General features: G+C 43.1%; 1 protein-coding gene and 2 long non-coding RNA genes across 17 annotated transcripts; 2 read left to right on the forward strand and 1 right to left on the reverse strand.

Annotated features, from left to right (window-relative positions):
* Positions 1–58,782: 58,782 nt before the first annotated feature.
* On the reverse strand, positions 58,783–105,936 carry LOC148222708 (uncharacterized). Of its 3 annotated transcripts, none has more exons than XR_015805792.1 (3): positions 105,853–105,936; positions 63,747–63,907; positions 58,783–63,154 (listed from the first exon to the last, which is right to left on the reverse strand). It is a non-coding gene; the product is annotated as an uncharacterized LOC148222708 (long non-coding RNA). The 3 variants fall into 3 exon arrangements; XR_015805791.1 differs by having other exon boundaries at positions 63,747–71,444; positions 105,853–105,919; XR_015805790.1 differs by lacking the exon at positions 105,853–105,936 and having other exon boundaries at positions 63,747–83,291.
* LOC148222709 (uncharacterized) lies at positions 73,572–92,340 on the forward strand. Of its 3 annotated transcripts, none has more exons than XR_015805795.1 (3): positions 73,637–73,931; positions 82,182–86,357; positions 88,879–92,340. It is a non-coding gene; the product is annotated as an uncharacterized LOC148222709 (long non-coding RNA). The 3 variants fall into 3 exon arrangements; XR_015805794.1 differs by having other exon boundaries at positions 73,702–73,931; positions 82,182–82,503; positions 84,892–92,340; XR_015805793.1 differs by having other exon boundaries at positions 73,572–73,931; positions 82,182–92,340.
* SLITRK3 (SLIT and NTRK like family member 3) lies at positions 105,443–121,203 on the forward strand. Of its 11 annotated transcripts, none has more exons than XM_088171077.1 (4): positions 107,028–111,723; positions 115,166–118,556; positions 118,846–118,903; positions 119,512–121,203. In XM_088171077.1, exon 1 carries the CDS (start codon positions 108,685–108,687, stop codon positions 111,514–111,516), a length of 2,832 nt encoding a protein of 943 aa, XP_088027203.1. In that variant the 5' UTR covers positions 107,028–108,684; the 3' UTR covers positions 111,517–111,723; positions 115,166–118,556; positions 118,846–118,903; positions 119,512–121,203. The 11 variants fall into 11 exon arrangements, with proteins under 11 accessions (XP_088027199.1, XP_088027198.1, XP_088027203.1 ...); XM_088171079.1 differs by having other exon boundaries at positions 115,166–115,188; XM_088171073.1 differs by adding an exon at positions 105,443–105,519 and having other exon boundaries at positions 108,667–111,723; positions 115,166–121,203.
* Positions 121,204–141,183: the final 19,980 nt, after the last annotated feature.

Genomic DNA, 141,183 nt, shown 5'->3' on the forward strand with positions numbered 1-141,183 from the left:
CTAAATGTAAGTAACACAATCATGAAGCAGTGAAGGCAGCAGCCTGGAATTTTCCACTTTTTTTTTTTTTTTTTTTTAATTGCAACAGTTTTTTTACCCTTTTTTGTTGTCTCAGAGAATCAGCTTGGGAATTCTGACTGTGAGGAATTTTCTCCTCTCCCTGACTAATGGCACTAGTGGTTAATAAAGATCTGAAAAGCTTTTATTAATGAAATATCTTTTATTGCACAGCTTTTATTCATTTTTCATGCACACATAAAAGACAGCAAAGAAGAGAAAAAGCCACCAAAACCTACAAGCACACAGAAATAACCAGCAAAGCCTTAAGAAAAAATTGTTGAGGTAATAGAGATAACATTTTTAGACTGCAAGGATGGAAGCTGAAGAAACATAGATCCTTTGGGAAAGCAAAGATCCCTTTAAACCTTTTCCCACACTTCCTGTGGCACAATGAACTTTGGGTTGTAACATTATTTAGCTGTAACATAACTTACCCTGGCAGAAACACCAGCTTTGCTGCCTCAGGGGCCATATAATTCCTGGGATACTACATCCAATAAATGTTTTGGGCCAGGTGTAGTTGTACCAAGCACAGAAGAGGAGCCATATGGATGCTCTGCAATCATCCTCTACATGGCTGAGGTACAAGAAAAGAGCTCCTCGTTCATATCTTGATATGTCCCCTATTGATAAAGGTGGCCTGACAACACTTGGATTTAATAGAAATCCTGGAGGATTCTGGTAGAGAACATATCAAAAAAATCATGGAGTGGTTTGGGTTGGAAGGGACTTTAAAAACCCTCTCATTCCAGCCTCCTGACACAGGCAGGGAATGTGGTTGAGCTTCCCTTTTTCAAACAAAAGCTCTCTGCAGGGAATCCCCCTCATGGCTCAGTCCCAGTGCATTTAGGAGAAATTTTGGATTGCATCCTACCTGCAGCCCACCTCTCCTAAGCAGCCTGGGAGATTTACAGCTGCACTGGGCACCTAAAGTGCCCTCAGCTCATTTGGGGAAGCAAACGAGGAGGGCAAGCAATGCATCACTCCCTTGGGGATTGTGTGTCCCTGCTCAGGCAAATGAATGTGAAGGCAAATTAGCTGGGCAGCAGCAGTTATGCAAAGCAAAGTGAACAGAGACAAAGTTTATGAGGCCAAAAACTCCGAGTGGCAACGGCTGTGTGTAGACATTTCCCAAAAACTTCCACAATCAGGTGTTTTATTGCCAGCTGAAGTGCAGGAGATACCATAATTGCTGCTTTTGGAAGAGATATGGGAAACATTTTGCCACCACTTTGTCAGAAATGTGGGCTGTAAAACTCTGCAGCTCCATGGTTTCCGTGGGTGCCACCTTTGCAGGGATGTTCTTGGGCTCTGGGATGCAGGACAGGGACAAGCTGCCTTGGGGAATTAATTCTCCACTCCCAAACACCTGGGATGGGGCAGGGACAGCACCTGTGGGTGCAGGTGCTGGGGACAGGAACAAAGGGGTGCTGTCTGTGGGTCACAGTGCCCATGGGCATTGGAGGAGCTGAAATTTGGGATCTGCATGGAGACTGAGCATCTCCTGCAGGTCCCCTGGAGAGCAGCCCCAGCCTGGATAACCTCCATCCAAGCCTCTTTTGATATATTCACATATAAAATCAGCGAGTTTTTTATGTTTCATTGCATTCAACTCAGTGTTTTGGTCATTTCTTGCATCTTCATTGGGTAAAAAACAACCCCTGCCCTCGAGATGCTGTAAAATCTTGCAGTTGTCCACTTGCCAACCTTGTTTTCCTTCTCCTGCTCCTCAGTTTGCCTGCAGGTGTGCATCTATGGATCTGATCCAGTATTCCACACGTTTTAAAAAATATATAATAAATCACAAAGGATTCCATAAATACACCCCTTTCATCCCTCCTCCTTTTGAAAAAGTGATGGGAATGAAGAGTGGGGAAAATAAGGCTCTGCAAGCAACCCAGAGCAAGAGGGAATAAATGAGGGCATAATCTCCTCCTGAATTTGAAAGTTCAACAAGAGGAGCTGGTGCAAGAAATAGAAAAGAAATAGAAGAAGTAGAAGTAGGTCTCATTTAAAAGCACATTCCAGTCAAAAATACCTCCCAAGTTTCATGTCAGCCTTGTAGTTTTCCTCTAAAAAAAGAAATCAAGCAAGCAATAGTTATTTAATAACAAAGAGTGACCTATTTTGGAAGGAAAATTAATATGGAAGCGTTCTTCTGAGAATAGGAGCAGTTTTTGTGAAGTTTCATCCACTATTTTATGGACCAGTTATGTGAGGAGTGTTTAATAATTCTTATTTTGAATCTCTTTATGTATCTCAGAATCCAAAATAAATCTCTGGTATTTGGGTTGAAACCCACTTGATTATGTACCAAGCATTAAATTCCTATGAAAAACATTTCCATATAACATATATTATTTTTGGAATGAATTTCTGCACATACTTCCCTTTAAGAACTTCAGAACTGAAGAAATGTTTGGTTTTTAATAAAAATGGTGCAGCTCTAATGGATTTAATCAGGCAGACTGAGGAGAACTCCTGATTTAGCACGCCCAGATTTTGAGTGGTGACATCAGAGAGTCTGTCCAGTGAAAAACAGCAAAAATAAATTAATAATGATTGACTTCTGTAAAAGGATGGCCTCATGGAATCTCCTAAGAGATTAATGGCTGATTGGCTTTGTCACATAATTAGCTGCTCTACCAAATTATTTGTAAGCTTTGCAGGAGAGACGCCAGCACCAAATGTTATTCTCATCCATTGCTGGAGGTCGGCTGTTTTCCAAAATAGAAGTGCAATTAATCATTATTAACATAAAGAAGCTGCTGATATTGTTCATTAATAATTTGATTTTAATGTTAATAAAACAATCGCTGCAGTGTTGATCTATTGAGTGCAATGTGGGGGATATATTGTGCCTTGCATAAGCAATGGATATAATTTACCAATCTGTGTGTGCAGAAAAGTGTTTGGGGATAAAACTAACAGGGTTAGAGAATGGAAAATGTTTTCCTGAGGTGAAATTTCCAGCATTTCCTTTACCTGCTTTCAGAAAACAAAGAACAGACAAAAGATTCCGGTTTTTTTGGTACTAAAGGATGGTTAGCAACAAGAAAAAGTGCAGCTGTGTTGTGTCTTTGCTGTCCAGCAACGCAGTGTTTCTCATCATAACTTTAAAAATGTACCTAGGACTGTTTATAAGGAAGATCCTGAATAAAAGGACTGTTTGGATTTGTTTTTCTATATCTCTGCCTTTTTCTAGCACTTGTATCCTCCTTCCTGGTTCCTGAGTACACAAATGCATCTCTTCCCTGGACAATCCCTGTTTTATCTCCGAGCAGGTTTCCTGAACACCGGTAATTTAAAAATTGTTTCTGTGCACATTTGTCTTAATAAAAGGTTGCTGAAACACCTCCAGCCCCACTCCTGAAAAATGAATGCTGAGGCAAAGTGAGCTTGTGTGACTCCAGCACTGGCCAGAACATTTGCCACCCATTTAACACGGTTAGCAGTGCCCTGGCTCATGGCACTGCCCTGACTCATCATTACCACCGTGGGATTTAATGAGAGCAAATGGTGCTGGATCTTTGCTTTAAACACGGGCCCTTCATCAAATGCACACATTCAAGAGGAGGAACAGATGAGGCTGGAGGTGTAGGAGAAGGAAGGGCCCTAAGGTGGAAGCAGTGGACACTGAATTTTAATTTAGGCAGCTCTAAGTTTTGCTGAGTAGTTTCTTTAAATCTCATATTTAAATTATTCCTTTCCCTTCTTCTCCCCAGTCATGCTTGTTTCAGATAATCATGAGATTATTTGGGTTGGAAAGGACCTTAAAAAATATCCCATTCCACCCTCTGCCATGGCAGGGACACCTTCCACTGTCCCAGGTTTCTCCAAGCCCCAATTCCAGCCTGGCCTTGGGCACTGCCAGGGATCCAGGGGAAGCCACAGCTGCTCTGGGCACCCTGTGGCAGCCCTGCCCACCCTCACAGGGAAGAATTCCTTCCTAATATCCCATCTCAACCTCCTCTCTCAGTCTGAAGCCATTGCCCCTTTTCCTGTCACTCCATGCTCTCATAAATTGTCCCTCTAAATGACTGTATAATAAAGAGACTATAGAAAAACTGCAAATCCTAAAAGTCCAGAGCAAGTAAAATTAAAATTAATTAAAAAAAAAAAAAAGTGGTTGGGCTTTGTTTTAGCAGTTTATCCTTTGCTAATAAGGGTGAGAAATAGAATTTACCAGATAAGCTGTTGTAGGCTCACCTTGGATTGCTGTGCTGCACATGATGTGGAAAGATCTGATCATGTTTTAGTAATCAGGTTTGTCAGGATCATGTGAGGGGATCTGCAATCTCCAGCCCAATGCTGGTGAGTTCCAGAGATGCCAAAGGGCTCTGGCTTAGCATCTATTACACTCAGAGACAATGTTTGGGTTCAAAATAATTTCTGTGCTTCGTGCATAATCTCCTGACATGGAGAGGATTGAAGTTCAAAAGCCTCCATTCTCTTGTTTAGCCAAAAGATTCCTTAAAGCACAGTGGATAAAAACATCACGACAAACCCATCAATATTCTCCCAAGTTTTACAACACTCTTCTAAAACAGAAAATTTAAAAAAAAGAAAATTAATTAGCTGATGGGCCGGATGAGGAATACCACATAAATATGTCTGTTTAAATCCCAGTGCTTGGACAGAAGTGGTTTCTGCTGCAAAATACGATTGTACATCACCCTGTGACACTTTGAGGATGTGGATGGAAAGCAGCCTCTGTGCCTGTGCCAGACTTTATTTCATGTGGGCCCATTTCTGAGGGTGCTGACTGTGGATTAAGCAGTGTTGACAGATAAATACCGATGTTTTATTTTTGTGGAGATTAGAGAGGAGCATGCTCCAAAGTCTGGTGGGGTAGATTACTTAATACACTATTACTTCTCATGGATTTTGATTATTATTTGGATTTTCCAGAGTCATCATCTTGAGTCTGCTGTTCTTACCCCTCTCTCAGCTCTGGCAAAAGCTGATAGCCAGGTGATTTGTCTGAATAAAATAAGTTTTTTGCTTCCTGGGGTATCATTTTGCTCCAGCCTCATGCTTATGAAAACCTGGGAGTTTGGGTCGTGGTTTTGGGCCATGGAAGCTGTTCTGGGCTTTTGCAAGAATGTGCACTCAAGAGGGACTATGTACAAGAGCACATTGTGTCTTTTTTATTGATTAGTTTGGTTTGGAAGGGACCTTTACACTGCAAGGAACACTTTCAACTCCAGCAGGTCCTCAGTAGCAACAGCATTGTTTGGGTTTTCCCTTTCTGACCCCACCTGAAAAATGAAAAAAAATCATGCCAAAATATTGTGATAAAAGTATTTCCCATGTTTTCTTTGATGGAAATGTCCACATTCTGAAGAAACCCTCCAGCTGAGATCCAGCTTTCAACCAAATGGATAAACATTGGTAATATTTTTATCCTGTTAAGGAAGCATTGACTTAAATTTCTATAAGGAAAAAGATAAAGCTCTGACTCTTGGGTCTTTGTTGTCATCACAAAAACAATTTTCCTTCCAAATCTGGGGGAACCAAGGCTGTGCAGCCACCTCTGTGTGTAACAGGCCCAGGATCTCACAGGTGGCTGTGGAGGTGTTTTGCTATTTTACTCCCCCTGAGCTCAGTTAAATTGATGGTTTGTGACGATATTGTCCCTTCCATCCAAGACTTAGCATTCAAGGACTGTGCTGAAGGACTTTTCTCCAAACCAGAGACTTATAGAGAGCCAAAAAAAATGGTAAATACAATAGCAGATGGTTTATTTCAGCTTGACAGCATCGTTTCTGGCCAGCACCCAAAGCTACAAACTTCTGAGCTGGAAGTTTCAGCTTTTGTTTGAAGTTGGGAGCAGAGGCTCAGGAATGCTCCAAAGCTGATCCCCACGTATGTGGCTCTCCATGAGGTCAGAACAGTGCTCCAGGCAGGTCAGGGGCCAGAAAAAAGGTGAAGAACGACCCAACAAAGCAAAATCTAGTTACCCAAAGTGATGGGAGTGACTCTGAAAATTAAATAATGGTGCACAAAATACAAGGAGTGGGCTGATCATGCAGAAATGGCCTGAAAACCTTCATTTACCCAGATCTTCTGAGAGAGGGTGGTGAGAGACTCCAACTCTAATCACAATTTTGCAGAGATGATTTTCCCTTGCTCCCAAAGGATTAAAATACCTTAGACAGGCAACAAGTGTGAGTGGTTGGGGTTAGAAGTTTTTACAAGCACAGCCGCGAGCGCGTTAGATCGTTATGATTTATTGATGACCTGTCTGCTGGAGACCTGAAATTCTGACATTTCAGCTTGCCATAAATATAAAAACTAAACCCAGAATGCTCAAAAAAAAAAAAAAAAAAAAAAAGAACACAGGTCAAGGAAAAACAACCCCCTTTTCTAGGTAGATCTTGTAAAGGAATTAAAAAGGTTCTGAATCAGGCTCGTGCCAGCAAATTCAAATTTACTGGTAGTTGTTACTGCAGCAGTGACAAACACAGCCTGGCTTTACTGGGCTTGCACATTTGTCATGCATAGGCTGAAAAATGTCCCTGAAATTCCTCAGCTGCCACAGGAGCACCATCTATCCCTGCCCTTCAGGAAGACGAGGCCATTAGAAACTAATGGGGCTTTCAGGAGCTGGAGATTCCCCCCATCCCCAATGTGTTCCTTCATCCCCCCCACCCCAAAGGGGTTTTTCTCTGCTCTGCAAATTCGTAATGTCCTTGTAAATGACATTTTGCTGCACAGCTGAAGCAAGCCACCTCAAGGAAAAGAGAAGATAGAAAAGGGGATTTAATTTTCTTTTCCTCATGCAAGTCCATCAGAGCAGTCATTCCCAGCTGGCTGGTCCAGCAGAAAGCCTGGGAAAGGAGGATCCATCAGGTTCCCCACACAGGAGGAACTTTGAAGGTACCTTTGAATTGTCCTCCTGTGAGCTCCACGTTGAAGCCATGGGCTGGACAAATTCTTCACTGGATTTCAAGTATGTGGGATTAAGAGTCCTGTGGATGATGTGGTCAAAAGACAAAGAAATTTTGTGCTACCCACAGAATATTTTGGTATTTAACTTAGGAGCTTTAATGGGCTTTAATCATAGAGTGCTGGTCATCTCTAAGTGGACCTTTGGCCTTTTTTTGACTGCTAGATAGAACAAATACTGAATTTGGAATATGGGCAGACTCCAAGGATTCCTTGATACCTTGGTGTCCAAAGGAAGATTCAGTTCCCAGATCCTTTTGTGGGATACAGAAACTCACATCCTCTGGAGAGAAGGGAATTTCCCTTTCTGCCAGGTTTAATCTTTGTCCATGGACAGGGCATGGTACCAGAGGGGGATTATCTTTCACATAAATTCTCCTCCAGAACTGTTTCATCAGGATGGATGGTAAAACCATAAAGAAGAAATCCAGGGAATATATACAGAAAGGCAGTGGTTAATCTCAAATGTATGAGCAAAGTGGTTTTCCAGTGGAAAATTAGAAATTTGTCTTTAATTCTGAGACCCTCTGTTGCTGAGTTACCTCATACAAACCTCATCAAAACTGAGCTCTGCACTGAAGCTTCACTGAAGATGGAGGGATGGGACCAAAAAATGCCTGAACTGTAATTCTGAAGAAATATCTCTGCTTTATACTTAATCTCAGTGTTTATGTCTGATCAGAGAAATTCAATTTTCTAAATTGTGAAAAATCCAAATTTCAAAATCCTTTATTTCAAAAAATCTTAACTGCTGCTCTGTAGATTTAATATACTTTTGCACCTAATTTCAGCTATCTTTTTATTTTTTGGAAGTGCCTTAGGGTATAAATAAATAACAAGGCACTTGGGATTTTAAAATTTTCATATCTGCTATTCCAGGTTTTGCTTTGCTCCCATTTCCTCTCTTTGCAGCATTTGAGGACTTGTGTAAAACACAGCCAACATGATCCTATTCTTTTTCATTTTTCTTTTTTTTTTTTTTATTTTTAAGTGATCAGTGAGTCAGGGAGGTTCTAACAAACATCTGCTTAAAATTATCGTGCATACAACTCACCAGGAACTGAGCAGCATTTCTTCCTGCCAGGTTTGGGGCAGCACATGCTCCAGGCTGAAGTGAAATCCATTGTTTTCCCAGGGAAGCAAAATGGTATTAAAGTTCCTAACTGGGCCCAATATCAGCTTTGAGCAAGATAATCTCCAAACCTTTCTCTGAAGTCCATTCTGGAGCTTGATTTGTACTTCACTCCTCTCTGGTGAGCAGTGAGGTTCTGAACTCTGAGCTAATACCAATTAAAAGGCAAGGTCATCAGGGGAGCAAACAATTAAAAACAAATCGAGCTTCTCCAAGCAGCAAATTTTTCTTGGGTGAACCAGAAGGAACCAGACTTGACTTTCCACTGCTCAATAAGAGATCCCTTAAAATTCAGAAACCCAGACCAGTAAAATTAACATTTACAGGTCCACAGCACAAATGTAACATTATTGTTTTCAAATTCCAATGTAAACAAAGAACAAATTAGCTCTGAGTGTTTGAAATAGGGATGTGTCTGGAATTGTTGCCATTGCCAGGGTTTATTGACCCGTGCTCTGGAGCTGGAGTGGGAAATGAGTGTTCAGGCTGTTAGGATAAGTTTCTACACTGCAGGATTTGGGAGTTCATTGTGTTTCAATTAATTCCAGCTTTGTAAAAGCCTCTTTTCTTGTTTGCTTCATCCTTTCCTTCTTATTTTTATTTTTATAGTGAGACAACAATTTTTTAATCAAGATTCAGATAGAGTGTCATTACTGCTTCAGGTCTAATAATGAGCATTCTTGGGTTCTCAGGAAAAGTGGGTGTTTGCTTGGCTTTTTGTTCTTTCCCATTCACACTTGCCAGGTTAATATTGTGTTTGCAGATTTGCATTTGGACCATATTAGTGCACAATCTTGAAGTTAAAGAGCCAGAATATTTTGAATTCCAGTAATCCTCAGCAGCCACAAACACAATAGGCTTTCTCCTTCTATTTTAACTAATTATCCCTGTGCAGCACTCCAGGTGAATTTCAACATAAGCACTCTAATAATGTAATTAAAAATGTATAAAGGAATTAAAAATTAATTTAAAGGATATCCTGCAAAAACTTTCAAACCTGGACTAAATTAAATGACGAGACTTGAGTCCCTCTGTTTTACAGGACCTGCAGTTGGCAGATTAACGATGCTGGGGTACCACCAGGACCTCGTGCAAAACAACATGAAATGCAAATTGAGCAGGAACAAGGGAATCTTTGAATCTCCTGGGTCTGGTTCCCTTAAAGGCCACCTGCACTTTACAGATAGAAATGGTGTGCCAAAAAAATCTTGCAACCAACAGCAATATTCCATAATTAACCACACTCAGAGGTGGCAAGAGAGAAGCTGAGTTCCTGCTCCATGGAAGGTGTCCCTGCCCGTGGCAGGGGGTGGAAGGAGTTTTATGGTCCCTTCCAACCCAAACCATTCCATGATTCCATTGTTCTCTGATTCCTGAAGCTGTGTGTGAGTCCTGGGGCAGGACAGGATTCAGCTGAATGTTTTGCCCCAGTTTTGGGGGGATTTGGGGTACGTTCAGCCAGGACCTGCTGGCTCTGTCTCATGCAGCCAGGAGGATGCAGAACTCCATGAGGGCAGGACCCAGCAAATCCAGCCCTGTCCATCCCTCCCCTCATTTCCAGCTCTCCTCCACACATGTTCCAGCCCAGACATGCCCCAAGCTAGAGCAAAAGCATCAACCATAAAATCAGCAAATCATTAAGTCCAACCTTTGCCTTAATCCCCCCCTGCCCACTAAACCATATCACCAAAATACTCAACGAGCCATTCACTTAAAGATGGATTTGGTGATTCTGGTGGGTCCTTTTCCACTCAGCATCTTCTGTGATCTGTGGCTTCCTCTTCTTGTAACACTTCCAGGGATGGTGACACCATTTCTGCCCTGAGGAGACTCCTCCAAAGCTTAACCAGTCCTCCAGTGAAGAAACGAAGCTTTAGTTCATCCTGCCATCTACACTTCCAGGAAATTTTCAGGAGCTGAGGCTCTGAACCCTGGCTCAGCCTGTGACCTGGCTTTGGGAAGAGCAGGCAGAGCATCCCAGGCTCTGCACAGCCATGGATGGAAGCACAGAGGTCACTCAGACCTGGAGGCACCTTTGGTGCCAGGGGAGCCCATCAGGAACCTGACACTGATTGCTGAGGACACCTGGCTGCACAGCAAAGCCTCTGCACAGTAAAATAATTAAATCAGGACAGGTCAACTAAGTGAAAGTGTCTGTTTCTATAATCACAGCATTATCAAATGCATTCCTCAAGTAAACACAGCAATCAGCCCCCCTAAGGCTCCTTTAATCTGCAATAAGTCAGACGAGTCTATTTTGGACAAAACCCTAACGAGTGTCTCTGAGTTGTGCCAGACTTCTGTCTCAGGGCTGTGCCCTTGCCTCCAGCTCTGTGAGAGCCTGGGTTCTGAACCGGGGACAGGGAGTGACCCAATGCAGCATCTCCACAGGAAAACCAGGAGTGCAGGCACTGCAGTGTACCGGGACACTGGCCATGATCACGAGCAAACATCTGTAATGAAACATCAAAGCCTAAATGCACTGGAAGTGATGTGTGCATGGAGAGCAACATGGCTAATACTGGATGATATTTATCACAGTGGACATCTTCATTTTCTCTTGTTTCTCCCTTCCTTCAGGTATCTCCATGGATCTAGCTGTAAATGGGGTTTTTTTGGTTGTTTTTTGTTTTGGTTGTTTTTTCTGCAGCAAGTTATTTATTCCTTTTTTTTGAGAATTTTAATGCATGAAATATCTCTATGAAAATCATATTCCTGAAAGTCTGGCAGAGGAAATAACCATAATAAGCATCATGTAAACAAGAGGGACTTAAAATATTTGGAGTCCAGAAATTCCTTCTGAAGCCACTCAAGCTGTTTAAAAATGATAGAAATTGTAACACTGTATGGAGACATAAACACATATAAGTTGAAAGTCTTTCTTTAAGCTGTTTGTTTCAACTTGTTTATTTTCGTTTATAATCGTGGTTATGAGGATTTTGGTTTTTGAGCTCAGGGTGATATCCAAGGAGGGTTTTCCTAGCTAAAGGCACCACAAGGAAAATGCTTTCCCCAGTCTCCCACGAGACAGAGGCCAGTCCCTGTCACCTCTGAAAAGTGGGAACAGAAACCCTGCTAAATTCAGGGCAAGTTCTCTCAGAACAAAAGAGTGTTTTGCAACCAACTCCTTCTTTTTGTCTCCTGGGAGTTTTATTCGATGCAGGGCTCCCTACACAAACTGAATGCCAGCGTTTTCCAAAGGGAAAAAAAAAAAAAAAAGGCATTTAAAAACACACCAAAACAGGCTTTGGACAAGAATTTTAACAGGCAAGTGCTTAAAGCCAACAGAAACTAATGGAGCTGTAGAGGGCAATTAATTACCCTGGGCTGTGTCTGGATCCCAATTTATTCAGGAGCTGGACAGAGGCAGATCCTGATTTCTCTCCTTTTGTTTCTCCTTTCACCTCTGTGTGCCTGGTGCAGGCTCAGAGTTTTGCTCCAGAGTCTTCCTCTGTTTTTGGGGTTGGGACCTGGCTGGATTGGGAACACTGAGATACATTTACATAATCTCTTTTGGAGCAAGAGGATTAAGGAATATACAGATACCAATTTAAAATTCTGCAAATCAATGCTCTGTAATGGATCTGTTTGTGTGGAGTGATCCCAGTGTGGACTCACAATTTTTCTCTCTCTGACACAATTCCTGGCCTGGATGTTGATAATTGGCCCTTCCCACACAGCTTTTCCTGGTTGTTCCTTTGGAGTCTCCATGTCTTCTTCTATACTTCCAATTTGGATCCCTGCATAAACAAAACAAAACAAAAAATTTAATCAACTGCAGGTTCTTCACATGAAGAATTCACCCCAGCAACACAAGAGGAGCCATTTCTCATGTTAAATCCTCCCTGAGGAGAAAAACCCCACAAAAACTCCAAGAACTCTCCTTAATCTGATCAAATGATCCTGTCTCAGACTCGATTTTGCATTTTAGCTGGGAAAGAGAGCTCCAGATGGGAAAGCATCGCTAAATTGCCTTTCTTAGGATAATGATAGGGATAACGAGGGCTGGCCTCACCTGCAGGAGAAAGCCCCACTGCAGGGATGTCAGACAAGCAGCAGGGAGATCTTGGAGCAATTTTAGCTTATCTACACACAGACAGTGACCTTTGGAGGCTTTGCCCACCGGGGAGAGGTTCTGGAGCTAAGCAAGCAGGGAGAGCATGTGAACCTGTGAACCTGGGGAATGATTTCCTCTGGAAGCAGCTCATCCATTACTGGCAAAGCAGACCCACCGTGCTGCAGAACATCATTCTGAGCGTGTTCACAGTTGCTAGGGAAGTTAAAAGTCAGCCTGCCACACGTTAAAACAAAGGAAAAAAAGAAAGGATGTGATTGTGCAGGCAGAACTGAACCTGCTTTGAACCAAGCACGGGGTGGTTGGACAAGGTTTTATACAAACACCTGAGCAGGTGTGGGATATAACCTGGAAGATCAAAAAGGGGTTGTGCACTGAGGGTTTTCCTGCAGGTTCTGTGAGGGATCCCCTGCCCTTGCCATCTCTCATGTGATTTGGTGCAGAAATAGCAATTTTGGCATGTTTGGTAAGGATTTCTACCATAAAGCCGAGGCCAAATGTTTATCAGTGGATGAGCTGAGAAGAAGGAGAAGCTCCTAGGAGGGAAATCCCACAAAGGCTCTGTCTCACCAAACTTCCCCCACTGACAGTGCAGACATCTGCATTTGAGCTGATCACTGAAATTAATGACTACTAAGTGCTGCAACTTACAACTCCTTGACCTATTTTAAGTGTCTGGTTTAGGCTGACTGAACTGATCCTGCAAAAATATGTTTCTTCTTGTCATCTCCCAAGGTGCTGATAACAGAACATGCTGTGATACAGCACAATGTGGAGCTTTACAGCTTTGTTACAACACTCACCAGCCACAGACAGTTCAAGGTCAGGATTTTCCCAGAATATCTGTAAATTTCTCCAATTTGCTTGGTTTTAATGTACTTGTTCCTCGCTGATGTGCATTTACAGCCTGCATCTGGGTGCTACAGATCATTTTGCTCCCATAAAAGTCTAATCTGCCCAAATACCGTTGTGTATGTTAAATGCAAAAAGAAAAATGTTTTGAGGAAGATGTGTAGAATATTTCTGCAGTTAAAAAATAATTAGACCCTCAAAAGGATGTAAGGGGTGTAAGAACCAGCAGTAAAATAATTTGTGTAAAAGAAGATATTTGGATGTTCTAGAGGGGATGAGGGAAGAATAGGTTCTTGCATTATGAGAAAACAAAATAATTCCAAGCATGAAACAGCAGAGAGACACATGGAGTTATCACAAATATCTCCACAGATACACAGACTGTAAAGATGTGAAAAGCTGAGGCAGAGAGAGACCAGTGATCAGAAGTGGAGATGTGAGTGGGATCTCTGCTCTTAGCTGTGATCAAATCTGGGCAGAGGAGCAGCAGGAAAAGAGCTGAGGCTGCAGGAGCCAGCTCAGCCCAATGAGGAGGGAGGATAAACATGAAAAATAGTCAGAGGTGGAAGAAATCAGAGTAAAATAGAATTTCCATGATAAAAAAAAAATAAAAATTGTGAATATCTGTAATTTTTCTTTATTTTTTTTAATGCACATGCTGAATTTGATGGTATAATTTCTGGATGAGTTTAGATATCCGAGGAGTTGGTGGCAGACATGATCCCTGCATGGAGAACTTCTTCCTTTCTCAGGGAGAACTTCTTCCTTTCTCTCATGAAGCAGCATTTCATGGTTTCCCCTCCCTGCTCACAGAGAACTCAGATGAGTCACGATTATGCAAAGAAACAGCTCTTGCTGCTTGCAACTTTTATTTGTACACCAGGCATCGTTTGAACTTTATTGCTGCCATTTCCTTTCTATCTCTCATACCAGGCCTGCCCTCAAACCCCCCAGAATCCTTTAAAACACACAGTTCATTAGTTCTGTTTGGAAAAGCATTGTAAACACTGAAAACACATCTCAGACAGGGATGTCTGGAATTGATAATGAAATGATAATTGATAATGAAATTATAGCTCGTTCTGGGGCAGAGGGAACCATAAAACAGATATTAATGTGGAACTCGAGCCCTTGGATCCTGCACTATGAAGAAAAGTCTCAGATAAAGTGCCATTAATGGCACTAATGTGTGGTTTCCATTTCAATTTCTCTGCAGAAGATCCTCAGAGCCATTCTGTTTATCCCACATCAGGATGTTTTGCAATATTGTTTATCCCACATTAGGATGTTTTTCCCTCTTTTCAGCTTTGGAAGCCCTGCAGTTTGGATTGGGTTACAGCCCTAGGAGAGTGGTGCCACCCTGGTGGAACATCAGGAATTAATTTCTACCCTTTGCTGCATATTTTTCGAAAGGTTTCTACACTCTGCTACGTGTTTGATGCTCTTATCTATTTGTATATGCTCCTGGCTTGGGGTACAAGGGAGGTGCAGAACTAATTTAGGCCATGCTGAGTGAACAAACCAGGAGGGAATTCACTCATTGTCTGAACATGTCATCTCCAAACTGCTGCTGCTTCACCTGTACAAAATTCAGGCTTTGTGCTTTGTCATTTGGAGAATGAGTCTGAGACAAAATTAGCTTTAATTGCACTTGCTGCTAGTGAGGATTTTGCTTTCTAATGTTCCTGGAGAAGTAGGAAAATATTGGTAATGTGGCCAAGGTGAAGTTTATTTTTAGAGATGGATAAACTACAGATATGAACTATATATATATATGACATTGCACATTGAGTCTGTTTACCTCCCCAGGTATCTGCACTAATGGGTTTTTAGGCCATGAAGTATTTATAATGAAATTTAACAAAGAGATGGAGATCACAGAGAGATTAAATTCCTGCCATTTTTTGTAAAAGCTAGAAGATGGAGAAGAGAGAGGATTTTAGCCCTGGCACTGATAATAAAGATAAATTCACCCTTTATTGTGCATCTGGGAATTCAGGTGGGTACCCCTGGGGTACTGCAGGCCTAGGGCTGTGCTCCAGGATAATTCTCAATCAGAAATGGAGGGGATGGAGAATTGACCCAGAGTGGCCTTGTTTGACTGAGGAATTTCTTTAAATTCAAGTACTGAAGCAACTTTAAAATTCTACACACTTTATTGTGTTTGGCTGTTTTCTGCCTTCAAATAACCTTAAGTAAACTGGCTAAATTAATATAATCTCAGGACTAAAATGGTGTCAAAAATCTGGCTGGAGCACTTTGGAGGCTGCTGGTTGCTTTTCCATTTGCTTTTACGGGGGAGTGTGTCTGTATTTCAGTGAGAAGTGTTTAATGCCCCTTTTCACATCAGCACATTCCCATCTGCTCACCACAGGGCTGCCACAGAAAGAAGTGGCTGATCTCTATCCATGGTATTTAGTGCTATATTCCCAAATTAATTTTTTTTTTTCCCAGTTAATCAATGTGTCTTACAACAGTGTCAGACCAGCCCAACTGGACATGTCTGGTTTTGTCCATGAGCCTGGGCTCCTATTAACCTCCCAGGAATACCCAAATTTTCCCGTGGAGTCTTGCCAAATGGGAGAAACAATTATCCTTGTTTGATCCTTTGGTTATTATCTTGCTCTCTGCATGGAGTAATTAACTCTAAGGTATCGTCCAAATAAATAAATTTCACGAGGCTTTCTGGAAAATCTCTCATTAGAAAAATGAATTTGGTTGTCTCAGCTCATATGGCATCGATCAATGCTCTGCTTAGCAAAATAAATACAACTTGGGGAAAGTTGGGATCAATCTCTGCCCAGAAAAGATAAATGAGGCAGCAGCAGGGAGAGCCACTGCGAGCACATTTAAGTAATAAGACCCAGCAGGACCTGCCATTGTTAGGGCAGACACCCTGAAGTGTCTTAATGTGATTATAATGTGGCTTCCTGAAAGAAACCAATTATAACTATCTTAGATAAAACATTATTATCAATATTCTGCGGGGCGAACCGCAAGCCAAACAATTAAAATTTTATTTTTCAACTTCTATGCACAGTTTTGAAAAGCCTTTCCAAACACACTTTGCCAAAAACACCTTTTTTTTGAGTGGTAATAGTGAAAAGTAGAGACACTCCCTGGGCTTAGCACAGGCACAGAGGTCAACACAACCCAGATTTAATTTCCAAAAGCATTGTTAAAAATCTGTATGTAAATTCATTTTTGCTCGGTTAGCTGGCTAACAAATTGAATGTTCCATCCTGATAGCTTAAGAAGAGATTGAATGTATTTTAAAGGATATTTAGAGCTTGTTTTGAAGATGCAAACCCCTTATTTGAATATATTAATTTTGTTTCTGAAGGTGCACTTGTGTCCTATTCTGTAGTGGCAGTGAGGGGGAAAATGGAGAAAGGTTGTGCATCACTTTCATTTAATGAACATTTATCTCATGTAGAAATCTGATTTATTATATCTGAGGGTACAGCAGGTCCTTCCCTTGGTACAGACATTGTTTAAGCTCCTGTTAGTGACTTTGGAGGGGACAAAATGCAACCTCAGCAGGTCTGGGAGGAGTGGCTGCCATCCAGCAGGGCCTGGGAATGCTGGAGAAAACAACTGGAACCTCACAAAGTCCATCAAAGTCCAGTTCTGATCTCCCCAGCATGAGAAAGGCCAGGACACACCGGAGCAATCCCAGCCAGGGGCCGTGAAGATGATTCCATAATGATGATTCCATGATGATGATTCCATGAAGATGATTCCATGAAGATGATTCCATGATGATGATTCCATGATGATGATTCCATGGAGATGATTCCATGGAGATGATTCCATGATGATGATTCCGTGAAGATGATTCCATAATGATGATTCCATGATGATGATTCCATGGAGATGATTCCATGATGATGATTCCGTGATGATGATTCCATGGAGATGATTCCATGATGATGATTCCATGAAGATGATTCCATGAAGATGATTCCGTGATGATGATTCCATGATGATGATTCCATGGAGATGATTCCATGAAGATGATTCCATGAAGATGATTCCATGGAGATGATTCCATGATGATGATTCCATGAAGATGATTCCATGATGATGATTCCATGAAGATGATTCCATGATGATGATTCCATGATGATGATTCCATGAAGATGATTCCATGAAGATGATTCAAGGACTGGAGCAAGAGGCTGAGTGAGCTGGGGAGGTTCAGAGTTTCTTCTCAGGGTGCCCAGAAATGGCCAAGACCCCCCCAGGCACAAGGAAAGTGAAACATGAAGCTGTGCTTCAGCCCAAGAGAAGGGGGTGGAGGCCAGGGTCACTGGAGTTTCCATCCGTGGAGATTTCCAAGTCCCAGCCCTTGCTCCAGCAGGGATTGGGCTGGATGATCTCCAGAGGAGCCTCCAGCCTCAGCCCCTCTGTGACTCTGCTGCATCAAAGAAAACAAACCCCCAGAGTGACCCCATTTCCACGGGAGTGACTGGAAAAATATTTTGTTTGAAATGTTCCCCCTTTATTTTTTCCCTCATGTCTGATGGCTTTGCACTCAATATTTGCAGTGAAACAACAGCCTGTGACTTATTGAGCCTTCTGTTTCCCCTTGTAGCTTGTGTAGCTTTGCCTTTTTCTCCCTTCAAGGTTAATTTGGCCTATTTAAGATCTTGTCTATTTTGCAATACTTTTTTTATCTCTGTTGCTGAACAGATCATATATTCTTAAAAGAATAACAAAGTCAGGAATTCAATATCCACAAGCTTTATTCTGGTAATGTTGTTTAAACTTTATATTAAAACCTGTCACAAAAGCTTTAAAAATGCATCTGTGAATCATTTTTAGTTGAATATTTACTCGATGTGTTTATATTTTTAAGGATATTTTCATTAAAGAAACCCAGGATGACTAAACTTGCTGGATTATTTTTTATTAATAAATTTTTTTCGAGCTTACATTCCACAAAATTGCTGGGAGCCTTAACTCCTCCATCACCACCAACAGGGACCAGCTGAGCATTCATTTTCCCAGCCTGTGCAGATAAATTCAATCCACACCTGGTATTTCAGGTATAAATATCTGCTCAAGGATGTTCTTGAAGTTGGCAGGCTCACAGCAGCAAAATGAAGCTGACACGAGTTCCAAATGACCGATGATTTAAAATTTGGAGGAAATAATAAGACAACTTATTTGCAGAGCCCATGCAGGCTGCTGCTGAGGTTTTTCACAGCAGGTTACTTATCAGCCTAATAGAAATGCTGACATGCACAACCTTAACTCCTGGATCGCCCAGGCACGGCTCTAATCCAATTGATTTGTGGTTGTTTCCTTGGATGAAGACATAAAGTGGATGTGTTTTCCAAAATATCCTCACTTCTTCTTTAGGACAAAGAGGCTGTCCCAGAGGTACCTGTGATTACATGATTCAAAGGGATTTTTATGATTTTTTTGGTGCCTGCTAAATGACAGTGTGTTGTATTTTACCCTGGCTGAACTGCAGCCCTGGGAATAATGACATGATTTTCAGCTGGTAATACCCTGCCCTGACCTCTCAGCAAAAATGGTATTCCCAAATTTAAGCACTTTTTAAGTTTACACTGCAATAGCAGTATTTTTTTTTTAATGAGCTATGTCAGATAATTATGTTGTCTTGTTATTTTCAATTATCAAATGAACACACAACGTTTGCAGCTATATCATATTGCATTTCCTCCTCAAGTTCTTATTTTCCAAACTAAAAAAATATTGAGGGATATTAAATTTCTTCCTTATTATTCTACTTCATTATGCTGATAAAAACAATCTGTGATATTGCAGAGTAAAAACAGAAGAGAGGAGGAAATCTAGCAATAATTTTATTTAAATATACAGGGTCTTGCTCTTACTAAGATTTGTTCATCAGTGCCTGGCTGGGTGGTGCTTGGAGCCAGCTGGGATATTGGAAGGTTCCCTGCCCATGGAAAAGGGTTGGAACAAGGTGATCTTTAAGATTCCTTCCCAACCCAAACCATTCCATGATTCCAGGGATTTCCAGGGATGTCAGTACCATTTTGGTGATGCTCTGGCAGTCTTGGCTTCAGTCAAGCTCTGTTTCACCTGAGCTCTGGGTAGGCAGCTCTTTGTTTGTTTTCTTTTTTTTCCTGGAGGAGAAATGGTAGCTCTACATTATTCCAATTATCCAGAGAGATTTTGGCTGCAGGATGTGGCCCCACAGACACTTTTTGGTAGATATTGTTCAAATAAAAGTTTTTTAAATCTATCTTTTAATTAGGAGCTCCTCCACCTCTCCTAACCTGAGCTGTACGAAGCATCAACTGATCCTGCACCACAACCACGACAGGATTCCTCCTCCCTGCCCTGGGATGGGGAATTTTCAGTAAGACCACGGGAATTTCTTGTGTCAGACTCAGCCCCTCACAAGCTGCTGCTGCTGGTACTGACATTTGGGCCAAGTCTAACAGGATCTGTAATTCCAACATCTGAGAAACACTGGATGCAGGAATTGGTATGGAAACAGGGGCTTGGCAGGAAGGCTCTTGTCAGGAATTCAGACTCGTGATGAGGATTTACTACCCAGGTAGCAAAAAAAAATGCATCTGCATCGGGTTCATGCTGTCATGTTGGGTTTCCTGAATTAAATGAGTGATTTGAAGCCAAGAGATATTTTATAGGCAGCGTTGCTTTCTATAGCAAAGAGAGATTTTATAGTCGGTGTTACTTTCTGTAGCAAACATTTATGGGAGTCTGAAACTTGAGACACAAATATTTGAACATTTTCCCACATCCGTATGGTGAATCACTTATATAAATACATTCTGCAGCCTTAGCAAGTAAGGATCCATTTCAGTAAATCTCCCTTTTAGAAAATCTCTGTCGTTCTCTAATCAACTTTCTCTTCTTAATTTTCATCTATATGTACATTGGGAAGTTCAGTCAATAACGAGTTCAGGAATGTAACTCGAAAATTAGTTTCCAAAATAATTTTAAAATATTCTTCATCAAAACCATACCAGACTCATAATCAATTTGTCTTATGGACTTTTTTTCATTAAACTGATTTTTATTTGTAAATTACATTTTTGTTTGCTTCCCCTTTGAAAAGGCTTGAAATGAGATGCTTAAGGGCAATCAATAATTCAAAGCCGCAAAAAAAAAAAATGTTCCACTCATCACTTTTCTAGGAATAAGGTTATTAATTTCTTTTTTTATTTTATTATATTGTATTTTTTTTTTTTTTTTGAGTGAAGGTTGTTAAAACTGATGGGTCTGGACTGACTGCAGCTCAGAGATGTTTCTGTTTGACAAGATCTGTGCTGAGGAGAGGAATCACGTTTCCAGTGTTTGGGGATCAAAGGGAGGGAAGGCAATCACGTAAGCCCCAAATTGGATTGCTCTGGCATATTTTATTTATGTAAACATTGCTCAAGGAATCGAATCACTGGCCTTGAAATACCTGACTCAAAGGGCTACCTTGTGGAAATAAGAGCAGATTACAGGGTTGGCAAAGGATAAAACTCTACACCTGCTCATTTGGTGTCGGTGAGGGAAGGAAATGAGTAATATTCCAGGCTGAAAAGCAGTTCTCCAAAGATAGAAGTCATCAGTGGGAAGAAATGCACCTCTCAATTATCACGATGAAGTGTGATTTGCTCTGGGAGAGCACAGAGGTTTGCTGTGATCCCCTTGTCAAAATAATCACCATTTCCCCTGGCCTCTGCTCTCCCAGAGCTCCTTGGTGACAGCGAGAGGGGATCCAGGCTCTAATTTAGAGCTGGTGGAGAAGGCAGCAGCCGACAGTGGATGTGACTGAACAGGCTGGCAGCTGGAGCTGGGGGAGGCTGCATCAGCCTGGAACAACTTCACAGCCACGGCATGTCTGCTGTGCCCACTGCCCCCACAGCCAGCCCGGAATCCCTGCTGTTGGAGTCACTAATCAGGAGTCTCTGATTTCTTCAGAGAGAAATCAGAGTGCAGGGACTGAATGAAAGTCTTTGAATGGAATGAGGAAGTGAATAGATGGAGTGAGTAAGTAAGTAAATGGAATAAGTTTTAAGTGCTTTTAGTGAGTAAAAGGTCTTAGATGCCTGAGAAGTAATACATGTTCTAGTGAAGGTTGAAAAACATGCTGGTGTTTCCTTAGAGGCTCCAAGAACCTCGCTTCAGACGTAATAGAGTTAATAATATTGCTGACATTTTTCAGTTAGAACAAGACAGGCCATGTACATAGTTTATACATAGCCTGGTGTGCTCAGAAACCAGAATTCTAATGGGTTAAGGAGCAGTGATCTGAGTTTGTGTCTCAGCTGGTTGGGAAGTTTCTATAAAAGAACATGCATGAGGGAGAGCTGGGGCTCTGTGCCATGGCTTTATCCATCTGCATTTTGCCACTGCAGCTTTGCCATTGCTTTTATGCCATTGCTTTGCTTTGGTTTTGCTTTTGAGACCGATGTGCTTCTGCAATAAATAACTTTATAGCAACTATTAGCTGCTTTGCTTTTTACACAAAAGGAGAATAAGCCCAGCAGTGTTGGTGCCCAGGAGGCACCCAGAGGTTTGACTAAACCTCACACCTGCCACATGACCACAGCAGTCTCACCCCAAACAGATGGGAATCATCACAAACTGCTTGAAAATTACAAACTGGGGTTGTCTCCTTTAATGGTAAACTCAAAAACCTGCAAGAAATGATGCGTTTTCCTGCTCTTGAGAGGCATTTTCCCCCACAGCACTGTTTATTATAGACCCTGGGAGCACAGCTTCCCCCAAAGCAGAGATTTTGTGTTGAGTGGTGGGACAGTGTCAGAGCAGCCCTGATCTCACAATCAGCTCAGTTCCTGCAGCATTCAGGTTTAGGGCTCTCTGTTTCTGTTTGCTGCAGTGATGCTGGATATCATGGATAACAGCACCAGGTTACAGCTACCATCAATGCCCTGCTGCAGGGGAGCACAGGGAGGCACAGCCTCATTCTGCTGCTGCAACTCGGCAACAGCACTTTGGTGTTTCCACTGATGGCAGATTGATCTTTTCAGCAGGGACAAAATATCTCTGTCCTAGGTACAGCCAACACCTTCACTTAGTCCATGAATTTCCTTCTTGGATCTCTGATGGTTTTTGGATTAAAGACGGGAAGATTTTTTGGTGATGGTCAATTTGTTGCTTACGTTGTTATCAGAAAGTTGTGTGCAGCCTGGCAGTATTTAAAAAAAACGCCTGGGGCAGGGGGGGATGCAGATCTCAGTGCCCCAGGTGTGTGTGCCACAAAATCAGGCTTCCCAAAAATTCCCTGTATCCCCCAATGCATCACAAATTATCTACTGGTGCCTGTAGGAGTTGAAGATTTTCTGATCTGTTAGAAGACTGGATGTCCTCATCCTGTTTTTCTTCAGGATGGTCTCTCTGAAAATGTGGGTCTTGCTTAGACAAGATAATTTAATTTATCTATTTCTCTTTTCGTTGCTCTTGGCCTGTGGTACACCAAAGGGCTGCTGAGGACAGGACAAACAGGTCTCTGTGTGATGGGATTCCTCTTTTTATCTTTTTTCTGTCTCCCACCCAAACAGGAAAAGCACTGAATATGTCCTAAGATGTTTCTAAGGGCAGGCTGGGGAAATACTTGAGCGTTTATTCCATGCCACTGGGGCAGGGGGAGGAGGCAGGCACTCCCTGAGCAGGGTGACAGTGCCAGGACGGTGTCACAGATCAGGCTCTGGCTCTGACCCCTCCTGACAGGGCTGTAATCTGCTGGGGAGCTTCCCCCTGGAATCTAAGCACCAATTTGTTTGAAAATCTGTCACTGTCACCCAGGGATTGCAAAGCAGCAGCAGCCACCGTTAGCGCTGAGCCTGCAGGATTTTTGTTCTTGCTGCTGGTGGAGGCAGAGGTCTCACACACAGAGCACACATCAGCTGGCAAACAACAGCCTCCAGTTCACAAAGCCTTCCTCCAAATCCCCGTGATAGCTCCCAATTTTTCTGTTCGGCTATATTAAACAATTTAATGTATTCATAGAGAATGAATGAGCAGCAGGTTGGGCAGTCATTGGCCTGCACAATAGAAAAATCTGAATTAATTCCTCAATTTACGAAAAACTGCAGAAGAAATGAGATAACAACAGGTCCTTTAGTCTGCTCTGCCTGGTTTGCAAATATCTGGGGTGAGGAACTGTACTTCAGGTATAAATGGAGTGCTTTAACTCCTAGAGGAACTTCCCAATGTGACAGCACAGCATCTCCTGTGGGACAGCAGTGCCAAAGGAAAATCCAGCACTATCCCAATTGATGGTTTGGAGCTTTTCCTGTCACAATCAAAAGCAAGGAGCACAACCACTGTTTTTGTTAACAAGAAGTTCTTTCTTTCTCAAGAGATATCCAGGCTATTTTTGCTGTCTTGATTTTTTGATAGTTCAGATAAAGTTTTGATAAACAGCAAGGAGGAGTTTTCCAGAGGACAGCAAAACCAGCCTGGCTCTTCCATGTGTTTCTGTTGACTTCCAAAATCTGACCTGCCTTTCCCACCTTCCTGATGGTCATTGATGTCTAAGAAGAACTTCAAAAAGCCTTCTTAAAATTAAGTCTGGGAGCTCTGCATGAGAATAAAGGGACACTGATAGGTACCACTGTAAGTGAAATAAGCTCATTTTAATGGCTCAAGGCCTCACTCTTGTTTTAGGACATTCTTTTATCAATTTCTCATTCACCTTCACACCCAGATTTAATTTAACCTAAATATTCTAGATTGACCTCATAAAGTGCTTCTGAATATGTGTGACTTTCCTGCACTTTAAATATCTTTATTGCCAACAGTAATGCAGCCTTGAGTATTTAAACTCTGCAGGAGTAAATTTGGACAGTCAGCAACATCAATATATTGACTAATAGTTACATTTTAATAACATTGGATGCATTAATATTGTCTTCAGTGATAACAGTGTGGCCAAGAATAACATTTTTATTCCTTGCATGCAGCTTGGGAGTGTATATATAACACCACTTTCTTTTCAGATCTCTTTTCAAAGCCATGCTTGCAAAATCCTAATTACAGACCTGGGGAAGGCAGAAGAGGGTTTTCTAATTTCAAGGCAACACCTGCAAAATTAATTGCAGGCCCTAAAATATTCTTTCTTTCAACAAGATGGATATTTACCATTGATTATAAGAGATTTATATAAAACTGAGGAGTGATAATCATGTTGAAACAATTTGTAGTTGCCCATCCATCCATCCATCCATCCATCCATCCATCATCCATCCATCATCCATCCATCCATCCATCCATCCATCCATCCATCCATCCATCCATCCATCCATCCTTTGTTAACTCATTTTCTTCTCTATTCTGTATCAGTTACCAGTGGCTAAAAGGAAAAAAAAATCCCAGGCATTGCCAAGCAATTCAGGAAGGGTGGACAACACATCTGAAACACATTTACCATCTGGTGACTTTTCTCCATGTTAAAAAGATAGCAGAGGAGGCAATTTGGAATGCATTTAATGCTTGAAATTAGGAAAAAATATAGGATATTTTGTTGTTGTTGTTTCAATGAGGCTTAAAGTAAAAACTTTGAATTGGGAACAAAGCACTGATGTGAACCTTGGGTTCAGAACTCCTCCTTGCACTCTGCTGCTCAGACTTTGTGGTTTGAGGCAAGCAGGGCTGGCAGTTTTGGGACAATATCTCCTGTGTTAGGTGGCCTCGAGTCCTTCAGCCTGAGGGTTGGAGATCCAGCTGGATGCTCCCTGTCACTCATCCCCACTCCTTGTGCCCATCTGCATTCACCCACCTCCTTTCACCAGACTGAAAAGAGACTTTCTCACCCCTACAGAGCTATATTGCCTTTCTCATTTTGCAAGGTTTTCCCTAAAACCCAGGATTTACAGGATTCTGTAAATTAGCAGGAAGGAGGCAAGAGTTTCTGTCTATTTTCTCTGAAGCTGAATTTTTAAAGGATTTTTTTTCCCCCACCATATGTTAAAAAGATTCCAGAAAAGTCTAGCTTAGCCCAAGAAATCTCTAATTAATGTGCAGTGGGTTAACTTCCAGTAATTCCAGGTTTAACAGTGCCTATGAGCAATGCTGAGAAATTACAGAGGTTTTTTTTTATTTTATTTTCCAGTAGAAATGTGAAATAATAGCTGCTCTATAAAACCCCCTCATCTCCACCACTTCCCACCTCATTTGTTTAAAGCCTGGTGGTTTTATGGCTTGTCTGCACCTCTCCTGGAATGGGACTAATAAGGGGAAACGATGTGACTTGTCCACTGCTTCCAGCATAAAAAAATCCCCTCGTGTTCCTGCTACAACATCCACAACAGGCACACGCCTTTAAAAAATACAACAGCAAATTAATCAAGAGCAAACACAAGTCTCTTCTGCCTAAGGGGTCTGTGGGAGAAGGGAAAGAATCAAAAGGAAGGCTACAGCTGATTTATATTTCTTTATGATGATCAAAGGCAAATGGACTCCAATTCAGCAAGGAATATAAATTCTGTGTGAAAACTCACTTTTTCTGCTGCATATAAAATTGAAAAGCCTTCTCCACTGAGCTCTATCTAGTTTAAAATCCATTAGCTAATACTGCGTGCCCTAAGGTTTGGAAAGGAGCAAAAATCCAGTGGTGGACTAGACATTGCAGAGAGTTTTTTATGCATCCCCCAAGTTTAATGTGTCTTTTTTGCTTCCTAGCTGGTGATTATTAGATTTGGAGAAATCTGACTTGTTTAAACAATTGTTGTTTACAACGTTGGTCACAATGTAAATAATGTTGTTCACAAAGTTTCTTACACACAAGCTGCTGAGGAAGCATTTTCCTCTATTAAACATAAATCAGCATCCAAAAAAACCCAAACCCACCAACCCAACAACCCCACCCTGAATTGTGTGGTGGCTTTGGTGACTTTTTGGATGGTGGGAGAGAAGAGGACAGCCCTGAGCCCCCATGGGATCCCAGCTGCAGGGATCTGGGGATGGATCCATAGGCAGGATGATGGGATCTTCTTCATGCACTGCTCACTGGGATGGAGCCTTGGATCCTTGATTAAACAGCCTGGAACAGCCAGCACAGCTCCAGAGAAGCCAAAGAGTTCTTTTTTAGACCTCAGTGATTTTATGATTTTTAGATTTTGGGGACAGTGGAAGGATGCTACTAAACCTGATGATTAGAGAAAAATAAAACTGGTGAAATGGAAAGGTGCATCCTCCTCCAGTGCTGGATGTTGGTTTGGTTTAAAACTTTTATGACCAGGAAAACAAAGCCAAAATATTCCATAAAAGTTTCTACAACAGTTTCAAAAAGTGAAATAGTCTGTCCAGTCTTTCACTGTATTACATTTCTCTTTTTCTCTTCTCTTCTCTTCTCTTCTCTTCTCTTCTCTTCTCTTCTCTTCTCTTCTCTTCTCTTCTCTTCTCTTCTCTTCTCCTTTTCTTTTCTCTTTTTTATCTTTTCACTTTTCCTCCATATTCTATTTTCTATTTGAAATTTATATTTTCTATCCTTTCAATTCTTTTCTGCTCTATTTAAGCTGAAACATACAAACACCAACATTTTCTATGAACACATTTTTACTAGGACCTCAAAGTCCTCTCTTCTTTCCAGCTTTATGCCTTGTGCTACCCTGCAGCATTTTTCAAGACTGTTCTACCCCAAAATATTTCTGCAGCTTTTGAATGACATCATTGTTAAATGGTACATAAACTATTTGAAGGGGGATAGGAATCATAGGAATATTTTGATTTAGCTTTTAAGCTCTTTAGCAGCAGAATTGCTCTTCTCTAATTTTGTTTCACCACTAATAAAGGGATTATTTTGGTTTAGAAAGAAGAAGGTTGTGAGGTTGTATGAGGCAACCTGGCTGAATGGAATTCAAATCTTGATTGTTTTTCACTATACACGGACAATTGTATGCCTGAGAATTAAAAGTTTAGGCAATTCACTGGACAATAAATTATGCTGAATGAGGTCAAGAGACTTCCAACATTAGAGCTTCACATTCTAGGATGTGAATGTTTCTGTTATAAAACTCTCCCCAACACTGTTGTCAGTCCATCTTTTTTAAGAGGGTGACATTATCAGAAGTCACTGCATTGCCCTTATTCTGCTCCCACCAAAATCAATTGGTTTGTCACTTGGATTGGAAACAGACCAAGGAAAATTCTGGGTGCTCCTGAAAAATCTCATCTGCAACATGAGTGGGGGTTTCCAAGAATTTACCAGTGGATCACAGACTTGATTTGGTTTGAAACCTTCAGGCAAAGCATCACCGAGTGAAATCCTTCAAGTGGAAGGTTCCCTGCCCATGGCAGAGGTTTGGAATGAGATGATCTTTGAGTTGCCTTCAAACCCAAACCATTCTGTGATTCTGTGAAATTTATGAGCACAAATGCATTGCATGTTTAAAATTCCTGTGCAGGAAAAGCATGGAAGCCATCCAGGCTGGACAACCACAGCCTTCAGCTCCAGGGTTCAGTTGCCAATTGCACTGTGCATATTTAATCAACTGCACTATTGTTTCGAGTGCCTCATTTAAATTCCTCAATTAATTAAAAAAAATATATCATAAATAACTCTTATAGAATTGTTCTGTCTCTGCCAAGAATAATTAAAACAATTTAGCAGAATGAACCTCCTAATTGTCCGTGTTCAGCATTCCTAATTCACCATAAAGCTGGATGCTCCTGCAGGGAGCAAGTCACTGACACAACTCCTGGATTTGATATTTTGCTGGATCAAACTTGGAGCCCTTTGCTCACATCTCCTCTGACCTTTCTGGGATTGCCTCACACAGTTTTTCAACAAATTAAAGTCTTTGGTTTTGCCCAATCTGTGTTTTTAACAGATCCATTTCTCCATGAACTATTAGCTGGCTCATCCTTTCCCTCTTTCATTTTTCATGTTTTAGGAACAATGAAAATGGCAACAGTGGCTGGATATGGAAAAATAACCTCCTTTAGGTAATGTGTTACCTTATAGATACAAATATCCCAAAAAATGAGATATTCAGAATGCTGGTCTCACTTACAAAATGCAGGATATTGTCTAATTTTGGTCAGGATCCCTGGAATGCAGATCCAAAGGGTGTTGAAAGTGGCATCTGCCAGTGCCTTGGAGGAGCAATATCTGCAGGAATGGTGACCAATATCCAAGGGGAGAATTTCCTGTAAGACCAGAGCTACTTTAACTTCCTTTTAACCTGTGCCTTCTCAAATGGCTCCTGACAAGTCTGCAACTGTGCCTGTAAATAAAACATGAGCTACCTGAGGTCGAGAGGAAAATTATTGATTGCAGGGACCTTGTGTCTGATCCTCATCCTGCTCCTTTCCAACCCCTTCCAAAAATGGCTCAAGCCACAAATCTCAGGAGCAGGAGCTGTGGTCAGCAAAGGGAAACCACTCAAAGAGAAAAGTATGGGAGAATTCACCATCCTCTGAGGATTTTGGACACATTCCCACTTTGTTTGTCCTACCCAGGGTAAAACTGCCTTCATTGGCAGTGATTCTGCTGTTCTAAAACAATCTAAATAGAATGATATTAAAAAAAGAATCATACAAACCACATCTTAAAGATCACAGGACCTTGTCCCTTTATAAACTGTTGTTGCTTATAGACAACAATTTATTGAATACCTAAGATTTAATTTGATTTTTTTTTCATTTCTGACTTATTTTTTCTCTTTTTCACGGGATATCTCTAAATTAGCAGACTTTATCACTCCAATCTTTCAATAATTTCCACGCTGCAGAGGAATCCCTTAGCAAAATGATAAGACCTCAAAATGTTATTTTGTATCTAGATGATAAAATCAGTTTTTCTTTGGTTTCTGTTTTTAGTGCCCTTTTTTTTTAATGATGAACTGGACATTTCTGCCTACAAACCCTTCAGCTTCCTCGAGGTAATTTGGCACCACATTCTGGGGAAAAAAAAAAAAAAAAAAGTGGGTTCAAGAGCATCATTTAGGAAAATGTCATGCAATCAAGAGTCATCAAGTCCATCTCTCTTCCCTAAGACCTGATCAGCTAAATATTCTTCCTTGTTTATGGAACTCCTAGTCCCCAAAAATTCTGTAGTGCCTGAGCAGAATCATCTTCCCCATGATTTAATCTCAATATTTCTTGTCCTCACACAACAAAAAAGAGGTTTTTTCCTTCTTTTCAGGAGCATAAAAAAATAGTAATTCAGCATGCTTGGTTTTTTAAACTTTTTTTTTTTATTTATTTTTTTGCCTGCTTTAGGAAAGGGTAATGCAGATGATGAATGGGAACACTCAGTGGTAGAAGAGAAATGATTTGCACTTAGTGCTTGAAATGGGTGAGTCGTAGCACTGTATAAACACTAAAAAAAAAATTTAGATGAAATATAAAACACTGAGCCAGTGTTGCTGCTTTAACCTCTGTCAGACACCCCCCATATTTTTTGCTACTCGTGAAGCATTTGCAAACAGGTTTTCTGTGCACTAAGACCACCATTAATTAATTTAGGAACAACTGACCTTATGACTTAAATCCTGGGTGTCGTCTCATAATGGGAATGTTACAATTTGGAAGAACTTTAAGCTATTTATTTATTTGATTCTAAAGTCCATCCTCAAGGTTAAGCAAAACTTTAACATTGACCTGATAGTTCTACACCAGGCTTTGGATAGGGAATGGAGATATTTAAATGGTTTTAAAGAGAGAGAGAGGAGGTTTAATGGGATTTTGGGAAGGGATTCTTGGCTGTGAGGGTGGGAAGGGGCTGGGATGGAATTCCCAGAGCAGCTGTGGCTGCCCCTGGATCTCTGACAGTGCCCAAGGCCAGGCTGGACACTGGGATTTGGGACAGTGGAAGGTGTCACCATGGCAGGGGTGGCACTGGGTGGGATTTAAGGTCCCTTCCCACCCAAACCATTCCATGATTCCATGCAGATACACTGCACACTCAGCAATGTGGAGATTCCACCAGCCTTTCCCAAGAGAATCCACCCCCCAAGCAGCACCTACAAGAACAAAGAAGCACCAGGCAGGTTTGGTGAAGGTGTGTTCCAGTGGGAAACATCTCCAGAGACACAATGCAGGTGTCTGAGTCTCCTCCTGCAGCAAACACTTCCAGCCCTTGCCACAACCCCCCAGGCATCAATCCTTTAATTTATTCCCTGCTAAAGTACAACCAGCTCGGCCCCTGCCAGCACAAATCCATTTGAGATGCCCTCAAATACGTCCTGGAGTCGATTTTTTTTTTTTTTTTTTTTAATTTATGTAGCTTTTGATAATATCACTTATCACGTGTTTGTGAGAAAAGCCCCCTGGTCCCACTGGGGAGCGTGGATCCCAGTGCTGCACGGATGACATTCCTGCAGAAAACCTTGGAGAAGATAAAAGCAGCAGCAGCAGCAGCTTCCCATTTATTTCTGGCTGCTTCTTGTTCCCAATAAGATGCTGTGATTCTGGAGCCAGGACTCAGAGTCTTGCTGATTTTTATCCTCATTTCCCCTTTTTTTTTTTTTTCCTCGAGGGCTTTAACAGAGTGGATCCACCTGGGGAAATGTTGTAGGGAGAGAATTTAGGGGCTCAGCCTTCAAACCAGGCTGCTTTTATTTTGGGAGGGGGAGATGCAGATGTGCACACACATACAACTTCACAAAGGGATGTAATTATTAATCTTAACAGAAAAATAGGAATATTTCTAACAAAGCTCTTTCTGTGCCTCAGCTTTACTATCAGTGAGGAGAATTTTTTGTTAGCTGTGTTATGTTTAATTCCCCTAATGATTAAAACGTATTTTTTCCTTCTTCTATTTTTTTTTAAATTTTATTTGAAAATGGGCCTCTAATGCTTGCAAATTCTTAAACATTTATGGATAAACCCATGAATCTGCAAACACTTGCAGATTTCCCCTGACAGCTTGAATTCCTATATTAAACCTCATCTGGTAACTGCAAGTGTCAAAATTATTCCTGGTGTGCTGAATCAGCCTAACTTTGTCATTGCATCCGAGAGAAGTGGAAAAAAAAGTAAAAAATTAAAGTGAATTTCATTCCTTCCTAGCTTGATACATGAAAACACATGTACAAATGAACAGCACATAGAAAATTATAATTTTAAATTACATTAATTTATGTCCTCTGGAGAGTTTTGTGTGTCACCACGTACACAGCCTTCCTCAATAATCACTATTATTTATTGATTGATATTTTTTTTAATACCTTGAAAAAAGTAATACCTGTGGTGGTAGGTCCAGGAATCACATTGAATGTTTTCCTAAAATTTCTAATGAGAAGTAGTGAAATGTCAGAAAAAGAGTGAAAGATGAGGAATTTCCTTTTCATGTGAATATTGGTGATTCCTCTCTCCCAAGTTGTTAAAACTCCTTAAAATTTGACATGAGTGAAAGATATTAATGTACATTTAATTAATGCAGATGAAATGCTTTTGGGGAATCACGAAGCTCAAATCAATCAAATATCAGATATTCCATTATTTGTGCTCCTGACATGTTGTGTATAGGTTAATATTTTATTCCCTGAACCATTTCATCTCCTCTCCTTATCTCTTTTTCCCAGTTTCTTCAGATGAATGTGAGTGAAATAAAACACATTTTGAAGCATTGTGAAGTTTCCACAATAATCTTCCTCTGACCATCCCTTGGGAGCCTTTTTTTTGTTGGTGTGTTCAGCAGTAGGGATAGGAAAGGCAAAAAAAAAAATAAAAAAAAACATTTTTCAATGTTATTTTTGAGCTTCTTTTCCCTTCCCCACTCCCTGGGGCCAGCTTGTGCTTTGCCCTCTCTGTTCTCTCTCACTTGGCCTGAATCTCCTGTTATTTATCTTGGGCTGCCCTCTGATTCCACCACATTTGCTTTAGAGCCAAAAAAATGGGGAAATCTCTGCCCCAGAACTCGAGGCTTGAGGAGATTTAGAATCTTATTTCTGTCAGCCCACATTCTCCGGGGTAGAATGGGTATCAGCCCCTTGGACCAAGGGTGCTCCTGTGATTTTAGGGGAAAAAAAATTCTTCTGTAGGCCTTTGTTATGGTTTATTGACTGGTTGTTTGTGTGGAAAATGGTTTGGAGAGGATTCTGAGCATTCCATTTTTCTCTCTGTGCTTTACAGAATAATCTCTGCTGGTTCTCTCTTGACCCCAGGCCTCAGAGAGAACCTGAAGCAACTCAGGTCCCTCTGGTTGTTTCTTTTTTCACAGCACTCCCAACAAGTGTGAGACACCAAACAGCACTAAAACCTTGGTTTTCCTCAGGTGAACCACTCAGGACGAGCTCCTGCTGGAAAGTCAAGCCCCAAATTAAAAAAAAAAAAGTTGTAAACTAAAAATTTTCCTTTTTTTTTTAACTATTAAAAAAAACCCCCTCTTGTTTCCCTACAGCACATAAATATTATTTCCTTTAATTAGATTAATATTTAAATTAATATTGTTAATTAAATTAATATTAAATCAATAATATTATAATAATATAATGATAAATAATAACCAATAATAATTATTAAATTATAATAATATTATTAAAGTTAATATTATTAAAATCATATTAATATTATTTCCCTATAACGTAAAAATATTATATTATATTATATTATATTATATTATATTATATTATATTATATTATATTATATTATATTATATTATATTATATTATATTATATTATATTATATTATATTATATTATATTATATTATATTATATTATATTATATTATGCTATATAGTAATATTATTATATTATATACTAATAATATTATATTATATAATATAAAAATATTATAAAGTAAATCTAACTGTAAATATAAGCAAAGGCATTGGTATTAGGGTAAGTAAATGTTAAAATAGCTGTAATCCCCTGAGTTTAAATAGTAAAAAAATAAAAATCCCTGCTGCTCCTCAGGGGGAAAAAAACAAAAATCCCTACAACCCTGGGAGGGAAGAAGCTTTACAGAGAGGTCTGCTTCCACCAAAGCAATCAGAGCTTTTGAGGGAACTTTTTGGGGAATTACTGCCTCAATTTCCACTCCTCAGGAGCCCTGGGGAGGCTCACGGAGGGCTCTCGTTAAGGGAGCACAGCAGCACGACACTGAATTACTGAACCGGGGCTCTGCTTTGGGTGTTGGAAGGTTGACACCAAGTTCTGCCTGGAAGAGCAACTTCCCCAAATCCCAGGTTTCAGCCGAACTGGCAATGAGGTGGCTCTGGAGATCTGAAGGCAAAATTTCTCAAGAAGAGTTTTTGCAATCCTGAAAATTCCCAGGACACAGCAGCTGAGATTGGAGGGAGGCTTGACTTCCAGCCAGAGGGGGGAAAAAAAACCCCAAAAAACAACAAAACCACGACATTTTTCAAGCATTATAAAAGCTAAAGGACAGTGAGGAGACTGCATTAAGGTGTTTTTAGAAGACCAGTTCACGCTGCTTTATATCTCCCCTCATTTTACTGCAGGCACACAGAGAATGTATTTTACCCATCTGGTTGAATCTCCTTCCCTTAAATTGGGCTCTTTTTCGCTTGTCTTGCCTCGAAGTTTAGAAGAGGAGACTACATTTGCTTGAAAATGCCATTTAAATATGTAATAGTTTTATCAGCAGAAAGCCTTCATTATTGGAAAAACACGACTACGAGCCACTAAAGAGACTGGGAGCAAACGCAGGAGGCAGGAGGTGAGGATTGCTGCTGCTGTGCTATCAGTGATGCTGAAAGGCTGGGGAGCCTGGAGGAAATTGAAATCATGTTCTATCTTTGGCAGCAGACGTGCTGGGTAGGGCTGGAGCAAAGGTGTGCAGCTTAAAAGCTCTACAAAGCAATGCAGAAATGAAACCACCTTTCCTCCTCGGTGCTTTATGGATGCTTCTTTCCACTTAATTTTATAGCCTGGCAAAGGAAGATAATTCCTTGGATCTTCCCTGTCATCTCATACAAACATTTTGGTTTTGTTTAAAGTCATCCTCATCTAACACCACTTACTCCGGGTTTTGCCTCAGGGCTTTGGAGGTGTTTAGTTTTTTTATTGTTCTCCTGTTGTAATCAGAAGCACAAACACATCTCAGATCATGGCAGGCTGTGTCTGACACGGATTCACACATCCATCAATTAGTTTGGAGCATTACAGGGAGAAAAGTGAGATTGAGGGCCAAGGGATGAGCAGGAGCAGGGACTTTCTGTCCTCTCCCTCTGCAAGAACTCAAATAATTCCTTTAAAATCTGCAACTGATTTTCTCTTTATGAAAAAAAAGATCAAACCAATTATGCCTACAGACTATTCCCACTTCCTTCCTGCTAGTTCTGTATTCCATTATTACCAATATTTAGATGTGGTGTAGCATTAAACTTACAAATGGGATTTTTTTTTTCATAAAGTATAAATAATTAGCATTGCTTTATTTCAGCTACGACATCTGTTAGTTTAATTTTGCTGGTATTTTTTTTGCTGCTTTTTAAGCTGCAGATTCAGAGAAGAGAGCAATTAAATGATATAATAGGCAAAATTTCATAACCTGGGGTAATTTCATGAAGAGTAAGAAAAAGAAAAATGAAGGTTGAACATCAGGACAGGAGGTAAAGAAATATCATAAAAAAAATCCCTCAGGGCATTTCATCACTTGGGTGTCTTAAAACCAGTCTGGAAAATTGACTTTAATGTCTATTCTAGGGAAGAACCCTGAGAGTTTGCACAGGGTGGGCTGGAACAACCTCATCCCTCTGTTTTTCCTGTTGTTTGCTGTGTTGCTCCCTGAGACATGACCATGCAAGTTCTTGCTGTTTGAAACATGGAAAATATCTGTCCTTTTCACAATCCTCATTTCCACTCCCACCAAGCTGCTGTTTTTATGGCTCTTATTGTTTTATTGTTTTTATTGAAGACCCCAAGGCATGAGCAAGCTCAAGGGGTGGCCTAAAGCCAGCAGAGAGTGGAGAAATCCCTCCCTGTCTCCATCCTGGGGAGAACAAATTTCCCAACACCCTCCTGCTGGAGCCTCATGACTTCCAGAATAATCAGGATTTGTCTGGAAAATATTTCTAACAAAAAGCTTTGCAATCACATCTCTGTCTTGGTCAGAGCAAATGATACAACAACAGCTGTTTCCTCCCAATTAATTGCATTTAATGGTGCCCAGACTGGGATGCAGAGGCAGCTCCTTCAGATGAAGATGTCAAAACTAATGGAGTGAACTCTCTCAAGGTGTGATTAATTCCTCAGCAAATATTTTTCTTTATTAGGCTGCTAATTAGATTACTTTCTGAATTCTCAGTTAATAAAAATATTAATATTTGATATTTATCTACTGCCAGGCACTAATAGCCAGCATGTTAAAGCCAGCTCTGGTGGAGCTGTGTTTTATCTGGGTTTATGAGCTCAGAGCTTTGCTGCAGTTGGGGTGGGCTTGGTGCTGATTCCAGCACTGCACTCTGTAGTAGTCATAACACCTCCTGTTAGTGCACCAAGGGGCAGGAAAATCAGAGCCCTGATTGTCCAAAAAACAAACAAACAGACAAAGAAACAAACAAAAAAAAACAAAAACAACAACAACAAGAAAGAAACCCCAAAACGAACAAACAAAAAACAACAAAAACACAGAAAACCCCCCAAAAATAAAATAAAATAAAAATTCTGCTTTTCAGAAAAAATAAAGCAGCTGTGAAAGAAGGAATCAAAATATACAGAGATCCTGTACAGATGTCCTGTGTGCCACACCAGCACTCTGGGGGAATTCTAACCCAGCAGTTTGCCCAGAGTTGTATTTACAATGAGGCTCCTGATAGCGTTTGGTGCTGGAGAATTGTTCTGTAGATAAAATCCAGAGGATCTGTGAGCAATCCTAAACATCAGGATCTCCTGGAGGCACCCAAAGGGTGAAGTGGGCTGGCAGAGGTGAGGGCTGGTTCAGGCCTGATTTCAGCAGCAATGCTAATAAAAAGTATTAATTATTAAGGAAAATGAAATAGAAGTAGGAAAATTCTGTTCCTTGTAAAGTGAGATGGCGAAATTCTTAACATTTCAAAGGTTAAAAACTTCTGCCTTTTATGTCTGAAAGCTGCAATGCAATATTTTTTTGTCACCTGTGTCATAAGTTATGTCACTACAATATTGTCACCACATCCTTATTCCAATGGTGTCACTAAATTTCAATGGAATTTGGAATTTCTCCTTGGAAGACAATTTTAAGGGCTGGTTTGGATTTGAATCCAACTAAAACATTGATAATGCCAACAAAATCAGGTTATAATATTGAAATATAAAAATTCAAGATCTGTCTCTTACAGGAACATACTTCACCTTTTATTCTCTCATGACATTTGTGCCAGGTGACACAATGCAGTGCCCACTGCCACGGGCCTGCCAGCCTGTTATCTCTTACAAAACATGATAACCTTTATTCTGAGATGAAATTCATTAAAATGCACAGTTTAGCATTTTTAGACATCATTTTCTATATCAAATTGTTGTCTGCCTGTGACAATGAAAGAGTTTAGCACTGTGACACTGATTGAGTTTAAAAACCCATATTTCAATGTGCTACACCACATGTGTATATATGAAATTATTATGTGTATAATATGAAATTATTTTTTCCTTGATATTGAAAACAGTTGCTCCTGCTCATCTCCTGGCTTGTGCCATACCCTGGTGTGTTGTGTCATTCTGTACACTGAAGTTTTACCATTTTTCATGTCACATTTACAGCTGATGACCCCACACGATCGTTTGCAGTGGTTCTGATGTTAAAGTTCAGTGACCTGGTGGCATTTGAGCCCTTGGCCATTGCCCTCCATCCACAATAACCTCATTATCCCTCTCTTCAGTCCCCCCGAGGGGAAGGTAGAGCAAAGCCCCCGTTTGCTGATAGAGCAGCCTGCTTTCCGTGGACTTTTGCAACCATTTGGTTTTGCACAAAGCTCTATCCCCTCTGCACGAATCCAGAATTAATGGCAGCCAATTGCTCCTGGTTTTGTTCATGCCAAGGTTATTTTGGACAGCACTTTGGTTCAGAAAGCCTCAGCAGAGTCCTGTAAACACTCTTGGGTCACTGATGAGAAGATTGCTGTAGAATTCTAATATATTCTCTTCAAGCTGTGCCTTGATGTCTCCACTATAGCCCAAACACTGTCTGCTTTTTGTGCCTCTATTTATAAACGGGCTGTGCTGTCCCAAAGTTTAAACACATTCGGCATTTCCAGGTCCAATTTATTCCCCTGAATGAAACTTTTCAGTAGGAGCTGCCCTTCACACAAATAATCCCAGCACATGCAAAGCCAGATGAGGTTTGATGGGAGAGGTTTTTCTCCAATCTAAAAATGTGATATTTTCTTTGCTTGGATGTAGTAAAAATTGGAATGACAGACACCATGCCCTTTGCAGGGTGGGGCTGGAAAAATTGCATTAGGAATAAAATAAATTCAGGGTAATTTCCTAAATAAAATGTTTTGTGCTGACTGGATAAAAGAATCCCAAAGGGAGCTTACAAAGACAATCTTTCTGTTTTTTAACAGTAAGGATGGCTAAAAGCTGGAGTAGCTTATGGAAAATACATATTTTTTTTTTTAGCAAAGAAAAGGCTTTCAAATATGATTAAATGAACATCTACCAAGATTGCTTTCAGGACAGCTGACCCTGGCTTGTGTTAGCAAGGACTGAATAGATGTGTCACATCTTTTCTTCCTTTTATTTACTCTTTGACAGTTAATTTTCATTTTTTATAATACCAACTTTGACACTTAAATCAATTCCTGTAGGTTGTATTTTGAACCTTTTCAATAAGATGAAAAGTCAAATACACCTGATTCTCCCTGGCTGTACCATTAATTTCTTGAAGTTGACTTGTAGGCTATTAGCTCAAGGGTACTTTTACAATAAAAAAAAGTGAAATTTTCTACATTTTTAAGACTCTTAAAATGCATGACAACAAATATAGCCAGATTATTAGATTTTCAGCAGGAAGAATTAAGAAGTTGCTTGCTAAAAAATTAGGAAAAAAAATGTACCTAATAGTTTAAGGAGTAGTTTGGTTAAAATATATTTGTGAAGTACAGAGATATTTGCTATGACAGCTGCAAATGTCAATAAAATTTACAGATTTGCCTTTTGCTGAGTGACCCATCCCACAGAATTATGGAATCACTGAGGCTGGGAAAGACCTTCAACATGAAGTGCCACTCATTTTTGAACAATTCCACGATCTATGTATGGATATTTAATGGCCAAATTCTTGCACTGCTGTCGCCCATCACTGCCTGTTGAAATGCTTTTGACACCTCTGTGGATTCTTAGGCAACTTTCACCAATATTGTTGTATAAACAACTTTGAAATTTTTTTTTTTTAAATGTTACCAGTTTGCCAAATGCCCTTTCCCAGTAACTCACAGCTGATGGCTCCAAGGATTGCATTTCTGGTTTAGAGTCTCTTTTCCTTGGGCTGAGATATCCCAGCGTGTGCCTCTTGCATTCCCAATTCTATGGAAATAAAGATGCACAAATTCAGAGGAGCTGTGAATAATTCAAACTCCCTACTTCCCCACCTGCATGTTTCACTTCCTGAGCCTTAGATAACAATGGAAGCAACACCAAGAATATTTTTTCATTGCTAAAGTGAAGTGAAAGGTTTGTCCTTTCCCCATTTTTAGCAGAAGGATCCCTGTCAGTATCAGGATGCTGCAGCACAGAACTGCAGTAGCTGGGTGTGAGTGGGGATGGCACAAACCCTGAGATGTTCCCAAGATCCAGGATGTGCTGGGAATTGCATCTTCAGCACTTGTCCAGTGCTCTTTTCCTCACCTCCAAATAAAAAATTATTTTCCCTCTATGTTATCATGTTCTGCTTCCTCTGAGTTCTCTGCTCCTCAGTGCATCCCAATAAAAATAAAATAAAAGGATGTGCCCAGTGGTCCACCACTCCTCCCAGCTGGAGGGAAAATTGTTCCTCTTGTGTTTCACAGTCCACACACACAGATTTTTTCAGGGACAGCAAAATTAAACATGTATTTCCTAATTTCTATCTCTGGATATGGTACCTGCTAACAAAAAACATTTTTTAACCTTCCACACATAGCAATTTCTTTTCTGATTCGTTGATCAGACTTGTTCTTAAAAAAAAAAAAATTGCCTATTTTGCCTATTGCTTTTCCAAAAAGACCAAGATAAATCCACTTGTGTTGCTAATATAAAACTTTGCCAGTTGCATTTATTCAGTCAGAAAAAGGATGATGCAATTTGTAGAGAAAAAAAAGGTTCAAGCTAATAATTTAAAGTTTAACTAAATGAAAAGTATTAACTTCTTAAAAATTGAATATTAGATAATCTCAAAGTTTTTAGAAGCCTGGAACAAGTGGAGGATTTCATTTCACAAGCAAATCTCCAGTTTTACTTTTGGCTCAAAAGGGTTTCAAATGCTTTTGTTAAAGCCAATCCAAAATGATTTCCCTCGATTTTTCAGAACTGGTAGCTAAATAAAAAATCAGCTCATACTATTCCAGGGTTATTTGAGGATTTCTTTGTGTTACTCTTGCGCTTCCAGTTTCATTCTCCTGGCTTGAGTAGCAGTTAATTATTTTCTCAAAAATCGAAGGTAGACCTTAGCAACATGAAAGCAATAAAGAAATTCAATGGATTGCATTCACTCAACAGGGTAAAAATTTCTGAAGCCTGCAAAGTTCCTGCCCTGCAGAGTGAAAGGCCACTAATAGCCCCTTGTCCTTGAGAGCAGCCCTGAAAAGAAAGAGGGAAAAGAACTACTTTGCTGTGAAGTGGGGTTTCATTTTCCAGCTCCTGTAGATCTTGCAGCAGACACATGCAGGAAATAAAAATGCCCCTGAACAAGTTAACAAGGTGTTTGCAGAAGAAAGCACACACCCTTCATTATCATCCTGATGGGAGGGACTTTTAGTCCTTCTTCAGGCCTAGGAGTGAGACTTAAGTCCAATAAAAATTAAGATTTGCTGGTGTGGTTGGGGTATAAAAGGCAAAGAAAGAGCTGGTGTTGGTTTTACCACCCCCCTGTCAAGGTTTACACCCTTTGCTGTAAATATTGAAATATTCAGCTAAATTCTGGTCATGGGGGAGGGTTGGGGTTTTTTCCCCCTTAAATTTAGTGAGCTAAAGATTGCTTTTATTTGGAGAAGTTTGTGATTCATTCCTAATGAAAGCCTTGCTATGCTTGGCACCCAGCCTGGCCAAGGACTGGGCAATGACTTTGACTGAGCAGAAGTGACATCCTGCATTTCACTAACTTCTTACACCCTCCTTGATCCAGTGCCTTTTGTCAGCTGGGGTCTCATCTTGAAGCCTGTAGTGAGGGAGAATTCTCTCTGACTTCAAAGCTAAGCCAAGCCTTTATGAATAAATCACCTGAGGTTTTGGTGTCACTGATCACAGATCCAAACTTCCCAGCCAATGTGGATTCAGGCCTCTGCTGCTTGGCATCCCTAATTCCTGCTCCTGCTTGCTGTGTCTTCCCTAATTCTCTTTATCATCTCACTGCTTGCCTTCTCCACATTCACTAAACTCACAACAACTGGTTTAATCTCCGTATTTAAATATTTAAACCATTTGTCCTACCCAGGATTTTTCTCTTATTATAAAAAATTACAGTCACATTGGAAGTTAAAGAGAAAATAAATTAATTTAAGAGGTATTCTGCTTCTGTTGAAGCAGCATCTTGCTGACAGAAAGGGGTTTTATTGTCTGAGGTAGGAGGGAGATTCTTGTGGGTGTAATTGAGGGAGCCCAGGCAGTTTTCCCACTCAGAGCAGCTGAGGATGTTATCCTCAGTTTTTTAAGCCACGTGAAACACTATTAGTGCCTGGTGGAAATAACAAAAGGGATAATCAGATGTTGGGCTGTAGACAGAGATAGAAAAGCCCAATGAGCTCTCATGAAAGCTTTGCTGAGATTTCTTCAGATGTTTTAATAGCAAAAGCAAATCACTTCATTAGAAGTGTTATTGCAGCAACTATCACACACCCTTCTTGAGCTGTTACAGTGCAATTATTTGAAGGCAAAAGCAAAGAGCTGCAAATTAACAAACTTCAATTATTGTTTTTAAACTTCAAGACTTCCTTCTTTCTTCTCTGAGAAACAAAGCAAATTTTTTAGAAGCTGACAGATCATCTTCCCCACACTCCAAAATCAAAGCTGCTATCATTTGAAATATTTAGAAAACGTAAGTGATATACAGACTTAGAAATGTTTCTCCCATCAACAGTAACTTTCTAATTTCCAGTTTATGTTTCCTCTCAATTAATTCTGGCTTTTCCCATGAGATTCATCTTTATTCCTTTGAAACTGAGGATGGATGTGTGTGTGCCTGGCCTTGAAAACATCAAAGTTCAGCCCCTGACCATGCCACAGATTATTTTATGTGAATTGAACAAGTCTTCCCTTACTCAGCTCTGTATCTCTGAAAGAGGCTGCTGATAATTTTTCTTCCCCATCTTTAATCTCTTTTATCCAGTGCATGAGATTGGCTGTCAGGATATGTCCCATTAAGAAACAGAGCACAAGAGAGCCTGAATTGCCATTCACACTTTCCAAAGCAGAAATATGAAGAGATTCAGCATTAGATTAATAAATGTAATGTGTCCCAAAATGAGGGAAATCATCTCCACCGTAAGCATCTTTATTTTCCTTGGGAAACTTTACAGACACATTCAGAGTAGCTGATGAGCAATAGAAGCAGTGCTAAAAGACCAATAAAATACATGAAAGTCAACACAGACAGATGCCAGCAGGTCACCTTAGATGGTTTTGTGTAAATTAAAAAGAAATATGAAACAATTTACAGCTGGCCCTTCTGCAAGAGAGTTCTTTAGAAAATTGATTAGTAATCTCACAGGCTACCCTTTTCTTTGCCTTAGTATTTTACAGCTTGCACCATCCATCTGCCACCCAAGCATATAAGATCAGCAGCTCCACAAATCAGTAGCTAGATAAGATCACAGCCCATTTGCTCATTTTTAAAAGCAAATGCGGAAAAATTGGGAAATTTGAGGTTCTGGAGTGGTGCTGGATTCCAGGACAGACTGCACAAGGACCGAGGTGCTTTTTAAAGCACCCTTGCACAGCGATGTCCCAAGGTCTGAGAACTCAATATATTAAAAAATTATTCAGTTCCAGTTGCAAGCAAAGTATAAAATAAACTCTAATAGAGGCAATTTCCACTGTGAAATGTGAGTGAGTGCATGTAAACAGTGATGGAAGTGCAGGCTTCGGTTTGTCTGAAATGAGATTCCTGAGGGCTCAATCCTGACCTTTCCTGTTTAAACAGATCCTATCCTGACCATATTTATAAATATATTCATGGCATATATATTCATACTGTTTATGTACTCAGAGAATGATCTTCCTGTCTCAGAGACAGATCATCTGTTATCATCCTTCCTCCCAGCCAGAAAAACCCAACCAAGCTGTCAGAGCACAGAAGTTAACACTATAAAACATTAATACCATTTCTATAAGTAATTGCTAATTAAAAACAAAACATATTCACTGCCTGGTGTATTTAAACACTCTTAATTATTGAGTGTGCAGAGTGCTGGACTTCTCACCTTCAGCCCCGTCCTGATCCTCCCCAAAATCTGCAGGAGATGGGGCTGAGCTGTGGCTGCATCTGACACGTTCTCAGCTGAGTCCTAATCTGAGCTTGTGCAGAACAGGCTCCTGCAGCCTTCAATTACCCCTGCAGAACTCTGAAATTGGATCAGTGAGGGCTCTCCTGACGAGGAGAACATGAGGTGATTTTTATTGTACACAGCCAGCTCTGGAGTGCCAGGTTAGTCTGGAATCAGCTTTAATACTTATTTTTAATTATAACTTTGCAGCAAGGAGTGCAGATCGATACAGCAGCCTCTTTTGTCTGCTATCCACAGGAGACAACGACCATCATTCCTCTAGGGAGCATTTCACTACAAAAAAAAAAAAAAAAAAAAAAAGGGGGTGAAAACAGGTGGAAACCTGTGATTTCTTCTCTCAAAGAGGATGCACTGCATTTTCTCACTGCCCAGCAAATTTGACTCTTTTTTTTTAGGTAGCACAAGTCCTATCACCATCTTTTATTTCCTGTCATGAGCAGAGTGCTCAAAGGAGTGACTCCAGAGCAGCCCCTCCTACCTGTGCTTGGGGGGTGGCTGTAGCTGGGCTTGTACCTGCCCTGGCCATTTGTCACATTCGTTCCAGGAAAAATCCCTCGGTGCCACTCTCAGGCCACTGGAGAAACTCATCTGCATTCCACTGCACTCCTCGGAGCTGCCTTTTCTCACCCAAATGCACATTTCCCACCTTATTGTCGGGGTTTTGTGGATTCAGCCACTTACAGGCTCTGGGAAGAGGAGGGCAGCAGAATCACCAAGTGCAGGGGTGCTGGGAGATGCTGCTGCACCCTCTCCCAAGGGTCTGGGAATTCAGTCGAAATTACCCAGATGTCACTGTCATTGTCTGTCTATAGCTGTATCTTTATGTATATATATATAAATATATATGTATGATGTATGTGTCTATAAAATTGTGTATTGCCTGTATTGTGTAGAATTTGTGTATTGCCTGTTAAATAAACAGTTTTCCTTTTTCCACTTCTCTCCAAAATTTTTTTTCTTCCTGAGCAGACTGGAGGAGGGACTGTTTGAATCTCTTTCCTAGAGATTCAAAGGTTTCCTCCCAAATTTGCCCTAAACCAGAACACCCAGCAATTATCCATTCTTCCCTAGGGAAGGTGGGGGAAAAATCCTTTTATTTCTAAGAGAATTCTCAAATGCTTTACTCTTTGCAACCTGTAAAGCAAAGATCTGGGAGGTGCTGGGGGAGGTCACCCAGACCCACAGGAGTGACACTGCACACCTAAAACAGGAAACACCCTTGGAGAATCACAGCTGGCTATTAGTTCCTAATTATTAACCCTCTGATTTGCATTTTAAGGAACTGAATAACTGGAATTCATGAAGGAAAGACCCTTCTTTAGAGGTGTTGTGCAGTGTGAAGAAAACACCAAAATCCTCTGTCCTGCTTTGCCCTCTCACCGTGGTGTTTGGGTTTTCAAACTAATTATCATTCTTATTGATAATTAATAACAATTATTAATGTCCTGAAAGAACTGTGAGCCAAACACTGAATTTTCCCCTAGAGCTCTGCTTAACCCTGTGAGTTGAGAGGGTTTTTTTCAGGTGACATTACCTGAGAGTCAGATTTCCTCACCTTTCTCCTCATGGATTTCAGTTCCCCTTTTCTTGTCTCCTCTTTGGGTGGCCTTGGCAGAACTTTTGGGCTTCATGTCATTTTAAGCATAAGGCAGAGTCTACCTGAGAAATATTTAATAAGAAATAGGCCTAAACATGAATTTGATTTATGAATTTGTTGTATTATTATCTGCAGTTTCAAATTTGAAAAGATCTTTCAGAATGTATTTTAACATTTTCAAATATCAACATTGCATCGTAATGGAACTTCTACATGAATTTCTTCAAGGATTCTCAGGCATCTTCCTTATTCTTTCCTATATGCAAATTGTTCTAAATACATAACACAATTTTTTATTAAAAGATTGGGAGATTTTATTCTCCCAACTCAATTCCTGAGGTTCAGCTTATCAGCATTTTCACCTGCATTTCTGGAGCAGAGAATTTCATGCTCTGAACATTGTGTGGCCCACAGGGATGAGTGGAAGAGCCTAAACAGGCAGGGATTTCTTTGTTTCTGCCAGCAGCTCTATTTGTTTTCAGCCTGGAAATGACAGCTGTACATCAGGAATTCTTTGTTTCAGAGATTTAACTCCTAACTCTCTTTTGCCTCCCTTCAATGGAAAATCCATGTTATGAAAAATCCATCTCTGATCAGATTATTTCAGGAATAAGATGCCCAATCCTCTGTCAGTAAACCAGGAAAACTCTCAGCAGCACAGACATCTCCAGAAAAACTACTTCAGATTTATTTGGCCATCAATCTCCATCAAAAAAACAAAATAATAAAAGATAAAAAAGTACTAACATATAATTGTAATTTCAGAAAGAGCAATCCACATTTAAACTTTCAAATGAGTCTCTAATTGGAATAAAAATCTTGATTAAGATTGCTAAAGAGAGACATATTTCCCAAAGAAAATAGAATTACTGCTGCAATACTCAAGGTTTTGGGATTTTTGTTTTTATGGTAAGTACTACTCATCACATTTGGAAGTTTTTTTCCTTAGGCCAAGGTGCTATTGCAAGATGCAGCTCAACAGCATAAGGAAAAAAAATATATATCTCTTTTTATTTTTTCTGGGATAAGTAGAGGGTTGTTTTTTTCCTTTTTTTTTTTTTTCTTTTCCAGATTAAAAAAAACTACAAAAAATAATCCAAATGTAATTTTCATATTTTAGGTGACACTACATCAGACATTACCTTTTCCAAAGGTTAATAAATCAAAGGCTACTTAAAATAAAAGCATGCAAACAAAACCAAAACCTCCTGTGGATGAGCTTACTTCACAGAAAATGTAATAAACACGTGAAATCTGATATACCACAAGCAAAATCCAGATTCATAATTTATTCATGGCTTCATCAATAGTTCCAAGAGACTCCCAGCACAGACAGATTTGTTATGCCACATTAATATTTTATTGGGTTTTATGGAAAGGGAAAAAAAAAATGAACGGGGAGGATAAAATGATACAAATAACATTTAAAAGGCAAAGGAAGAAGGGGGGGGGTGGAATTACTGAGATTGAGGAGAAATGAGAGGGAAATGATCAAATTGTGCTGGGTGGGTGCCACCACACCAGGGGCTCACACAGAACTCACAGAGTTCATTCACCTTCTTCAGTGTCCAAGAACCTCATCTGACAAATTTATATTCAGAGAAGGGCATTGTTTAGGAAAAAATGAATGTTTAGAGAGGGGAAAAAAAATGGTGAGGCTGAACTTGGTAAACTTTTCCTCAAGGAAGCATCAAGTGAATTCCCAGAGCTGCAACCCAGAGTCCTGGAGCCCAGGGCTTTCCTCTCCCTGCAGCATTTCAATCCACATTTCCCCTGAAATGTGGGATTTCCCCTGAAATGTGGGATTTCCCCTGAAATGTGGGATTTTCCCTCAAATGCACTCCCATCGAGGACCCTGTGTCAGCAAGGCCACATTTGTCCTGCTCTCAGCACCTTCCAGCAGTTCTAGCTCAGCTGGTGACACTGCAGCAGAATATTCTCAAAACTGAAAGATGTCTTTACTCCTTGAAGATTTACAGCTCCTCCCAGCCTGGAATTAGCTTTTGTCACTTTTTTTTTTTTCCTACCTTTTTTCTTTGTTTTTTGGCAGAGAGTACGGTTGGGAAATGATGGATTATCATTTCTCATTTGGACTCAAAGTCCGTGCAACGGCCAAAGGAAATAAGCAGTTTCTCCTGAGTGGCAGAAAGTGCATTGTTAAGGTGAAAGGAAAACCAGGAGGCAAAATTAAAGTGATTTGTCCCAGATCCCACAGCTGGAGAGCTGAGCTGAGGCTGGAGGTGCTTTGTGGCTTTGTGAGATGCTTCACTCCCAACACCGACTGTGGGTGGACAGGAAAATCCTGAGACGAGGAAAATCCTGAGAAATGGAAGCTTGGTGGAGTGAAATTCAAATTAAACCCTGATTTCTGCAGGCTGGGCTTGCTCCTGGGTTTGGTCCCATAAGGAATGGCATCCTGTTTGTGACACCCCTTGCTCTGGGAGCTGCTGGGGTCACACCCCCAGCCCTGGGGTCACTTTGGGCTCTCACAACAAGAGGGACTTGGAGAGGATGGAGCGTGTCAGGGAGCTGGGAATGGGCTGGAGAATTCCTGAGAGAGCTGGAAAGGGGCTCAGCCTGGAAAAAAGGGGGATCAGGGGAGAATTTGTGGCTCTGCACAACTCCCTGACAGGAGGGGACAGCCAGAGGGGATTTGGGATCTGGGAACAGGGACAGGAGGAGAGGGAACAGCCTCAGGCTGGGCCAGGGGAGGTCAGGTTGGATATTTGGGAAAAGTTTTCATAGAAAAGGCTGTCCAGCCCTGGAACAGCTGCTCAGGGCAGTGGTGGGGTCCCCATCAGGGGATTTAAGGTCCCTTCCAACCCAAACCATCCACGATTCTCTGAGTGTCACACACAGCACCCGGCCTCGCTCTGCAGAAAAACACCAAGAGAAACAGGGCTCGATTTCCTTGGATTCTCTGGGACACCAGAACCATCCCACATTTTCCTGTACCACTTGATCAATTCTAACAGCAGCTCTCCAGCTTTTTCTTCTTTGGGGAGTTTCTGAACAAGTTCTCAGCTTCCAAGCCAAAGCTTTGCAGTTCAATTTCTCGCGGAGCACCAGGAGAAAAAAAAAAAGAGCAGTCATTTGCTGGAATCATGAGCAGCTAATTTGCTGAGTTTAGTGGCAGGAAGCCTGAAGATAATCAATCCAGTTCTTCTCCACATATATGAATGCAAGGCAGCGTGCTGAGGAGGGCAAATTACACTGCTCAAAACGAGATGAAAAATCTTATCAGGTGAAACTGTGGGTAAGTGTTCAGTGGCAGAACACTTTGCTCAGAGTATCTCCAGGTTCTTGGGAGACTTTCACGTAGTCAGAACCCAGCACAATTGGATAATTGCTCTGATTTAGGAAATGTTTATGTTTCTATCTAGAAGAGAGTTACACTTGCAGCACAAATTTCCAGATTGCTGCGGTTATTCCTCCTCTGAGTTCAAGCAGTTGGACATAACTAAGTTTATATGGAAGCATTTAACTGTTAAAAAATTCTTAACTCTTTACTGAATCTTTTTTTTTTTCTCTATGTAAAAACTATTATTAACACTCTCTAGTACTTGCTTGCATTGAATGTATTATAGCATAATAAAATAAATATATACTAAAGTACAGATATTGGCCTTCTCTGCAGCTAAGAGCTCTCTTTTCTGTTTCTTCCAGCCAGATCCACACCAGATTGCTCAGATCCATCAGTCAGCAGAGGAAGTTTTCTCTACCCAGCACATAGCTCAGACACTGAGACAGACAAAATAAATGTGAGCTGAGCTGGGCAATATAAAACTGCCTAAAATCCTTCTGGGGCTGTACAACTCCATAATTCTTCTGAGATTCACTGAGCAGTCATTTCTCTCTTTCTTTCTCCTTCTCTGAGGTGGGTTTAACTGACAGCACCAAAACTCACTGCCAGGAAGTAAAAAGGAGAAAACTCTGCTGTGTGTTGTTTTACAGCTGGGCTGCAGTTGGAGAACTTCACCAGCCCTGCTGTAAAATCTCCTCATTGGCTTCTGGGCAGTGAAATATGGACAGAAAAACAAACAAACAAATACAGGAATCACTTCCCCACAGCTGACATTTGGGGCTGTGCTGGGTCTGTCAAGTGAAATCCTGAGCAGGGAATTGATTCACAGCTTTCCTCAAAATGCCAGAGAGTTGTGACTCTCCAAGGTGTGGAAAAAGAAGATTTGGAGCAGTTTGTACCCTCTGGTGTCAATCCCTTGCTGTGTGATGGGGTTTCTTCACAATTGTCCAGAAACTTGTTGGGAACCCAGAAATATCCCATGTTTTGTCCTTTTCAAGTTCAGGCTTTATACTCTGATGTGAACAGCAATTCATATGGAAGCAAACAGAAAAAGCAAAAACAATGTCCTTTGTAAATTCCCCTGGTCAAGTTTTAGCACCTACAAAGCAATGGCTTTATTTTCCCCACGTTGGGGATTTGTGTTCCATGTTGGCACACAAAGCCAGGAGCACCAAAGGGAAGCTGAGATCCTGAATTCACGTGCCTGAATTTGGACAATTTTGCCATGTCATTGCATTTTTCACTGAAAGGGTCTAGTGAGCTTTTAGAAATAAAACCTGAAATAAGCTTTGGTTGCAAAGTTTCAAATGAGCTCCTTTAAACTGAAAAAGAAATGAACAGACTGCTCAGCCTCATCTTTTCCAGTGCATAGGTGAGAACACAGCCTTAGAGCAGACTCAGAGAAAAATATTGTGGCCCACTGAACTCTGTACTGAAAAACAGAAAGGCAAACCAATATTATTCCAACTCATTGCACAAATACACCTGTGTGCACCCAAACCGAAGAATAAAAATTGGTGTACCAATATTATCTTCTCTAATTAGGGAATTGTGAATAATGGTAATGCTGGTAATAAAAAAACACCATAAAAGGGCAAGAAAACTGCATCCCCCATAATAAAATATTTCTCCTTTGGGGTCACATTTAGCTTTTGTGGGTTGACAAAGGGATCAGTCTCCATGACATATTGTTAAGTGACTGCTCCTCTGATCCTGGAATGTCTTCTCCACTCACATACATATTTCTGGCTTGTTAGGGAGGCAGCCTGACAGTACAAAGGGCTGGATGTATGTCTGTGCATTGTAAGCAGAACTTGGAGATGCTCTGAGTCAGGATTTTATAATCAGATGCCAGGGCTAAGTAACTGGTTATGTTCTACATCTTCCCCCAAAATAATAAAAAAAGCAAAGTCTGAAGCAGCTCTGGATACAGGGAGGCTCTGCAAAGCTCTTTTGAGGTTTTTAAAATGCATGATTGGAAATATCTGCTGGGTGATTTTTTTTGGTTTTTTGTTTTGTTTTTTTTTTTGTCTCGTGTTCCTCAAAATCTGATCAAACGTTGAAGATGATCAAATTTACATGGGGGAAGAAAGCACAAACTTCCGCCATTATCTCCTTTTCTGCTTCCTTATAAACCCAAACTGGATGGCATCCAATTTCTCCTCGCAACTGCCTCTGGAAATGAAAGAGAGCCTGAATAGAGGAGGAGATGAGCTGCTTTAAATGCTTTTTCATACTTCTCACTGCTATGAAAGCTTCATTAAAAGCTGCAGCTTGCTTGTTTTCGAACTCTTCCGAAGTAATAAGCATATAATTGTGCTGGAAACTTGGGAGGAGCGTGTCCCTGCAAGCCACTGCAGCAGCCTTTCCTTTCAAGGTCCTTTTGCATTTTCTTGGGGATCAGTCATTCCCATCTGAAGGAAATTTAGAAGAAACAATGTTTGTTTTTTTTAAAGAGGCCGTTGACGATTTGCAATGTTGATATGTTGACATAAATTATTTCCTCACGGGCTGTTGACTCTGAGGGTGTCTTGTGAGGCATAACATTTATTTTGGCCTTTTTTTTTTTTTTTTGGTCTTCTTAACCCACATTCGAACTGTGTCAGGCACAGGCTCACTGCTGAGCCCTTTTATATTTATTTTCATTTCTTCAGATGGAGAAACGTGAGGAATGAGCAAGAAAATTTGTGCTACAGCATTTCTTAGGGTTTCTCCTAAAAAATTCAGCTCTGGTGCTGAGATCCACACATGTTCTGACTGATTCCATGGGATTTCTTCTGATATCTCCTGTGGAGCAGAACCAACCTTGCTGCAGATGTTAATAAATGCTCTTTTGAAACAGCTGGAAAGGATTTGGAGAGCATGAACAGATGAATTTCATAACACCGGGGGTGAGAACAACATTCAAAGCCCTTAAATCACCCTCCACAATGAAATCCTTCATTGGCAAAAATCCACTTCACAGATTCAGCAAATTCAATCCAATATTTACTCATGAAATTCCACATTGAAAGTCCTGGGCCGGGATGCAAGAAAACAGAGATTTCCACATGGATTGAGCTGGATCAGAATCTTTTCTGATTTGTCCCACAAATCACAGCCCCAAACATCCCAGGATGAAAGCCAGTGTATAAGAAATACAGTATTGACAAATTTTAGGTAATTCCCACCGAAAATGAAGGGAAAATTCTTGGGGTGAACTTAAATTAGTGAAATAAAGCCTAATGGGAAGAGTGACAAAGATATTCAGAAAGTCAGCTGTGGATTCTGTTAAAAGGAATTGACATTTATTTAGAATATCCATTGCTGGGGAATATGTTTCCAAGCCATGCTTCATTGCCTTCTTCCAGTCTGCACAAATTTATTACCCAAAATAAAGATCACAGTGCCCAGAGAGTCACTTTGACTCCTTTCCATTTTGTTTCCAGTTTATTTCTGGGATTCCAGTAAAAATTCAGTCCTAGCTTACAATGAAACAGAATGGAATCATAAATGATAAAACACAAAACTATAATTTTTAATTTTCTTTTCTCCACAGAATCTTGATAGCATTTTCCAGCCTTCCCCAAGCTAACTCCAAACCAGCATCCAGAAATAAGAAAGCATACTTACATTTGTTAATTTGCTTTCACCAATTGATAAAAATAACTGGGCATTTCATAATAATAGAAATAAAACTTATAGTGAGGCTGAAGGTAACTCCAGTTCCCACTGAAACAGTGAAAATTTCCTGGCACATAAAATAAATATGAGTAAAACTAGTGGAAAGTCATTGCTTTATTTTACTCCTTTTTTTTTTTTTTTTTTTTTTTTTATCAGCAAAGATATTGCCACATAAAACCCTATTTTGGAATTTTATTCTCTGACTAAGAGGCTCTGATAGAAAGAATATTCCCAGCAAGCAAAACAACTTTTTTTTTTTTTTTTTACACCAAGGCTTTACCATAACTCAGAGGAAAATGTCCCCACAAGCCAAATCTCATTGGAGAGTTGAGGATGGAGGGTGATCCTAGAAGGAAAGAATTGAGTTAATTCTCCTCCCTCCCTTTTTTCCCTCACAAATTCCTGATTTCCAACCACTAAATACCCCATGAGGTGCAATACTTGATTTTTTAGGAGCAAATCCCAAATTTAGGACCTACTCAATCCATACTGTCCACCCATGGGAGCCAGCACAGCAGGATGGAGAGCTTGGAAATGGACTCCTGAGCACAGATGTGGCTCTTTTCCTTTTTAATTTCAAAATCCAGCTAGGAAATGAAGGAAATGTTTGCCTTGTTGTCTGTGTGCCACAATCTATGAGTTTTCATCAAAAACCCTCCAACGTTTTCAGGTAGAGTCATCTGCAGACACTCCCAGAAGCAATTAACACAGCCTGGGTTTGTAAATGCTTCCTACCCGTGTTTGTTTGTCCTGGGAGCTGTACAAATATTATTTGCAGGGTTCCTGGTAAAGCTGGGATTGCTTATCCCACAATGCTGGAGCTGGCTGTGAGTTTGGGGAATGCTGTTTGCAGCCAGGGTATTTTGCTGTCAGGCATCACTGGGGTGGGAGGTGGGTAAATCTCTCGTTTGATACTAAAATAGAGAAGACAGGACAAGGATGCTCCAACTTTGAGTTGCTGAGATTTTTTTTTAAATTTTTCCTAGAAAAAATTCCATGAAGGAAAGAGCCTTGAAGTGGGGCCCACTCAGGGCTGACCTTCATAAAGGGACAGGGCTGTTAGAAATAAAACAAAAAGGGAAAAACAACGGTGCAATTTTAGGGTTTTAGGGTTTAGGAGGAATTTTAGGGCTTGTAAGTGTCCTCAGGCACTGAGATCTTAACCCTTTAATGTTCTCATAACCCTTCCTGCAGTGGCAGTGGCATCCACAGTTTCAATATAAAACAACCTGAAAAAAGAAATCCAACTGCTTCAAACCCAAAACAACAAAACAACAACAAAAAAAACAAAAAAACAAAAAAAAAATAAAAAAACCCCAAAAAAACCAAAAAAACAAATCCAATTTAAAATATGTGATCCATTGCCACAAGCTTACCAACATTCCTATTTCTTTTTTTTTTTTTTAAATTTTCCATTATGGTTAGCAATTTGCCAGTTGCTGCTGCTGCCTCTTGCAGCAGGGGAGGATCGGGCTCTGCAGAAGGAGCACTTAGGATTTCTGCTGAAATATTTATTAGGACAAGAAACAACACAGCACAGTGTTCTGGCTTGGTGTCACACTCGATTCACCCCTGCAGGTACAACCTGTGGGCAGCTGTTACACCCAAGGAACAAGCCAGTCAAAGAATTGAGGGGCACTAATGCAAAGCAGCTCCTGTCAGTGCCATGCACAGCCTATTTAAGAGCCTGACTGGCATGGTTTTGCCTTGTGCTCTGCATTTTTTTGCTCTGTTTCGTGGGCTGAGCAGTTTGCAGTGCAGGAATTCGATGTGGCTAAGTGTCACTTCAGGTGTTGGAGGTGCTTATTTGATTTATGTGTATTTTTGTGGAATGCTGCTGTTTCCGAGGAGCTTTTTCATTTCATTTGTTGCCTTGTAAATTCATATGAATTAGGCAATTATATAAGTTACTATTTTGACCAGAGGGAGAAAGAAACCTGATAGGACAGAGCAGTACAGAAAACCAGGGCTTAAAAGTGTCCTCAGGCATATGAAGGTCTTAACCCTTTAAATGCTCTCATAACTCTTCCTGCAGTGACAGTGGCATCCACAATTTCAGTATAAAATACACTGGAAAAAGAAATTCAAGTGCTTCAAATCCTCCTTGCTCCCACTTGTCAGTCATGGTTCATTTTTAGGATTATTGAGAGAAAAAAGAAATTATTCTGTCCAGTTTTTTTTTTTTTTTCCTCACAAAGCTGCTGCATTGTGGGGCTTGTAGAAGAGCTCACTCGACAGTGCAGCAGGCAGAGCCAAAATCTGACTTTATTAAGATGAAATCATTGTCTGTAGGCAAAGCAAAGCCATGTGATATCTCCATCAGCGAGGCTTTCATATGCAGCTACTCAAAACCCTGGAATAAATGGAGCTGATTGAGGTGAGCCAGAGGCAATTCAGCCACCAGAGCCAAGCAAGGAGAGGATCAGAGGATGGAGCTCCCTCGTTAGCAGGGAGCTCCTCCGAGCTCAGATCCAGCTGCCAGGGGGGAGTGAGGAGATCCAGAACTGGAAGGCACTGTCTGAGCAGTCACAGTGTCCACAGGTCCAGCTTGCAGATGGAATGTCCCAGCCTCAGGAGCTGCAAACAGCTGGGGGACAGTCAGACAGTCCCAGGAGCTCTCAGTGTCCCCAGGAGCTGAGTGGCAGCTCAGCAGAGCAGATGAGACACTATAGAAATGAAAATGGAGACAAAGAGGGATGCAGCGAAAGCAGCTCATCATTATTCTCTTGTGAAATATCTCTGCTCGAGTTCCAGTTAGCCAGGAGAGGAGCAGATTGTCATTTCATTTCACACCTCCAGGCTGGGGGACAGAGCTGGGCCAATGTTCAAGCCGTGTTCAAGACACCTGGCAAAGAATATGAGCAAGGGAAAGAGCATCTCTGTGGCACACCTGCAGGTCGTGCAGATCAACCTCTCTGTGCCTCCCAGCACTTCCATTCAAGGATCATGGAATTATGGAATATCCTGAGCTGGGAAGGCCCCACAGGGATCATCAGTCCAGCTCCTGGCCCTGCACAGACTCCCCAACAATCCCACCCTGTGCATCCCTGGGAGTGTTATCCAAACCCTCCTGGAGTTCCCAGGGGCTGGGACCATTCCCTGGGGAGCCTGGGCAGGGCCCAGCACCCTCTGGGGGAAGAACCTTTTCCAGGTGAAAGAGAAAAGTACCTCCTGCTGGGAATGTTGGTGGCTGGGAATGCTTTGCCAGTGAAATAACTTTCAGAGGTTACTCCTCTGAGAGGGGTAAAGCCTCTGGTCACTCTCACACAGCACGTGCTGAATTCCTGATAACTTGTCCATGGGCTTCAGAATTCCAGCTTTGGGCCACCAAAAATGTCTAAAGCCAGTCCTAAAAACTGAGCTCCAAACTACCCTTAATACACATAGTTCTTGGGGAAGGAATTTGGATGAATGCAACCAGCAGAGCAGCACTTTATAATATCTGCTGCAGATTATAATGAATTCCCTGTCAGGCCTCCCCTTCACTAATCCTTCCTGTCCCAATCCAATATAATCCAGCTCCTTTTCTGGACACATGAAGCCCTTTTTAGCTGTGGTTATCTTCACAAATAATATTGGCTGAGCCCTTCTTTTCTTCCCATAGCCAAGATTTTGTCACTAAATGCAGAGAGTTTGAGTCCAGTGTGTGATTCCCAGTCTCCCTTGTGTGCCCTGTCTGGGACAGTTTCCAGGTTGCAGCAATTCCAGGATTTACCATGTCCAGTGACAAAAGGAATCCACATCCAGAAACCAGGCGTTTCCAGGGTCTCTCTGCTGAGGTGGTGACTGTGTGTGCCAAAGTTTGTGTACAGTAAAATAACCAAAACAAAGAATGGAATAAATCAAGTATTTAAAGATTTTTTTTAATGGGAGAGGTCATTGCACACAGACTGGTGGTGACAATAAATTCCAATCCAAGGATGGCAATGTGTGGAAAGCAGCAGAGAAAACAGCAAAACCAGGGTTAAAGAAACACCATTTTTAATTGCTGTGGAAGATGGAGGCCAAATGATATGAAAATAAGATGAAAATAAGATGACAGGACAATAAACAACAGAATGAGAACCATGAAGCAATGATAATAATAATATGCTGGCCAACATCATTGCAAAACCAGTTTTAGATTGATAACCAGGATATTTTTAGTATCACAGCTATGGGTGGTCATTTGCAACCTATGATTTTTTTTGGTTGGATTGATGGGGGCACTCTAAAAGAATTGTTGGTATTTTATGTGCTTTTAGAGAATTGAAAAAGCAGTTTATGGATTAGTTTGAAATAAAAAACTTATGGCAGATGAGTTCAGCTGCTCATTCGCTCCATGCACTCAATTATAATGCCCACAGTGAGTTGTGGTTTATAATTTCACTAATACATCAGAATTGGTTGATTTCCCTTCATTTTCAGTGCTAATTTTGAGCTTTTATTGGATTATTGCAAAAATCAAAGCACCCGAACCTCACCATGTGTATGAAGTGATTTTATCCTTGATGAAGATTTTAACATTGATTGGAAAAACTACATTTATTCTTCAGCATTAAATGCTTTTAAAAGTCTGATTAAAAAGTGTGTCACTGACAACTCCATTATCAAATCCATATATTGGGTAAAGAACATCTGTGCATGTTTTCAGCCAGAAAAAAAGTTTGTTTTTTCCTTATTTTCTAATATTTCTGTTAAAACTGTGCAGGGGATTGAGAGGAGCCTCATATGACTGGGATTTGGGTGTTGTAATTTGGAAATGAGCTTTTTTATGATGAAGGATAAGAATAAAAAAGAAGTTTGTAGGGGAGGGAAAGAGAAGTCTTTGCAAATGGTTGTGTCAGCTGGGTAGAAATCTTGCAAGGAACTTTGCTGTGAGGCTAATGATCTTTTTGGGGAGCTGAAAAGGAAAGGAGCAGGAGGGTATTTGCCACAACTGAGAATATTTTAGAACAGGTGCAGGTATGACAATGGACAGGAAAAATAGATTGATGGGGGAACAAGAGGAGAATTGGCAAAAATCACCCTGTGGTGACCCAGCTGGGGCAACTGATCCCTTCAGGGAGCTGGAATTCCAGATTTCTGGAGTTGTGCAGCAATTTGTATGTCAAAGTCTGTAATTTCCCTTGAAAAGGAGTGACACTTTCTCTGACTCAGCCCACTTGATTTTGATTTTCTCCACTGAGACTCTTCAGCCATTGGCCTTTTGTATTAACTTTTCATCAGTGAGGGCTTTTTCCTTAATTAGACCAAATATTTTGGAAAAAAAAAAAACAAGTTTAGAGTTTAGATTTTAAAATCAAGTTTTGTTGCATGATAACAGTTCAGCAAATATTTCTGAGAAGGTGAATCTGTTAAATAACTCTTTGACCCATTCTGGAGTGAGATCTCCAGCAGCAGAGACCTTCCAAAGAAGGGGTTTGGATAAATTTGTCTTTTTAGCTGGGTTTCAGTTAAACAGCCCTTAATCTTCTTTATCCAGCCCTTTTTCAACACAGGAATTACAGGGCTGGCTTGGAGAGTTTAAATTCAAACACAATTTGAATCTTGGTGGATGCAGCAGGAATTAAGGAAAGATCTTCCTCAGGGGGAGCACAGGGTCACCAAAGATCTCAGTGACAAACAGGCAGCTGGGATTGAAGGAGGCCACACAGGAATTCCACCAGGATTAGAAAGGTGATGCCTGCAGACACACAAAGTGTGAGCAGATGCCTCAGATCGTGGCAGACCTTGGAATCAAATCATGGAATCGTGGCATGGTTTGGGTTGGGTTGGAAGGGACCTCTCAAAGTCACCCAGTGCCATTCCCTGCCATGGGACATCTTCAACCACACCAGGTTGTTCCAAGCCCCATCCTTGAATATTTCCAGGGGTGAGGAATCTGCCCCCTCTTTGGGCAGCCTGTACCCGAGTTCTACCCCCCTCATCTTTCTGAAATCTAACCTGAATCTACCTTATTTCACTATAAAATCATCACCTCTTCTCTACCACAACAAGGGTAGAAGCTTAGAGGATGGTTCACTATTTTAAAAAATTAAAATGAAATATAAATTCTAAGAGTCCAGACTATGAGCTTGCTATTTTTTGGCTAATTCTGTTTTATACCTCTGCAAGATTAATCTCTCTACAAAGTGGAGAGAGAAGCCATGTGACTTTTCAGATGCTGATAATCTATTTATTTATCACCTTGATGTAGGAACTAGAAAGCCAGAGCCTCTGATAAATGTCTCACTCACAGTGGTGATGGCTAATGGTGGTTAATGTTTTTTTCCTCCAGCTGCACATGTGCTGGTCTTGAGAGGTTACTAAATGATTTTTCAGGAAACACTGAATGATTTTTCAGGAAACTGCAATATTCTTTCCAGTTGTCATGCTCATACATAAGGATAAAGTGGCTAATCCAGCCTTTGCCAATTCAGCTGAGTGGAAGGGGGGAGAGGAGGAGAGGATAAGCAGCAACCCAAAACCAGAAATTAAATAAGAGTTGGCCATTTTGGACAGAGCACCCTTTAGGAGAGCTTGGCTGCCCAAGGCTTTGCCTGCACTGAGCTGGGTTTGAAGTGAAAGCCTGGCTTTGGAGGAACACAATTATCAGCTGGGAGGATTCAGTGGCCTGAGAGTGTTTGATAACATCCACCAGCAGTGGGTGATCCTAACCTGGTACAAATCACTCATTAGCTCTCCCTTTCCCTCGTGTCTTGGGCAAACAAATTGCTACCATTGTTTTCCGAGATCATGGAAAAATCCCTGCAAATAGAACATCTGCTTTTGATTAAACACATGCAGAGATATTTCAGCAGGTACCCATTAATCAAACTTAAAGTTAGTTTTACCTCTTTTTTAGTTAGTTAGAAAGATCTTCTTTTTTTCCTATTTATCAGTGGTTAAAGAGGAACAGGGCTACAATGTGGTTGGGGAAGGACATGAAAACATTGAAGATATTATTTTCCCATATATTTCCCTTACTTGTAAAATTCATTTTGGTTTAATTTTCGAAATGGGTGAGCAGCTATTTGAGATAACACAGCCAGGGCTGAGTGCCTCTAAACCCAGCACTTCCAGAGGTCCATCACTGCCAGCTTTATTAAGCTCAAAGCTGAGGAAAGAATGATTTGCTGCCTGCAGAGTCTATGGCAAAGCTGATTTGGGAGCCTTGGGAAGAGTCATATGAGGGAAGAGCTGAAGGAAAATTTTCTGTCTCCAGCTTTTCTCAGTTTTGGCAGAATTAGCTGAGGAGTCAAAGCTGACAATGCTTTAAGTATGAAAGTGGTAGAATGACCCAAAGTGTAGGGTCAGGATGTGCTAATTAGGTAACAATTAATGTTGAGTGACCTCTAGTGGTGCTTTCCCACAGTTAATCCTCAAATTGGGATCCCTGACAGGACCTGGAGCTTGGGATCTGTATTTAAGAGCCCTCCCCCACCACAAGGATAAACAGTCTGTAAAAAAAATGGGGTTTGTTTTTCTGAGAAAGCTCCTGATAAACTGGAAAACTTTTTTTTTTTTTTTTTTTAATAAATTGCTTAGTGCTAAAATCCTTTATTGTCACACCAGGCAGAGAAGCAAACCAGAACCCACCCCTGGACACAAGTTTTGATATAAAATTGTATTTTATTACCCCAACATTTGAGAAGACTCCAGTCAGAGGGTCAACTGTGAGTGATTTGTGATGATTCCATTTCCCATATTTCATATTCCATTTTCCATATCCCACGGGGAGGCAGAACAACAATTTATTAATAATTTATTAATAATTTATTTGGTGGCCCTCACACACACCAAGACGTGTGCAAACAGATTCCCACACACCTGGGATTCTCCCATCAAACCTCTCATTCCAAAACCACAGCTGGGATCCCAGGGATGTGCCAAAGGATCTCCTGGAGGTGACATCTTCTGTGACAGCAGGTCCCTCACTGCTCATGATTAATAAAAAAAAAAAAAATAATCCCACAAAGTGGTTCCTAAACAGGGCAGAACGAGCCCAAATGTCTGGACCCTCCATGTGAGATGCTCATAATGAATTCCTAAACATGTCCAGGTGATGCTGGGAGAGGTTGCAGCCAGCCAGGCTGATCCCGAGGCCATCCTCGGAATTCCATGGATATCTGGAGTTTATTCTGGTGCAAAGGAGGCTCAGGGAGGACTCTCTTGCTCTCAGCCTGGCAGGAGGTTGTGGCCAAGTGGGGGACAGGCTTTTCACCCAGGGAACAAGTGACAGGACAAGGGGAAATGGCCTCAAGTTACACCAGGGAAGGTGCAGGTGGATATTAGGAAAAAATAATTTACTGTAAGAGTTAAGCATTGGAACAGGCTCCCCAGGGAAGTGGTGGAGTCACCATCCCTGCAAGGGTTAAAGAACAAGTAGATGTGGCACTTAAACTCAATATTTTTTAGTAGGTTTGATGATGTTTGGTCAATGGCTGGACTTGATGATCTTGGAGATGTGTTCCAGCCTTAAGGATTCTATGGGATCACCTGGGATGGCCTTACAGCAGCTTCCCCACAGACAAAGCTGCTCCCCAAAGAGAGATAATTAAATATTATCACAGATAATTAAGTATTAAATCACAGGAAAGTCAAAGGATTTGCTCAGGGTAATTCTGTGCAGTGATGGGGATGGTGGCAGTGACCTGACATGGCAGCACCTAACTACAAGCTTCAGTTAAACGTGGTAAATAGGATTTTTTATTTTTTTTTTTCAAATGTTCCAGAACACCAGCCAGGTAATAAATTAACCCCTTTGATTTTTCCCTAAATTCTTACCTCGGGGTGAATTCTGAAGCACACCCTGAGCAGAAATTGTCGATGTTTGCTGTGGATGAGTGAGGGGCAGTAAAACACCTCAAAGGGTGCAGCAGGTGAGGAATCCAGGGCTGTAAAGATTTACTGTGCTCACAGTCACAGCCCCATGAAAAGCCACAATAAAATACACGAGTTAGTTCTGCCGAGCAGAGCTGCAGCCTTTAAATTCACCCGGGTGCTGCCTTCCAAATGAGGAAATAAAACCTGAAATGCCTCCCCCAGAACACACCAGGGCTCACCAGGACATGGGTGTTCCTGTAGGTGTTCATTTCCATGTAACATGGGAAAAGTCACTTTTTATTTGCATTCCTTCCATGCAGCAGCTGCTGGTGAAGATTTTCAGTGCAATCCCAGCTGACTGATGCTTTCCTTCACACCAAGATGGGAGTCCAAAGACACTGGTGGGATATATGATATAATTATTTTGCCTAATGGAAAAAAAAAAAAAAACATTCATTTCGATGGCAGTCTTAAATTATTGCTGCCTTAAAGGCTAATGCTTTTGTATATTAGGGATTTGGAAATTGGGTGATTAGTAGAGTAAATCTTGAGTAGGGAGGGCAAGAATAGTGTGTGTTCAGTCCTTTACTTAATTCAGCACTGAACAACTTGCAAGAATTTAATCCTCTCTATATTTATTTCTTTTTCATGCATGCCCTGCTCATTTTATGGGCTGAATATAATTGTTTCTTCCTTAATTAATATTCTTTTAGCTCTTTAATTTTGTGAGTAACAGAGATACCCAATAGAACTCTATGAGCAACGTAGAGCTTTTACTAAAAAGAAAAAAAAAATATAATTTTAACTATCTTGAGGTGAAAGTATTTCTATAATTAAACCTAACTCTGTAAGGTAAAAGGTCACGTAATTTCTTTTTGAAATATGCTTATTAATTCTCTATTGTTCCCTAATAGTCTTGCTTTCACTATCATTATTATTATTATTGCTATTATTACTATTACTACTATCTCATTTGGCCCTCGGACAAAATTGTGATGCTTTCAAAACACACAAGAGGCAGAAAATGTCTGTGTAGCTTTATGGCAATATAAAAGTAAGTAATTTGATCTGTTCCTCTAGAATCTTGCTGCTCTGAAAAGACTTTAAAATCTATTTTACTTTCAGTCAACGGTGAACTTTGGTGTGACACATGTGAGTTTGCACTTAATCCATTTTGTGGTGACCTGCTCCTTTATTGCTCTCTGCTCCAGCGTGGGAGAAGGATGGTTAAACACCACCAGGAGCTGATGGAAACGCCTCAAATGAAATTTCATCTTTTGGAGCAAGGCAGGGCAGCTCTGAGAGCCAAATTTGTCTCTTGTCAAAGGAGAGAGAGCTGCTCTTTGGAGGCACTGACTGCAGGCAGAAAGAGGCACGAGGAACTTAGGCAAGGGTTTAATTAAAAAAAAAAAAAACAACAACATAATCTGAATCTCTTGGTTTCACTTGGGTGATGATCTAAGTTTGCAATTGTGTGGCAGCTGATTCTCAGGTTTGTATTAGGATCCAAAACGAGAGCTTGCCATTAAAAAAACTTCAGCTTTGGAGAAGCTCCTTCTTAGGTTGCCACTGTCTTCTCATTCTGTTTTGTGGGGTTTGATGGTTATTTTTTTAACTCATCAAAAAAAAACAGCACTGAAAAATGGACTTTAAAAAATAAGCTCAAAGATAAAAAGCCATTTACGAGACTTTCCAGATATATGAAAAGAGTGGAAGACTTCAAAACCTTATCATGAGCAGTATTTTATGCAACTGCTGTCGAAAATACATCTATGCAAAGGAATTTTTACTGGTAAGTAAAAATACAATTTAAAGATTTATGCTGCAGTTGCAGTGCTCAATCTTGGGTTTTCCAAAGGCAGCAAGATGGATTCTGAAGTCCTTACAAAAGCTCTGCAAAACATCATGTGCCTACCACAAATTCCTGCTTAGAACAATTTAAGTTGCAAATAAGGAACCAGCCCAGAAATTCTGCATTTTTGGCTTGCTTTAAATGGCTGTCCTTGTTGTTATGGTAATTCTATGAGAAGGACTCTCAGAAATCAATTTGTTGTTTGTGTATAATTCCCCAAACTGAAAAAGAAGCTGCTGGGTGTTGGGTGGATGAAGGAACTGCCAATGGTGAAGGTGAATTTAAATCTATCAAATGTGGCAGCATTAAAAAATCAATAATCTTGGTCACATCATGTTCACAGGCTGGGAGGAAGTGAGGATGCTAAAGGCATGGCTTGGATCATCCCTGAGGTTATCACACAGCATTTGGCTCAGAAAATGGGATGCACAAATCCCAGGAAGGGCAGGGCCACTGGAGGTTCTTGGTACCTTCACTGTTCAAGCTGTCAAATCACAAAAATCAGACGAAGCTTGGAGCCGGGTTGAGAAGCAGCACAATAATGCCAATGGGAGGAGTGAAAACTGGATTTACCCAGCCAAAAACTGCGCTGAAGGAAAGATGGCAAGAATATTTCCACTTGTTAGAGGTATAATTGTGCAGAACAGGCAAAGGCACCGTGGAAAAGCAATAACAGGCGTTGGAAGAGTGGCACTGATTGTACATGTGCAACTCGGGGCAGGTGCTGCACTCTGTGTGCCCATTAAAATCCCCAGAGCACAGGATTTACCTCGGGAACTGGCAGAGGGAATAGACTTCTCCAAACCGTGCTTGCCCAAAGCCTGGCAGCACCGTAGGAATCAGAATTTTAAAAACACACTAATTCTGACTGAACTCACACATTCGTGCCTATTGAAGTAGGGAAGATTACCCTGGGGGGAGCCAGTTACCTGCAGGATTTCAAAGACGAATGGATTGAGTCCTGCAGAGAATAAATAGTATTTTCTGGTTTTTGGATGACATACTAATACCTGGGAGGAATTCAGACGAGTATTTACAAAACCTTGAGGAAATTCCAGCATGTTATAAAGCTATGCTTTAAAGCAACAAAAATAAGATTGTAGGCATAAGATTTTTTTTTTTTCCCCAGCTCCTTAAAACCAAATTCCTTGCCTAAGTTTCAGGAATAAAGGCTTTAAAAAGGAAAATAAAAACTATGAAGCATGCATAAGTGCCTTAATGTTACCCAACTTCTGTTGTTTTTATCCATGTGAAAGGTTTCTTATGGAAGTTCCAAATTATCGTTGCTAATTAGGTTGATGTTTTCCTGATAAAGGAAACATAAAATAGATATGGATGGAGCATTAAGATAAGATTTTTTTGAGGAGAAAAAACCTAAGAGCTCTATAGCATCCTATAATTTGAGGTCATTCAGGAGAACCTTAAACCACAATTTCCTGAAGGAAAATGAGCTGTTGCTCCATAACACTCTAATACCCAAAAAATTCCCAGTTCTTTGCCTTTTAGGTCATTATCAAAATCTGAAAACACATTTACATTTTTAAAAGAAAACTTGCACTCCCATTTAGAAATTAATAAATTCTAGCAACATCTCTTAAAAAGAATCTTGATTCAAATAGAAAAGCAGAGGTAAAAAAGGGGGGGTGACTAATTTATATATTTTTAGGGGCAGGAAGTTTTGGGGATCAATCTTTTTTATTGTTTTTAACATTGTAACATTTCCTGTGGACCATGAAACACGTGTCCATCACATCCCTCCTTCCAGTCACCAACAAATTCAGCTGGAGACAGAGAAGAAAAGGTGATTTTCCGAGGAGAGGCCTGGATTTCTGTGTGTTTTTTGAACAGCCACATCACAGGAGATAGTCAAGTTCCAGTGCTTCACTGAGCAGCATTACCTGGGCAGGAGATGCTGATTTCCAGGAGGAGCAGCTCCAAGGATCTTGTGAACATTTTGCCAGCAGAATTATCCCAGTAGCATTGTGGAGAAATAAAAAAAGGACTGAAAGAAGCTGTTCTTGGTGCAGATTTTGATCAGGGCACCTGAGCCCTCTGGAGCCTGCAAGAACAAGGGCAGGACGTGTTGCTCCCACTCTCTTTGGGTTGTACCTCTTGTGTCACCAGGACTTGCAGCAGTGTTTTTATGGAGGAATTCTCTGAAAATCTCCTGCAAGGCCTTCCTGGGGTGATGCCTGGAGAGGCTCCCTGGGACAGAGGCTGGGCAGAGTGAAAGGAATAAAGCAGGGATTTATTAAAAACCTTCACAGGATTCCCCTTGGGCACTGCAGGAGCCTGGCCATGGCTACACCCAAGCTGGGCCCAAGTCTCGAGTTCTCACCCTTGGATCAGTTTGGGTCCATTCCCACCTTGGGGTTCATTGTCCAACCCCAGCTCCAGGCTCTGCAGTCCCACCCTCCCACATTCTCTCCTCCATTCGAGCTCTTTGCACTTTTTGGGGCTGGAGCTGCAGCGTGTCCTTGGTTGTGGGGCTGGAAAAGGATTGTTTGGTGTGCCTGAGCTGGGAGGAGAGCTGGGAACACTTTGGGTGGAGTTCAGAGTCACACACCAATGAAATACAGAACCTGGAAAATACAAAATCTAAAACTGAAGGTATCAAGGGGACACAGTGACCCCAGGAGCACATGGTGTGTTTCTGCCTTGCCCCATCCAAGTGAGAATTCCTTTGGTTATGTCCATTCCTTCCTCAGACCCAAGAGAAATGGGGTCGTGCACACTTGAGTACAAACTTGCTCAGTAGCAGGGAGGAAAAGAAAACATTATTGTCCTCAGTTAATTGCTTCTTTGTGACAGACACACTTCAAAGGCACTTTAGTCTCAAGTGCATCTTAGCAGAGAAAAACCCACATTTCCGATTTTAACCCCCCCCATTTCCAGCCTGAATGAATTCCACATATAATAGAATCCCCACATGTGGAAGTGGAATGTGAAATTAGTTTGGGGTTTGGTTGGGGTTGGGTTTTCTGGGTTTGTTTTGTTTTTTAAAGTACTGTTTTAATGAGGTGTTTAGTTTAGCACATTTGGCTCCTCCAAATTACCTCAAGGGGATTCATATGTTAACGAACTCCACAGCTGTTGTTTGTGAAACCAGCCTAGCACAAGCAGAGCATGTTGTGCAAAGATTTAAATGCTCTGTTGGAGAGGTCACTGCACTCCTTTGTCTGCTGTCAGTTATTAATAATGAGCCTACTACTTCATTTTAAACACTGATTTGATTTTTTTTTCGGCATCGGATGCATTCCAGGTGAGTTCGGTTTGGGAATCAACGCCTGGGTCTACAGAGGGAAGCTGCAATCAAAGGATGACCTGATTTCATGCAATGGATGAAACATTTCGGGGTGGGGATGGCTGCTGATGAAGTTTCAGGCTTTGGAGGTGGCCTGAAGAGGCTGCATTGAGCTGAGAGAACGTTTGCAATGATAATTGTTTTATAAACATGCCCTGATATGCTTCAAAAGTTTTAATTCTGGATTTCTTAAATTAGGCTGGCTTTGCTCCTGGCAAGCAATAAACTGTTTTCATTTTAGATGTCACTTTACATTTAAGGAAATTAATAACTGGGAAAGAAAAAAAAATCCTGTTTGCTAAGTAAGGGCAGACAATCCGTTTATTTCAAGTATCCTATTAAAATCCACAGCTCTCCTCTTTGAACAAACCCTGGATTTTTAAGGGCCAGAGTGACAGAATTTATATGCTAGAAGAGTAATCCCAGTTCTTACCATCTCATCAGAAGCAGGATGTGCTCTGCTGTTCCTGGAGCCCACCCTGCCACATCCCAGCACTGGAAAATCCAGTGGGCAGCAGGTTGTCCAGAAGACTTGGGTTAGGGGCTGCTGCTTCCCAACCCACTCCCACATAGCACATCCCATGGCATTCTGCCTCACAGATCGTTTCATCATTTCAATATTTGGGTTTGATTTCCTCCATGTGCTTTATTACTGAAAATAATGAATGATTTAATAATGAATCATTAGCATCAGAGCAGCCTCTGCTGGCTGGTGGAAACAGAGCTCTGATGCACAGCCCCACAGGGGATTTCATTTGCATGGACCAGGCATTATTCCCTCCCTCAAAGGTAGCAGCATTTAAGTGCAAGGAGTGATATTTTCCCTGGAATTTAGGCAGAATATAAAATAGATGTCCAACGGGAGCATTGCCAAATTCGAGCTCTCCATATTGGATGAGATCAGGGCTTCTGTCAAACAAATGCAAATGTGGTGTGACTTTCTTGCTCACAAAGCAAGAATTTCATCTGAGCCTCCATGACACGGCTCTGAAAACATAATTAAGCTCAGACAGCAGAATAAAACCTTTGCCTTCCTCAAGACAGAGAGGTTACTAATTATTGTAAAGTGGTTTTATTGGTAAATCAAGTTTTTGGAAAGATTTGGCATTGCTAGAAGAGCCCTTCTAAAAAGAGAATAATCCGTGTCGAGTGGAAATACAATAATGCTTTCCCAAAATCAAGTTATTTAGCTTGGGAGCAACGTGGGATCAGTGCAAGCTCCCACTGGTTCAGTTAATTTTTAAGATTATGGGATACTTTCCATCTGATGCCACCTGGGAGGGACGGTTGGGATGACATTTAATGTCACCTACAGTGGCTGCTCAGCAAATGGTCCTCTGTCCTCGAGGCAGGGGGGTGAAATCAGCCCTTCATTTAACACAGGCCATTGAAAACCAGCCATGCACAGGCTTCTCACTTAAGCAGATGAGCTGGATGCAAAGGGATAAACTGGATTGCTGATATTGTATTCACCCTCTCCAGTTTGCAAGCCCCGTTTCCAAATGCCCACTGAATGGGGATGGATGGAAAGGGGGGAGAATTTTGCATGATTTTTATTGCTAACTCTGGATAATGGAAGTGCAGCAAATGCAGCATGTGGGCCATTCTTTGGACACTGTGAACATTCAGCTCAAAAATATTTGTAACAGCGAATAAGAGGCTGTTCCCTTGCTCAGCATGGAATTAGAATGACTGCCAGTCGGGGATGAAGTCACCTTCCATTTCAGGATCTTTCAGAGAAAAAGGACGAGTTTTCTGTGGATCTGGGTTTGTCATGTGTGTTCCTGAGGAAATGTTAAGAAATCGAATATTTCAGGAAGGTGGAAGGCTTGGAAATACATTTACACCGAACATTTCAGGGAAGTGGAAGGTTTAGAAGTGCTTTTACACCCTCTCCTCCTTCGTTCAGTGCATCCCAGCCCAAATCTTCTCCAGAGGACAGCCCTGTGACTTTGCTGTCTCCCAGGACATGTCAGGATTTCCAAAGGGAACTTGGGCTGGGAATGGGTCAGCAGAAACCACAGCACCCCAATGCTTCACCTTGTTCATTTATGGACTCCCCACAATAGATATTAAAAGAGATTAGAAGTTCAGGAGGGCATTGATGGATGCATGGATGGATGCATGGATGGATGGCAGGTACTTGAAGTCCACCAATCTTCCTAAAAGTAGAGCCCCATGACCAATATTTATAAGTAACAAATAGTTAATAATTATAAGTAATAAAATTAGATGTTCCTTTAATGAGTAATTCCAATTTTCTAGATATTTCTCAGATATTTCTAATAGCAAAATATAACAAAAATCCAACGACATCTGAAGTGGTAGCAGGTCCTGTGGAAAGTAACTTTGTCAAGGCTTTTGGAAAGGAAGACAAATAGTGGCAAAGGTGCAGACTCACCTCACTTGTGGCCATTTTGCAGAGCAGCAACACACACAGAGACATCTCCCCATTTGTATAAACCCCATTTACATAACCCTCGTTCGACCCCTTTAAATACTCCCTGACACATCCCCACTGATGCAGTGCCATTTCAGATAAAAGCCCAACTCTTTTCCTGTATCAAAATGCACTCATTGTGCAGTAATTCAATGCCACTCTTCCTCTTTATGAGCTCTGAAAATATCTCATTAAGAGTTTCACAAATTGCCGCCGTAACTTCTGCTGACGCGCTCGTTCGTCCTCGGCCCCGGATAAATCCGGTTGACAACTTTAATGGAACAAAGCAGGGCTTCCCCAGGCTGTGATTCAGCACTCAGACACCTCGGTGGCATCTCGAGCTCAGAGGTTTGACAGAGCCAAGGTGTGAGGTGCCACTCGAGACAAGCTGGGATGGGAGCGTTGAGGGAAGTGCGGGGATGTTTTTCCTCCCCTCTCTCGGATCTACGGTTTCAGCACTCTTCACCATCTGGTGGAACACTTCAGAGAAGAAAACAGTTCTGCAATATCTAATTTTGCCATGTTTTTGGAACATCATTATAATGATCTCTGTGTCATTTAAGTGTGATTACTCGTCCTCCAAGGCTTTTCCTGTTTACACTTAAATAGTACTGGAGCATGGCCAGATACGCTTGAAATGAAATGGTGCAAAATACTACATTTTTATCATAAAGGCTTAAAAGCAACATTTACAATTAGGGGACACAGCCTGTACTTTGCATTCTGCTAGGTTTTTTGTTTTGATCTCATTGTAGTAGTAGATAAATAAAATTAATTAAGCAAGCGTAATTGCCAGTTAAATTTTACAAAATCCCAAAGAAATGGAAGGCCTAATTCAAAGTGGCGGTAATGGTGTAAATAATTAAGTCAAATTGTTTTCATTTTCATGCTGCATATTGTTTCCTTCAGCGTGTAATGGTACAAGGCAAAGTGTACGCAGTGCTCGAACTAGACAAATAATAGATAAATTTATTCATAAATACTTTGTGGATTGTAATTAGAAGTTCAACTGCTGCAGTGTCTATAGCACCAGTCTATTTTTTCCTGCAGTTTCTGTAAATATTTGCCTGGGTGAATCTGTGCTTTGAAGAATGTAGAGAGAAGGAGAATACACCACAAAAAAAATGTTGCAAAACCGTCTTTGCTTCTTGGTTTGAGTGGCATCCAGGGTCCCAGCAGCATGCGAGGTCTGTGTCCTCAGCATGGCCCAGGTGGGTTTGTGCCTGCAGCAGGCTGAGGGAGGCTGGGAGCTGGGTGTGAGATGAGTTTCCCTTCTCTCACTGCTTGGTGCCCTAAATAAGAGTTTTTCCAAGCAGGAGATACAAATTACCTGGCAGATCCTGCCAAAAAACCCACTGGACATCAGAGCTGCAGCAGAGATTGCCTGGACAAGGGGCTGGGCACACGCAGTGGTTGTGCAGGGTAAACACACAGTGGGAGGAGAATGGAGTTGTTTCTCTTCAGGGCTGGTGAACCTTTCCTCAGTGAACTCGTTGCAGGGAGAGCTGGGATGATCCAGGATGGGTGGAAGCTGGTCCTTTGGGGGTCAGCACTCACCATGAGCAGTGGGCAGTGACTCTGAAAGGAGATTTGGGGACAGCCCCCCATCAGCAGCTCCTGGCTGAAAGCCATTTGTGTAACCAGCCCTCAGCTCGTTCTCAGCATAGCACAAATTTATTAAAACAGCAGTTTGGAAAATTTAGGGACAGAGATAAATCTGCCATCCAGCACACTCTCAATGCATTCCCATTGAGTGAAATCCGGGATTGCATTAGGATTACCTGCACTCCCTAAGGTTTGAGGGATCTTATTCTGCCCCAGGGCATCTACCTGAGTACTGTGAGTGTTGTCAAGCCGTGGAGTGAGTGCCAGAAGAGGCTGTGGCGCTGCTTGGAGCTGGCACATGCCAATACCTCGACACCCCCAAGCACAGAGCTCAGCACCAGGCACTGCAAACAAATCCCTGCAAAGCTCTGCACGGGGGTCAAAAAGACTCCTCGGGTCTGCTGCTTCTTCCCATGTTCTTCCAGCAGGAGGGAGAGCTGAAAAGCACCGTGGAGCTTTCCTTCACCCCTTGCTGCAGTGGAGCAGAGCTTGTGCATAGCACTACTGGCCTCTGCTGCCAGCATGGGAGAGGAGGAGAGGAGAGGAGAGAGGCTTCCCACACCTCTGCCTCTCCAGAGGGCCTCCTGATCTCTGAGTACAAGCTGCAGGAAAACCAATCTTTCATCTTTACCTTATTTTCATGCTTACAAATAAAGGTCAAGGCTCCCGTGCTGTAGCCAGCACTGAACGAGCTTTGAACAACCACCCTGAAATGTGATTGTAATTAGTTTCCTTTCAATCTTGATGTGAACAGTGATCTTAAAATGCCAGGACTGTAGCAGTGCATATGATTAACAAGCACACAGAAAGGCAGTCTACAGAAAAATATGGATAGAAATGAACAAAATGCAAATGTTGCACTGCTTTAAATTTTATTATCCTCCCAGCTCTTCATAAAATACTGTAGACATCGTTTGATTATATTTTTAGTCTAGGGAATTAATTTTTAACTAGGGAACTCGTTTCTGTCTTATGATTACTCTTCTCTGCAATGGCCTGTAGGTCTGAACTAAAAAAAAAAATCACAGTTTTTATTGGGCTAATGATGCCCAGAACTCAAATTAATCTCACTTACGTGTGTGCCATGCCATGCAATATGTGCCAGAGCTGCAGGCAACCTGTGCATCTTTTCATATCAGTGATTTCTCCAGGAGCCAGGTGTAAAGCCTGGCCAGGGGTAAAGCTGTGTCCTCTCAGTGTCACTGCCTGGGAGACTCCTTGGAGGTGGCTGATTCTGTGCAACCAGTGGAGGGGAAGGAAGAACAGAGCCAGTGATATTTCCTGGTCACTCCTCTGATTTCACTTCATTGTCTCAAGGGGAACTCTCAGCAGAGCCCAGGGGAGGGTGAAGAGGAGTTCTGAGCACTGAGCTCTGGTCACATCCACGCACAGCCCCTGGTCCAGCTCCCGTCTGCACACAGGGATGGGAACTGCTCCCAGGGAGGCAGAAATCCCCTCACCCAGCCAAAAGGGACTTCAGAGCTGCCCCTCTGCTTGGAGCAGAATGAATGAGAAGGAGAGAGAAACAGAGGAAATTTCATGGGGAGTATTTTGCTGGAGAAACTACCAAGCTGTATTTTCTGCCTGGGAAAAAAGTTGGGTTTTTTTCCAGCTGCCAAGTAAATTCACTTTGTCAAAATGCAGGTCTTTAAAAAAAAATCAGGAGAATAGAGCTAGAAGGCCATGGTGGAGGCACAGAGGAGATAAAACAGAGAAGACTCTTCAGAGGAGGAATGTGGTTTAACACTCTGCAGGTCACTGTGGCTCTCCTACCCTTCAGGCTGACTTGTCCTGCAGCTTCCTGAGCCAGACATGCAGCAGTGCCTCAATCCTGCCATTGTTGTCTGAGCCAAGACTGCACTCCAACACCTACCCAAACCTTATTTATTTTCTTCTCCAAACAATTTCAACGCAGACACCCCTGGTTTAGAACAGCATGGTACCTTGATACAGCTGAGAGAGCCCTTACTCAGAGTTTGTGGTACCCAGTACTCCGAGAGCACAGCTCTGCTCAGTTACCTCATCCCACTGCCTTGGGCTCTCACTCTCCACACTGAAACCCACTTCAAACGGAGTGCTGAAAATCCAATTGTTTGCTGTCAAAAAGTTTCCATTTTGTGATGAAAGATGTGACCTTTCTTTCTGGAGTGATTTGTAAACATGAGGTAAATGCGGGAGCACGCCAGTGTTAACTTGATACTGCCACAGGCTCTGTGCATCAAATATTTCTGCTTTATTCTGAACGTCCTGTTAATGAGAAAAATATTCAAATCAAAGAAATGTCTTTCCTTCAATTCTCTTCGCAGTGTAATTTAGAGCTTCAGAATAGCATGCTCAATTATGTCTGTTTTATTCCTAAATTAGGAGGAAAAAAGTGTCAGACAACTATTAAGTAAACCTTTTACAACTGTTAAGCAACATCCAGTATTAATTGTTTAATCACTCTTTTATTATTTTTCATTAGGTAAGAAATGAATAGCACACTTGCTCAAAAGATTTCTTCCACAAAACACTTGGAACACCAGATTCCAAAATCAGGCAGATTCCAAAGGCACGATGGCTTGGGAGATGGACAGAAACATTTCCTTAAAAGCTGCTGGAGAGGCTGGTGTGACCAGGAGCAAGAAGCAGCATTTTGTTTCTGGCACTTCATGGAACGTCTGGTGCAGGCTGGCCTCCAGCCTGAGCAGCAGGGATGTGCCAGTGCAGCAGCAGGTGGGGGCTCCTGGAGGCTCAGCAGCTCCCCAGGGTGGGCATGGGTCCTTTGGGCATTGGGTTTGTTTCACCCAGAGCTGGTACTTCCTGCTGGATAAGGATTTATTCATCCCAGCTCCCCTGGGCTGCTGGGCAAGCTCCCACCCTGCCATCCCACGCTGCATTCCAGGGAATCTGCCCAAGCCAGGCTTCCCTTCCCGGGGCTCTGCTGGTCCCTGTGGGGCCACCACCCCACACCCAGCCCGTGGACACAGCAGCAGGAGCTGGGACTGCTGAGGAACCATCCCAGCCATCCCCACATCTCCAGGACACAGCCCAAGGCCAGGAGGCTCCTGAGGCTTCCTGGAAGAGTGAACAGCACCAGCACAGAGCCAGCGTGGGCAGGGGGCTCACCCAGGGGCGTTTAGGGGTGTGCAAAGCAGGTCTGCTTCCCAAATTTCCCAAGAGCCATGAGGAATTAATTCCTCAAATATAATACATGCTACTAGTATCAGCTAAGATGGCACATAGCAAAGGAAACAGATGGTCAGTGTTGTTCCTTTCTTCTTTGCACAGGTTGAATTTTCCATATTGACTCTGGGTAAGTTGCATTATCCATGGGTTGGATATCAGGGAAAGGTTCTTTCCCCAGAGGGTGCTGGGCACTGCCCAGGCTCGCCAGGGAATGGGCACAGCCCCGAGGCTGCCAGAGCTCCAGGGGGGTTTGGAGAGTGCTCCAGGGATGCCCAGGCTGGGATTGTTGGGGTGTCTGTGCAGGGCCAGGAGCTGGGCTGGATGATTCCTGTGGATCCCTTCCAACTCAGGATATTCCATGATTCTATCATGGCTTTTTTTTTTTTCCTCAGCATCCTTGGGGCCGAGTGCTGAGGCCACCACGCAGGAGGCTGTGGATGTCCCAGCTGTGGATTGAGCTCGTGCATTCCCCACGTGCACCTTCCATCAGCAGCATCACTGCTGGCATTTACTGCCATTCCCATTAAATGCATCTGGACCTAGGCAGTGAACTGCTGAGGGGACACTGAACCACGAATGCCTGAATGAGAAGAGTCTTGAAAATTCGCTCTGTGTAGGCTGGGAGGACAAAGGACCATGGATTCTATTAATTGCTGACACAATATGAACTTTTTTTCTGGCATCTGTAGGTTTCTTTTCAGAATCCTGCAAACTATTGATTGTCTTGTTCCTCATAAGGAGGAGAAGATTCAAGTCCACATGTAAATTTGTTCACACTTAAGCAGCCAGATTTTCCTGGACTGCCTTCACCAGCACCCCTGAAACCCTCTTTAATACCTGGAATGAGGATGTCTCATCCTAATTTCTGCCAGGACAAATTGTGCTCAAACACAACATGGCTCTGTACTGTCCCTATGGGTTGGAAGTTGCCATCTAGGTCATGACTAATATTTATAAAATCCATCTATGGCAAGTTCTGCACCTCTGCTGCCTTGCTATATTTGCTTTTTTGTCTCCATGAACATGCACTTATTTCCTAAACCTTTTTTTAGAAGTATTACCATAAAACAGCTCCTTCAAGAGCAATAACAAAGTCTCCATATTTTCAAGTCCATTAAAAAGACTTTGTCACACAGCAAAATAGAGGTGTCTTCAGAGATAAGCCAAGAGGCTTATCTCCCTAAAATAGTCCCTCTCTAAGCACAAATACAGAGTCCAAACACCTTCTCGTGTAGTTCACAATTCTGCTCATATAAAAACTGTTTACAGCAATTCCATCAGCTGTCAGTTGACAGCACTTCTGTACCAAGTATGTGATTAATCCCTCATGTGAAAGTCACGAGTTATGTCAAAATAAATGACAACCAACCCGTCTCACTACTCCCAGCAGGGGAGGAAATGCTGAGAAAGAGGAGCTGGGCACAAAAACCATCGACAGGACGAGGAGCAGGTACAGAACAAGGAACTTTCAGATGCTGTTCCTCGGTGGATTCACATCCATCTGTCAGCTTCATTTGCAACCACTCTCCCTGATTCGAGCTGATGGCAAGGATCTGAGTCAACTAAGTGAGTATTTTTGCTAAATGTTGTCTGTCACATCCTGTTACTCCGCGCTGGGTTCCCCTCCACACATCCACCATGTGGTGTAACACAGCATGATGCAGCAGGGATGATTTCATGTGACATGACAGAGCAACATTGCTGCTGTTTTTGCAATAAACACCTGCTTTTAGCAGTGATTTCATCTGCTGGAAGTGGTTTCCTAAAACAGCTAACCTGGGTCCTGCTACATTGCACTCTGCTCTTTGTGTATCTCTAATATCTTCCATAATACTTTGGTCATTTTCTTTTATTCCCTAAGCCACGTTCCCTTATGGGGTTGGGTTTTCATGGTTTTTCTTTTCAATAGAAGTTAAAAGTAAACTTAGAAAAATTGGGAGAAAAGGAACTACTCTAAACTGTGATGGAGACACGTGGAAAAAGTTCTTATTAGGGAAGGAAAACACTGACTCTATTAACAGCAAAGAACATATTTACCCACGGGTAAGACTAATATCAGCAACAAAGTTTAGGAGACTTGTTCTTCATTCAGAAACTTCAGCAGAACGTTAGAAGTGAAATCTGGGTAAAAATCTTCTCTCCTTGGAGAAATACGGACACAGAAAAGGCAAACATTTAACTGTTGATTTTGTACTTGCAGATGTAGCTTTTATGAATGGGAACATTTGCAATTAAAAAAAAAAAAGCCAAGGTTTGGATGACCCTTTCTAGAATTTTGCTTCATTATCCTTGACCTGACTGACAGGAATATTAGCAGTGGGGAATAAAACTGCTGGTTTAGTTATTTAAAACCTGAAGTAATTTATTCATCTTGAATAGATTCTCTCCTTCCAAAAATCCTTCCATCTGCATGTGAATGCATGAGGGCTAATTAAATTGGCAGCCATGGCTCTGTACTTCTCATTTGGAGGACCTTCATCTCGAGCTAGAAGAGCTTCATCCTCCAGGACCTCGTTAGAGAAGAGGGAAAGGGAATCAAACACAAGTGCAAAGTTCAAAACAGAGATGGGTTTCAGAAAAAAAAAAAAAAAAACAAAAAAACCCCAAAAAACCAACAAAATAATTAAATTTGGAATGCCACAGTCTTCTCAAAGGGAATAAAACTGGTCCCATGAAGCTCCAGAGGTGGTTTCTGCAGGCTGGAGCTGGCAGAGGGAATTGGAATGTTCTTTGGGTACCTGGAACTTGTGATGGAAAAGTCACAACTGCCCCTGGGTCCCTGTCAGGATTCCCCCTGTCCTTCCTACCTCAGGACAAGAGGCCACCTTGCTGCCTGGCAGGCAAGCCTAGAATTCCTTTTCAGAGAGGGATCACAAATCTTGCCCTTTGATAGGACAAATGGAAATGGCCCCAGATTGCAGCAGAGGAGATGGGTTGGATATTGGCAAAAATTTCTTCAGAGAAAGGGTTATCCAGCCCTGGCACTGGTGGAATAACCATCCCTGGAAGGATTTAAGAGATGTGTAGAAGTGGCATTTGGGGACAGGGTTCAATGGTGGCCTTGGCAGTGCTGGGGGACTGGTTGGACTTCTTGATGGGTTTCTGCTAATGTAAAAAATCCCCTGACTCCATAATTCCATGATTCCATGAAATGCAGGCTGGTCAGATAGGAGGAAAGGGCCTTGAGCCCTGCGAGGAGGGAGAAAAAGGCTGATTATTGTACAAAAGTGTCCTCCCAGGGGGACTGGGTGCTGTGTCACCCCGTGGTGGCCCCGGGCACCCCGGGGTCCCTCCCTGAGCCCCGGCAGGAGCTCAGTGCTCCTCGTCAGAAACAGGAGCTACACTGGGATGCATTTCCTCCAAATGCACAGCACCTTTTGACCTTCAGTAAAAATTAAACACTCGGAGGGATTGGGCAAAGCAGATTTTAATTTATAATAAATCAAGGCTGCCGTTGCCTCTCTTTATACAAAGGCCCCGAAGAGCTCCCACACGATGTGAGCCCTGCGAGCTGGCAACGTATTTTAATGTATTTATTTGATGATGCAGTCATTCTTTCATTCATTCATCTATTCAGTCATTCATTCAGACACTTGTTCATTCATCCCTGTCCTTTTGCAGGAAGAGAACATAAGCCAGCAGTGGCATACTTCTTCACTGTCCTGATTTACAGGCACGGCTCTGAGTTGGTATCAATAAATCTCTTTGGCCCTCCTCAATCCAGCATTATCCCTCATTAGTGACTGGGATTTAAAAAAGGGATTAAAAATAATATCAGATTATAGATAGACGGGTAGATATGTGTATTGGTTGCAGTGCTTTGATTAAAGTGCTGGGTTGCTGACGGGGTTTTTTTCTCTTTTATTTAAGATCTCTCATATTCACAGTTCTCTGGATCTTGCAATTATTTTCACAAACAGTCCCTGATGTTTTATTAACTGTCCCAATATTTTTTTCTATCAGTGATGGGTGATAAGGTGCCCACTGCCCTCGCAGGGGTGGCTGATGCTGAGGGGAGCTCTGCTGAGCCTGGCTCTCACCTCTGTGTTCTTTGCCTGTGGGAGACTTCTGATGTTTTCTGGCCCAGGGAAATATTTATTTAAAAATATTTAAAAATAACCTTTGTGGGGCCATCCCAGCTCTGGCTGTGAGACTGTGTGGGTTGTGTCTAGAATTGCTTCCCCATCACTGTTCTTCTCAGCCCAAACATGCACATTTTATCTGCTTCTGAGTATGCCTTAAACATGGGAATATTTTCTCTGAGGAGGACTGAACTGAAGGGGAACTACTCTTCGAGTTGGGATTACTCACCCTCTAATAGCTGCTGGAAGAATTTTTCTCCCATATCTCTGAAATACCCTTAATTAATCTTGCCGACAACTTGCAACATAATTGTGTCCCTAAACTGTTAACCTTGAAAAATATTTGACAGTATATTACCATCTCAGAAACTTGTTATCACAGGGAATAGAGGAAATCCATAAATATCCTGGTTTCCCTTGAAAGTCACAGAATAATTCTTTGTTGTAAGTCTTTTTTTTTTTTTTTTTGTCCCCTTAGTTTTATTTTTGACCTGGTGGCAGGAGATGCAGGAGAGAAAGAGGCCACGTTAGAGAAAACAAACCAAGAGCAGTTTGGAAGAAAAGGTGGTTATATATTATGCATAACATAGTGGTTTTTATACAAAGGAGCTGTCCCTTGCATTTCTTTCTCATTTGCATGTCTTCAGGGCACCAGAGGACAGAGACACTGGATGGCACCAGCTGCCATCTGCAATCGGGTCACAACTGGTCCCTGGTAAACAAAACAGACAAAAAGAAAACTCTGCAGTCCAGGGAGTGCAGAGCCCGAGCTGACCCATCCCCACAGCTGCTGCTCCCCAAAAATCAGTTCCTGCTGATACCTTCAGTTTTAGATTTTGTATTTTCCAGGTTCTGTATTTCATTGGTGTGTGACTCTGAACTCCACACAAAGTGTTCCCAGCTCTCCTCCCAGCTCAGGCACACCAAACAATCCTTTTCCAGCCCCACAACCAAGGACACGCTGCAGCTCCAGCCCCAAAAAGTGCAAAGAGCTCGAATGGAGGAGAGAATGTGGGAGGGTGGGACTGCAGAACCTGGAGCTGGGGTTGGACAATGAACCCCAAGGTGGGAATGGACCCAAACTGATCCAAGGGTGAGAACTCGAGACTTGGGCCCAGCTTGGGTGTAGCCATGGCCAGGCTCCTGCAGTGCCCAAGGGGAATCCTGTGAAGGTTTTTAATAAATCCCTGCTTTATTCCTTTCACTCTGTCCAGCCTCTGTCCCAGGCAGCCTCTCCAGGCATCACTGCTTGCAGGAAATGACATTGTCACCCAGGTTGTCACCGTGCCCAGGTGCCACATCCACTCAGGTGAGACACCCCCAGATGTGAGATGCCACCCCTGAGATGCTGCCCTGACACCAGTGACCTTACTAAAGCCATGGCACTCCTGGAGAACTGGAGGAAATGTGAATGTTAGCTTCAATTCAAGTTACTAACATTTCTTCTGTTGGTACAAGCTGTTGTGTTAAACAGCCTGGCATCCACTGTTGGTAACAGTGAGGGGCCTCTCCCAGGCCTGTCTGCTGTTCTTACCATGCTGCCGTTTGAAATCATCAGGAAAAAAAAAATAATCAGGAGCTTAAAAAAGCTAAAGCAGACAGGCTGTTTCAGATTATTTCAGTATGTGTGCTCGCTGCACCAGCCAAATGTTCCTGTTAAAACCATAGTCTGATTTTCCCCCTGAAAATCAGGTTATAAACAAAAGGATTAGACAGAGACCAACCCAGGCAGAGAATTTAGATCTGGGTTCAAATATGAGCTGGAAATGATGGAAACGCTTTGGTTTGAGGCCTTCTCTATTTTAATAAAAGTTCTTTCTAAATAAATGTATCCTTTATGTATTTTTATATCAGGGATTAACTGTATATCTTGGGAGAAAACAGAGAAGGAGATCATTATTTTACAATTCAATTTGGTGGAATCTGGAGGTTGGGATTGGTAGGAAGAGCAAGCACAGCTGCATTTCTTATAATTTTCCCATTAGAATATACCAATTTCCACACTGCTGCTTCCTCATTTTTGGTGTGTTTGTAGGTATTATTCTCATTTTTGGATCCAGCAGCTCAGAAACTTGAAAAGAGGGAGTCTGGTTTTCACTAAAGGAACACTTTCTCACTCAATTCAAACACTTGTTGAGTTTGTATTTGCTAATCTTCACATAAAATTAAAAAATCCACGTGGCTAAATGACATCATGTTTGTGATGTTGTAATGTGTATTCCCAAAAAAAGAAACTCAATATAATTTATTTATAAAACTGTACCTAAAAGGGTTCCAAGAGAGATTTTGGACAAGGGCCTGGAGGGACAGGACAAGGGGCAATGGTTTCCTGTTGGCAGAGGGCAGGGTTAAGGGATATTGGGAGGGAATTCCTCCCTGTGAGGGTGGGGAGGGGCTGGAATGGAATTCCCAGAGAAGCTGGGAATTGTCCAAGGCCAGGCTGGAGCAGCCTGGGACAGTGGAAGGTTTCCCTTTTAAAGTGCTGGATTTCCTCCTCGAGGGGAAGATTGGTTTGGCTCACTCCTTTTCACATACAAGAGCACTTAAAAAGAGGTTTTTACTTCTCACCAAATAAAGGGACTAAAATGAAAAAGAAAACCCTTAGAAAAGCTTTCCAGATATTTTTACTCTCTTAAATCAGCTTGATCTATAATTCCATCAGCAGCACCACACCAACCCTACCAATTTATTTACCCCAGGAATATCTTTATGCCAGGGATCTGCCACTCTGCAATTCCAGCTCCTTTGGGAGGGTTTAGGGTTTTTGCACAGAGTTCTGTTTGTCCTGTGTGTGCCACAGCTGCCTATTGAAGCACCAGCAAAAGCAAAAGCTTTGGGGAATTCCCAACAATAAAGTTGAAATATCTTTCCTGGTTCGTATTCAGCCTCACTGTAATATTTAGCAGACATTTTCCCTTCTCCCAGTTTTCAATAGGCTGCATTTATCAGCATGGAGTAGCAATCAACATGTATTTGCTCATGTATTTATAAAAGTCAGCTGTGTGCTTCCACATTATTTCAATTCTTCCTTTAAAAACCCTTTGCTTTGTTTGTCTTCAGCAGGAAAATTCTGGGTAGATTTGATGTGTGTATGGTTGGTGTGCAATAAATCCATGAGTATTAGCACAGGTATTTCATTATTAGCTAAAGTGAATTATTTATGTAGCTCCTTGTATCATCTCCAGATTTATTTAATATTGGCATTATAGTATTAGGTAAGTTATCTTTTAAAGAAAAAAAAAGGATTTTTTTTTTTTTGTATCTCTACACTTAAAAGGACAATTTCCTACTGGGAGATAAATTCTAATACCACTGGATTCTTGAGAAAAAAATATATTCTGCAAAGCTCTGAAGGTGATCTGAGATCATTAGGCTGTGAATGGACAGCATGTCTAAAACTGTAAGGAAAGACCATTGTGATCAAAATGAACATGATTTATCCTGAGTGACCAAATCACTGATGTGATTGTTTTGTCCCTCCAGCAATACTTTTCCAAAGTAAAAAATGCAAAAATGCTCTATCCTTGAGGAAAGCCTTGAGAATTTAATTCTGAGAAGTCACAATTTAATTTTTTTAGTGCTGCTTTTCTCAACCAGTTGATTGCAGCTCCAAAGGGTCGTGAAAGGCAATTAGAAGGCACAAGGCACTTAAAATCTTATTATCTCCCAAAATAAAATAAGAAGTCCAACTCCTACTCCCCCATTCCACTTATGTCACAATCCCCCAAAGTCACACCCACAACCTTCCCAAACACCCAACTGCACCACAGAATTGTGAATTATGGTCAGAGACTGGAGGGGAATTTATTTTACTGGAAAGGGAAGAGGGTCTTAAACAAATAATTATACAGGAAATAAAGGCCCACTTGACTGGAAAGACTGAAAAATATTGGAGTACTCATTCAACAAATGTGCAAATTATGCATTAATTTATATCCCCTCCTTATCTCATCGGCTTGTCTCATCAAATAGTTAAAATACTGTGCTTCCAGACATTTATATCAAGCCACAAATTATTTTTATTTAATAATATCCAGTTCAGAAGAGCACTTTGGCACTTGCCTGGACCCCACTGTCTCCAGCTTAACGGGCATTAACTGTCCCAGCTGAGTTTCTGGAATAAAATCCATTGATCTGTGTCAGTCAGGATCTTGAAAACTGAAGACCTGAGGTTTCAAATCCCAATCTGCTCATATGCATTAAAATAAACTGGAAGTCTTCACTGGACTTGGCCTCAGGCTCTGACAACCCCAACTCCAGCTAAAATTAATTCAAGTAAACCTCAAGCTAAAACTGAATATTTCCTTGGCAAGATTAAAAAAAAAATGAGATTATGATTATTATTGTTATTATTTTCATTTATCATTATTATTGTTGATATTACTATTACACAACCCTTTCTCTCTGTTCAGTGGAAAATCCATCCTGCAGCAGCAGTTGGGGATTTCCATTTTACAAATCAAACACCAAATGCAGTGAAATAGAGCTGGTGAGAGCTCAGGAAAATGATTCAGAGTTGAATGGATTCATTCAGGATCTCTTCCCTGTTTGCTGGCACATATGGAACACGTGGAGATCACTGAGCTGTAATTATTAGACAACACCAAGAATGGTCTAAAATTCCCTGGGGCAAACACCCCAAGGAGGGGAAGGATCCTTTTGGGAGATACGAGTAGGATAAATGGGATTAGAGGAGAAATGGGATTGAATATCAAGATATTTTTCCCAGCAGCAAGATCAGCTAAACTGAAATAGTCCCCAGGGAAAGGAACAGAAACGGGGCCCTTTGGTGTCTCTAATGTTGGAAACACAGAGTGGAGAACAATTTTACATCTGCCCAGATGTGTGAGGGCATCCTAAACCAACCTCACTGAATCCCTGGCCTTTCCAACTGCCTGGGTCATTTGCAAGGAGTATGGATCACATCCCTAATTCCTACCCTGTGATACCTCCATATGTACATGGTAGATCACAGCAGGTGTGCAGAATTAATGAGACAGCATCATTAAATTTAAATTAATTTCTTTTTTTTCAGCCATAGAAAATTCCCACAGACCAAGTGGGGTTAAAAAAACAAGAGTATATTTGTTAATGTTCCTCAAGAAATGCCTCTCCAGAGAGGCCAGAGTCATAATTAAAACTACTTAATCCAATCCCTTGAGATCTTTCCATACATGTTTCATGTCCCAAAGCAATTAGAAATATAAACTTATTTAAAGTAAATCTGTCAGGAGGAGAGCTGGACTGGTTTTCCTGCTCTGATCCCAGTGGGACAGGCTGAGTCTGACTCCAACTGTGTCAGCTCCACAGCACGAAGGAAAACAGGGATGAGGAGGAGAGGTTTGTGCCACAGAGGTGGGCGAGCTGGAGGAGGAATCTCCCACTCTGGTGAGCTGTCTAGAGCCTAAGGAACAGCAGAATTAAGTCTGGCCTTTATTAAATCCCCAGTCCTGGCTTTTAATAGGATCAGCCTGTGTCCTCGATTCCCAAAATCCAAATTCAGCCCTGTCACTTTGTGTTGCTGTGCTCAGCCACAAACCTTGAGCCAAAGCCTTGCACCCCTTCTGCTGCCCCTGCTGACCACTGAGATGATATTTCTTAGTGGCTCTAACAGTGAAATCCTCTCCAACTCCCTCCTTTGGGGCTGACTTCATTAGTGACTTCCCAGCACAGTATTTTTCCCAGTCAATAATTACATTTCCATTTTAACCATTTCCATTTTAACCATTTCCAGGTTGCAAGCTTTGACATTGGGCTGTGTGGAAACAAGGCTTCAAAAATCCTGGGATATCTCACCACCTCAACCTGCATGTCCAGGGGCAGAAGCAAAATGCAGCTCTTCTTCATGAACCAGGCACCAGCCTCTGCAGAAGCCCAGGGAGATGAAATTTAACTTGGCCATGACCTCACAAGATTGTTCTTATTATTCCATTCTTCTCTTCTCTCTCATCCTTCTGCCTCCCCAGACAGACCAAAGTGTCCCCAGGACAGGACCAACAGGGAGCAGCAGGTGTGATTTGGCATGGCCACACTTCTCCTGAATTAAAGGAGAGCAGGTACAGTCTCAAATTCTGGTGAGATTAAGAAAAACCAGAGGCAGCAGAGACAAAAACTATGGAATAATAACATGAATTTTGCAAAGCAGATGTCCCCACCAGAGGCACAGCCAACAGCAGCCTCAAAGTCTTCCTGCTCAAATCAAAACTCCCACAATCTTCAAGTGAGGCCAAGGATAAAACATCAGTCCCAGCAAATTACATTACTTCTGTTGTTATTAAATCTTAGGAAGTTTGAAATGTCTGAAGGCCCAATCCACATAGGTGTTTGTTTATAGGTATGAATAATAAATGCTAGATAATGTAAATTATGTATAGACCACTAATCCCTCCCAGACAAAGTGAATTACTGAGCTTTGCACCAGCTTGGTACCAGCTGATGGCAACATTGGCAACACCTTGTCCTTGCACTGGAGGACGTTCCATGAGAATGGAGCTCCTCAGCTGGTCCAAAAGGGTCTAAGGACAACTTATGGGGTAAAAAAGAAACTTGAAAAAACCTTTGGGGAAGGCTGCAGATTTGCTGCAGTGCTGTATCCAAAGGAAAGTAAACACACATGGCTTTGTTACACAGCTCACTGCACCCAGCCAGGGAGATGCAATCCCCATTCCCTGGCCACATTCTCCATCTCATCAGCACCTTCTGTCCAGGAAAGCCAATAAAATAAGAATGTGTGTTGCCAAGGTGAAGTTTCAAGAGTTACGATTTTAAATTTCCTATTAGGGATAAGGTAAGATTTACGGGTGATATACTGATTTATAAATATGTTTAGACAGTGAGTATTTCTGGCTTTAGGCTGGAATCAGAAAGCTCAGTTTAAAGAAAGATTTTTAAAGGTTTTGTGGTAATAAAATAAATCCAACTTATACTTTCAAAGATCAGTCTGACTGTATAAAAGATGATGACAGCGACAGTGGGAAAAAATGTTTCTTATATCCACAATGCTCCATTATTTTCTCATTAACTTGAGTTTTAAAGGGAATCATATTAGTGCCTCCAGAGGATGAGCTATATAAACAAGAGCTACAAATTTATCTGTGCATTAAAACGAATGCTATGGTAACAGGTTTGATTGCTTTGGCTGCAGTTTCAAAACCTAAAGGGTGTATTAGCCCAAGATAATCTCACCCTTGGGTCTTTCTATATATTAGATCTCCTACCTCTCATCCTGGGAGACACAGCCTGGCTAATAATGCTCCCCTTGCCTTTGGTTTGTCACAGCTGAAACCTGCCTCTTCCAACCTCAGATAACACATTGCCTAAGCCATTTTATTTTGATCATTCAGAATCATTCGTTTACGGCTGCAGAAGGTGTAAAGATTTATTTCCTTGGACAGCAGGGAAGATTTCCTGCAGCTGGTGGAGCAGGGCCAGTGATGGATAATCAGGGCATTGGCTACCCCAGGCTGGACTTGATGGCCTCCACAAGGGAGCTCTCAACAATCCACAGGCTCAGGATTCCCTGGATTGGAAGGGGCACACAAGGATCACCAAGGGGCACAGCACCACCCCAGGAATCCCAACACGTGTTATCCAAACACCTCTCGAAGGCTGAGCTGCAAAATACCCAACACAACATTCCTGGGGCCACCTCTTAGCATTCCAAGCCTTGCTGAGATCCCTCCCAACCCACCAGGACACATCTTAGGGCTGCTCAGGCTGTGCTGTCTTTCCAACCATCTGTGAGAAACTCCCGTGGGGTTGCTCTTCCATCAAGAAGTTGTGTTTTTAAATCCTTTGTTTCAAGTCCCGTGGATGTAGATTTACTGGATGCAGGATGATTTTAGCCTACATCCATAATTTTTGGGTCACCACAGCAATCCCTTGGAGAATCCCATCAAAACCTGAGCTGCAGGTGGAGAGGGATCCTCGGGCTTTGGCTGGTTGGTCTGTGGTGGACCAGAGTTTGGGGAAGTGCACGTGGATGAGGACACAGCATCCAGTTCTTTGCCCTGCAGGTGAGGTGGTGCCTGAAAGGCTCAGATCCCCATAAAACAGAAATCTGGGAAGCTGAAGGCATTACCCACTCTCCAGGCTGAGCCTTTCAGCAGCCAAACCCCTCTCAGAAGAATCCCACAGCTTACAAGAGCTGAAGGCAATCCCAGCACACATCCCCTCCACGGTGAATGGGTCAACAGCTGCTTCTCCTGCTTTTCCCCACCCATGCACAGCTGCCCTCACCGTGGTTACTGCAGCACCATTACTCCCTGTTAGTGAATTTCCTGGATGAGCTGCAGCATCCTGGCACTGGGGAGCGATTTACAGGTGGTACCTTATTAAAAGAAAATGTTGCTCCTTTTCAACCTCTACAACAAATCCTGAGGGTTTGCAAAGACCCCCCCCCGAGGTCTCAGCCAGCTCCAATGGCTTTTCTGTTCTCCTCCCAGGATAAATTGCTTCTGAGCATGCCTTCACCTGTCACTTCTGCTGAGACACTTCTGAATGTCATAAACTCCTACATCTTCAAGCCAGCTGTTGAGAGGATCCCTATTATTATCACGACGTTGTCAGCGACAATAACAACAGTTAATAAATGATGATAGGGACATAAATGTCTGGTTCCTGTGTACAGCTTGTCATTTGCAGTCAAATCTAACACTGCTAAAGCAGTCTTTGGAGTGAGTGCTGAAAAAAGGGATCTCTTCTGGGAAAAGGCTCTGTTAAAAAGGCATCCATGTTTAATTCCACTTAATCTTTTCCAACTTAAATGAGCTCATAAAAAAATCAGTCTGAGCCCTTACATATGTGCATTAAGGATTTCTGAATTTAAAAGGTCTGTCCTGGCCTTCAGCAGGGTGAGAAGGGAGGCTTGGACACACTGGCTTGGGCAGTGCTACCAAAATCTCACTTGGGGACAAAATCAGGAGTTTTGACTCTCAATTCAGAGGCAAACAACACAAAAAAATGAATTAATTTGTGTACGTGTTGCCTCTGCTCTGAACACAAGGTCACGTTTTTGCAGGACTTTGTTGCAGGGTAGTGAATTTATTCTCTGTTTTGTATGAGTTATAATCAGGGACTCGCTGATATTTGCCTCAGCAAATTGCTTATGGAGAGGTTTTTACACCTCTCATGCAGAAAAAAAAATTAGAAGTGGGCACGAAAATGAGTTGCTTGTGACACCTGAGGGAGACACATCCCTGCCATAGCCCTGTTCCTGGGCTTTACAGCTCTGTAAATATCTCTGCAGAAAATTTCCCTCCCTTGCACACACTGTGTATATTTTGCCTCTTACAACATATTAAACAACCCGTGTAAGAAAAGTGGATGAATTATTGATCCTGTTCAGGGGAGAAGAGAGGGAATATTCCATGATGGGATGCAGCCAGCACACATTTCAGGGGGATGCCAGGTGGAGAGAACCCTGTGGTTCGTGGCTCAGGGCACTTCAGGTGGATCTCAGGCATTTTCTTTCTCACTGTGGTTACCTCACTCAGGTTCTGAGCCTAAGCTGTTAAAAAAATCTTCTACAAATGATTTAAGTGAGAAGTTCGGCTCTGTCTTTAAACAGAAACTGAAATTCCTTCTCTGTAAATCCAAGCCACGGGGAGATCCAGGTTTCCTGCTTCATATTGATCTTTTGTAGGATTCATTGACTGTTTAATTTTTTTCTAGTAAATTATTCCTTTTGGCTGGGAGGGGAGTCCTTTGTCTTCCACATCAGTCTGGATTTTCCCACCTCAGATAATTTCATCAGAGCTCATTCCTGCATGACTTGAGGGCTTTGTACCTAAACAATGCCTCCAACTGACCACAGGCAGATGATTCAAGCAAGGCAAAAAGTCAAGGCAAGCAATAATTCTGTCCACTTGGGAAAAAATGGCAATTGCAAGATATGGATCTTCTTCTTTTTGTATCTTTTTCTACCTTTTTCGAGTTCCTTTTTTTGTGTGTGTGTGTGGATGAAGGTCAAAGCCCATTTTGTCCAACAGCTCAGACTTTTGTGCTTTGTTTTGTGTCAACTTCATGTTATCAGTTCTTTTCCTTTGATTGAAGTGGAACATCAAACTGAAAATCACTCCTTCATCTCTTACACTGTGAGTCAGGGAGAAAAAAATCTTTACACTTTTTAGGAAATAATTGGGCAGTGCTGCAACAGGACCTCCTGAGAAAATCGTGGTAACAGCCTGTCATGGGCTTTGAGAGTAGAAAAGAGAAAATTGTTTCATGAAAGCCTTTAAACAGTTGTATCTGCAGCCTTCAGGTGAGCGAATTTCATGTGGGCAGTGAGGAATAAATCAAGCTCTTACATAATTTTTTTCAGTCTGTATTGTTCCTGTCCCAAGCTCTACAATTTTGCAGATCATTTTGAGACTTTCAAAATTTGAATGTTATTTTTAGCCCCTAAGAAGTAGCTTCTACATAAATAGTTGTTGCTAATGTATTATAAACTAGGATTAGCTTAATTAGGGACTTCACAGGAAAGCAATGACTATTTAAGCCCTGAAAACAAGCTAATTATTTTGTATAACATCGTTGCTAACGCTGTCCTCAGTTCTTCTTAAGGTGACTGTTCAAAAAGATGTATGGCAGACATGCTAATTAACAGATTTCTTGCCATCATGTTACCAGTTTTTGTAATATATTCAAATTCCTCTTTTATGTAACACTTCAGATATATTTAAATATATATATATATTGCTGCTCAGGTTATTTGACAGCCCAATTCAGTGGTTTTTTAAGGCAACATCACCATCAAAGTTGCTGCTAGAGCTGCACAAGATCCAACCAACAGTGATTTCTCCCCCTCTGCTCTGCTGGAAAAGCCAATATTTTCAGTATTTCTGCCACAAATTTTCATAAATTCCTTCTATCTGTATTACTTCATCACAATCCATTTGAAAGTGTTAAATAAATCCAAATTAATAAGGAAAATTTGAGGATCTAAGCTTGCAAGGGGCAGGACCCCTTTAATCTGAAGCCCCTCTGGATCATCCCTTCTCAGTTGTCCTTTTCCTACAACTCCACCTTTTGGGGCTCATGTTAAATTCCAGGAGTTAGGGATAGGAAGGCCATAAAATCCACATGTTTTAGAGAGTGCAATGAAATTTAATTTATGGCACCTTTCTGTACCAGTGTTTGGAATAATATGGAATACCCAGCATTTAATTCTTATTGCTATTTCCCCTTTTCTTGCAGATGATCGTTGTCTTTTCTTTAAAATCACCTTTTAGTTTTCAATTCCTCAGTCCTCACCTTTCACATTTAATATTTTTTCACTGTGGCAGCCTCTGCACATTCCTTCAACTTCCCATGCATTCCCACACACCATATCCATATTCCAAGATCCCACTGGTGGGTTTGCAATTAATGACTCAATTTATCCTGCCACACCAACTCTCACCAAGTGACAACAAAAGGTTCCTGGTTAGAGTCCTGATTTCCATTAAAGAGCACTGGAACTGAAGCAGATGAATTCTCAGCTCTGCTTTTAACTGGCACTGGCTCATCCTGAATTTCCCATGGTGTTAGTCAATGGCAATCCTGCCTTGGAAAGAGAATAAAATGGATAAATGCAGAGATCCAGAATACAGCTGTTCAGTAAATACAAATATCTGCATTTCAGCCTGAAGAAAGCAATCCCACAGACCCTGCTGCAGAGCAAGGGGCTGACAGGAAATGATCACACTGTCATCAGGTGTCCAGGCAGGGCTGCTCTTGGGGATTGTCAAATTCAAATTATTGAGCTGGTGCCTTTCACAGGATCCCTGGGAATGAAGGTTTTTCAGTCAGGACAGAACATTCCAGCTCTGCAGCATCCCTGCTCTGGCTTTTTCTCCATCTGAAACTTCCCATGGTGCCATCTGATCTAATCATGGCTTGGTATTGCTGGCTCCAGAAGAAATCTGCCATAGAAAATGAGAGTTCCTACATCTGGCTCCTGCTGGAAATGCTCATGAATTACAGCCCCAGCCAGCACCAGGCAGCTCTGGCTCTGTGGAAAGGCTCTGAAGGGAGAGAAATTCCATTTTTATTTTCATTTTGTAGCAGGAGCGTCCTCAGGATTGTCCCAAGCACTTGGAGGAATATTAAACCTAGCAGGGGGTCACAAAGAAATCTCTTTTTTTCATTCCCAGAGCCACAGCCAGGCAGCAATGACACCTTGTGTGGCACAGTGAGCACAGGGACAGCCCTTCTTTTGTGCCCTGAGCTCAATTCTTGAGGTAAATTTACCCCTGAGCTCAATTCCTGCAGGTCAGAGCTCCTGAGCAGCCCTTGGTGAAGCTCTCACATGCAGGACACTCCTATTTTCCACTGACATTCCCATCAGCTGAGTGTCACTGTCATTTATTGTTGTCATAGCTGGATGATTATTAATTTAATTATATAAAATTATTATAAATTTTATATTTTGATCCTAAACCAGATCTCAGCCTTCATTCCTTATAAATATCATCCTCGGCTTCCTCCTAAAGCCAGCTCTGCACCCTGGCAGATCACCTTGGCCATGGACCCTTCTCAGGTGGTTCTTCTTGATGAAACAATTAATTTTTTTGAGGTCTCTTATTGACATTGTGATTTCGAGACCATAGTGGGAGTTAAATGTTTCCTTTTTTATAATTGCATATTTCCCATGCTGGAAGCAATTTCTGGATTCTATCCCTGGTACCGTGTTCTGCACCAGAACTGAAATTTTGTGATGGAAATTAATTACATTTTTGGTATGTCTGAATTACAGATGATCCAAAAGAAATCAGTTTAAATGTGGTTTTTGGAGGAAAAAAAGAGTGGTGCTGTGATCTCTTTTGTAAAATAACTTTTCATGTCACCGTACAAGTTTGTTCTCTGCCTAAAAGTCCTGCATGGCAAAACCATGGCTACAGAACGTGGCCTTTCAAAGAAATGTTACATGAGATGAAAAATATCACATCAGCTTTCAGAAGAGAAATCTGAAAAGGACTTGGAAAAATAAAAGCATTTCCAAGTCAAATATTTGAGATGAAGTGTTACCCATGGGAGCTTTCTTCATAAATACATAAAAGCAGCTTTTGGGGAATGCCCATAATTGCTGCATTACATATTCCTGCACTTGGCAAACTGATGCTTGAGTTTGAAAATAAATCAATTTGGGCTTTTGCAAGCGAGAGGTAGAATCAGAAAATGAGTTTGTGTTGGGCTGCAGTAATTATTGGAGAGCATAATCAAATCTGGGGGGCTTTAAGTTCACTGGGAAGGGCTTTTGTCCCCAAGCACCCCAAAAAAATCAGGACAAATGGGGCATGAGGAAGGCAATGGCAGAGGATGTGGATGTGCTGCTGAGCCATCCCTTGCTCAGGGTATATATAGATATAAATAAAGATTTATGGGGGATGCTCAAGGTGAGCCAGGAGTGGAACTGGAGCTGCACACTCAGCCCAGAGGGGACACAGAGCAGAGTTATGGGAGGGGAAGGGAAGGAGAACAAAGGAACCACAGAGACAGAGGTCGGGTCCCGTGGCCCTGAGGAGGGGCAGGTGTGGGTTGGGCTGCACTGGAAGAGCAGCTGAATAAAGGATAAAGGATAGGGATAAAGGACAGGGAGCACAGCACGCACAGAGCAGGAGTTACATCAAAGGAAAGCCTCTCCTCTCATCCTGACAAAGGGCTCTGCGTGTGCAGCCCTGCAAAGGGAAGCGGTGGGAGATGATGGATGGGGCTCAGAGCTGGGCAGGGGGTCCTGACCTGCCCCTCTCCTGCCCCACACCTCCCTCCTGCTCCTGCAGCATCCACACTGCTGCTCCTGGATCATCCCATCCACACTGCTGCTCCTGGAACATCCACACTGCTGCTCCTGGATCATCCACACTGCTGCTCCTGGATCATCCCATCCACTCTGCTGCTCCTGGAACATCCACACTGCTGCTCCTGGAACATCCACACTGCTGCTCCTGGATCATCCCATCCACACTGCTGCTCCTGGATCATCCACACTGCTGCTCCTGGAACATCCACTCTGCTGCTCCTGGAACATCCACACTGCTGCTCCTGGATCATCCCATCCACACTGCTGCTCCTGGAACATCCACACTGCTGCTCCTGGAACATCCCATCCACACTGCTGCTCCTGGAACATCCACACTGCTGCTCCTGGAACATCCCATCCACACTGCTGCTCCTGGATCATCCACACTGCTGCTCCTGGAACATCCACACTGCTGCTCCTGGATCATCCCATCCACACTGCTGCTCCTGGAACATCCACACTGCTGCTCCTGGATCATCCACACTGCTTCTCCTGGATCATCCACACTGCTGCTCCTGGAACATCCACACTGCTGCTCCTGGATCATCCACACTGCTGCTCCTGGATCATCCACACTGCTGCTCCTCACCCAGCTCACCTGGGCTGCCCTGATTCCACATGGGAATATTCAGCTGCTGAGAAGGGTTAGGGTGATGTCAACCCTGGCACTGCTTTCCCTCATCATCTACAAGCGATATGAGTCATGCATGGGCAGTTTTTGGGGGTTGTGAGCTAATCCTGGTGTCCTGGAAATATCCACTGGATTTACCAAATGGGTTCTGACCTGTGCAAGGCCTTTGGAGTGCTCAGTGTTGTCCCCTGTTAATCCTGCACATCTGAGGCATGGGGCCCCCTTTAAACTGGCTTGCAGACACAATTATTTGATCTTGCTGCTGCTCCTTCATTGAGTCACTCAGGCAAATCCCAAACAGAAAGAAAAAAAAATAGTTCCCTGTTTTTATTGTAAGAGTTTCAAATCCAGTGCAATAGTTTTTTGTTTTTTTCTAATGATGTCCTGCCAGAGTTTGTAATAATCCTGCCCTCTTCCTCCTAAATCTCCCCAGTTTTGCTAATTCCCTTCCAAGCTCGTGTGGTTCATCCTGGTGCAGATGCCAGGAGTCTCTGATCATGTGCAATGTTAAGGTTTCTTATTAAATCTTCCAAAAATTTAATGCAGGGTCATGCCTTAGGGAGAATTCTGGGAATCTTAAGAAGAAATTTTAAAAGCTGCTGATAACAATAACTATTGACAACCAGCACAATTAATTGTATATTTGTTTATAGTTTTATACATATATGTGAACTTTCAAACTCATTTGTTGGCTTTAGTGACACGAATAACCAAGGGCATGATTTATAATGATTTGTCATCTGATATTAGATTATAAAAAGTTTAATTAATTTTTCATTAGCCACAGTTAATGATGGGCTTGTTAAGCATCTTCAGGTGAAGCCAAGAGCTATTAGCTGTATTAAGGACCAGTTTCAAGAAAATTACTCCTTTTATAATCCCCAAAATGAGTTATAATGTTATTTTCCCCTTTCAGTAAACTAGTTTAAAATATATAGATATATTAAAATCTATGCAGAAGGCAAACTTGGAGGCAAAGTGATCATGTAATAACAATTATTGACAAATTTTTCCAGCAATTAAAATGAGATCAAACTTCTTGAGGATACTTAAAAATCAACACATTGATTTATCATGTAGCAAAGAACTGAACTAGAATGACTATTTGCAAGAATTTCCTGCCACAAGACTTTTGCTTATTGCCTCAACTGTTTATCTTATGAAAAGATAAATTAGGGTTTTAGCATTTACTTGAAAATATAATTTGACTGAAAATTTCTTTTGTTCTGCTCTGGGGCCTGTGCTGGGTGGGAAGGCTGAGCATGGCAGAGGTTATTGGGGAAGGATCCATGACTCAGAGAACTTGCAGAAGAATAAGAGATACCTGTGAGTAATCAACATGGAAAAACTGGGGGGGGGGGAATGGAAATTTAAATTATTTTCCTAGCAAGCTTTCTTTTGATTTCCAGAAAGGGAGAATACATTAAAATGAAATGAAAATTTTAAAAATAAGTGTCTAAACATAGAGTGCTGCAAGATGAATAGTTTTAAAGCTTATTTTAAACAGGTGGGAGGACCAGGCCTGTGGAAATCACTGGGAAACGTGCACAGAAACTCCAAACCCTGTGGGTTTGAACAGGAGCTCTGAAACCTCAATTTTAGCCCCAATTTTAGCAACCCTTGACCACAATCTACCTTTGATAGAAATGTATTTAACTGCTGTAAACAGCTGTATGAGTCTGTTGGGTTATGGCTGTGGCTGCCCCAGCCCTGGAAATGTTCAAAGCCAGGGGGATGGGGCTTGGAGCACCCTGGGATGATGGAAAGTGGATGATTGGATGGTGCCACCCAATCCAAACCATTCTCTGCTCCTATTCTATGATTCTGTGATATTGCCTGAGATTGGGAGTCTCCTCTGCACAGAGCCGTGCCAGCAGCCAGCAATGGAATTATTTATTGCCAGGGGCTGGAATTACATGGGCTTTAAGGTCCCTTCCAATCCAAGCCATTCTCTGTGACACAAAGCAGATCAGCAGCGATACCTGGATGCTCTCTGGTGTCCCTGATTCCCCGAATTTCTGGCAGGATGACCCCGATCGTCCCTCCCAGCTCCCGGCAGGAGCGCACAGCGCATCCCTGCCCGCCTTCATCCTGGAGAGGCAGCGCTTCACTGACAACGCGAGCAGGCTCTTCAAAAGCACAGAGACAAGTGTAAGACCCTCTAAATGTCTTGCCCGAGGCAATCTGTTTCCTTTCACAGGCTTGTTCAGGAAACAGAGCTGCTCTCAGCACTTCCCAGCGGCGCCGAGGGCACAGTTCTCACCCCAGATCCGCGCAGAGATCCCAGAAACTCTGGTGGCTGCTGCAGACCCATCCCAGCCGTGTGTCCTGCGTGTTCCAGCCTCTCTGCTCTTCCCGTGGGATCACGCAGACACCCACCCTGAGATCTGCCAACCCCACCCTGAGCACTGCCAACCCCATCACAACCTCTGCCAACCCCACCCTGAGCACTGCCAACCCCACCCTGAGCCCTTCTCAATGCTCAGTGCAGACCCTACCCCTCTCCAGCACCTGTGTGACCAAATCCCATCCCAAAAGTAAAGGCAGGAGCCACACCTGAGTCCCTGCAGGGGTAGAACTCGAGTTTGCAGGACCTTGGAACACCAGGCACGGGGTCCCCTCTGTGGCAGAGCATCCCTGTGCCTTGATATTTTCCTGCCAGGACACACCCTGCTTAGTTTTGCTTCTGAAATAACCACCTTCAAAATATTCTGAAATTATTAAACATATTTCTCTATCCTCCCTTCGATTTTCTTTCTTTTTTTTTTTTAATAGCTAATAAAATCAATATATATATCTATGTTTGGTCAATACAAACAAGTAATCAGTGTAAATTATAAGGCACAAAGCACATGAGTGGAGAATACAGAGTTTGCTCCTCACAGCTCTTCAGCACACAGGTACCTTGGCACACAAGAGTGGAAGGAGCAGGAGCTGAGGTGCACAAATTACCCTGATCCTGGCCTGTCTCACCATCCCTGTGCTCGATGACACAGCCTCAAAAACCCTCCTTTACCTCAGGGCTTTGAAGGAGTGGAGGTGTTGCTGAAACTCTGCAGGATTAGAGGAAAGTCTTGGTGACCTGTCTCATGAAAATTATAGGGTTTTATTGCTCCTGTTAGCAACAGTGGGTGTCTATCACTTGTTAATCAGTCTTTACTGAATACTACAGTGGGAAGAAAGAAATTGCAGATTTCACAGCTGAAAATAGGAGGAAATGTAGATGGAGCCTCCTGGGTCTATACTGAGCTCTCATGGACCTGGAAAGGGAATGTAGGGCACACCACCTCTGCCAAAGCAGCACATCTTCACCCTCCATGCATTCTCCCCAAATTTCCCTCTGCACCCCACAGCTTCCATGGCCCAGAGGGAAGTTTTTCTAGTGCAGACCAGAAAAATTCCAACAGCTCTGGGGCTGCTGCAAAGAGAAATTGCTGAATCTCTGGTGGGAACAAATTCCAGCTGGTTCTAATGAAGTGCTGTTCTGTCCAACAAGGCTGGGCAGGAGCTGTGCCCCTGTGTCCATTCAGAACAGAAGGATGTTACACGACAGCTTAGGGCTTGCTGGATTGCACAGATGTCAGACACAAACTACTACAATGTCCTCAGGGAGGGGGAAATCATTTTATGACCTATAAACCAGAGAAGAGAGCAAAATCAGAGGCCATTGCGGGTGAAGATGGAGAAAATGTGCACTGCACTCCCAGCCTAATGTGCTGTCTGCATATTCCAAACTGGAGGACTGGATTTAGCATCCCTGCCAAAATGCCAGCGAGGAGGTTGGAAATGTGTCCCCCAGTGCTGGGGATGTGTTTGGCACTGTCCCTCTCACACCACCCATCAGCTGGCTGTGCCCAGGGCCCCTGCTGGGGACAGGGCCATGGTGTGCCACGGTTCCCAGAACGTGTCAGAGCAGTGAGGGATGGCAGGAAAAATCCCAGGAGCAGCACCAGCACCAGCGCTGCTGTGGGAATTTGTCACGGTGACACCGGCGGTACGGACAGTCCTGCATGGTAATGATTGGTTTACAATAAAAATTACTTCAAATGCTGGATCAGAAAAAGGATGGTTCAGTCCATCAAATCGCTGTCAGCTGCAAATTAGGCTGCCCATCCCTAGGCAATGGAGAACATAATTGGCTTTGTCCATGGCTGGGTTTATTTTTATCTGCTCTGTTAAAGTCAGGCTCTTGCCTCACTCGCACTGGCACAAACAGAGAAAAAAGACCTTGGTGCAGAAAGGTTTTTTTGCTCCTTCCACCTGCAATAAATGGGGCAAGTTATCTTGGATTGCTAAAATTAGCCAAGGATTCTTCGAGGGACTACTTTGTGTCAGAGCCAGGTTACCTGCATGGGAGAAAGTAGGAACTAAAACCAGCTCCCAAGCCAAGCTAATCCAGTCCTCAGGGTTACACAAGAGAGGCTGGAGGAGGTGGGAACCTTCCTGAGTCCTGTGAGAATCACAGTAACTCCAAAACCTGCCGTGGTTTCCTGCAGACAGGATGGAAATGCACACACCTCCCGCCTCCCTTCCCAGCACTGCTCATCCCCACACTGCCAGCGTTCCCAGGAGTGCTAATGTGAGACCAGGCTGGGACTGAAATAACCCCCAGCACACTTCCCTGGGACTGGATGAGGAGCTCAAACCCCTCACCATTCCCAAAAGTTCCAGGGATGATGGCTTTTGCTGCTGGGAGCACCTGTGCCACAGGCTGGGACTGGAGGGAGTCTCCATCGACTGCCAGACAGTCGAGACTTTCCAACTCTCCCTCAAACTCTTATCTCTGTCTATAAACTCCAAATATCCCTCTCTGCTCCCCTCCCTGTGCATAAATTGAAGACCATGCCCTTCCCTGGGTGGCAGAGCTTTGTTAACACATTTCCCTGACACTGCAGGGTACATAGAGACTCCAAAAGGGAGAAAATCCACTGAAAAAAATAAATATAGCTGACTAAGTAGGAGGGGGAACAATGTCTGTCATCTTAACCTGTCTGTCATCCTAACCCAGAGAATTCTCTGTTCTACTTACTTGGCTCTGCCTTTATCCCCTCCAACTTTAGGGCATTTGAGCAGCACCTGGGTACCTGGGAAATCCTCTGCTGTGCTAAAGGCTTGTGAGAAATAAGGGGATGCAGGCACAGGGAAGGTTTAGCTCAATTTCATGTTGCACCAAGTACAAGAGATCTGTCTATGAGTAACTCCTAGGATTGTGTTCATAAGCAAAGGCCAATAATTCAGAGTGACAACAAACTGGAGCCCTCTATAAGGTACAAATGGCTGGAAAGAATTAATAATCATTTACTGTCCACCTACTCCTCTAGGTTTGTGTGCCAGTTTGACCATCCTTACCTTGCTATATGTGCATGGATGGCAGAAATTGTGGTAATGCCAGGAGCTGCTGCAACTTGAAGTATGAAGCAAAGAATACAAAAAAAATGCTGAAGAAGATGCATAAAATAAAATAATCAAGGCTTATGAGCAGCTAGTGAAAGGTAACGTTGTTGTAATTGCAATTATTGTTGTTGTTGTTGTTCTTGGTGATGGTGATGATGATTGTTGTTGTTATTATTATTATTACTATTATTAAGTAGGTGAAAATCACACAGAGAAAGAGGTTTGCATCTCATCCCGGGCTGGGAGGAACCTGGAGCCTCAGTTCCTTCTCAAAATAATGGAAATAATTCTGGCACACCAAAAATCCCTGTCTAAGCTCGGTGAATCCGGCCTGCTGAGGTATCCCAGGCCGGGGAGCTCTGTGCTCAGGGCTGCTCACATGGGCTCAGGGTGGGTTTGCCCTGATAAGGTTTTCATGTGACGCTGCCTTTGGGTTGTCAGCGAAAGTGCTGCAGATTAGTGTCCCCTGAAATCTCCCTAAGCAGCTCTAATGCCCTCAAATGTGCTTGCTGTGGCTCAGTGGGAAGGCTGCACGAGACAAAACATTAATTATTAGGGTAAAAATAGAATTTCTTTTTACGATTCCGATTTCCGTGCGCTGCTCCGCTCGGGATGCGCCGGTGAGAACTTCACTCATTTCTCTAAAGCCTGGAAAGAAATTCAGAATGTGACCCTGCTCCAAACTGCAGAATGAAGATCGGAAGCAAAAGATTTTTTACCTTTCTCTGTAATTGAATCCAGCTGGCCTCCTTCTACCCTGCCTTGCAGTCATTTACAGATATGCAAATGGAGGGAAGGAAATGGTGCTGTTTGCATCTGCATTGCACACCAAAAATTCAGACAATGCCTCTGTTCTCACAGGTTTACAGCAGTTTTGCCATTCTGCTGCTTTTTTTTTTTTTTTTTTTTTTTTTGATCCAGCTCAACAGTACAATGTGTTTTAGTATATATTTAAAATAATGGAATCAGTCTGTACCTGGGAAATCCTGGTGTCCCTTTGACAACCTGAAAATTTTAACAGCTACAGGGTTTTCAGGATGCAGAAGAGCAAGCAGAGGTGGGAATGGAGGCCTGGCAGGGAGATCCAGAGGGCTTCATCTGCCTTGTGTATTTAAGCTGGAAAATTGTTCAAGTTTGAGGGACTCTACAATGGCCTTTACAAAAGGTTCCATCAGGAATGGATTGTCCCCAGAAAAACTAATACTTAAATGGCAAAATAAAAGATTACATTTTAAACAGCACCATTTCACAACTTAACAATGCTCTCTTTAAATACTAAATAAGCAAGAAAAAAGATTTTGACTAAATCCCCACCTAAAGTCCTGAAGAAGCATGGAGCTGGTTTAGCAGATGGGGTGCAACCCTAAAATCAGGTAGAGGATTATTTGGGGCAAATATCAAGCATCAAATATTGGATCTGCCTCTATGGCTTCTTCAGAAGAATAGTGAATATGGCCTGTTACAATTAGTAACCTTTGGGAGAACTACACTAAGAATTGAGGTGAATTTATTAAGTCCTGACATGGAGTTGTGGGTATGAAGAGGGACAATCACAGGTAGATTCACACACTCTGGTCACTGGTTGGAAGATTTTATGTGTAAAGTTTTATTTCTCCAGTACCCTGCGTAGAGGGAATCCTTGGCACTCCCACGGTGTAAATTATTATTATTATTAATCCTTATGTTAGAATATTTCCACCTTCAGACTAACCTCTGTGGGAAAGTGCAGAAGCTTGCTGGGAGCTGAAAACAGCTGCTGTAAACCTATTCTCATTGATTTTTTTTTTTTCCCTAAAAGGGTTAACACAATAAAATGCAATTAGCCTTGAATTATCCTGGATTTGTTGGATAGTTAGCTTGAAACATTAACATCACCTTGGCTGCACCCTTTGCACCATTTCACTCCAGCCTTTCACTTCATCCCTTGGTATCACTCAGCAAGGAGGGAAGGACAAACCAGACAGCACCAGCTCGAAAATATGCTCAGAATTGACCAGCCTGATTGCTGCTGACCACCCAGAGGACAGGTGTGACACATATTTATGGGCTCGATTTTAAACCAATATCCGTTCATTTCATTTATGAGCCCATTACATGTTTTATTTTGACAGTTCCACCAGGGTGTTCCCTCAGTCTCCTGGCCATAAACTGCTCACAGTGGGATGTGGAGCTTATTATTTGGTGTGTAGGCACTGAGCACCCCACAAGCTGATGAACTATGGACAATTTATTCATTGGATTTTAAACCCAGTTAAATCAGCAGCTAAAAGGGAGCTCGCACTCCCTGGAGCTGCAAACATTTGAAACTATGAAAGTGGGGAGGAAATTGTTACAGATTTTACATTCCCACATTACACTCATGCCTAAGATTTCATCTCTATTCAGGAATCCCAGCGCTCAGAGCTTGTTGTAAATCTGCTTATTTGAGATTTTTTTTTTCCCCAAAGTTCTGGTTTCTGGAAGGTGACTTCCCAAGGAGTTGGTATTTCCCAGCTATCCAGCCAGCCAGAGAGATGGATGGTGCAGAAAGAGAGAAAATGAATGGAAAATAAAAACCCTAAACACAAGAATCTTGAAAAATTGAAGATATGCAAAAATAATCCAAGAATGCAGGTGTGCAGGCGTGTGGGTGTTCGTGTATCCATAGATCCATGTATATATTTCCAAAATGATGATTTTAGTCAATTCCACGAATTCAGGGCCTGGAATAAAATGCCCAGAACATGACGTAGCCATGTTGATCTAGAAACCTTCAATTCTTTCATGTTACATTTTTTATGTCATTGTTTCAATTGGAATCTGGTTCCAAATCTGCTTTTTACTGGCTTTTCCTTCTGTGTTTATTGACAATATATTAATTTTAAGGAGTGTAATGTATGGTCCCAAACAATTTGTCCCTCAGCACAAACAGCCACAGAATTGTGGGGTTGTGACCTCCTTAGCCAGTCTCTGCCATCCTCTCCATCACAAACATCTTCCTAATATTTGATATCAATTTTTCTAGTTTCAAATTAAGACAAATTTCTTGTTCTCACTCTGATGTTGTTTGTAAAGAGCAAGGTGTTCCCTTTATTTTTCAATGTATTTTTGTATAATTCAAAAGTGTTTTCATGTTTCTTCCACTCTTCCATTCAGAATTATCTTAATTTACTCTTTCCTGGGTGAGTCTGACTTCCTAGACCTCTGATTCTCTTTGTACATCCACATGTAATGACTGCCTGGAGGCAGTGACCAGAAATGGCAGTTCTCAAAGTTCCTGGTGAAAGAAATTTGGTCTTTTGTAAAATTGCCCAAAACCTCGGAATTTGAAAAAGAAAACCAGCAATTTTCCTCTTCAACAAAATTACATCAAAGGAGGAAACAGGGAACTCCTGCATGTAAAGTAGCCATGATATTTGATTTCTGATGGCAATTTCCAGAAGGATTCCTGGCTGGTGGGAAGGAGGGAGAGCAGTTCTTTTCCAGAGGTCACTTAGAGCTGGAGGCTGAGGAGGACACTCATGTGCCTCAGCACGTTCTGGCTCTCACCATTTCATAATTTTAGCATAAGAAAAATTATCTCTTAAGTGCCTGCTAATGAGTTAATGCACCACACACTGGAAACCCAAGTATTGCAGCATTTGGTGTTAGGAGAGACCCACAGGTTCAGGCCCCAAATCTCTTTGGCCATTTTTACAGAGGTGCATTAGTCCCCAGCTTCCATTAGGGATAAGTGAGATGGGAGTGAGTCAGCTCATCTTGAACTTCCCAGCTGAGCCCATTTCAGATGAAAGATCACCTCTGATTCCCAGCTTGGGGCTGCTGTAAGAATTCTGTCATTGGGAGCAAAAACAAAACTGGGGCAAGACTTGCAAGAGCAGAGGTCATTGTCACCATCCTCTCCATAACTGCTGAACTCCTATTTCTATGAGATTAAAATTACTTAATGTCACTGAACAATTGGCTCTGTCTCCATATCCTAACTGTCCTCAAAAGGAATCACAGAATCCATGGCTGGTTTGGGATGGAAGGGACCCTGAAGCCCATCCAGTGCCACCCCTGCCATGGCAGGGACACCTCCCACTGTCCCAGGCTGCTCCAATCCCAATGTCCAGCCTGGCCTTGGGTACTTCCAGGGATCCAGGGGCAGCCACAGCTGCTCTGGGCACCCTGTGCCAGCCCTGCCCACCCTCACAGGGAGAAATTCCTTCCTAATATCCCATTTAACCCTACCCTGTGTCCATGGGAAGCCATTCCCTCTGTCCTGTCCCCCCATCCTTTGGCAATTGTCTCTCTCCATCTTTCCTGCAGCTCCTTCAGGCCACACTGAGCTCACCCCAGAGCTTCTCCTGCCCAGGTGAACAATCCCAGCTCTCCCAGCCTTCCCTCCCAGAGCTGCTCCATCCCTCTGACCATCCTGGTGCCTCCTCTGAACCATGCAAGGAGTGGTGCTGCCAGGGATCTTAGGAAAAAAAGGAGGAGAGAGGGAAGTGGAGAATTAACAGCAGTAAACAGAAAATTCTGGCACCACTGGGCTGAGCGGAAGTGGCACCATTGACATCACTAAAAGTAGGCTCAAGTCTGATCTGAAAAGCAATTTAGAATATGAGCTTTTCTTTCCAAATGAGCAGTAAAGTGCCTTCCTTCACCCAGAACTCAGTGCTTGCTATTACATTTTAAATTGATTGGCTTTATGGCCCAGTCCTGGGGAATTGCCCTAGGATGATCTCGTCTGGCTCGTGTTTCTAATTCTGGCAACTCTAAATCCAGATGCCCTGAAAATCCAGGCTGTTGCTTACAGCACATACTGGAGGCTAATCTCCATTTTTGTGTACTCAGGCAAAATCCAGGAATTGGGATGTATGGAAGATTAGCCCACAAGGTGAAAAGGAAAGGAAACCAAAGAAGAAACTGCAATAGAAAATGTCCACATGCAGAGTGTGGAGGTGTCAAAATAAACCACAGCCATTATTCCACAACAAGAATTCAAAGGGTATTTTTGCATTTCCTAAGATTTTTTCTATGAAGTTGCCATCTGAAGGTGTGTCCTGCCATCAGGGTCTGTGGTTCAGAAAGCACAATTCCAAGTCCATGCTCTTCCTTCGTGTGGTCCATGTTCAGCCTCATTTAGGACATTAAAACCTCCACTTGGGCTGCCAGGTGACAAGAAGTCTCTGTGCTGAATAAAAAGGGCTGAAAAGGATGCAGCAGGCTGTGGTGATGGAGGAAAGGAGGTTGTGGACAGGTGCAGGTCGGACTCTTCTCCCACGTACCAGGTGATAGAACAAGAAGAAACAGCTTTTAGTTGTGCCAGGAGAGGTTTAGATCAGGTATTATGGAAAATTTCTTCACCAAAAAGGGTTGTCAAGCACTGCTCAGGGAAGGGGTGGCATCACCATTGCTGGAACTGATTTTAAAATGTCTTGATGTCCATTAGGGACATGGTTTAGTGCTGGGTTAATGGTTGGACTCGATGATCTTGGAGATGTTTCCCAAGCTAAGTGGTTCCATGATTCTGGGATGTGGCTGCAGAGCTGCCTCTGTGAAGGATGGGGAGGGCTGGGGGAGCCCTCTAGGGCTGGAGGGGGGCTCAGAACTCTGAGTTTTTATGGGAACACATCACCCTGAGGGCATCATTTTGCCTTGGATCCGTGCATGAAATTCCAGCTGCTGCCAGAGGAAGCTGTGCCTGCCCACCCAGGGCTGTGAATCATCCCAGGAAAGGCCGAGGAGAAGCTCATATATAAGTGGAGTGTGGAGGGGTTTTTTTTGACACTGGCTATAATAAATATCAGCACATTTAGAAAAAAAAAAAAATCTGTGGGCTTAAAGGGAGAAAAAAAAGCTACAGCTGAGTGTGGTTCACTAGAAGGAAATATCCAAGGCTGTTGAAACATTAGAGAAAAAAATGATCTTGAAATGTCAGGAATCAGTGAGGAAAACAACTGTCAATTTTGTCCAATAAAACCTCCCTTTTATTTTGCCTATTTTCTCTTTTATTTTTAATAGGTATCCATTAAAAATGCTGCACTCACAATTTGCTGGTATTTGCTGTTCTGTTTTAATGGTGTCTATTAATTCTTCCCTCCTTTCCTTTTAATATTTACACATATCATCAAATACTGGGCAAAATATCTCTGCTGAAAAAAAAAAAAAAATCCCATGAGTGTAAACCAATTACAAATAACTTGCTACTGAGGGCATGGCTGGGCTTTCTGTGCTGCTCCAGTGTCCCATTGAGTTTCAAGTAGCTGAGGACCCTTTTATATTAGAAATAATCCATGTTAATTATCATTTGGTGCACTGTTATTTCTTAACTTCATCAGAAAATAGCACAACTGCCCTGAAAAAAAAAATAACAGTTATGCCTTAATAAATAACTGATAATGAGGGGAAAAATGGTGGCCAGGAGCATCAGTTTGACATAAGCTTCTCCAGCCTGAAGGATTCCAGCTGGAAAAGCCCAGTTTAAAGTTCTTACTCTTCCTCCATTTCATGTGCACCCACCGATGCTTATGCAGCTCAAATAATCCATGCCTGTACTTTATATATGGCATGGCAAATGCCAGCAGTGTATGGAAAACAGGATCCAGCCTTCAGCAGAGCAGCCAGAACGGGATGAAGGGACCTCAGCAGCACCTGAGCCTTGGGCTGAGCTCTGCCACTGCAAACAGGACCCTCCAGCACTCAGGGGAGCCTCTGCAGTGGCTTGAGGGGGACAGGACAGCGCCCTGCATGCAATTTGGGACCCCTGGTAGGGAGACTGTGCTGATTCAACAGCAGGTTGTGGTCCCTAAAACACCACTGGGACAATGTGACAGAAATTTTACAGATATAGGCTCTTCCAGAGAAGGGCTAGAGGTAAATTCCAGCTGATGATTATGTTTCTCTGTCTGTGTTTGATAAATTAATTAAGGAACAGGGAGGGAATAAGAAAAGTGAAGCCTCATAAACTGCTTCACTAGCTGCTGCACAGAGAAGCCTCTCAATTATGATTTTCCTCCATCAACATTTTTAAAACCACCAACATTTTTCTTCTTAAATAATTTCTAATATAATTTCTAATAATATAGAATCCCAAGGATATTTGAAAGGCTCCCTAAAAATAAAAGGGGGAGGGGAACCTCAAAATTGAATATGAAGACACCGTGCAGTACAGAAATCTTAAGGAGAGGGGTCATCAGAGCAGGGAAGGAGGTTAAGCTGAGCTTTGAGCCCAGACTAATGGCATGAGCAGAGTCAGCCTCTGCAGCTGGGAGTGTTTCTGCCCAGGGCCACTCTCTGTGTGCTGGAGAGTCCAGCTCTGTGCTCTGCACAGCTCGGGCTTTCCCAAAATCCCAGGATTTCCATCTTCCACTGAGGAGGCCCCCAAGGCAGGGAGAGCCATGGGATATTCCCTCTGAGCCCTGGGCCTTGCCCTGCTCCTGGAGCATCTCTCCCTGGAGCACTGGGCTGGCAGCTCGGCCAGCCAGGAGATCCCACCAGGGATGAATGAGCAGCACATCCCACTGGGGCCTCCCTGCTCCCCCGGACACCCTGGGCATCCCACAGCTCCTCCTGCCCCCAGAGCTGGCAGCTGGAGGTCATCCCCGACTGCCCAGCAGGGCTGGCCAGGGTTTTTGGGCAGAAGTGCAGCTGGAGCTGTATCCAAACCCTCCCAGCACTCGGACCCAGCAGCTCCAAACTACTCCCAACCTTAACAAAACACAGTGAGCAGGGAAGCAGCTCCCATTTGTAATAATTACAGCAGCGATTCCCTCGCCCTTGCACTATTTATTGCTTTTGCCCTTGCCATGGATTGCTGGAGACAGAGATACTATTAAAGCTCAGAATATTTCTTTCTGGACTGGCAGGGTGAGCTCTGGGAGAAAACTCACTCTTTTCTCTCCACCATTGCCAGTTCTGGGAAGGGAAGGGGAGGGAAGGGTTCCCACTGCAGGCTGCCTGGAGCACTCAGAGCCTGCTGAGCAGGGACTGCAGCGGGGAGAACGTTCTCTCCTGCTGGAAACAGAGCCTTGTAAGGATATTTCTGCAAGGCACAATAATTGCCCAAGTATCCACCTCTAAGTTGGGTCTCCCTCCCTTATTCTCAGAAGAAAAGATGAATTTCAGTGATGACAACTGAGGCTGGCAAGAGGCAGCCGAAGGGCATCAGCCAGCTCCCACCCTGCTGACAGCATCCCCACAGCTCCAGGATGGGCTCTGGCAAGGAGATAGCTCGCTTGCCAATAATAATAATTATCATTAATAACCGAGTGACGTCCTAATCTTGGTTACATCAGCCGTAGCCTTCTCTGGAGCTGCTGCCTGTCACACTCACACCGGTCCTGTCCCCAGCAGGGAGTGCGGAGCACAGACACAAGGGCCGGGAGCTGCTGTGGCTGGAGGGAGATGCGGGGGATGGCCCGCGGTGACTTCTGCCTCCTGGCTGAGGGGACAAGGGGACATGGCCCGGACAAGCCCCGGGAGAGCCGCGTCTCTGTAGCGATTTGAGTCTCCTCAGCCCTCTGGGCAACTGCGGGGCATAAAGGATGGAAAGGGAGCTGGGGGCCATCCCCTTCTTTCTCCTGCCCGGGGCATCCCGCGGCTCTGTCCCGTGTCACAGCCGGGCAAGGGGCACAAGGGTGTCCGTGTGTCCCCCCTGCCTGCGGGGGGACCCGGTGGGATGTCCGTCCATCCATCCATCCCCGCAGCGCTCCCTGCTCCGCATTCCGGGTCCATCCCTCCCCTCTGTCAGCCCCTCCGCACATCCCGACGGCAGGAGCCCTGGCAAGGAAAACGAGCGATATTCGGGGGCATTTGGGGAAAGTTGCAAGGTCAGGGCTCCCGTCGCGCATCCATGGGGACGGGGAGGGGCTGAACCCCAAACCCAGCGCGGTTTGCTCCCTTAGGTCGCTTTCCTGAGTTGCTGCCAAACCCGCCGTGCGAGCTTGTTGCAAGAACAAACTGTTGTGATTCCCCCTTTGGCCCTTTTTTTCCCCGCCTCCCCCCCCCCGCATTCCGAACGGGGGGTGTCAGTGCACGGAGCCTGCCGTACCCCATGTCGCTCCCGCGTCAGAAAATGAATGATGCAGCAATTTAATTAGGAGGGAGCGGTGCGTCCATATTGCACCGGTGGAGGAGAGCTCGGCAGCCGGGGGAAGATGGTGCGCGTCCGCGGGCGCGGAGGCTGCGCCCCTGCCCGCGCAGAGCGGCCCCGGGGCGGCGGGACCCCGCGGAGCCCCCGGCACCTCCGGCCCGCACCCGCGGCTCTGCCCCGCAACTTTTTGCTACCGAGCCGCGGTTCCAGTTAAGTCTCTGCCGGCCGAGCGTCCGCGGGATGCGGGAGGGGGATTGGGGTTCTGCGCTGAGCTGGGGGGATGCGGGATGCTCGGGAATTAGGCGGAGATCCGCGCAGATGTGCGCGCAGGGATGCGCGGGTGCGGACAGCGGGGATGCGCGAAGCAGCGCGGGGCTCATGTCCTGCCCTGCCCGCAGCGTTTCCCTCCCGGCCGGCTGAGCCCGGGGCACGCAGAGCCCGGGGCACGCAGAGCCCGCAGCCTCCCGAACCCCCCGGAGCATCGCACCCACCAACTCTGACCCGCGGGAGAACCCGCGCAGCCCTCCGCGCATCCCCGTTACCTGCGGCGGCTCCCGGGGCACCCCGGGAGGATGCGGGAGGTGCCGGGTGTCTCCCCGAGGTGTTGGGCTCTGCGGGAAGCTGCGGGATCCCGGCGAGGCTCGGGGCGGGAGCGGCCCCGGGACGGGCGGGCAGCACCGAGCGCAGGAGGCGGTGGATGCGGGGGCAGCGGGGCGGCCGGAGCGGGACCCCCGGGCTGCTCCCCGCCGCAGCCCTCGGCTGGCACTCGGAATCACAGCAGCTTTGATTTCCTCCAGACTTGGGCTTTTTGTTCTCTTTTTTCCCCCTTTTTATTTTTTCTTTCCCTTTTTTTATTTAGGAAAGGGGAGGGGGGTGGGTGCAAATTCTGCCCCATCCCGGCGGCTTTTTTCCTCTCTGATTCTTCTCAGGTTTTTTCCTCCCCCATCTGCTCGTTTCCCACTTCCTTTCCTCTCCGCCAACCAGCCCCCTCCTTCCCTCTCTAAAAAAAAAAAAAAAAAAAAAAAAAGGAATTAAAAAAAAAAAAAAAGGCAAAGGGAAAAAAAAAAGAAACTGTGTAGTCAGGGCTTCCCAAATGCGCGCCCCCGACCTGGAGCCGAGCGCGCCCCCTCCGTTTGTTCCCCTTCTTGAAGCTGATTTTTATGACGTGGAGGAGCCTGATCCAGGGCAGGAGCGGCAGCACACACACACACAGACACACACACACACACGCACACACCGCCCCGCACCGCCCCGCACCGCCCCGCACCGCCCCGCACCCCGCGCACGCAGCGCACCCGCGCTCCGCCGCCGCGCCCCAGCGCCCGCTCCGCGCTGCCGCTGCTGCCCGGAGAAGGCGGCGGCGGCGCTGGAGCCTGCAGCAGCCCCTCTCCTCCCTCCTCCATTGAGTGTGCCAAACAGCAGCTCTGCATCCTAAAGAAGATCATTGAGGGGCTCATTGCATTCCCAGCACGTTTCAGGCTTGCTTCTTTTTTTTTTTTTTTTCCTCCTTTTTTTTTTTTTTTTCCTTTTGCCTCAGCTTCAGCAGGAGTAGAGAGAGAGGGAGAGAGAGCCACAGAGAGGGAGAGGCAGAGAGAAACCAGCAATCTTTAAACTCGAGCTTTCTTTTTTTTCCCCTTCCCTTCTTTTTCCTTTTTTTTCCTTTTTTTTTTTTTTTTTGGTAACGATGTGCTAAAATCTCTCCTGCAAACCGGTAAGTACAACCTTTCTGGATCCCTTTGTTTCCGCCTAGGGTCAAAGACACCCCCCTCTTCCAAAAAGAAGATATAATAATCCTCTTTATTTATTTTTTTAATTTTTATTACAGTCCTTGCAGAAGAGAAAGAACTTAAGTGGCTAATATTTTGCAAAGGAGACTGAGAGATTGATACTGCAATATAGCTCTCGTCTCTCTCCCTTCTCCCCAATTAGATGCTGGTTTTAATTGCAGAGGGTATTTCTCTTTTCGTGCTTTCAACCATCTCCTCTTTCCCACAGGGGAGGGTTTCATTTGCAAGTTGATCCTAAGGATTTCTGTTCCTCTGGCATTTCTCTCCCCTAAATGCATCTTTCTGCTCTTAAGTTTGCGGATGGGGGGCGATTTTTTCTAGTTCTTACACGAGGAAGGCAAAAAGGACCTTTTTATTGGGAGATTGAGACTAGAAGCAATGATCGCTCCGAATCATTCTAATGGGCATTTCAGGGATTCAAGGAAGGCTGCATCACCACTGGTATTATTCCCATCCTTAGCATTTCCCTGTGCCCATACATTTAAAATATCTGGTGAAAGGAAGGGTGAAACCATATGTTGAAGGAGCTGCATCTCATTAGGGCAGTATTATTTTCATCTGATTGGAGAAGAATGGTGTCTTCATTCGCAATCGTGTATAGTAGGATAGAGAATTTATCGGCTGGTAAGTGTCAAGGTATTTTTTTTTCTTCCACTTTCAGCTTTTTAACCGGGTCTCCTGCTTGGTCCTGGGGGCACAAAATGCCCTAATCCAAGGCAGGCTGAGCGTTTCAATCCTAGGTGCCTCTTCAGCTGTCACTTCCCTTTAGATCTGCTGATCGCATGGGCATGTGCTTTAGAAAGATTAATCATCTCTAAATGCTTTAATCAGCTAAAATGACTAATATGTGGCGTGTATTTATCTGATAATATACCAGTTGCATTAATTCACCGGCGCATTTGCGAGGGGAAGATTTCCTTCCCAATCAGGGTGGTTAACCATTTACTCCGGTGAAGATACTGTGGGGATTTCTGAGGGGAGCCGTTCTGCCAGGGACATCGGCAAACCTCGCACATTCCGTGGAACTCGCGTGTGGAATGCATCGAGCCGGGAGGGAGGGAGGGAGGGAGATTCGAGGGTGCAGGTTCAATAACTTTGGGAGTTTGCATGGATGAAGGATGTGGTGCGACACTGGAGGAATCTGCCCACTTGGTGTGTTTCCCCCCCACCCCGGAGTCGAGGCGGGCTGTGATGGCTCCTGGGCTAAAACTGCAGCCGGGGATGAGATCCAGGCAGTTCCGAAGCCTGGGAAACGTGGAGAGACGCAACACGTTCGGTGTGCTCGTGGTTCTGTGTGGGGCTGCATGTGCTGTCCTCTTTATAGGTGGCATTCACCACGGGGAGGGGAGCAAGGCAGGCTGCTATCGCGTGATGGAGCCGTCTAACATCTCCCAAGTATAAATCAGGGCAAGGCTCGCCCAGCCGACACCCCTGGAGTTGGTTGGGAACGTCTGCCCAACAACTGCTGAACTTTCCAGGAGCCCGACATGAGGCCAGCAGGTAGGGGCTTAGGAAAAGGAGAGGGGCAGGGCAGAAATACTGAAATCTGTGTTTCTCTTCCCCTTGCAGTTTTGTAAACATCAACAAATGATGAAACCTTCCACAGCAGAGACGCTTCATAAAGGAAGGATGTTGTGGATAATTCTTCTAAGCACAATTGCTCTAGCATGGACTACACCTATTCCCTTGATAGAGGACTCGGAGGAACTGGATGAGCCCTGCTTTGATCCATGTTACTGTGAAGTGAAGGAGAGCCTTTTCCATATACATTGTGACAACAAGGGATTTATAAATATTAGTCAGATAACAGAGTCGTGGTCGAGACCTTTTAAACTTTATCTGCAGAGGAATTCCATGAGGAAGTTGTACACCAACAGTTTTCTCCACTTGAACAATGCTGTATCTATTAACCTTGGGAACAATGCACTGCAGGACATTCAGACGGGGGCTTTTAATGGGCTCCGAGTTCTGAAGAGGTTGTATTTGCACGAAAACAAATTGGACATTTTCAGGAACGACACTTTCCTGGGTTTGGAAAGTCTGGAATATCTGCAGGCAGATTACAATGTCATTAAACGGATTGAAAGTGGGGCATTTCGAAACCTAAGTAAATTGAGGGTCCTTATCCTAAATGACAATCTTATCCCCATGCTTCCCACCAATTTATTTAAGTCTGTGTCCTTAACCCACTTGGACTTGCGGGGGAACCGCCTCAAAGTCCTTTCGTACCGTGGGATGTTGGACCACATTGGCAGGAGCCTGATGGAGATCCAGCTGGAGGAGAACCCGTGGAACTGTACGTGTGAGATCGTGCAGCTCAAGAGCTGGCTGGAGCGCATCCCCTACACTGCTCTGGTGGGGGACATCACCTGCGAGACACCCTTCCACTTCCACGGGAAGGACCTGAGGGAAATCAAAAGAAGCAAGCTCTGCCCCATGCTGTCCGACTCCGAGGTGGAAGCCAGCCTGGGCATCCCTCAGCTGTCCTCCAGCAAGGAGAACGCGTGGCCTACGAAGCCTTCCTCCATGCTGTCCTCCTTCCATTTCACCGCTTCCTCTGTTGAGTACAAAACGTCCAACAAGCAGCCCAAGCCCACCAAGCAGCCCCGGGCGCCCCGGCCTCCCCCGACCCCCCGTGGCCTGTACCCCGGGCCCAACCAACCGCCCGTGGCTGCCTACCAGACCCGGCCCCCCATCCCCATCATCTGCCCCACCGGCTGCTCTTGCAATTTGCACATCAACGACCTGGGCCTGACGGTCAACTGCAAGGAGCGGGGGTTCCACAACATCTCCGAGCTCCTGCCCAGGCCCTTGAACGCCAAGAAGCTGTACCTGAGCGGGAATTTGATCCAGAAAATCTACCGCTCCGATTTCTGGAATTTTTCCTCCTTGGATCTCTTACACCTGGGGAACAACCGGATCTCCTACGTGCAGGACGGGGCGTTCATCAACCTGCCGAACCTCAAGACCCTGTACCTGAACGGGAACGACATCGAGCGGCTCACCCCGGGCATGTTCCGGGGCCTGCAGAGTTTGCATTACCTGTACTTCGAGTACAACCTGATCAGGGAAATCCAGCCGGCGGCCTTCAGCCTCATGCCCAACCTGGAGCTCCTCTTCGTCAACAACAACCTGCTCCGCACGCTGCCCACCGACGCCTTCGCCGGCACCTCCCTGACGCGCCTCAACCTGCGCAAAAACCACTTCCTGGCGCTGCCGGTGGCCGGGGTGCTGGAGCACCTGCACGCCATCGTGCAGATCGACCTGACCCTCAACCCTTGGGACTGCACCTGCGAGCTGGTGCCGCTCAAGCAGTGGCTGGAGGCGCTCAGCTCCGTCAGCGTGGTGGGCGAGGTGCTGTGCTTCAGCCCCGAGCCGCTGGCCCACCGCGACCTGCGCTCGCTGGAACTGGCCGCTCTGTGCCCCGCCGCCCTGCGCCCCGCCGCCGCCTCGCCCCCCGCCGCCGCCGCTCCGCCGCCGCCCGCCGCCACCGGCGCGGCCGCCTACGAGCTGCCCCCGGCCGCCGCGGCCGCGGCCGTGCCGCTCTCCGTGCTCATCCTCAGCCTCCTCGTCCTTTTCTTCTCCGCCGTGCTGGTGGCCGCCGGGCTCTTCGCCTTCGTGCTGCGCCGCCGCCGGCGGAAGCTGCCGTTCCGCGGCCCGCGGGCGGAGGCGGCGGACCTGGGCGCGGTGCCGCTGCGCTGCCCGCGGCTCTTCCCCGAGGGCGGCGGCGGCGGCGGAGGGGGCGGCGGCGGCGGCGGGGGGGGCCCCGGGGAGCGGTCCCCGGAGAAAGCGCCCCCGGCGGGCCACGTCTACGACTACATCCCGCACCCGGTGACCCAGATGTGCAACAACCCCATCTACAAGCCGCGGGAGGAGGAGGAGGCAGCGGGCGGGGGCGGCGAGGCGGCCGAGCTGCTGCGGGGCGGCGGCGGCGGCGAGCGCGGCTTCGGTCACCCCGCTGCCCCCGCGGGCGCGCCGGAACCGGGCAGCAGCTACCGCACCTTGCTGGAGAAGGAGCAGGAGTGGAGCCTGGCCGTGTCCAGCTCGCAGCTCAACACCATCGTGGCCGTGCACCCCCAGCACCCCGCGGGCGGAGGGCTGGCGGCGGGCGCGCTCGGGGCGGCGGCGGCGGGGGGAGCCCCGCGGGACCGCGACCGCCCGCCGCCCTGCGCCGTGGGGTTCGTGGACTGCCTGTACGGCACCGTGCCCAAGCTGAAGGAACTGCACGTCCACCCCCCCGGCATGCAATACCCGGACCTGCAGCAGGACGCCAGGCTGAAGGAGACCCTGCTCTTCGCGGCCGGCAAGGGCTTCCCGGACCACCAAACCCCCACAAGCGAATACCTCGAGTTAAGGGCCAAACTCCAAACCAAGCCGGATTACCTCGAAGTCCTGGAGAAGACCACGTACCGGTTCTGACCGCCGCCCCGCCGCCCGCCCGGCCCCGCCGCCCGCGAGCAGAGGATACAGCTGTGCGCTCTGCCCCGCCAGATGTGCGCGCTGCGGGGCAGGGCCCTTCTCAGATCAGTAATCGACGAAGTGCCTTCGCAGACTTTTGCCAGCAGATGTTAATCAATCATTATTTTTTATACTGAAACTGAGACTTTGACTGTGCCATGTCTAAAGGTATATTATTATATTATTATTATTATTATTATTATCGGGGATCTTTGTATTGATCCTGATTAAGTAAATTCTATGTGTGTCTCTTTCTCTCTTTTTTTTTCTTTTCCCTTTTCTTTTATTTTCTTTATTCTTGTTTGTTTTGTTCGTTGGCTCTTTTTTTTCTTTTTTCCTTTTTCTTTTTTTTTTTTTTTTTCCTTTGGCAGTGAACTTCCTTGATATTTTCCCTTGGAGGGGAGGGGGAGGGAAGATGGCATTTTCTGGCCTGCTTTCTTCTTGCCCATCATGGCACAGATTCTGTACATTTATTTAAAAGAGAAAAAAAAAATAATAATGCAAAGAAGCAAACGAGCGCAGTTTGCTGCATGCCTGGAAACTGCAAGAGGGAAGGGAGGGGAGGGTCTTGCTCGAATGTCTCACTCTTGTCTCTCTCCCTCCCTCGCACGCACACTCGTCACCCTCACCCTCCGCTCAACCCCCGCCAGCCCAGCCCCTCCAAGGGGCTCGGGGGCCGCGGGGGGAATCCCGGGGGCAATCCCGGGGGCTGGGGGAAGCCACCCGGAGCCGAGCAGCCCAAAGGATGTCACCACGTGGCGCGCACACCTAGGGGATGCTCAGTGACACTTCATCATGACGCCATGGTTTTTTGGAGGACATCCGCACTTTCCTAATAAAAGCGACATGCAAATATACAGAGAAAAAAAAAAAAAAAAAAAAAGAAAAAAAGAAAATTAAAAGCTAATGGGCACCTCTCACTAACAGCTTTGTAGGAAGCATTTTTAATGTTTTCTCTCATGCACCCATACACGCACACACGCACACACACACAAAGGTACAACAATGTGCATATATTTATTCTGTAATTTCAAGTGAATATAAATTGTAAAGGTAATGTTTAATCATTGTACAGTGATGCGTCTGGTATAGCTTTCCTAATAAAACGTTTTGAAAAAATGCATATATATATATATATACACCCCCAAATATATATATATATATATATAAGAATACAAAGCTTGAACCTGAAACTTCAGCTTCCCCCACAGAGATTTCCTTCCCCCCATAACCTTGAACGCTATTTTATTAATAACAGTTCGATGCACTGTGATGTTAACAGAGAAAAAAAAAAAAAAAAAAAATCCCTGTACAGCGTCTCTTGCCAAGATACCACCCGAGACTGTCACAAATCCGATTTGCGATCTGTATCCCTGCCGCACCGTCCTGACAGTTAAAAATATGGGGAAAATGGGGAGCGCATCCCTCCGGAGCGCTGCTTCCCGGCCTGCTTCACCGGGAGGCATCGCAGGGTGGGCATTCAGAGAGCTCCCAGCCCTCCGGAGCGGGGATTTAAACCGCATTCCCAGTTTGGATTGGGGGGATGCGATCTGGGAAAAGCAAAACATCCCAGCGGCCGCGCCGCGCTTCTGCCGCTCCCGCTGCAAGCGGAGCCACACCAAAGACCGGGGGATTTCCCTGCCCGGGCGGGTCCCGGTTGGTATCTTGTCCTCGTTGGTGTCTTGTTCCCGGCGGTGTCCCCTCGTTCCCGGTGCTGTCCCTTTGTCCCCTCGTTCCCGGTGCTGTCCCTTTGTCCCCTCGTTCCCGCCGCTCTCGTGTCCCCGCGGGTCCCGGGCCGGGCGCGGAGCGCGGCCCCACGCGGCCGCCAGGTGGCGCCACAGCCCCAGCGCTGAGGCGGCGGCGGGGCCCGAGCGGCCGGGCCCAATCCTGGACCCGATCCCGGGATTGATCCCGGACCCGATCCCGGCATTGATCCCAGGCCCCTTCCCGGCTTTGATCCTGGGTTCCATCCCGGCCTGCAGCCGCTCCCTGCCCCCGTTCTCCCTGCGGGTGGCTCATCCCGGGTCGGGCGGGGCCTCCAGGGCAGCCCCCAGAGCCGGGCACCCGCGTGGCCTGGGCGCTGCCCTGAGGTCCTTCAGATAATGAGGTTTATCCACAAATACCCAATGTGTCCATCAATATAATCTGTCTGAACAGCGGCCAGGGTGGTTTATCCCGGTGAATTGAGGTTATTCCCCCAAAGGAGCTCCAGAAGTGCTGCTGGGAGCGCTCCTGCCGCTGTCCCAGGGGACCGGGATTTGTCACCTCCTGGCCAAGGGACATTCCCAAGGTCGCCCTCCCCGCCACCTGTCCTCTTTCCTTGGGGAGCAGCTCGGTTTCACCCCGCACTATGTGTTTTGACAGCGATAGACCCATAAACACTTGTTGTCCCCACCATGTCGCTATTTCCAGCTCCAGCCAGGATGCTCATGGTGAGCTTTTTCTCATGGAGAGTCATTTGCCCAGCCTCGGTAGCAGCTGTGTGTGTCTGCAGATGGAGGGACAGCTCCGAACGTCTGTAAATCTGGCATCACCCTCCATGCCACCAGTACCAATATTACACATTGGAATTTCCTCCGTTGAGTTGAGATTGTGTTTCCTCACTGCTGCCTTCAGCTCTGACCCGTTGGGGTTTGCTCATTTGTTTGTTTTGCTGGGTTTTTAATAGATAGTGGAAGAGCATGCACGTGCTAAGAATATTAAACATGCAAGTGCAAAGGCCACATCCTTCTTATCATAATTGTAATAATTACATTGATAAGCCTACATGGAAGTGATGCGTGGAGCTGTATAAATCAGGTTAAAGTACAACCCCCAGTGAGAGTGGTGCTGTATACATTTGGCAATGTCCTCAAAGTCCCAAGTGTTCATACTTGTATCCAAATAGAGTAAAGCTGGTTGCAAATAATGTTTATATTTTAATTAAACTGCAGAAAGGCAAGAGAATTTCATCCTTACTATAGGCAGTAATCTCGCCCATGGATGGTGAGCAGATCTATTTATTCAGTGGAAATAAATTTGTTCTATGAGAATGGAATTTTGTATTAAAAGAGATAATTTTTGGCTTACATTGAGTTACTTTTCTTTCGTTGCTATAGGAAACTTCCTTTCCCTTGTGTACTGAGATGATCTGGGGGATGATTTGATCTGGAAGTGTTGACAGTGTCTAAGTGTGATGTCTAAAGGATGTTTTGTTGACTTTAATTTTGTTTTTTCATTGTGTTGAGCTGAGTCTGAGTGGGTAGCAGCATTCCTTTCCACTGCAGGAAACAAAAGTGGATCCATCATCTCTGACCTGCAGTGGGTGACACTTTGCATGCTCCAACCCGGGTTCCTCCTAATTAATAGGGAGTATTAATGATAATTCTGTCTTTATCAGCAGTAGCACTGGTAGCATTAATGCTGCTGGGAAGGAATCTAATAAAGTCAAATGATGTGCAGTTGCATTAGAGCTGTTTGATGGGATGCTATGTGAAATAAATATTTTTTTAGCTGATTTCATGTTTGTACAAGTACCTGGTGTCAGCTTGAGCAGCTCAGCCTGTGGTAGTAAAGCCTTCAGCGAGTGTTTGGTTTATTCCCTCACTGACCATTGAAATTCTTCCTACAGGTGGAAAAGAACAGCAAGGCCAGGTAAGCCCCAGTCCCAGCCAACAACTGCACCCAGGGAAATGGAAAGGATGATCCTGGTGCTCAATTATTGGTGCTTTTTGTATTTTCTGGATGTTGTCATTGATGTCACCATCACATTGTATCCTAGGTTAAAAAATTTGCTTGGAAATGGCTTCTTGTATCTCTTGAGTCTATCAACAGCAATAGAAAGATGTCAAATGTTATGATATGAGTAATAATCTGAATTTTGGAAAGCCTGTTGCCTACTGCTCTGGTTAGAGTGTTATTGGAGAGTGAGAATCTCGTTTCTTCGGGGATTCAGTGAACATGAGTTAAGTTGTGGCAGCTCCAGATTTTGTCAGAGACCTTTCCAGACAAAACCACTTTTGAGTGTGGCAGCACAGCTGATTTGCTTTTAAGCTAGAAATGTGTGAGCTTGTCCAACTTGTGTTCTCTCTGAGAACTTTGAGAGCATCAGGAGGGAAAGGTCTCTCCAAAATGTGAGGCTGTTCTTCCAAAGCACTTGGGTGTGCCAGCAGCACTTGATGAGCTCTGTGCTGCTTCCACTTGCTTCAGGTACCCACTTCACAGGAAAAAGATGTGATGGTTCAGCTGTAGGTTTGACAGAAATGCCCACACCAAGAACAGTGGGTAGAATTTGGCCTTAAGCATGGGAATTCATTGCTCAGGACATTACTTGACCACGGGTGCCACTCCTGGCAGCGCTCCAGGCACACGGGAGTGAACTTGTTCCAGGACTGCCCTACTTCCAAAGGCACTGCTTGTACAACGTGGACTTGTGGACACTCGGAAATCAGGCTGCTGTGTGCTGCATATTCCTATTTTCTGAGTTTTTCCAAGGCTTGGTTTTCAATCTGTAGCTGAGTTTCTCAGTGCATTTATGTATGTATGTATTTATGTGTACACAATTCTGTATTTATGTTGTGCACAGTACAACACGGTTTTCTCCATGGAAGAAATGCAAATCGACCCAGGATGTAGCTCACAACAGCTCTTTGTACACAAATTCCTATTTTTATTTCTGATGTGTGTGGAAATACATTTTTTTTTCCAGTTCTTGAAATATTTCTGGTTTGATTGGGCAGTGGAAGAATTGGAATGTGCTTGGAACAAACCTTTGAGTGGGAATGGAGGCTCAATTCTGCTCCCTTGGAAGCCAATGTTGAAAGACCACATTATGCTCAGTTTTAGTCAACAGACTTGAATGAAGAGCAAAATCTGATCTCAGAAAATTACAACATCTATTAAGTGGATTCAAGTATTTTGAGACAAGTACTCCATGGGACTGTTTCAGAATAAAATGAGTAATGGTACAGAGAAAATGGGTTTGCCATCAATTCAGTAATTCTCTGATTGACTTCACTCACAAATTAACCAAACAATCTTTCAGGCTTTTGATTTAAAAGACAAATTAGTTTAGCTCTAATGTCATTGGTGATCAACTAGCCAAGAAGTTAAATAATGTATCAATTGCAAATTTTTTGGAAATACTTTATTAGTATTATCTTTTTCAATGACAGCAAAAATATGAAGGCCCCTTCCAACCCAGGGCATTCTATATTTCTATGACAGACAGACAACTGTGTTTCCTACAGCTTTTTTTAAATGTCTTTTCCTTGATCCTTACAGTTTCCCAGTTGTAAAATCCTGTCATGATCTCATTTTTGTTCTGGTTGTTGGGGCAGTATGGGGGTTTCTATGAAAGCATTGATTTTGCTGCACACAGACTTCCCCAGGAGGCTGCTGGGGTGATGCTTGTAGGTTATTTTTGATCCCTCTGGAAATATTGGAAACACTTCCCTGTGGTGGCATTTTCTCTGCTAAATTGGTCAATATTGTGGTGTTTTTCAGGATGGTGTCAGATGGGTAATTTTTGTGGGAGAATGAGAGGCAAAGGCTCAAAGAGCAGAGCTGTAGGAATGCTCTGTCCCACATTCATGCTGAGTGGTCTCTGTAGGATGGATGGTCCATCAATCCTGATTTTTTTGAATGTTAAGGATGTTGATCTGAAGTGTGGCGTTATTTTTAGGCATTATTTTGAGATGTGGACATGCAACACTCATCTGTCAGGTGCCTTAAAAAGAACAGATCCTAACAGAGGGCAGAGCAAATACAAAATATTCATGACCAAGTCCTATGTCCTATCCTGAATTTTAATGTCCATTTACTTTTCCTAACATCTTTATTTTTCCACTAGAATTTTCTAAATCTCTCAAGAATATCCTATATATTCCATGAATCCTGAGGAGATATTTCAGGTTAGCTAAGGACCTGATTCTCTCTGTACTTGGGAATTCCAACAAAGGCCACTGCCTGTGGAGGAATATCCTGCCCATGGCATGTGGCACAGCAATTTGGCTTGTCCTTGGAGCACAGTGCCAGGCAGGGAGGTTCTCTGCAGTGATCAGATTTTGCAGTAGGGCTTGAATTATTCCAAGGAGAAATTCCTGGATTGTGATAAATCACTTTTGGAATGGGAAGGACTTCATTTGTGCTGCTGCTTCTGGTGGCACTGCCATCCCTGCTGGTGGTGGTGGCACCTGGCACCATTCCTGAGGAGGGACTCCTGTAACAGTTACTCTAAAAATCAATCAAACAACCAAAAAAAGCTGAAGAAAAATTTGGGACTTTTTATCCTACAGGGACCTTACCTGAAGTTAATGACATTTCCCAAATGTTACAGTGGCATTAATATACTGCTTATGGGGTTTTTATGCATTTCTTTCTTGATTTCCTTTGCTTTTTCAGAGACAGGATCTGGCTTACACCTTAAAGAATTACAGGAATGTATTTGTTGATCATTTTTTTCAGGCTGTACTTGTTTAAAACTAAGCCAGTCCCAACAGCAACTGTCCTAAACTGGGTTTTACAGAAAGATACATAAACCTTTGGTTTTGTACTTGGTCTCTAAATTATTTTATGTGTTTAAATATATATATATAAAATGTTCATTATCTGAATAACCCTTGAACCCTTTGAACTTTGGAGGCTTTGGCTTTGCAAATCAAAGGTAATTAATGGTTTGGTTGGGCTTTTCTTTGTTCTGTGATTGTTCAGTTTGATTTTATCACTGGTATGACCAGAGAGAGGGAAACATTGCAGTGTGAAAATTCTCATAATAGGACTTTAATTCTTGTGCTTCTTTTTTTTTTTTTTTTTTGGAGAGTGAAGGAGCTCTGCTCCAAAGAGCACAGGAATTGCTGCTCAGAGCTGAAATGTCTTCACTGCTGTGAACTGAGAGTGTCCAGCATGGTCTGAATCAAAGACAGATGCTAGAAATTCCCATTAGTGAGATTTCAGTGTTGGATGGGACCAGCTACGCTGCTCCACCTCAGAAATCCAGTCCTTGGGGTCCTGCACCACTGGAGGTACCAGCCCCAGTGCACTGGGAGCACAGAGAAAACTCATGTTGTGGTGCTTTAGTGAAAAATGAGCTTTGCAAAAATTAGGCATTGGTAATGGATGCTGGTCAGTGAAGCTTGTCTGTCCTTTTTAGGGAACACATCCAGGTTTCTCTGGTGCTGTTAAACTCCCATGCAAGGGCAGGACTGATCAGTTGTCCCCAAAGCACTGCTGGAATAAATCTGTAGCTAAATGCATTTTTCTTAATCAGAGACACATTTCCTGTGGCATCACTTCTGTTATGTTTTCTTGCAGTGACCCAAAAACCTGGCTGCTTTGGAAAGTGGATAGTATTGGCAAGCAAAGAAATATGGCAAGTAAAAGTCTTTTTTAGATCCAGTTGATGTCAGTGTTTTCTTCAAAAAAGGGCAAGTCACAGCCCTGAGGGGTCCTGAGGAGATTAAGGCAGAGAGTAATTGTTCAGGCCATGCTTAATTCTCCACTTCAGTTTTAAACCAATAAAGAATTGTGGATGGATCTAATTTATGTAGACAAATATATCTATGTATTCCTCCTGTTAGCAGTGGGGGGCTGTGACACTGCAGCCAGGGAGGCTGATGGAAGGAGTGGCAATGGTAAAGCTGTGACAAGTGGGAATTTTGTCAAGGCTGACAGTGAGAATGGCACCTGAAAGTCAAGTGCCTCTCTCTGCCTTAGAGACAGCCAATACCTACATGAAATTCTTGTTGCAAACCCTTGTTTTGTTTTTAGATCAAGTAACAAATAGCTCCCAGATCCTATTTTTTCCTGCCTTTGCCCAAGCTCTCACCAGCCTGCGGGTCGCTGGCATTCCCAGAATTGCTTTTACCTGTCTGCATGCACACATCCTCCTTGGGCTGAGACCACACCCTGACCCCTGTGTTTGTGCCTGGAGTGGAGACCACGTGAAAACACAGTTCTCTCTGTTGGGTTTTTCTGTAGAGTGGTGTATTGCACCTCGAGACTTCCCTCTGCCCCGCCTGGAGTGCCCTCAGCTTGCTGGCAGCCTCCCCAGGTTGGCCGTGGTGGTGCCACCGGCCTTTGCCAGCCCCTCTGAGCCACCCAGAGTCTGCCCAAGCCTTCAGAGCACAAAGCCCTGATAAGAAGGATCTCTAACAGGTACGCACCAGGGAGGAGGAGGAGATGTTCCTAAAATTAGTTGCTGTCAGCTCCAAGCAGGAGTTTGTGCCTCGTGTGTCACGGAAATGCTGAGTATGTGTTGTATATACTGTGTGTATATCTGAGTATGTACCTATAATTACACTATTGAAGTGTAAAATTCGATCTTTGCATACTTCTGGGAGATTCAGGAATGTGGCTTGCTTTGGACTGTAATTAAAATATGGGCATTTTGGTTTAAAAATAGCTCCTTTCTGACCTACATTCCCGATGTAGGTCAGTGGAGGCACTTCTCAGACATATTAGCATTTTGGACACTTAATCTTAGCAGCATATTGCATCTCCTAGAATAGGTTAGGAGAGGCAAGGCAGGAGGAATTGCTGCATTTCGAGTCACCCAGAGAGGTTGCCAAGTTTCTCAGGCACCAGAGAGGCAGAATAATGAGGATTATATTTAATTCGGGCTGGAGAGGCAACCATGGGGTGTTGAGCAGAGGCAGCTCAGATCATCTCTGCTCTGTGGGGGAGGGAGAATTTATAACTCTATCTGGCTCCAAAGCAAGCTGTGTGTGCATTTGCGTGTGTATATATATTTATATATATGTATATACAAATCTGGATGTGTATATAACACCCTGTGTATATATGTATGTATGTATATGCCTACAGTGTACAAAATATGTATCTATAGAAATGTATACATTTATATGAATTTCTATTTCTCTATATAAATAGTCATGCAACTAGGGGAAATCATGTTTCCACGGCGTGTCCTTTTCTGTAACACCCCCCCCAAAAAAAGAAGCTGCTTCCATTAATGTCATATTGGCACAAATGTCTTAAATTTTCTTTTCTGTTTAGAAAGAAGTGGTGCTTAATGGCTGAGCACAAGCCTGGAAGGTTTTTACTCTTCCAGAGGACTTCCAGTAGATCATGAGTTGCTCCAGAGCTGTTCCACATTTGTGAAATAAAGTGGTGGCCAAACTGACTCAGGGCTGGTTTTATAGGCAAAGGAAAGGGGTTGTTGACTGTGCATTGGAAACTTCTCCTATGCTCTCAGAGTTGTGATGGTGAAATATCTGCACTGCTAATTACTCTGGTTGCTGTTAATTTCCCAGCTATTGGCTTGAACAGGGGAAAAAAGAATTTCCTGCTCTAAAGGAAGTTATCTGAAGTCTGATTATGTTGCCTCAATGATGTATGGATTTCCATTTAGGGTCAGGATGTTGGGCTGTAAATCAAGAATCTGAGCTCAGTGAACATCTAGTTTGGGATGTGTCTTTTCTGTTCTAATTGATTTTAAATAATTTCAATTCATCATCGGAACAAACTATACCTTAATTCATGATAAGCTCAAAGAATTTCTCATTCGTGTCAGGGTGAATTTTGCACTTGACTTCGGTGGGGCTGAACGAGGTCAGAGCGTTTCATTCAGCACTGGCATAAAAACAACCTTGTAGTCGTGCAACTATTAATTCAAATTGTAATTTTGTAATAAAAGCAGACTAAAAATGATTTGCTAGTTATGTATTCTATGGTATAGCACCTTTCTATGGACAAGATGTGTTGGAGCTGGTGTTGGTTTTCATTTTGTGTTGCTGAGCCTTACTCTGAGTTTGGCCCTGAGCAGCTCAGCCCCTGGAATACCAGACCATAACATGCTGCATTTGAAAGGAAAAGCTGCAAAGTACTGATGCCTCAGCATTCCTTGAGCTGTGTGCCTGGAGTGCTGGCTGACTGCTGAATTGCCACGTGCAAATATTCCAAGAAATGTAGGTCACAGGGATTTTTGGCTCCCTGTGGCAGAGCCCTTGTCCGGTCCTGCAGAAAAAACCTCCTTGTGCCTCCACCCTGACCATTCCCAGGCTGTCCTAATCCTTGGAGCAGGTGGAAATGTCCTGCTGCCCATCTGCCGTCGTTTGGAAGCTGGGATGTGGTTAGGAAAGAAAAAAAGGAGAACGGATTATTCCTTCACTTGCTTCAGGGGAGAAGACAGACAGACAAACATGAAATCATCATGGACATCAAAACAAACACCCAGAACATATGACATTGAGTGAAAGAGCTTCTGGTTTGTGCTTTGCCTTTTTATTTCATCTGAGGGAGATCAGCACTTTATGGAAAAGTGCTTCCTAATCTCTTTTGCATAAACGTTACAGTGAAACTTCTGTGATGTATAGCTGCCTGTTCAAGAAAATGGGTCATTTCCATACAAATGTCATATTTCTATGCAGAAAATATGCTGAATTCATTCCCTATCTCCTAGTTAAAGCAATCCCTTTGCTGGTTTTGTGATTTCAGCATATTTGCCTGACTGGAGACAACCAGAAGAGAAGAAAAAATGATTATTTTTTTAATTAACTCATGCAGGCCTAATGTCAGACTAAGCACTTGAGTGCAGTGTCTCTGGGGCACACACAGGAATATCATCCTCCCGTGGCTAATTTTACTTTTTGAGCAGAGTGAACCACAAAGCTCAGAGTCTGGAGACTTGGGGAAAGAAGTTTTTCTGATGTCACTGTTAAAGAAGATGCCTGGATGTCCATGTCCTCAGGGGAGCAGCCATTCACACAGGAACCCACAGGCTGAAGCCAGCAGGGGAGTGATGAGCTTTGCAAATCTCCTTGCACTCTGCAGGATGAATTTCATCTAAAATGAACCTGAGCTCGTGGCACTGCTGCTCGAAAGAAACACCAAACCCACCCTGCCTCTGGAAAGTTGAATTTTCCATTCCGCTTTATATTCGGGAAAGAAACGGCGGATTTTAGGATCAGAGTTACAAACCAAGTGGATGCTAGAGATGAACAACCAAAGAAATTCTGTGACCCAAAGCCTGTAGGTGCCTGGTGTGAGTCCTTGGAGCTCCACTGCTCCCAGCACAGCAGTGCTGCTGGCCCCGTGCTGCTCAGGTGACTCGAGATGTTTGGTACCTGCTGCTGGAGATTTCTAAACAGCCATTAGAATTTCTTGAAATAATCAAGATCAATCTGCCCAACTTCTCAGCTCCTGTGAGCTGGTTTCAGCCAGCAGAGTTCTTGGGCTCTTCACTCTGCCAGAGGCATTTTGCTGCCTTTCACCCCTGGGAAGGTAAAGAAGTCACTGCTGTGGGATGGCCTTTGGTGGCAGAAGTGTCCCCAGGCCCCTGGACAGGCTGTCAATTCTCAAGGGGTTTTCAGGCTCCTGTTCAACCTCTGCACGAGCTTCTACACCCACCTAAAAGCTGCTCCTGTCCTTGTGTGCTGGGAAAACATCTCTAAGGAAATCTCCCTTTACCAAAAGCTGCTTAAACCAAATAAAGATATTCCCCAGTAATAATAAGGATGAAGCTCTACCTAACACATTTTATTAATAAATAAGCAGGTATTGACCATCAGGGTCTGGAGTATAACACACAACTCACTTTTTTTCCTCTGATAAAGTATTTTCCTCCTCCTTTCTCTGTGAATCTTTTGGGTGCAGACTCATTCAATTTTGATGAGATACAATTCATTCCCAAAGTAGCAAATGGGAAAGGAAAGGCACCTTGAGAGATTTTTGTCTCCAAGAGAGCAAAACATTCCCAGGGAGAGGCCTCTCCCACCACTCATCCTACCTGGAGCTTTGGGGGATTGTGTTGTACCTAAACACCGAGATATTTTAAATTAATTAGAGTTTAACTGGAATTAAACTTCTGTTCCCAATTTCCTGTCTCCCTGGGGAAGACAGTGAAAATTTCTTTTCTCATAAAAATATTATGAGTATAATGTGTGTTATTTGATGTCCAGATCCTCTGTTTAATGGAACTTTGCATATATCCAAAAAAAAGGGGGAAAGTTTGTTACTGGTATTTCTTTCTACAGGAAGGGATTTTAGAAATTAAGTAAAAATTAAACAAATAAGAAATTACATTATTAATATCAAAATAATTATTAGCATAACAAAATAGTGCACTATGGTAATACATCACTGACAAATCTGGGTAGAGATGTGTTAGGATTAAGTTCTGAACACTTAAGGCTGTGATTAAGTTCCTGAAGATTTTTCATCTTCAAAAGTTCTCCACTGAAAAATGTCTGCTTTTAATTGGAAAACAAAATCCTCAGGCTGACTTTTTTCTGATTATTTGGTAACTGAAAAAAATGTGACTCCTTGAATGTAACTTCAAACAAAAACCTTTTCAATGTTGTTTTCATCTTTAGAAAACCCCACATTTTTCATCTGAAGGAAACTCTCTTCTGAAGCATAGAGAAGCTTTCTGAAAATAATACTAATTTAGAAGAATGTATGTTTTTAACAAACCTTTCTATTCATAGAAAGAACAATTTTTAATTTTTTTTTCCTCTTTTATTACCGAACTTTTATGTGCTTTGATTTGTGTCACTTTTGTCTGTAGGGAGAAAATGGCACTGTGGAAAAAAACCCTCTCAAGCACAGGAAGATTTTGTTTTTCGGACTCAAAAATGTTTTTCTAAAAGATATTACACACCTTAAACTTCAGTAATTGATTGCTTGAAGGGATAAATAAATGTTGTATCCCTGGAAGTGTCTAAGGCCACCTTGGACAGGGCTTGGAGCACCTGGGACAGTGGAAGGTGTCCCTGCCATGAGCTTTAAGGTCCCTTCCAATCCAAACCATCCTGGGATTCTCTGATATTAAGGAAAAACAAAGGAATGAAGTATTGAAGGGAAGCATAATTAAAGTATTGGTGGCAGAAAGCTTAAAATCTTTAAAAAACTGTGTTTCCACTGCCAGAAATGTGGGTGTAATCAACAGGAGCTTGGGAATGCTTAATCCTTTGGAAATAATATCCAATAATTTTCTCACTTCTGGTATTACATTAATCCAAATGCAAACTACGACTGAGTTCATGATCTTTGTTGCTGCCACTTTGTCATTACTTAAAGTAATATTTGTAGCAGGTGAATAACTGAGAATAGGAGAACTCAGAAAAATTGCAATTACTTTTTATTTTCAGTGACAGGCAACACCACACCCAAAAGCTGTTCTATGTATAATCAAATCAATGAACTAACTGTAAAATCGAATTATTAATTATGGAGACAATGGGGAAAGAGGCCAAATGTGTGTCTTTAGTTGGGACTCAGCTGTATGGACAAGTCCTTGACCGGTTAACACCAAAAATAAGATTTTTTTTTCTGAAGTTTGACCCTTTTACACATCCTATTTCTTTTTCCACGGAAAAATGTCACTGCAATATGAGGAGAATTGTCTCAGTGGCCTAATTTATATTTATTTTGCCTTTTGTGCCACAACTCTTGTCCTGAATAACCCAATGATCCTTAAAGGAGGGCACACAAACAGGTTTCCATCTGTTTATTTGTGCGTGGGAAAAAAAAAAATGCGCAGAGAGGCTGAAACTGTGTGTGCTTAGGACAGCGCTGGCAGCACGGTGTTCATGGATAAAGGAATTCTCACTGGCAATGTCAGAATGCTCAGATTGGCCCTCGGGAACACAAAGGCTGTGCTGTACACACCTGCAGCTGTGGGCAAACCAGAGAACAATGGCCATTGTTCAGCTGTTAATGCACCGAATTTCTGTCTTACCTTCATTATTGGCTGACTTTCAGTCCCTGTAATTAACGTGCCTGGAGTGGGTGGATCTCTTTACATTCTCCTGTTTCTTTTCACAGCTTAATCAGAGCAGGAGAAAAACTTAAAATTAAGATTCTCTTTGTTTTCCGAGTTTTCTGGTGGCATGGTGAGCTGGTTGGAGAGAGCCCAAACAGGGAGATGAACTTCTGGAGATGAATTGATGTTTGATCCTGAAACTTTCCAGTTGCTCGTGTTTCAGGTTGGATTCCAGTTCTTAACTTTGCAGCACCTTGTAAGAAAGAAAGAAAACTCCAATATTCAGGAAGTCCCAAACTGTGGAGCCATGCAGCTGAGAGCCAGTACATTTCCTAGGAAACTGTGCCAGGGCCTCACCACCCTTTGAATAAAGAATTTCATCCTAATATCACAAACTGCAAGATCAGCCCTTGAGTTTCTATAGGTTCGGGTGAGTGTAATTTAAATCAGAATTTACCTACAATGGTTTCCTGAAATTAAAAAGCAGCATTAGAGTTCTGCTTTAAGAGTGAAAATTGATCACAGTCAGCAATGCAAGAAGGGGAATAACAAAAGCTGTTTCTACAGCGATTTCTTTAGTTCAGAAACCTACAGTGGCTGGTACCCCACAGAATTCCATCCACAAGAGCACCTAACAGAAAAAATCTGGCTGGTTTTTAGTGCTCCTGTTTGGCTTTAAGCAGACAGGATGCTGAGACCAGTCTCAGAATCTGGTGAAAAATTGCTGTGGATGGGGACATTAAGTTCATATTTAGCAGTGCATGAGAAACATCCACATTCCATTGGATAAATTTCCTTGGATCACCTGGAGCCGCCTTAATGGACTGAAGACCAGATATGCTTTTATCCAGACAGAGCTCTTAGAATTTGGTGTAACAGAAGTATCAAAACACATTTCTTGTAGTGTTTTACCTCAGCAACCTGAAGGGAGGAGCCTGCAAAGAACCTGTGAGCCCTGTCCTTGATGCAGCTCCTTCCCTTCCTTGCCAGCAATCTCAGCATCCTCAGCAGAAGCAACCTTAGCCACTGTCATGTTTATTATGGCTCTACATATTTCACATTAAGTGTTATTTACTGTAACTCTGCCCATAAAGGACTAACAGCATTATTGGGAGCTGTCCTTTGCATGCCTGATGTCAGCTGCAGCTGCAGATCACAACTACAACTCCAAACACATGCAATGGAGAGTCATAAATTATACAGGAAACAACACAGAGTAATGAGAGATGTGTCAGCTCGAGTTTCTCACTGCGGAGGCAGCACTGTGGCAGGCAAGATTTATTTACTATTCCAGCCACTGGCTTTTTTTGCAGTCAATAGCTCGTCACTTTTAGTCTGCAAATAGGAATAAAGATGTTTTGCAAGAAGGGAAACAAAAGACAGCAGAGCTGCTTGGCCTCTGGGGTGAGTTACTGGAATTTTGGAGCTCCAGGTCTCACTCTGCAGCAGCCAGCTGGGAAAACTCTGTAGTGTTTGCACATCACCCTCTCCTCTATTAGCACAAAAAACCCCACCAATTAATGTATGGAAAGCATAATGTGAAAGCTGGGAATTAGTCTCATTTTCCCTAAAGAGGACACAAGAGCCAGATCCAGGAATTCCATGGTCCCAAGAGCAGGAAGAGCAGTGGGGAGCAGAGAGGGAGAAACCTGAGCAGGGACAGGTGACACCAGGGCCATGGTGGCTCTGCAGAAATGCTGGGAAATGTCCCCCAGCAAAGGTGGTGAGAAAGAGGATGGGGGCTTCTATTCAAAGCAGCTGGACTGGGAAATAAACAGGCAATGATGTTTTGGATCTAATGTTTTGCCTGTCTTTAGGGGTTTGTATTGTGGTGGGATGCAATAGTCAGACATGAAAAATCCCTGTTCTCCAGCCTAAAATTAAATCAAGGTGAAAATATTTCCTCGCACCTCAGGTGCAGGTTTTATTTGGGCCAATATTTCTGCATCTCTGCATCAGCTTTCCCACCTTTTCCTGTCCTATGGGATTTATCTGTGCAGCAGCTGAGTGGTTTTTAATTGCTAAAGAGAAGGGCTGGGCCAGCACAGGCACCTGCAGAGCCAAGGCACAGGGACAAGGATGGACACGGGGATGTGCCCCGGGGTTTGGGGACAAGGATGGACACGGGGATGTGCCCCAGGGTTTGGGGACAAGGATTGACACTGGGATTTGTCACAGGATTTGGGGACAGGGCTGCATACAGGGATGTGCTCCATGGCCTGCGAGTGCTGCCACGGAGAATCTGCTTTGCTCCAGCGTGGTGGAAGCTGCTGCTCATCTGGGAGTGAGCAGATTCCATCCCTGTGAGTCAGGGCAGATCCGTGTCTGCAGGGAACACGGCTCAAGCTGAGTGCAGCATGCATGTTTGGAGGCTAAACTTAGTCCTCAGTTACTGGGAATGTCAGCTTGCATCATCAGTAAACTCAGAATGGAATTAGGCCAGAAGGGATTATGGATAATGTGTTTTATTTTGAATATTTTATCCAGGCAAATCTGAACTGAAAAATCACAAGAATAGCCTGTAACAAGAGGAACAAAACCATAATGCATTGCCTCTTTTTTGTGTCTGTTTGGGAAAAAATAACCACCTAAGCTTGGGAAAGAATTCTGATTGCTTTTCCAGGGCATGATTCCTCCCATGACTTTGTGTGGGCACATCCCTGTGGACACACAGAGCCCAGCAAAGTGAGCTGGCTGCTGCATAGAAATTCATGGAAACAGAAAGATCCTTTCAATGAAAGAAGTTTCTTTCCAGCCACTAAAGCAGTTTGCAACACTCAGAAAAAGCACTGAAATTATTTCCTGGTGGACTCCCTCACCATTTTATCATGTTGTGTCAGATTGTGCATGTTGCTGATGAAAAGCAAAAAAGCTCCCAAAAGTTATGTAGGCAAAAAATCCTCCAAATTCCTCGCTGTCTTTTAAAGGCTAAAAGTCCAAAAAGTCAGGATTCAGTTGGGTTTGTCTCTTTTGTAAGGGTATTTAGTATTATTCAATAGACTTTCCCATCTGCTGGGCTGGAAAATCTCAGTAGAGGAGGTGGATTTGGGTCTGATCAGAAATTCCAATGAGGGCAAATACAGACAGAGGAAGGGCTGATGCTGCATCCATCATGAAGGTTTTATTTTAGCAGCTAGAATAGAAAATATGCTGTGATTCAAGGCATGTGTTCAACAGAAAAATGTATCAACATATACAAAGTAGGGAAGAAAAATAAAATTTTACTTCACACAAAATCCTCACATTTGTTGATATTTTTGTCTGAGTTTAAACAATAAATTGAGATAACTTGATTGCCTTGACCTTGACTTGAAAATCCAGAAACTTCCAAGAAAATAATATCAAATGCAAAATCCATGGAGTCCTTTGGAGCATTTGGAAGCTCTAACTGTGTACAAGTTGTTGGATGTCACGAGTTGGTGCATTATTAATAAAAGTTGGAGCTTTGCATCTTCCCAGTTATAATTACTTCTCTAAATATCTCCAGGAAACAGAAGCATAAACTAGCAAGCATTTAAAAACCCTGGGTAAGCATCTTTTGGAGAAAGTGCCTATAAAATGACTCATGCTTCTGTTTACAGTTGGAAATTGGTTTTGGAATCATAAAATAAGTGCAAGGTTCCAAAAATGGCCAAATCAAGGCTGTGACTGGGAGGTCACGAGTCTGAGTTGAGAGAATCTTGCTGACCTAAGGATGAGAATTTCCACCAGGTTTGATGGATAACTCTTGGTTATTGGTGAAACTTAACAGAAAAAATATGTAAGAATCACCTATTTCAGGAAAAGAAACTACAGAAACTCCAGGCTATATCAGCAGCAGTTTCTAAATAAAATGTCACCTCTCCAAAGTGCCTCATTTTTACATGCAAATCGTGTGTACAAAACCCAGTAATTTCATTTATATCCACATGACTATTATTAGATGCAAAACACACACATTGCAATAATTTGTGAGATGTCCTCAGGACTCCCAGAGATCTGTGGCTCTTGAACTCTTCTCCAGGATGATCAAAATCTGTTAAAAATATCGTCGGGTTCATCGTAACCACAGAGACACAAATTCTGCTCGTTGGCCTCTGATGAGATTTGTCATTGTTACATGAACTCCCTGACTGAGGATTTTGTCTCCCTAAATAAAATCCTGTCTAGAGCTGATCATGTCCTATTTTATTGCCTTCAGAACCATGCTGTGCACTCTGTATTTTCCTTAAAGGAAAATACTTATGGTGGTTTTACTTTTTTCTAAGATATCACAATAGGAAAGTTAAACCAACTTAATTTATTTTTAAAATAGATTTAAGTCCTTCACTCTATTGGGTTGCATCTCATGCAATAGAATGCTGATACAGCCAATAAAAAGTTGAAAACAGTAATTCCATTTTAATTTATAGAGGTGTTGCAGCCTCTGCTGAAACAAACGAGCTGAGTTACTTTGATGTTCATTTTCAGGACATGTGACTTGGATGCAGAGCTCTGAACTGTCAGGAGAAAATTCCCAATGTACAGGTCTGGGTTATAAACAAGAATTTGTTCCATCAGATGCTCACTCCATTTACAACCTTGTATTGTCATTTAACATTTTTCCTGGGAAATAAACAGATGTTCATCTCTGTTGAGCCAGAAACAGAAAGGAATTAGGAGGAAATCTGATCCCCCACTTGAAAATTATACTGAGGAACGTCCCCACAATCTCCACCTTTTATGTAAGATAAGCATGCCTAGAACATACCAGAAAAAACCCCAAATTTTTAATTAAAAATTGGTTTTAATGCAGACTTAAAACGTGTCAGGGATTTAGCCTTGAATTTGGGCACATGGATTTCAGTGCACTTGGTGGAGATATCTTGGGTTTAATTATATGTTTAAAAAGCATATTCTGTATTTAAGTACCAACAGTCATTTGCTTGAGAACTCTGAATTTTGTGTAAGTGCCACACAAGCACAAAAGTGAATGTAAATGAGGTTCTAAAGCACAAGGATCAGATATTTCCTTCAATAAAACACTCCAGGGGTGCAGAAGCTGTGCAGGTATGGATGGATTGAGACTGGGGGGGTCTGTGTGGGGCTTTTCCAGCTGCAGTGATGACTTTTGGGGGACCCAAAAAAAAAAAAAAAACCAAACCACAAAAGCAAAGCCTAAAATATTTCTACAGTTTCCAGTTTCAAACTGAAGATGTGGATCTGGACAGGGAACTGCAAAATGTCAGGGCAGACAGTGAAATTCTCCCAAAGTTGAATCTCCAGTGTCTCAGTCAGGGCTGGTTGTGCAGGGAGAACACAGGGAATGCTCCTGACATGGAACAATAACTGAATGATATTTATGATATTTCCATATTGCAAACTTCCTTCTTGTTCCCTTTTAATCAGAAGATGAAATATATAAGGTTTTTGAAGAGACATCGAGAACTTAATCCTTTTGGAGCTGACAATATTTTTTTTACCAGCATAAGACCCAACTATTTGCATTTTTCTCCATTATTTTATTCGTTCTGGCAGTGGCAAACATCCCTAATAGACACCCAGGAGTTATGGCAATTTACAGAATAGATCTCCAGCAATGTTCCAGTTTAACTGTAGATGATTTTCTGAACATTTCCACCTGAAAAATGGAACTGACTCCTCATTTAGAGCAGGAGCTGACCAAGCAGCCACTTATTAAATCAACAGAAATAACTCTCCCACCCCGGGCTACAGACTGTGCTGCTCTGTTTGCATCTGCTCTTTTCCCTTATTTCCAAATGCCTCAAATCCCAGCTGAGGAGAGACTTGATCCTGCTCCAAGCCTCCAAGCAAGGCTCGGTTCCTCCTCTTGCTCCCAGCAGTGATTCCTGGGGGAAGAGTTGGGATCCCATCCCAAACCACACACACAAGGGAACTCTTCCTTCTCCAGGAGCTGCTGCTGTGCTGGTGCCTGGGACAGAGGCTGGGCAGAGTGAAAGGAATAAAGCAGGGATTTATTAAAAACCTTCACAGGATTCCCCTTGGGCACTGCAGGAGCCTGGCCATGGCTACACCCAAGCTGGGCCCAAGTCTCGAGTTCTCACACTTGGATCAGTTTGGGTCCATTCCCACCTTGGGGTTCATTGTCCAACCCCAGCTCCAGGTTCTGCAGTCCCACCCTCCCACATTCTCTCCTCCAGTCGCTGCTCTTTGCACTTTTTGGGGCTGGAAAAGGATTGTTTGGTGTGCCTGAGCTGGGAGGAGACCTTGGAACACTTTGTGTGGAGTTCAGAGTCACACACCAATGCAGAATCTGGAAAATATGAAAGCTAAACTGAAGGCATCAGTGCCACCAGAGCTGGGTGAGCCAGCACAGGCAGCTCCTGGGTGTTGTGACATCCACCACCCTTAGGGAGGTCGTGGCATATTCCTGATTAAGGAGAAAAGACACAATTTCATGATATGGGATTGGCAGGTGCAGATCTGGGGGATAAAAATCCCACCCTGCCCTAAGTGGATGACAGTGACTGCTTAAGTCAGGTGATGGAAACTTCAAGAGCAAGCTGAAGGAATGATGTCAAATATCTCCAAGACTTTTTTTGGTATTATTTGAGCTTTAAACAAAACATCCGTGGCCACACAGTCCTGGTTAAGTATGGATAAGAGACAAAAGCCCAAGATGTTATCCCTGCTCAAACTGAAACTATCAGAGAATCCCAGCATGGTTTGGGTTGCAGGGACCTTAAAACTCACCCAGTGCCACCCCTGCCATGGCAGGGACACCTCCCACTGTCCCAGGCTGCTCCAACCCCAATGTCCAACCTTGGGCACTGCCAGGGATCCAGGGGCAGCCACAGCAAATCTGGGCACCCTGTGCCAGCCCTGCCCACCCTCACAGGGAGGAATTCCTTCCCAAAACTGAGTTGGCTCAAGGGAAACATCAATAAAAGAAAAGCAGCTAAGGTGGGTGTTGCTGAGGAAAGGTTTTGTTGTCTCCTGGGTGTCACATGAGAAAAAAATGAGGTTTTTTCCCCATCATCCCAATGGTTCCCCACCTCAGCTCCTGGTACATGGAGGGTAAATGAAATTAATTTAAATGAATCAAGCATGGTCCCTCACCTCTCTGACAGTGCATCTAACCAGCTCTGACTTTCACTCTTGGGGTAGGATTTATTTTAGAAAACTAGAAAAAAAGTGTCTTTGTTATTCTCCAGACAGGAAAAATTACATGTTAAGAACCAACAGTTCATTGTCTAAAAATAATTTACAATTACATAATGCTTTCCTCTTTCAGAGCAAGATTCATGTTAATTAGGCTCGTTAGCAGTTTGGGGTTTTTTAGTTTAAATTTAGTTTAGGATTGGTCAAAAAGTTGTTCTGGTTCTTTGTGTGATTTGAAGAGGTGGCCTGGCTCAAATTCCTTCTATCCCAGTACCCAGAATGTCATCATCCCTTGGAGGTAACTGATGCCTTTGGGGAGGGACTGCCCAGGCTGGAGGTGGAAACAACACCTGAACTTCCCCTGCATTTCCAAACCAGCCTTCCCAAGGCAGGGGTCAGGCTCGTGGTCCCTCTGCTCTGCTTTCTGTCACATGTAGATCCATTTGTTTCATTAGTTTTGGGACAAATTACTGAATATTCAGATGTTTTAAAATGTTTGTAATTCCCCTTGGAACCGCTGAGGTTGTGCAGCCAGAGTGCTCAGGGAGGATGTCAGCACAGCTTCCAAATCCTTTTAGTCCCAGGGCTAGACACAGTGTGGGGTTTGGGGTGAGCAAACCACCAGGAAATTCCATGTGCTGCTTTCCCCTCGCCCTGAGGAAGCCAATTTTTCCCTTGTTCCTTTCACAGTGGACGGAGGAAAGGGAAGAGAAAGCAGCAAAAGAAGAGATCCATCAATGTCACCGTGGCAGGGCCAGGTCACTGCACTCCTGAGCGTGGCACTGCAAACTGGGGCTGCTCCTGGGCACTGAAAAGCAGATTTGGGAACGCTGTCATCCAGCTGGGAACTCCAGCCCTGAGAGGTGAACGAGTGAGAAATGTCAGAATCCTTCCCTGGAGCAAATGGGAAATGTGAGGACGAGGCTGAGCCCTGTGTGTGAGAGGCAGGGATGGGGACAGGCAGGATCCCAGAAATCTGGGATTTTTCAGCTTTCTGTGCTTTCTGGCACTGACCCCCTGGAGAACACTGCTTTGGACATGAGGCCTTGGAGAAGTTTCCAAATTTGAGTGCTGGAGTTAAAATCACGGGTGTCTGGTTAAATAGAAATGTGTGATTGCACATGGTGAAGGGTTTGGAATTTGGGATTTTTAGACTATAGTAATAGATATGGGACAAGATGGAGGATTTTGGGGGTTGTCTCTTTCTGTCTCTTCCTTCTCCATGATTTCAGGCAGTTTTTGGTTGGACAGTCAGTGTCACACTGAGGGTCACAGGAGTTTGGTTATTGGGTCAAAAGTATCAATAATAGAGGTGTTAATTCTCTATTGGACTGTTTGGCTTTCAAAGACCTTGGAACCAGCTGGATCCAGCTCCATTTTGCTCATTTTTCACTGGTAGCCAGGAGTGTTGCTGAACTTCCTGATAAAATTCTGAGCTTTAGATAAAATTTAATGAATATTTTAGATAAAATTTTAGATAAAATTTAATGAACAACCAAGCCCAACACCAGAAAATTCATCTCTTTGTGGTTTTAATCCTGGCTCTGAGTGAAGACAGAAGAGACTCCAGACAAACCACTAATCAAGTGGTGCAAAAACACCACCACGGGTACAGTTGGTGACATCTCTCCTTTAGTCTGAGGCACAGCAGGAGGGTTGTGACACTGGGTTGTGTCCCAGGAAGCTGTGACAGCAGCCCTGGAAATGGAGAGATCGAGAATCCATGGAGCAAGGGCACGGTGTGACAGCACAGGTGACAGGAACCACCCAGCTTATCATCCCAGGAAGAGGGGGGATACACGAGCCCAAGAAATAATCTCATTTATGATGGGATTTCCAGCTCCTGGTTGCTGCCTTGAATGGAGCATTTTTAACTCCCAATAGTTTTGTTCCTGCAGCAACTCGGTAATTAGCTAAAACAAATATCAAACATTTCCTTCTCCTTTCTCCTGTTTCTTGTTTAAGAAGATCGTGGAACAGTTTGGGTTGGAAAAGGGACCTTGAAATTCATCTTTTTCTGCCCCCAACACTTTCCCAGGTTGCTCCAAGCCCCTTCCAACCTGGCCTTGGACTCTTCCAGGGATGCAGGGGCAGCCACAGCTGCTCTGAGCACAGATACTCCCACACTTCCTTAACTAAACAGAACCCATTTCTCTGTATTTAACTCTGTTTTATGAGGTTAAATGCCTTTAACCACAAGCTAAATGCAGTGGTAGCTGCCAGTGTGTATTGATCTGGCTGCTGAGATTAGTTTTAATTAGTTTTAATTAGTTTTAATCAGTTTGATTGCTGGTGCACAGTTCAGTGTTGATGGCTCTGGGTTGTTCTCTGAGCCAGCACAGCCCCCTTGGCTCAGCACTCCTTGCTCCGCTCTGCATCACTAAAATAAAAAAGGAATTTGGGCAAATCATGCGGGTTTTTTAGCAGTTTAAGGCTGGAATCCATCTAAATACATGGATTCATCTAAACAATATCTAAATTTATGTTTCAGCTGGGATTTCAGCAGCCACCACTGGAGCTCTTGTGACAGTTCCTGCTGCTGTCACTGAGCTGCACCTCTGGTGACATCTCAGGGCTTGCACGTTAGAGAGCTCCAGAGAGGTTGTGGTAAATTCATTTTTAACAAATCCACAAACTCAGCTGGACATTACTTCTAAAAGAAAGGAAAAAAATTAAAAAAAAACAAACAACCAAACAAAAAACCAAACAAAAAAAAAAAAAACAAAACCAAAACCAAACCAAACCAAACCAAACCAAACAAAAAAAACCCAACCAACAACAACAACAACAACCAAAAAAAAAAAAAAAAAAAAAAAAGAGAAAACAAACAACAAAAACCCCCATCATTTTGTTTCCTTTCCTTTACAGAAATTTTAGAAACCTGTAAGAAACTCTGTAGTTCATCAGGAGAAAATTGTTCTCTGTGTGTTAAGTGCTTTGCAAGGAATAAAATACATTTCTTAGTGCTTGCCCACTGGTGTAATAATGCTGTAACCTGTGCTGGGTGAATTGTCCTGAATTGGAGATTTATTTCACAGAGTCCTTAAAGAGTGTTTGATTTAAACCTTGAGATTAGGGGGCACGATTTAAAACCTGAATTGTTTCTTTTATGTATTTATTTATTTCTAATAAATAATAATAAATGATAATAATTTATAATCATTATTTATTATATATACTAAATTAGTGATTTATAGAGCTTTCGAAGCTGTCACTTGTGCTTTCTTTTTGCCAGTGAGGTTTTTTTTGGGATGGGCAAGAGGAATTTAAAGGGCTGGAGTTCACCCTGAACATTCTCTTCTGCCTGTGACAGTCACAGGATGTGTCCTCATTGAATTTTAGCACCAGGACACCCCTGGTCAGGGGTCAGGAGACTGTGGGAGCAGAAAAAATGTGTGGAAAAAAAGCCCTGTAACCATAAAAGCATTTACTGGTACCTCAGGCACCACTGCCCTGCAGGGTGTGATGCAGAGCACCTGCTTTATTTCCATTTTGTCTGAGTAATTCCATTCACACAAAGGGACTGAAGCAAAAACCTTGGAGGTGAAAATGGCAGAAAAATAAAAATTCTTGCTTGTACAGGACAAACACCTCGGTGTTTTAGTAAAACTGCCCATCCAGACTCATATCTGCATTTTTTTTTTCCTGTTTCTGTCAAGAGCTGGAGTTTCCCTGAGCAAAAAGCACAAGTGCAGCTGATGCAAAGAGGCAAATCTGGGGCTGTGTGTCCATCCCATCCCTGCACTGCACAGCTCCAGACAGAAACAGTTCCCAAACACAGACAGTAACTTCCACTGTAAGTGACCCTGGGTGTAAAATATTTATTGGGCTTGTCCACTGAATTCTTTTAACACATTTACGTTCGAAGAATAAATAATTCAAACCAAACCCACCAACCCACAGGTGTCCAGGAGCCCTCAGAGAGGGGCAGTGCCAGGATGAAGATGCTCATTAAACCAGCCAGGAATGATTACCTGTCACAGGGCTGGGCTTGAGTTTCATTAATTAAGGGTTGGTTTTTGCTCTTATTAGTATTGTTGTCTTGCTTGGAATGCTGTGTAATGATTGATTTGCAATTAGAGAGGGCACAGAAGATGGGCTTGGCAGTCAGCAGTGCCTGACTGATGAAACAGGTACAGGGATGAGACACCTGTGGGGCCACCCTGAAACCATGCTCTGGAATATTGTCTAAATTTCCTTAGGCCTTTGTTGAATTTCATCAAAGTACATTGTGCTCTCTAGAGAAAAAATTACAATGCTGCACCGAACCTCTTCATTATCCAGGTAATTAGAAAGCTTTCCATCATTATTTGTCACACTCGAGCCCCTAAAACAGAGTCAGTGTAATTCCCCCTGTGTTTATTTGTTTAAGGACCTTTTTAAGCATAAAACTTTTAGTGGTGATGAGATAATATAGTGATTAATATTTCTATAATGAACAAATAATAATAAATAATTATATATCAATAGCTATCTGCAGTTATATCACCTGACGTGATAAAGACCCTTAAAATTAATGTCTGTGTAAAGTTGAGAAAAGTTATGCTACCCTCTCTTCTTGAATATCATATGTGTTAAATGTCAAAAAGGTAAAAAAAAGAGTTTCTACTTAAAACTCCATCGAGTGAGTGGATAAAATGATATTCCTTTGAAATTGTGTGTGATGTTTATAAACACCAAGGTATTTTGGCATCTCAAAGTAAGCAATTTTCTGTGCTTTCAGGGCAAGGCTGCGTTCCTGCAGATCCCTGTAAGCTCTGGGTTTAATGAAGCTGAAAATAACCTTCAAATCTGAGGATCAGCCTCATTGCAGTTGCTCCCTGCTTTAAATCTGCTTTAACTCACAATTGCATCCTATTTAGGATTGTTTCATTCTAAAAGTGATGGCTGATGGAAGCTCAAGCCACTTCCAAGTCTGATGCATTTGCCGAGTAGAAATATTCAAAATGTAAGAGGAAAATGAACATTATGAACTACAAAAGGAGTGAAATGCAGTATTTTGATTGGAAGGTTGGTGCTGGAAGAGCAGGAATAGGATAAAAATTGCCGTGCTCAGCCTCCTCCTCTGGAAAATGGATATTCCTGGCTCTGCTGGTGGACTCTCCACAGGATCTGAACCTCCTGGTTCTTGTCTAGATCCAGCTGGAGTCAGGAAAATTGTTATTCTAAATTAGCCCCGTGTGTCACTGCACTAAACACACACGTCCCACACACCCCACTCCTGCTCCTCGTGCCTCCTTCTACCTGTGCCTTGTTTTATTTTTTATTTTCTTTGCACATTTGATGGCTGTGGGGGAATTCGACTTGAGACACTAATTATGCACTGTCAGGATATAATTACTAAAGAAGGCAATGCAGAGCATGATTTGGCCCAGTGAAACATCATGAAGTTAATTTGGTTTTCAGGACTAAAATCGGAATTAGCTCACATTTTTCTCACGGTAAACAAGCTCTGTTGTAGAAATAATCACATTTATTTCCCGACTTTACTGATTATTCCTCCTATCAACGGCCTCATCTTAACAACGAGTACGTTGAGGTTTGAAGACTTTTTAAAACGCAAAGTGTGAATGCAAAGCTTTGCTTTGAAGCATTTCTTTTCCCAGTCCCAAGGCCAATGCCATTATCTGTCCCTCTGAATTGTCCCCAGCCTGCTTTAGATAACGTTGATCTCGTGATAACAGAGCTGGGCTCTTTCATTTACAATTCAGCCAGTGAGCAAGGAGCAGGTTTCCTGTACAGCTCTTAACGACCCTAAAGCCCTTGGTAACTTTGATATTACCATAAAGAGAGAAAATATCAGGGCTGTTTGCATTTGTGAGAGGATGCTCCACTGGCAGCGTGCCAGTGCAGCCCTGCCAGCCAAGGCAGGGGTGAAATTGCTGCCAGGACAGGAGGGAATGTCTGATCCCTGTGCTGTCAGCCCTGCCTGATTTGGGATTTGGGCATTTCATGTGGGAAATAATTTAACTTTAAAAGGAATATGACCACCTTTGCTGTGTGTTATGTGTGAACCGAAATGCAGTGAAAAACTTCCTCCTGTTTGCAGAGGTACCCTAACAGAAATCACTGTGATGAATTACACAGCTTGTACAGATACCCTTGCACTTAAATTTTCTAGAAAAATGTGAGTTTTGAAAAAATGTCTATGTGCCAGCTCCCAAGTTATTCTTTGCTGCCAGCTGAAGAAGCACTTGTGCAAACGAAGACACGTTGTAATAATAATTTATTCTGGTAGTAAAGCTTCCAAGCAGGAAGACCTTTTGTATGCAAAACACATAAAAGCCTGTAACTGAAAAGTGAGCATCAATATTTTATATAACCTGGTGTCACTTCATTCCTCCATCCATTCGACACAGAAACTTTGGGATATTGCCTTGATGCTGCTCTTTTGAAATGAGGTTTTTGCATAGCCAGAACTCTGAATACAGCAACTGTTTGGAGGTAAATTCGAGCTTTTTTACATGAATCATTGCTTTCCACGAATATTTTGGTGCAGTCCTAGAGCAGAGGGCTGCCACCTCAACAGCAAAACACTTGAGCTGTGCTCGTCCCTGAGCACATGACATTCACTGTCTTCACTTCTGGAATTTTAGCTGCCACTTCCAAAGCATTATTGACACAGGGAAAGCAAACAGAGGCTGGAAATGCTGGATGGCATCTTGCAGGGGAATAAAGGATTCTAGAAAAGTTACTGTTTGTCTTGGGGGAAATAATTGTAGTCTGGTTTAATTGCTGCAGTAATTGAACTGACTGGTATATCTTTGCTGTAATTATGGTGTCACTAAAGCTGCAAATCCTATAGAAAAATAAGGAAATGGTGCCTTATTGAAGCAGCAGTTTAGGCAATTAGGGTGATGCTCACATTGGAGATCAGTGGGATTTACTCAGGGTAAGTTTCTGACATGTTTTGTGTTTGGTTTTTGCTGTAGTGATTCAGGGTGCAAAGGGATTGTCCCAAGGAAGTGGAGCAGAAGAGCATCCACACCAGTCAGAAAAAGGTGTTTGTGTCTCTGGTGGAGCAACTAGGAAGCAAAAACTGCCATGAATGGAGTAATATATTTAATAATTTGAGAAAGTGAGTTAATTGTTGAATCTGCATCATCTATGTGACCATCAGCACACCAAAGGGAGGGAAAATAGAGGGAATATTTTTTCCTTCCAGGTGTGAGGGAGTTCAGTCTCTCTGAAATATCTCAAAAGGTAATGAGTCATTACCTTCCACTGATTTACCTTGATTCTGTTGTACATGATTTTATTCTAATCAGAGAATTTTTAAACTTTCAGAGAGGAGTTGATATCTGGGCTTCATCAAAGACTCAGAGTATGAGCTGTGTCTTCCCTGGATGTGTTTTACCCACATTCCAGGAGACACAACCAGGAAGGAACAAGGGTGAGTCCCTGTTATGGTTTTGTGCCCACAGAGGGGCTGCTCTGGGGTTTGGACACTCGAAGGAAGCAAGTTCTAACTTTGCTTTCACTGAATTAGACTCTACACATTTTCCTCTCTGTGCCATTTGGGTTTCAATGAGCTACAGCAAGGCTAAAATGGAGATTTTATGGCAAACACACTTCAAGAAACAGACCTGACCTCGGTGCTCTCAGCCCTAATTGCCCATAATTACACAACAAATGAGAAAATGGGCCAGTGTAATAAGATGCTGGAGTGAGACTCGGGAATTTCTGTGCTCTGCACGTTTGTCACCATCAGATATTGTATTTCTGCTAAAAGGAAAGGGAAATAATTGCCTAAATGTAGGCTAAGGACTGGAGTGGAGAAAGCTGTAAAACAAGATAACTGGGGAAATTTAAAAGAGGGAAACAGCACTTCTGTTCCAGAGAAAGCTTCAGGTCTAGCAGAGTGGAGCTATTTAGGTGGCAAATATCTAATGGATTAAAGTCTCCTTTTCAAAGGCAGCTGCTTTATCTGGCAGCACACACCTTCCACAGGCCTGTGCAAGCCTTCAAAATGCAGATTCAGGGTTATCGTGGTGCTTCCAGTCTTAGCCAATTTGCCAAGGTATTGTTCCATACATTTAATAAAGATTTGAGGCTCTCCTGACACCAGTCCTGGGTGCCTCGGGCTCCTGCTGCCAGTCTGGGAGCAGAGAGCTGATGGGTGATGGAGCCTGGGACGTGCCACGCCCTGGGGACACCCTGCATTCAACATTTTTACTGTGCTTCCCTCGGGATTTTATCAGCTTCTCCCTTTTTAGTTCCCTTCTTATTGTTTTTAGGGTTGCTCTCTCCATGATGGAAGAACCAATAAATGGAGGAGTTTCAATAATTTGTTGAAGCGACATTTCCGCGGTCTCAGTCCCAAATTTCTGCATGAATCTCCACCCTCATGGTTTGAGCCTGACCAGGGCATCTCCATGATCAAGGACTCCTAAAGGCAGCCGAAATTAATGTATCTAAGTGCTTTTATATAAATTAATGTGAACAAATATTGAGGAGGTGTCACTCCTGTGGAGAACCTTCCAGTTAGGAGCAGAACTGCCAAGGTGGGATGAACACCCACAGACTTGCTGGCCCCCAAAGCTTTGTTCAAATCTGGCACTGTTTGATGCTTTCATTCCCACTCCCACTTGAATTACAAGAGACTGCAAAAATATCATTAAAAACCCCCAAACAAATTCATCTTCCAGCTGTTGTGTCTGGAGAGAAAGGCTTGGAGCCAGTGTGGTCAGAATCTGTAAGGATTTGTGTAAAACAGAGGCATCCAAAGGCATGGTTTAAGATTTTTTCCTGAAGAATTGGAATCCTTCATCCCAGTGATACAAAAATCACCCCTGGGTGCAAGTTCAGAGGTCGCTAGAAGTTGA

The sequence above is a fragment of the Sturnus vulgaris genome, chromosome 10 (assembly GCF_052056855.1).
Source record: "Sturnus vulgaris isolate bStuVul1 chromosome 10, bStuVul1.hap1, whole genome shotgun sequence".
Lineage (NCBI taxonomy): Eukaryota > Metazoa > Chordata > Aves > Passeriformes > Sturnidae > Sturnus > Sturnus vulgaris.

Bases quoted from the DNA above. Each gene is read 5' to 3' on its own strand.
- SLITRK3 (XM_088171073.1), top strand. From the start codon at position 108,685: ATGATGAAACCTTCCACAGCAGAGACGCTTCATAAAGGAAGGATGTTG.